The sequence below is a fragment of the Nycticebus coucang genome, chromosome 17 (genome assembly GCF_027406575.1).
Source record: "Nycticebus coucang isolate mNycCou1 chromosome 17, mNycCou1.pri, whole genome shotgun sequence".
Taxonomy (NCBI): domain Eukaryota; kingdom Metazoa; phylum Chordata; class Mammalia; order Primates; family Lorisidae; genus Nycticebus; species Nycticebus coucang.
In genome coordinates this window covers 31,165,410-31,309,588 of record NC_069796.1, presented here as the reverse complement: position 1 = coordinate 31,309,588, position 144,179 = coordinate 31,165,410, and the positions used below count along the sequence as shown (strand labels likewise).

Here is a 144,179-nt window from a genome sequence, read left to right as displayed (position 1 = left end):
GATACAACCAGGGGACGGGCAGGATGGCTCACACATGTAATCCTAGCACTTTGGGAGGCTGAGGCAAGCAGATTGCTAGCTCAGGAGTTCAAGACCAGCCTAAACAAGAGTGAGACCCCTTCTCTCTTTCTAAAATAGAAAAATTGACCAGGCATTGTGGCGGGCACCTGTAGTCCCAGCTACTTGGAAGGCTGAGGCAAGAGAATCACTTAAGCCCAAGAGTTTGAGGTTGCTGTGAGCTGTGACACCACAGCACTCTACCCAAGGTGACATAGTAAGACTTTTTCTCAAAAGAAAAAGACAGCCTGAACCCGAGAGTTTGAGGTTGCTGTAACCTATGACACCATGGCACTCTACCCAGGATGGTGAGTGAGACTCTGCCTAAAAAAAAAAAAAAAAAAAAAAAAGTTGATACAATCACTTTAGAAATAATTTGTCAGTATGTATCAGGAGTCTTAAAATGTTCATACAAAAAAAAAAAGTTAATTACCCCTGTGGCAGGTACTGTTGCTTTCCCAAGAACTATTCTTTCCTACTCAAAGAACTAAATTGTGGGAGCAAGGTCCTCAGACCAGATCTAAGGCATCCAGGGTAGTCCTGCTCCCTTTTGCCAGTGATATGGGGATGGGCACTTGACCTAGACTGTATACAAGAACATCTGCTGGAGATTTAATCCCTAGAATAAGAGAGCTCTTAAAGAAAGAGGGCTGGGTGTGGTAGCTCATGCGTATAATCCCAGCACTTTGAGAATCTGAGATGGGAGGATCACTCAAAGCCAGGAGTTCAAGACCAGCCATAGCAAGATCCTATCTCTACAAAAAATAGAAAAATTAACCAGGTACAATGGCACATGCCTATAGTCCTAGCCACTTGGGAGGCTGAGGCAGGAGGATCACTTGAGCCCAGGAGTTTGAGTTTGAAGTGAGCTATGATGATTCCACTGTACTCCAGCCTGAACAAAAGAGTGAAACCCTGTATCAAATAAGAGAGAGAAGAAGAGGGAGGCCCTTTGGTCCTATCCCCTCCCTTCCTCGTTGGAAGTACCAAGCAAGGATACGATGCTTGGCACTGTGTAGCCATCGGGGGCTGTGAAGGAACATACTGCCAACACACTGAAACAGAAAACACCTGAGCTTTTGCGTATATCACTAAGCCATTGCTCTAGCCTGTATAGTTTTTCCTCTAAACTTACATTTGAACACACAGTAAGCATCTATCACTCGGGGATGTCTGGCATCTTTTAAATAATAATATTTTGATCAGGTGCAGTGGCTGTCGCCTATAATCCCAGCACTCTGGGAGGCTGAGGCAGGTGGATTGCTTGAGCACAGAAGTTCAAGACCAGCCTGAGCAAGAGTGAGACCCCATCTCTACCACACATAGAAAAACTAGCTGGGCGTTGTGAAGGGACCCTATAGTCCCAGCTACTCAGGAGGCTAGAGTAAGAGGATTGCTGGAGCCCAAGAGTTTGAGGTTGTTGGGAGCAATGACACCATGGCACTCTTCCCAGGGCAACAGAGTGAGACTCTGTTTCAAACAATAATAATACTAATAATGACATTTTGGCAATTTCACGTGAGTCCTACCTTCCTGTACTACTAATCCAAAACTCTACCTATCAGACATCCTTATTGCTAGACTGAGGACGTGTGCTCCAGGTTCTGCCAATCAGACCCCCCATTATCGGATGTGGACAAAGGGGAGAAATGACACCCAAGGACAAGGAACTCAACCTTCTGATAGTGTGCTGCTGGAGACAAATGGTCCTTTTAAAGACTCTGTGGCGGAGTTTCTGCAGACCAGTGTCTAGGGTCACCTATGCCAAATAGTAGTGGTGGCGGCAACAGCAGCAGCAATATTTCACTAGAAAGTTCCACAGTGTAGAGCACTGATCCAGTCTCATTGTTCCCTGGCTGTGGTATCTAAACCACGTTCCCTGCAAGCCCTTCCCCCACCACCTGCCAGAGCTGCTGAATATCTTACATAAAAACTCCTTTCTACTTAACCATCTACTGAGATGTTTAGATCTATAACTAGATAAAGTACATTCTCTCATTTGCAAATAAAAATCCTTACCTAATTCCACCTCTAGCAATCTATTCCAAAGAAAATAATTCAAAACCGAGATAGAGCTTTATACGTAAAGATGACTACTGCTGTGTTACTTGTAATGGTGAAAAAATTTTAAAACATGTCCCACAATGAGGTACTTACGAAGTAATTTGTAATAAAGCCACATAAAGTCTCTATTATAAAATGTTTATAATAACATGGAAAACCGCTCAGGCTAAGTACAATTGTGCAAAATCATATGTCGTCTGATCATAGCCATATTAATAGCAATGGGAGTCCCAGAAGCAGTTCCCCCCACTTGAGTAAAGTATGTCTCTTATTTGTCCTGTAAGTACTGCCTCTGGTACATACCCCATGCGGGGTGGTGTCTGTCCAGCCTGTGAGTCCACCCACCTTCCTGAGAATGGCCCTCCCACAACCACAAGTGTGGGTCCTGGCAGCCTGTTTGCATCTTGTGGGTCCACCCCACTGGCCACGGTTGACAGGCCCCAACTACCTGATCCAGGCTGGGTCAGCGAGAGTCTTTTCCAGGTATTTGGACTCAGTATGGATCTATTAATTTCCTCAGGTGCCTAGACCTGAGGGCCAAGTAAGAGCTCAAGGGGTGCAGGGTAGCCATCTCCTTCCCTAGGGCCAGAGAAACAGGGAAAGCTGGTCCGCAGAGAAAAGGTGGGAAAAGAAGGAGAAAATGAAGAAAGGAGAGAGTAGACTGACACCTTTCCTGGCTCTAATCTCAGCTCGGTCCTGAATTCCAGCTTCTTTCCTAGTCTTGGGTTCTAAAAGAAATTCCTGTGTCCTTATAATAATTGTGTCCCATCAACTAGCTTGAGTGGGTTTCTGTTACTCAAAGATGATTTACTCAGACATTTCTAGAAGTAACACCTCAGGATGCCGTGAACAATCTGAGGGTGACCTGCCTTACAGGAGTGTCCCACCTGCAGCTGGCAGGCCACATGCAGATTATTTGAGACCTGTTTTGCTTATCTGTGGCATCAGATATCAGCTTTCACTAGTGTTTGCATATTTAATGTTCGACCCAAGACAACTCTTCTTCCTGTGTGCTGCAGGAAACAAAAAGGTTGGGCACCCCTGCTAGCATCTTCTTTTCTCTCCTTCTCAGCCTTCACCTTCCGAGAAGCTGCCTCCTGTACCTCAGCCTGCACCACCACACTAGAACTACCCCAGGTAAGTTTGGCCTGACCAGCTTGGTGGCAGTGAGTTCCTGGCTCCCTCATTAGCCTGTTCAAGGTGAGAAACCAGAGGAGGAAGACAGGAATAAACCAGAGAACTAACTAAGAATAGACTTGACTTTGCTAGAAGGAAAACAATTCTGGAGCTGAACAAGTTGCATAAAAAGTCTTGGCCACTGAGGACAGGTGCTGGGGCTCACATTTATAATCTTAGCACTTTGGGAGGCCGAGGCAGGAGGATTACTAGAGGCCAGGAATTTAAGACCAACCTGAGCAACATATTGAGACCCCACCCTTAAAAATAAAATTTTTTTAATAACAACTTAAAAAGAAGGGTAAGGAGCTTGGCTAGAGCCAGAGGGATAGTGAGAGAAGAAAGCCAGCCCTCAGAGACTGAGCATTTTGAAGACAAAGCAAAGATCTAAGCATTTGCTAAGAGATCCAGGAATCAGGGAGATAAATGGTAAAAGAGAACATTTAGGAAGTTTGCTGGATAACTCCCCATTGGCAGTCCCCTTAAGGAAATCACCAACAAAGCTGTTCATTACCCTCGCCAAGGCTTTTGGAGCCTTGTATATTTCTTTTCGTGCTTAATTGTGCTGAGATTATCTTAATGAAAGGAGGTCCGGTTTTATTCCAATGGCACAGGAGAGAAAATGATCTGTGAGCAGTAGTTAGTGTATCAGGGATGAGGTTTGGTTGTTGTAATCCTAAAAATAAAAGAAAAAGAAGCCATGGAAAGGTTCGTGCATCTTCTGAGGAAAGCCCTGCCAGCAACTGGGCATGCAGACAATGTCCCAGAGTGCGGGACAAACTGTGGTGCAAAGGGCCCCAACCGTTCTTCTGCACCATTTGCAATGGAACCTCTCCAAGAAGCCTGCTCGAAATGTAATTCAATTCATGGTGATGAGCTGACTGCTGATCACAACAATTAAAGCCTTTGCTGATGCAGAAAATTCCAAGCTGAACCTAGTAAGGCAACCACAGCCTGCCCCCAACATCCTGGGCAGTGATGGAGCCTGAATAGGTGATAGGAATGACTCTGTCCTCCCCCCCACACTCTCAGGGCCCCTGTTACTAGAGAGACTAAGAGCTCCCATCCCAGCACCCCTTCCCGCCACCTATAGTGAAATGACTCAAATCCAGAGGTATCAGATATTTCTTTTTTCTGAGACTCATTTTCCCCATGGAGATTTGAGATTTCCATGTGGCCTCCCAGGACTGCTGAAAAGAAGAATGGGTATTACAGAAAGAACTTTCTGGAAGATCATGTCTCCACACATGAGCACAGTTACTATACTCCCACAAGGGTCCAGAATATGGTCCTAAAAAGAAACATCTTTCTGTCTTGTCTCCCTTATCCTATTAGCTCTGAATCCTTTGGTTTACTTTATCCTCTCTCTTTCTCTCTCAATCACACTCCTAATTCATTGATTATTTGGAAAGTCCCATGTTTGTATAAAAAGATGAGCCTGTCATAAAGAACTCCCCACACACGGTCTAACAAACACATCATCTATACCCCCACACACATCATGTCCCAGCCTGTCCCAAAAATGACAGAAGTGGCCCACTGGGGAGCTGACAGTTCTAATTAGGGAGAGAGACTTGATTAGCAAAACCATAGCAATGAGAACTCTCTAAAGAACCCAGTGAAAGCCTGGAGAAACTCCAGACATGTCTGGGCAAAACCAAGAATTACGGAAGAGAAATGTGCTTTGTGCTGACCAGAAGAGGTACTGTCCTCAACAAGCCTTGGCCAGTACTTGCACTGGGATGAGCCGCCTGCGGTCATCCTTGCACCATCCTCCATGTACCCACCATTCAATTATCTATCCACCTATTCATCCATCTTCCTTTTACCCGCCCCATCTATTTAACTATCTGCTCCAGCATCCATCCATCCTCCTCTCATCTTTCCATCCACAAATTCATCATCCTCCTTCTTTATCCACCCTCCATTCATCCATCTTTTCACCCAACTATTTATTTGTCCATCTCTCTGAGTTCCATCCAGTCATCCATTCATCCAACTGCACTGTCTTTAGTCTCTACACTTATATCCTCAAAAAAACATCTTGCTACCACATATCCATCTATCCATCCAACCAGTCAACCACATGCAGGATCTATGCCAGGTTCTGTGGCTACAGAAATAAGATTGAGCTGCTCCCTATCCAGAAAGACCTCTCAGTCAAAAGAAGAGGGGCCCGTATGAATAAAGCCCAGCCAGTAAGCTTCTCTGTAGGCCTGGATGTGTCCTGTCTGGGATCCTCAAGCAGTTTCTGGCTGCCCCAGTCCTGGCCCCATCACTGTGTTGTTCAGAGACAGTTTCCTAGCAAGCTCAGGAAGCAAAAGAGAAAAATAGCCACTTTGTGGGGCTGCCATAAACTGAGCACCCAGCCGCCCAGAGCAGCACTCAAGTGCCCAGACTAGGCAGCAGCGGATTCTCTTTGCAGGTACAAAGGCCTTCATCAACAGGGATTTCTGGCCGCAGCCTCTACCAGGGGTGTTCAACCTTTTTTTCTCCTCTGCTCCACATTAGAAGAATAAGAGTTGTTTTGGGCCACACATTAAATATACAAACACTAATGAAAACTGATTGGCAAAAAAAAAAAAAAGGTCTGTGTACACTTTTCATATCTGACACTACAGATAAGCAAAAAAAGTCCTCACAAAATCAGCATTTAGCCCACAGGCCACAGGTTGGATTATGCCTACTCTAGACCAATGCTGTGCAAAGAAACACAACACAAGTCGTGTATTTAATTTCAAATTTTCTAGCAGCCATATTTAAAAAGTAAAAAGCAGGCAAAATTATATTTTAATATATTTAATATATATTTGTATTTCACTTAACCAAACATACATAATTTTATCATTTCAACATTTCATTCAGTATTCAGCATTATTAGTTCACATTTTTCATGCAAAGTCTTCAAAATCCACTATGTATTTTATTTTTTATTTTTCTGAGACAGAGTCTCACCTTCTTGCTCCTGACAGAGTGCTGTGGCATCATAGCTGACAGCAATCTCAGACTCTGGGTTTCAAGCGATCCTCTTGCTTCAGCCTCCCAAGTAGCTGGGACTACAGGTGCTGCCACAACACCCAGCTATTTTTTAGAAATGGGGTCTTGCTCTTGCTCAGGCTGGTCTCCAACTCGTGAGCTCAAGCAATCCACCCACCTCAGCCTCCCAGAGAACTGGGATTATAGGTGTGAGCCACTGCGCCCAGCCCAGTATGTATTTTATTCTTACAACACATCTCAATTCAACCTAGGCACATTTCCAGTACTTAATAGCCACATGTGGCTAGTGGCTGCCATATTGGCCAGCATAGCTCGAGACTCAGCCACCATTATTTTAAGGCCAGACCAAAGGATGAAGCTACCTAATCACTTTGGATCTTTTCAAATTGATATTTGCTAAATATTTGCTTGGCAGCTAATCAGAGGAATATAGCTGAACAGCATGACAAGGACAGAAAACAGTGGGCACTGAACATGGCTTTCACATGCCCTCCCCTAACACTGGAGCAATTGCAGTCTAACTCCAAACTTGCGCCCCCCTCTCAGCAAAGCCCAGGCCCTGTGGTTGCCCCGCTGGCCTCCTCCACATTCTCCGCCTCCCTCCACATTCTCGGTAATTTCTGAACTGTACCCCTGAGAAGGCTGGCCCCACTTCTTAGAAGCCCCTCAAGGTAATTCCTCCCAACCATGTGCAGAGAGACCTGTCCAGTTACTGTGGCCTTCACCATCTTCTTGAATGCTCAGGGCTATGCCAGGGGCTCTCAGAGACGAGGCTCCAGGACACTAGCCTGCCAGCCTGCTTCTTAACCCACTTCATCAATGTTCAGATTGAATCTTTTCTCTTCAGGTGGGTCATCTCTTCCCCAGGACCAGCCGATAAGATGGGGGAGAATACAGAGGCACTGATCCACAGGACAGACTGCCCAATTCTATATACTTGGGACCCCCATGACTTCACTGGACCTTCTCAGCTCTCTTGGGGGAATAAGAAAGACATGGGTTATTGTCTCATTCTAGTGATGAGGAAATTAAGATCCCAATGGGGCTGAGTGATTTCCCCAAGGCCACACAGAGTGTCAGTAATAGTAATGTAGTAACAAGATCTCAGGTCACCCACTGCCCACTCTGTGCCCCTTCTCTCCCACCCTTACCCATGGGCACCTTAGACAGGGGCTAGGCTGAGGAGATGGGTCCAAGAGGGGCTCCTCCAAGGTCCCAGAACCATCCACCACCAAGCAGGCCCACGAGGAGCTCAGAGGTAGTTATTATTCAAGACACCTCACCATTGGGTACCGCCCCTCCGCTAGAAAGAGCACCCCTAGCAATCCCGTTGCTTCACACCTCCGCACCTTTGCCCACAGTGTTCCTTCTGCCTGGAATGTTCTTCCTTCCCTTCCCTTCTCTGCTTGAAATAGTCCTGACATCCTGCAAGGCTCAGGCAGACCTTAGATCAGGCAGAAGGGTCTCTGGCCTGCATTCCATCCTGTGAATAATACATTTTGAAGAACAGACATGGAACCTATTACTTCAACAGCGCCCAACAGGCACTGAGTAGAGTCTCGAAAATATTTACTAAATAACCAGCTAGGAAGTTTGTGGTGCACGAATAGCCTATAGCACCAGCGGCCTGACTGGGCTCCCATTCTTAGACTCAGCCTCCTTCCATCCTCTCTGGGTGTCTGCGGCACTCAGCCAACTTCAACTCCCAGTCTTGGTGCAGAAATGTCCCTGGGACACTCCTGCACACATTCACACATGCAGAGACCCTCCTCAAGTCATCTTACGTCCATCTTTAATTCTCTATCCCTTTGCTACAGAATTCCCATGAGCCTCTAGTGCAGTGGTTCTCAACCTTCCTAATGCCGCAACCCTTTAATACAGTTCTTCATGTTGGTGTGACCCCCAACCATAAAATTATTTTCATTGCTACTTCATAGCTACATATTTACATATCTGTAAATATTTGATGTATTTTCATTGGTCGTGACCCACAGGTTGAGAACCGCTGCTCTAGTGCCTTCCAAGCTCACACACTCCAGAATGACACCTATTCGGTTCCAGAAGGGGATCAAAGATCAAATATCACAGGTCATTTAGTTTACTTGAGAGCATATTGGGAGATTATTTACCTGTGTTCTCTAGAAAAATGAAGGCTCTAGCAGATCTTGCTGATTTTATTACCCCACTGAGAAGCAGAAATAATCCTGAAGGTGGCAAGTTAAATCACTTCATAATTTACTAAAACAAAACTAATACCCAAAGACATGTTTTCTCTGCCATTTTATGGCAATTTCACCTGTCTTTGATTACAATTCATAACAATGAATAAAGCAAAGGAAAAGGGATATCTTCAGCCTCGTGAAAAAATTTATTCTAAATGCCAATGATTTTCTCATAAGCAAAAACAAAGGGGATCACTTCCAGAGCAGCTATAGCCCGACCCAGTGACCAGGGTCACCCTGCTCAAGCAAACTGCTTGTTATCCCTCGTCCACAGAGAGAACCACCAAGTCCTGTTGTCTGGGGCTGAGACCTGGGCGTCCATGTTCCCTCTGTTCCTTACCCCCCATGCTCAGGGCTATCCTTCAGGTTCCAGCCTAAACACGCCTTCCCATGGCAGGAAGTCTTCCCTGTCACCTGCATTTTCCTCATAGCACTCACCACAGCTTAAAGCAATGCTTTTATATATGTGGTTATGAAATGTCTGTCCCCACTAGACTCTAAGCTAGATGAGGGCAGGGACCACAGCAACTATTTTGTTCATCAGTCACCTTCAGTGAGAAATTATATAAATAATAAAAAAGAACAAGATCAGGGTTCTAATGCCACAAGCCAAAGGAAGCACATACTTCTCATGTGACTCGGCCCGGGAGTCAGCCCCCCATGGCCCAACACCACCCCTGATACCAAACCCTCATTTATTCCTCCCTTAAGTGAGAAAGTGTCAGGGGCTATGATGGTCAGTCTTAGGTGTCAGCTTGACTGGATAAAGGGACACTCAGCTGGTAAAGCATGATCTCTGGGTATATCTACAGGTGTTTCTGGAAGAGATTGGCATATGAATGAGTGAAGTGATTGAGGAAGCTCTGCCTTCCCTGAATGTAGACAGGCACCATCCAACCTGCTGAGGGCCCAGATAGAACCGAAAGGCAGGGGGAGGGCAAATTCTCTCCCTCTCTCTCTCCTGAAACTGGGAGATCTCAGAACACCAGGTTCTCAAGGCCCTTAGACTCTGGAACTGGCACTAATGGCCCCCTACGAAAGTCAGGCCTTTGACCTCCCACTGAGAGTTATACTACTGGCTCCCTGGATCTTTTTTTTTTTTTTTTTCTTTTTGAGACAGAGTCTCAAGCAGTCTCCCCGGACAGTGTGCCGTGGCGTCATGGCTCGCAGCAAGCTCCAACTCTTGGGATCAAGCGATCCTCTTACCTCAGTTTTTCTGTTTTTAGTAGAGACGGGGTCTTGCTTTTGCTCAGGCTGGTCGTGAATTCATGAGTTGAAGCTCATCCTCCTTGGCCTCCCAGAGATTATAGGCATGAGCCACCTCACCTGGCTGGCTCCCAGGTTCTAAGGCTTTCAGACTGTGAGCCACACCACTGGGCTGCCAGGGCCTGCAGTTTACAGACAACTCGGCCTCCATAATCGTGTGAGCCAATTCCCTAATAAATAAATACCCCCACCCGTGTGTGTGTGTGTGTGTGTGTGTGTTATATATATATAGTGTCCATAAAGTTTGTGTGCAATTTAAAATAGTTGGCTAAATTTTAAGTTACATACAAACTTTATGGCCAACCTGTGTGTGCATGTGTGTATATGTGTGTGTGTGTATGTGTGATCTTCTATCAGTTCTTTCTCTCTGGGGAACCCTAATACAATGGCTCAGGCATGTCACGTATGGAACATACTTGGACACATACACCCAACACTCTCCCAGACACACCCTTCAGGCCCTTCTGAGGCACACTGGTGACCCAAGGATAATTAGCATTTGGCTTCCATCTAGGAAATTTGGGGTCTACCAAACCAGAACCACCTGCCTGCAGGTGCGCCATCTTCCCTTGTCTGTCCCCACTCACACAAGCAGCCCTCACTTTGCAGGCCCCTCACCATTCTTCAGAGAAAAGCTTCATCTCCAAACAACCCCTAGGAAAACATTTGTGTGGAGAGATGTTTCCTGGTAGGATGGCCCCCAGGAATACATCAGCCAAGACACTGAGGCATCTCCCAGGAGAGGACGCACCCTGAGCAAAAAAGGCCCAGACAGGATAAACTTGACCCAGAGACAAAGTCCTATGGTGAGAGAGGAGGTGTGGCCAGCTCTGTCCCTGCTCTTCAACCTGGGTGCAGGGAGAAGAGAGCTAGAAACCAAAATTCAAGAGCCCCTCTCAGACAGACACTGCAGTGCTGCAGAACACCCCGACTGACTCAAGCAGGAGTCAAGAAGAGGCCTCTCCTCTCCACTTCTGCATGACCTCAGCGCCACCTGAGGAGCCAGAGGTACCCTAGAAAATGGTTCCAGGGAGAGCTTGCAATGCCCTTCAGAACAGGAAGGAGAGAGCCAGAGTCAGCCAGGCCCATGGCACCTGCCAGGGCGAGGCAGATGGGACCCAGAGCCGGGGCAGAGAACACATCCACAGGCATCTCCACAGCCTGTTCACATACACAGGAATTGCAAGGTGTATGGGGAGGCCATGCCAGGCCCCGGCTCCAGTGGGGCACCTGTGAATGTGTGCCAGCCAGGGTAGAGTCTAGATGGCCTTGTTACTTTAAAAAATATGTAAAATCAAAATGGTCCCCAGAGACACAGGCCTTCCAAATCTAAGTCCAGAGAGACAGGTTTATGGATCATTATTAAACTGCTGAGAAAAGATATAAACCAGGAGAATATTAAACATAAATCAGGCAAATGAGGCTGCGGTCCCATTAGTAATGAGAGACTTGGACATTGGCCAGCAGCACCTGAGTCTCATGGACACTTAGTTCAGAGCAAGAGGAGGTAGACAGGGTAAGGTAAAGACCTTATCTTCATTCTATTGGGTTCCCAATGAGGGTCACCTCAAACCCTCTGCCATGGGACTTTAGGTTAAAGGAGACAGGAACAGGAGTCTTTTTCAAACAGAAACTGAGCAACTTTCGTGGAGTGAGTGATGTGTCCTCATATTTGCATACTCTGACACCCCAGCCAGGCCCAGGAAGGGTGGGTGGAGAGGGAGACCCCTCTCATACCCCAGGGAATTACTGTAGGACCAGCTGATCTCCTGATGAGGCAGAGTAAATGATGGTAGATGGAATTTCCCTGCTTTGCAGTTGGGGCTGAGCCCCAAAACTCAGTGCACTGGGAAGAAAGTTCCACACCTTCCAAAAAGAGCAGCTAGGCCATCTAAGCAGGACTTAAGATGGCATGGCCAAGCGGGCCCTACCCCTATGCACAAAGAAGGGAGGCTGGGATATTACGTACAAGGAGAGAATTCTCAGAAAGGGACAGAGTACTGTGGAATATCCCTTCCCAGTGGAGGACAAGAGAAGGTGCTCGGCCTCCATAACCATGTGAGGGCTTCAGGAGGGCTGCTTTGCAACCAGCAGGGATGTCCCAAGAAAGGGAGCCTCCAGCTTGCCCTTCTCGACGTTTCCTGAGCTATTGAGGTCCTGGTGGGTGGTGGGTGGAAAGGGAGGAGAGGAGAGAATAAGACAGAATTCCTATTTTCATTTTACACACAGGACTGAGGTTCTCAGAGCTTATATGAACCATCATGGAGGAGGAAGCCAGAATGAACTCAGCCACCTGTCTCCCTCCAGCCCAGGAGGTGGGTGCCAGCACCTCTTAGCATTCTCCCCCGATGGCCAGGCACACCCTGAGAGCACTGCTGGCCAGCTCCTTCTCCCATTTGCCCCTCAGGAAAACTACACATGGAACCCTCTCCAAAGCCCTCTCCCCACTTATCTCCCAGGGTCAGAGCACCAGGCCAGCCTAGATTAGACACCAGGGGAAAGGACAGGCCTCTGTCCAGACCCCCTGGGAATCTGAACCCCAGAGGGCAAGGGCAAGACAGAGTGGCCCAACAGCCCCAGGTGCCCCCCGACCTTACAGTAGGGTCTCTTGTCATGACAAACAATGTTTGAGAACAGCAGCGGAAAGCCAGGATGGTTCTGCCCCCTTCCCCAGCACCAATGCCACCAAGATGCTCTCATGCTGCAATAGAGCTCAGTACCAAGCTTGAGTGGGCAAAAAGGACACTCTTTTAAAATGTACTTTCCTGAGGGAAGTCCTAAAATTGAACCACAGTAGTTAAGTTTAAATAATTTGGAATGCTTTAATCCAGGAACATCAGAGCAGAGTGAACAAGATTCTGGCCATGGGGCAAGCCTCTCTGCGTCTGAGGCTCTGCTCTGCTGATGGCCATGACTGTGGCACCACTGATTTACTCAAGGAGCATTTACTGAGTGCCCATGATACCCTGGGCGTGTCACAGGCACTGGAGCACAGCAATAAGCAGGTTAGACATAGTTCCTGGCCTCCTGGAATTTTCAATCTAGTGGCTACAATGCTTGTTAAACAAGGTAAGTACAGACCACGATGATAATAATAGTAATAGAGCCCTGACTCTCCAGCAAGCACTATTCTCAGCATCTTACCTAGTCCTCTGAGAAAAGTTCTACTATTAACTCTATTTTCCACACGAGGCACAGAAAAGTTAACTTGTCTAAGGTCACACAGCCAGTAAATGGAGAGATCAAGAACTGCCCAAGATGCGTCTGGCTCTAAGCCCTTTCTCTCAACCCCCTCACTCTGCCCATCTTGTCATAAGACATGTGAAGAAAACAAAGTGGCTGATGGGAAAGAGGGATTAGTGGAGTCCATTCCTTTTTTTTTTTTTTTTTTTGAGACAAAGTCACACTATGTCGCCCTTGGTAGAGTGCCATGGCGTCACAGCTCACAGCAACCTCAAACTCTTGGGCTTAAGCAATTCTTTGCCTCAGCCTCCCAAGTAGCTAAGACCCGCCACAAGGCCCAGGTATTTTGTTGTTGTTGTTGTTGTTATAGTTTTCATTGTTGTTTTAGCAGGCCTGGGCTAGGTTCAAACCCATCAGCCTCGGTGTATGTGGCCGGTGCCCTAACCACTGAGCCATGGACGCTGAGCCTAGTGGAGGCCATTCTTACCAAGGGAACCCAAGCGAAGCCTTGGTGAGGACTAATAGAAGGCCCTGGAAGGAGGGAGGGAGGGGAGTAAGGGGGGAGTCTTCCAGGTGGTAGAAACTCCAACACTGAGGCAAAACCCAGCACGGGCATATTCAAAGAATAAAAGGCAGGCCCAGGAAGCTAGACTCTGGGGAAGGAGGCAGGCAGTGGGCAGGGGCAAGGCCAGACCCAGATCTCCTTGAAGAGGGAGGGTTTGATTCAAAGTGCACAGAGAGCCACAAGGGAGATGCTCTGACTCACTCAGGTACAAGGTGAGCTGGGGCAGGACTTCAGACACTGAGTCGCCATTCTCTTCTTCCACTGAGGTCCTGCCACATCCCAGGACCTTTGAGAAAATCACAAGATAAAGCCTATTGTTGACACAAAACAGAGGTCTCATATACTCCCCTGGGGTCCAGAAGGAAGGTGCTAGGAGCCTCCCAGGACTATCACTCCCAGGGGTGAGGGTGGCACCGAGCCCACCCCAAGGTGAGGGGTGGGACATGCAGGTTTATTTTCTGCATGAGGCCTGCACTCCAGCTGCCAGTGGGGGCACCTCAGAATCCAGATTGGCACAGCCCTCTGCCAATCTGGCCTCTCCTGATGATAATTTCCTATTTGGGGCAAAAATGTTTTTTCCCTCCTGGCCCTGAAAGGACCTGAAAGCTAACTACACCACAGCTTTTGACTGTGCCATAAGACTCGAGGCTTCCTGACGCTTTGGAGTCAGGGTGAGAGGATGGTAAGGGACATTTCTCCTGGGGAAATGGGAATGAACCATTTGGCCTTGGCTGGTCCTCACCACACATGCCAAACATCAACAGGTTGCCCCTACCCAAGCTTCCACACGCAGCCGAGCACTGGGCAAGGAACATATGAGGCGGAGAAGCAGGCTCAGAAAAATCTTACTCCTTGGAATGTGAATAACAGCATTAATAATAACAATAAAACTTGTATTTAGTACAGAAAAACTGCCCCCAAATTGAGAAGGGAACAGAGAAACCAAAAAGTCACTCAAACAAGCCCCGCTTGATGAGCATGTTAGAGTTTACTCACTAGGGCAGTGCTCTTAGGCCGTGGAGGGGAATTTCTTTGACAAGAGGTTTTGTTTTTTGGTTTTTGGTTTGGGGATTTTTTTTTTGAGTCAGACTCTCACTGTGTCACCCTAGTAGAGTGCAATGGTGTCATAGCTCACATCAACCTCAAACTCTTGGGTTCACGTGATGCCCTTGCCTCAGCCTCTGAGTAGCTGGACTACAGTTGCCCACCATGATGCCCAGCTAGTTTTTCTTTTTTTTTTTTTTTGTAGAGACAGAGTCTCACCGTACCACCCTCGGGTAGAGTGCCGTGGCGTCACACGGCTCACAGCAACCTCTAACTTGGGCTTATGCGATTCTCTTGCCTCAGTCTCCCGAGCAGCTGGGACTACAGGCGCCCGCCACAACGCCCGGCTATTTTTTGGTTGCAGTTTGGCCGGGGCTGGGTTTGAACCCGCCACCCTCGGCATATGGGGCCGGCGCCCTACTCACTGAGCCACAGGCACAGGGTCTTGCTTTGTCAGGCTGGTCTCAAACTCCCCAGCACAGGAGATCCACCCATCTCGGCCTCCCAGAGTGCCAGGCGTGGGCCACCATGCTGGCCGGCTGATAGGAACTTTCTTGTATGCAAAGTCTACATCTGCCCACCCAAAGGAGTGTTTTAAATCCCTTTCCTGTGAATGACATGGTTTTGACATTGTATCTTTGGGCTCGGTGGCCATAGCACAGTGGTTACGGTGTCAGCCACATACACCGAGGATGGCTGTGAACCCAGCCCAGACCAGCTAAACAATAATGACAACTGCAACAAAAATAATAGCCAGGCATTGTGGTGGGTACCTGAAGTCCTAGCTACTTGAGAGGCTGAGACAAGAGGATCACATATTCTACCAAGGATGACATAATGAGACTCTTTTCAAACAAAAAAACAAAAACAAACAAACAAAAAACCATATATATATATATAAAATACATTGTATCTTTGTTCACCGTGAAACTCATCAGGTAGCTACCCATCATCACACACTGTCACATAACCCACCTTATGTCAATGATATTGCAGTGTTCCACTTGGCAGGGAGTTTGTATTACAATTAGCTAATGAGCACCATAGAGCAACCAAAGCAGTTCTAAGGCAGTCAGGGCCAGATTGAGCCTGTGTCAGCGCAAGGAAGTGCTGAGCACTCGCTCCCACACCACACCCCCAGGAGCTGCCTTGGTACCTGCCCTGTCTACTTTGTAACACTTGCCCAGCACTCCAGGCTAGAGAGTGGTGTTTCTGTTATGCCCTGAGGAACTCGCATTTTCCCCTCACTAGAGGGATCCCAGACCAGCCTAGGCAACAAAGTAAGACTTTGTCTCTACAAAAAAGTAAAAAGAAACTAGGCAGGTTTGGTGGCACATGCCTGTGGTTCCAGCTACTTAGGAGACTTAGGAGGGAGGATCCTTTGCCCCCAAGGAGATCAAGGCTACAATGAGCTATGATTGTGCCACTGCACTCTGGCCAGGTTGACAAAGTGAGACTCTGTCTCTAAAAGAAATAACTTTTAAAAATTAAAGAATTTGGGACAGTGCCCATAGCTCAGTGGGTAGGGCATCTGCCACATACACCAAGGCTGGTGGGTTCAAATCTGGCCCGGGGCCAGCTAAACTCAACAATGACAACTGCCACAAAAAAATAGCTCAGTGTTGTGGCAGGCACCTGTAGTCCCAGCTACTCGGGAGGCTGAGGCAAGAGATTTGCTTAAGCCTAAGAGTCGGAGGTTGCTGTGAGCTGTGACGCCACGACACTCTACCAAGGGCAACAGTATAAAACTCTGTCTCAAAAAAAAAAAGAAAGAAAGAAAGAAAGAAAAGAAAAGAAAGCAGAGGTTTGGAGAGGTTCACTGCAGGCTCCTGGCTGAGTCACAGGGGAGCAGGACCCAGCTTCAGGTTGTTTATGCTGCACACCAATCTGCGTGTTTGTTGCAGGAATCCTGTTACCCTTGAGTGCTCTGGGGCAGACTGGGATCCCTCACCCCCCAACCCAAGGAGGCCAGGTTGGAGCTCTCTATCACAGAGAGGAAAGCTGAACCGCTCTCTGGCCCAGGCTGGGGGCAGCCATTCTGGGACATGCACCTCCCCTCCAAAGGAATTGCTTCAGCTCTTCCAAGCAGGCTAGTCAAGTGACCCAGAAGAGAGGTTCCAAGCCAGGCAATGCCTCCTAGAATGATGAAGCTTAGGACTGCAGACTTATTAGGTTCCCCATTATCACCATGTCCTGGAAGTGCCCCCAACATATGAATGAATAAGTAAGCTTGGCTAGAACCCTAGCCCCAACCACCCCTGTGAGTCCCTCGCAGCCAACAACAGCCCACACTAGGCCTTGCTCAGTGGACCCACAGGTGGACTGGGGTCTGACAAAGGATTAGGGGTGCACCAGGACCATCTGAGGGTTAGAATAAGGCCCAAAGAGCTCACAAGGGTCATGCAGAGCATAGATGCTGCCCACTCTCCCAGCCCCAAAAGGCCCACACCTGCCATGGGGAACTATAGGTGAAGCAGCTCTGTCTACCTACCAGCTCCCCAAGTGCTCCTGCAAACAGCCATCTGCTCCCCCAGCTGTTTGGGTCAGCCCCCGCCCCCTTCACTTCCCTGATACTAACACCCCCTTGCAGGAGCTCTCCATGTGCCCAGTGCCGTGTTCTCACACATGTTGTTAATCTTCATAATCACCCCCAGAAAACAGGGCTATTACCATCATCTGCATGTTTATAGATGCAGAACCTGAAGCACAAAAAATTGAAATGTCTTGCCTCCCATTAACATGCAGCGAAGCCAAGACTGAGGCCAGGCCTCTCCAATTCCAAAGCCTTCCACATTTTGCTCCAGCCTCCAAGCCCTGAGGGAAACCTGTACACCCAGATCTCCCAAGACCAGCCCCCGCAGGATGGCTCAGGCTGTGGGAACCACCCCTCACTGCCTCCTTCCCCGGGAGCTGCACTTTCTACCCTCTCTTCCCAACCTCCTGTCCCAGAGGCTTCTTGCAAACAGATGCTCCCCAGGTAACCAGCTCTCTGACACCCAGGAAAGCCCTGATAAATAGGCCCAAGCTCAGATACTTCCAGCTCCCTGGCTATAGTGTGGCAGCTTCAGGCTCCCCAAATGTTGTTTACTAATAAATCCCTGAGAATTTATACTAAAGTTGATGAAGCCTAACTGATGGGCCCAGGACGAAAGGGAGCCAATTACCCAACACTCTCTGCTATGATCTTAAAACAGATGTTTCAATGTGTAAAATTATGGCTTGTGGTTGGGAACTGCAGATACAATTCCAACCTTCCCTTTTATTGCCACTCATAAATGTTAAATGTGGAGAGATCTACATCTGAAATTCAGTTGTTGCCATTTTGTCCTACATTTCTGGAGCTTAGCTAGGGTTGGTGTCCTGCTGATTTACTCTGACTCCAGTGAAGAGCATGCAGAAAAGAGCTGCACTCACAGCCACCTGGGCACCCGGCAGCAGAAGGCAGCCTGCCTGGGGGCAGAGTTTATACTTCAGTGATGCAAACCTGGACCAGCAGACGGGGCCCCTTTCACCCTTCCACAGCCCAAGTCAGCCTGACTCCTGGCACATTTATACAGGCTAAATAGAAGGTGGGTTCCTGCACATTTGCATGCAATTTGCATTCAGGTTCTCTGGAACTTTCACAGGCTGCCCACACTGTCAACTCCAGGAAGTAAACAGCTCCCAAGCCATCTCACGCAACTGCCACTCATGGAGGTGGGAGACCTGAGAGTGGCAAGGCTGGGAAAGTGGAGCCTCCCCCAGGACCCTCAATAGCAAAGCTGCTGGGCCCGCTCACAGGGCAATCCTGAAACCCACAGCAAATACAATCCTGGCTGAGCATGTGCACCCTGCAAGTCCCTGAGACCTGCAGACATGCAAAGGGACCTGTAATGGGTTGAGTTGTGTCACTCACAAAAATATATAGTAGAACCTCTGTAAGTTGACCACCCAATGAACTATAACAAACCAGTCAACGTATGTAGGTGGTCAACGTAAGGAACTAGACCTACTGTACTGACCTGTACATGTGGTGCATGTCAAGTCTATGAAAATTAGGTCAACTTAAGGAGGTGGTCAAGGGAGGGAGGTGGTCAGCTATGGAGGTTGTACTGTATGTTGAAGTCCTAACCCCAATACCTCGCAATAGGATCTTTGTAGGAAGGGGAACAGATGTTTTGTCTAGGGGTGTCCGTTGAGAAGCAAATAAGAAACAGTGGCCAGAGAGGGCTTCCAGGAAAGAACAGATGACATGTCAAAGGGGTCACCAAGGACTGACCAACCAAAAGAATCAGAGAAACCACAGAGTGGAGGTATGCTCATAGTCGAGGTAACAGTGTCCCTAAATAACCTACCCCCATTAACGCAGTAAAACTCATACCCACCAGCACCATGACAGTTTACAAAAACCATGGGAAACCCTGGAAATTGCCTTACAAGGATAGAAAAAGGGAAGGTCCCCAATTCCTGGAATTCTCCACCCTCCTCCAAGAAAAAACATGGCTATCCCATCTTCCCCCACACTTACCATAAAATTAGGGAATTAGCATAAAAGGAGAAATCTTGTGAAACTCAGGGTCTCTTCCCCTGTCGAGCACTGACCCATTCCTTCTCTGGAATGTACTATGTTTTAATAAACTTTGGCACTTGGCCTGCTCGCACCTGCTTGTCTGCTCATTTACTCCACCGAGTCAGTACCAGTAACCATCCTTCGGTACTGGGAACATGGGGACCTGACATCTGGTCCCCACCCCTGACATGGGTATTTAGAGTTAATCAAGTTAAAATGAAGTTAGTAGAATAGTCAGCCCTAAGGCAATTGACTAGTGTCCTTATGCGAGGGGGAAGTTTGGACAAAGGAACATGCAAAAAGGCAAGACAATGTGAAGAGACACGGGAAGACGGCCACCTACAAACCAGGAATGCCGAGGGTTCCAGAAGCCAGGAGACAGGCCTGAGGCAGACTGTCTCTCACAGCCCTCAGAAGGAGCCAACGCTGCCCACACCTTGATTTTGGATTTCTAGCATCCAGAACTGGATAATAAATTTCTGTTCTTTGGCCTCCTGATTTGTGCTGGACCTTTGTTGTGGCAGCCATAGGAAACCAGCATGCCTCACGATCACTGAGACACCGTGTGGGACAATGCCAACAAGGCCAGAAGCAGGCCCTCGGGCATTTAGAGGTCACAGCTTGCACTTGAACCATCAAAGGTCCAGGGCAGAGGGGGTCCCCCCCAACACGAGGGCCCAGAAAGGCCCTGGCAAGGTGTCCACATGATTCCGTATTTTGATGAAAAGGCAAACTGGCCATTTTAACCCAGATGGACATTTAACCACTACCAAGCCTGCATATGAAATAAGGAAAAGCCCCAAGAAAATAGCATGAGGTGGCATCCCCAGAGCCTCCACAGAAGCCCCTTAACATACTGCCCTTGTGTCCACCAGCAACCCAATATGGAAAGGAGGACGGGACATCAATCCACATGTTCACCAGGAGTAGAAAATTACCATCGATAGCAAATATAGATCCACTAGGAATAAAGGGGGGGGGGGCTAAGCTGAAGACGCACAGATGACCAGCCATTCACGATTTCCTCAATTTCCTCCATGCAGGTGGTCTGGCAGGGCCTGACATCCTGCTGGGCTGTTTTCTCAGCCACCCAACATGGGTATTTCTCTTTCCCACTTTAGAAAAAAGGTGAAGTCATTCATTGTCTGGGAGCCAGTGAATGACCTTGATTGCTGCTATTGCAAGGAGGGCCAATCCTTCCAGAAAAATCTCAGTCCCAAACCTATCTCATAGCCGGATTTTGGTAATTAGAGACGCTGGTTGAACAAGACCAACAAACGCCAAAGGTGTCATAGAGTGAGTGTTCCCAGAGCCTGCCTGGCCCTGCCCTCACCTCAAACCACCCAAGTGTCATGAATGCCTCTCCTCCTGCAAACCCACCCTGCCCACTTTCCTTCACCTTCAAGGACCCCGGCCTTCAGGGTCAGGCATTGGAGGACAGAAGACATTTCCCAGACTACTTTTTCTACCTGTGGCTCCTAAGATCGCCACTCTGAACCCATGCCATTTTCAACATATGAAACTGTTTTTCCTAAAAGCACTTCCCCTCTGATTCTACACATAGCATGTGGGAATCCCCACTTACCCACAGAAACCTGGCTATAAGCCACAGCCACCTTCTTCATTCACCAGTGAACCACCTGGCCCAGGATCACTCTTTCCCAAAGATAAATGCCTTGTGCCTCAGCCCCTCAGCCAACTCCCCACTCAGCTCAGCTCCTCACCAGCCTCCCTGCTTCCAGCCGCACACCTTCTACGCCACCCCAGTGAGCCTGCCAGATCTCTCTGTAGTACAAAGCAGCACCACAGTACTGTGTCTGAGCTTTAAAACTGACCATGGCTTACCAGAACCCTCAGGAAAAAAAAAAAAATTAAGGTCCTTGGTCCAAGAACCAATGAGGCCGCTTTGTCTCAGTAGGAAAGATGCAAATGTTCTGAGCCCCAAGAATTCCCTCCCCAAGAATTTCATGCCTCCTCTGGAATGCTGCTTACACAGATAACTATACCCTGCAAAGGGCCTCAGGTGGTGGCGTAACCACCTGGCCAGGCCCAGTAGCCACAGGCAGCCCCCAACATATGCTACACCTTGTCCTGCCTATTCAAGCCTGTCGCACTCAGGCAGCAGAGACCACCAGCAAAGGTGCCTAGCGCTGAGGCATTGTGACTTGGGGCCCAGCTCCTCCCTGCACACACCCAGGAAGATGCCTGGGCTGGGGTGAAGATGCCTTCCTCCTCCTTTTATAGCACAAGGCCAGATTCCTCCTTTCTGCAAATGACCTTTTCAGGGATCCTTGGCCTTTCCTGCTACCAAGATGGTGTTTATCCTTTATGAATTTCAGAAGGCCCCTTTCCCAAGAGCAGCATCCTCCCAATCCCTGTGTAAGTAATGGCAGCGAGGAGGAGGGAGGAGGGAGGAGGGGATCCTTTTATGTGACTCCACATGGTGACGGCATCTTGTCATCATTCTCTACCCTAATCTTTCCACCCTGACTACTGGTCATTAGTAGTGACCTCCATGTCTGTGCTTCAGCTGTCCCCTCTGCCTCAAGCTCCCTCACCAATGCAGCCAACACCTTGTGCTGCATTACTCATGCTTTACTTCTCGGCTACAGGACAAACAAGCCTACAAATGAAGTCCGGGCTCCCATCTGTTATGACCAGCAGGTCCCCTGATGGCTGCCAAGGCACATGAAGCCAGAAAGACCTCGGCTCCCAGGTGAAGCCCTCCACCAGCAGCCCATGGGGAAGGGGCACCATCTCAGCCATGCCAGATTGTGGGGAGCCATTTATTTTTTAAACTTAAATTAACAGGAAGCAATTTCATTAACAGGTAGTGCTGCTCGATGCATTAGCTCCAATTTAGGGCTTATTTTTAGTGTCCTTAAAAGCTGTATGGAGTAGGCTAAAGAGCCGAATCTAATTTAATGGAAATTGCTTGACACGGATGTCTCTTCTGGGAACATCAGGGGCCTCGAGGCCTTTCCCAGAGACTGTGAGGAACCCTGCAAGACACAGAGCTATCCTACAACGTGAGGAAGGGGCAGACAGGAGTGCATGCCTGAAGCTAGGCTCTGGAGCCTGGGGCCTCAATTAGAGAAGGGACCTCAACTCAGCAAATGCTTCTTGCCCTGGAGAGGAGTTCTACCTGGCCAGGAGAAAGACCCACACATAAGGGATGAAGTCACAGAGTTATCTACCCAGGGAGGCCAGAGAGTAAGAAGCCCCACAGAGATAAGCCCGAGGCCAGGGCCCAGGAAACAGACCCTCCACACACTGGGTAAAGTTCATGGGGCCCCAGTCACCCGGAGCTGATGGACTGGACACTGTACAAAGAGACACAAAGTCCTGAGCCAGAAAGAGTTTCAAAGAAATTCCAAACTTTCCTTAGCATTTCTTCAACTTTGCCTTTTCTTCTCCTCCTTCCCTCTTCCTCACCTCACCCTTTCCATCTGCCCACAACCACTGGTGCCTTCAGCTGTTTATGTGAATCAACTGCCCCCATTATTTCTTTTTTTTTTTTTTCCATTGAAGAACTTTGGTTTATTCATGAAAGTAGAAAAATTTCTTAACTATTAATCTAATGGCTGAAAGTGCCTCTGGAAAGTCACTAAATATAGACTTGAATTTTTTAAATCAATTTTATTGTCAACTTCAAAAAAAAATCAAGGCAAACAATTATTTTTTCTCCCCCTGCTCCCAGATAGGCGCTTCATTTAATGACCCCCAAACCCCTGTGTCTCCTACTCCTGCAAGAACACGGGCCTCACTGCAGTCGTCCAGACCTGCCCCAAACAGACCTGGTTGCCCCCATTATTTCTTCTTTACCCATTCCCTGGATTCTCCATCCCCAGAACGAAGGCATCGTCCTCACCTGGGAACTTATTAGAAATGAAGATTCCAGGGCCCCACTGCAGGCCCGCTGAGTGAGGGAACCTATGGGGAGCCCAGGAACCACGTAACAAGCCACCCCTTCTCAGTTCAGATGAACCCTGGAGCCACTGCTTCACCTCAAAGGAGATCCACAGCCAGCTTCTCCCACCCCTTTCGCTCTGCTTCTCCAGTTTTGCCTCTGCTGCCCATTCCCCTGACCGGACATGACAGACATCTGGAAAACAAGCTAGTCAGTGCCAGGAGGGAAGACTCTTTAAAGAGGTGTGGGGGAGAAGGCTGGGAACTCTCATATACTAGCAAACCTCATCTCCTTCCTGCCACTCAGAACTGGCCTCTCGACCTTGAGGCAAGGAAAGGCAACTAAACTGGGTATCAGGAAGCTCACATGGAACCCAGGCATTCTGAGGCTTTGACTCCTCTGCACAGATGCTCAGAATTCAGATAGGCAAATAGCTGCTTTGGGGGAGTCTCTATCCATAGCTAGAGACCCATAGCGGGGCAGAGATCAGTGTCTTGTCCCTGTCCCTTTTAGGGGCTACTAATGGGAGGACTTGAGACTGAGTCAAAAGGCGTGGCTCCAGTTAAAGGGACAGTGGGACCTCCAGCACCAGACAGGATGGATTCATGTGTCAGTCCAGAGGCAGGAAACAACACTTGATGCCACACTGGGAGGGCAGAACATCTCTGCTCCTTAGTTTGCCCTTCAACACCATTCCTCCAGAGCCTGGGCTCCTGGCTAGCTAAGGGCAAGAAAAAAAGTTCCTCTGTAGCCCAAGAATCTGTGGTAACTCGGACACCTGATGTCTGGGTCAGCTACTCTAAGCACTTCAAACGGCAAGGTACAGGCCAGGTGTTAACAATACCTTTGTTAGGGAAGCTGAGATGGGCAGCGCTCAGGAGTTGGACATCAGCCTGAGCAAGATCAAGATCCTGTCTCTAAAAATAGACAGGCATTGTGGCAGGTGCCTATAGTCTCAGCTACTTGGGAGGCTAAGGCAAGAGGATCACGTGAGCCCAAGAGTTTGAGGTTACTGTGAGCTATAACACCACAGCACACTTCGAAGGGCAACAAAGTGAGACTCCGTCTCAAAAAAAAAAAAAAACTTTGTTACATGAGATGATGGACAACTTCTGCATACGTTGTCTCACATGATAGAGGGACTGGTGTTATCTCAATGTCACAGGAAGAAACTGAGGTTCCTCCACATGAGTCTTTTCTAGTCAAAGTTCAGTCCATGACCAGTACCACCTGGGAACTTGTTGAAATTATATCTCCTTCAGCTGCACTCTAACCTCCTGAATCAGAACCTGCATTTTAACAAGATCTGCAGGTGAGTTTGAGAGGCACTGGGCTGGATATCTTGCCAAGTCTGGAGTCAGTCCAAGATTGTTCTTTTAGAACTAGTAATGCCACACTTTGGGTGGTGCGCACCAAAGGGATTAATAGCAAAAGCCCTACTTTCTAACAGGCTTCTGGTAAACTGTATCTATTTTGCTTTTAAGGAACCCTAAAAGAGAAAAGGTTGCTGTGCTCTCCAAACTTTGGGGACTTTCCGTCAAATCTGAACTATGTCTGAACCAGCAGGCCAGACAAGGCAAAGGAAGAGTGACGCCGCCCCCATGTGGCAATATCAACACTGCAGCGCACACAAGACCAAGTAAGAACTAGCTGGAGAGTCAGCAGTGTTACTCCAAACAATGCTCTATTCAGGGCGAATTTCTGGTAGGCAAGGGCCCAGGTTGTAGCCACACAACTTTCCAGAAGATTAATACTCTTTGGAAAAGCTCGTGCAAGAATTCCTGACTCTAGGGCAGCGCCCGTAGCTCAGTGGGTAGGGCACCGGCCACATGCACCCAGGCTGGTGGGTTCGAACCCCACCCAAGCCAGCTAAAACCAACGATGACAACTGCAAAAAAAAAATTAGCCAGGCATTTTGGCGGGCACCTGTAGTCACAGCTACTTGGGAGGCTGAGGCAAGAGAATTACCCAAGAGTTAGAGGTTGCTGTCAGCTGTGACACCATGGCACTCTACCGAGGGAGACATAATGAGACTCTGTCATCCATCTCCTTTCTGAAATTTGCTTTTGACCCTTTCCTCATCGAGAAAATAAGAGAGTTAGATAAGAAGAGTTCCAGTCAGCTAACAGGCACAATGTAGCTGTACATGGCACACCTCCTAGGTGAAAGACTCAACTAAAACTCAGATGCTACCCAACAAAGGCAAATAATGTAACCCAATTGTATATACCCTATATTAATCCAAAATAAAAGAGCTCTACTCTTCTGGTTTTTGCTTAATTGAAAATATTGCATCTCTTGGGCAGCGCCTGTGACTCAGTGGGCAGGGCCCCAGCCCCATATACCAAGGGTGGCGGATTTAAACCCAATCCCAGCCAAACTTCAACAAAAATATAACCGGGCATTGTGTTGGGTGCCCCTAGTCCCAGCTACTTGGGAGGCTGAGGCAAGAGAATCACCTAAGCCCAGGAGTTGAAGGTTTCTGTGAGCTGTGATGCCACGACACTCTACCGAGGGCAACAAAGTGAGACTCTGTCTCGACAAAAAAAAAAAAAGAAAGAAAGAAAATATTGCATCTCTCACTTTTCTGGCTGGAACCATGGAAGAGAAGAAGGTTCCTGCTGTGCCAGAAACCCTTAAGAAAAAGCGAAGGAATTTGGGGCAGCGCCTGTGACTCAAAGGAGTAGGGCACCAGCCCCGGCCAAAAAAAAAACTGCAAAAAAAAAAAAAAAAAGGGAAGGAATTTCACAGAGCTGAAGATCAAACGTCTGAGAAAGAAGTGTACCCAAAAGATGCTTCGAAAGGGAAGAACGAAACTTATCTATGAAAAAGCTACACATTGGCTGGGCACGGTGGATCATGCCTGTAATTCTAGCCCTATGGGAGACTGAGGCAGGTGGATTACTTGAGCTTACAAGTTCCAGATCACCCTGAGCAAAAGCGAGACCCCATCTCTACTAAAATAGAAAAACTGAGGCAAGAGAATCACTTGAGCCCAAGTTGGAGGTTGCTATGAGCTATGATGCCATGGCACTCTACCCAGGGTAACAGCTTGAGATTCTGAGAAAGGAAGGAAAGAAAGAAAAGAAGAAAGAGAGAGAAGGAAGGAGAAGGAAGGAAAGAGAAGAAAAAGGAAGGAGGGAGGGAAAAGGAAAGAAGGAAGGCAGGGAGGGAAGAAAGGAGGGAGGGAGGGAGAAAGGACAAAAGAAGAGGAAAAGGGAAGAGGAAAAGGGAAGGGAAAGGAAGAAGGGAAGGGAAGGAGGAGGGGAAGGGAAGAGAAAAAGAAAAGAAAAGGAAAGAAAAAAAAAGAAAGAAACGAAAGCACGAGCTAAGCATTATCATAAGGAATATAGGCAGATGTACAAAACTGAGATTCGGATGGCTGGCAACTTCTGTGTACCTACAGAACCCAAATTGGCATTTGCCGTCAGGATCAGAGGGATCAATGGTGGGAGTCCAAAGGTCCGCCAGGTGTTGCAGTTTCTTTGCCTTTGCCAGATCTTCAATGGAACTTCTGTTAAGCTCAACAGGCTTTGATTAACATGCTGAAGATTGTAGAACTGTATATTGCATGGGGGTACCCAAATCTGAAGTCAGTAAATGAGCTAATCTACAAACATGGTTATGGCAAAATCAATAAGGAACAAATTGCATTAACTAACAGTTTGATTGCTCCATCTCTTGGTAAATATGGCATCATCTGCATACAAGATCTGATTCATGAAATCTATACTGTTGGAAAATGCTTCAAAGAAGCAAATAACTTCTGTGGCCCTTCAAGTTATCGTCTCCACGAGGTGGAAGGAAAAAAAGACAACCCACTTAAGAAGGTGGAAATGCTGTTAACAGGAAAGACCAAACCAATAGGCTTATTAGAAGAATGAACTAAGGTATCTGCCCTGATTATTTTTGTAATCTGGTCAGTTAATAAACAGTGACTGCTTTCAAATTAAGAAAGAAAGAAAATACTGCATCTCTGTATTCAAGCATTCATTTAGCACCTCCTCCCATTCCATGCCTCATGCCAGGCTGCAGGAAAGCAGTTGTAAAGTTTTAGGAGGCGGAGTCCATCCTTCAGTTTTGAAATGTAGAAGACAAAAGACAGGGCTAGTCACTGAGGAAAGGCACTTCACTCAGCCTGGGGCCTCCCTTACCACTACATGGGCCTCTCAATTTTCTTATCCTATGCAGCCCACTGGCTCCTCATGGCAATCCACATGGGTCTTAGAAACCTTCCCCCATCACACTGCCAAAAGATACCCTATCGTGGGGGCCCTTATTTCCTAAAACACCTACTAACTCAGTTTATCCTTAGAAAGGCTTTGCGAGGATTCATATCCTAGAAACTGAGCCACTAAGATGGTCTTCCAAGTGTTGCTAGCTTTTTCTTTCCCAAGTATTCACTGAGTCTAAGTAATAGACCAGTATATATATATTTAATATCATCGTATTTATTTGCCTACAGGTAATTTTTTTATAGCTTCAACATTTTCCCCTCAAAAAGACAAAAAGTCTCAGTTTAGAACTGGATCACTTGGCCCTTTCTTTCCTTATCTCCTCCCAGTTTAAAATGCTTGCATCTCTTAGTGGCCAGCATCCTCTTGGATCTGCAGTTAGGCTCCACACATTCCAGCCTTAGCACAATCTTTGTGGTTTTAGCCTTCTTCCAGAAAACTGGCTTTGTCTGCCCACCATAGCCATTCCGCTTTCAATCATAGTGCCTCTTTCCTTGGGCATATAAGGAATCCTTGCCCTTCTTACACTGGGTCACTCTGTGAGGCTGATGCTTGCCACACTTCTTACACTGGCTTTATAGACCATTTGACATATTTTCATCACACTGGTTAACATAGCCTTCCTGGCATTGTCTTAGTTATTGTGTTAAGACATTTATATTCTACATTTAGTAAGTTTCACACGTACCCTTGTAAAATGCACCTCAGGTGCAATCCCACCAATCACCGTCCCTCCACCCATCCTCCCCCCTCCCCTCCCTTCCCTTTGCCCCTCCCCATATTCTTAGGTTATAACTGGGTTATAGCTTTCATATGAAAGCCATAAGTTAGTTTCATAGTAGGGCTGAGTACATTGGATACTTTTTCTTCCATTCTTGAGATAGTTTACTAAGAAGAATATGTTCCAGCTCCATCCATGTAAACATGAAAGAGGTAAAGTCTCTATCTTTCTTTCTATATTTTTTCTTTACATATACAAGATTTTATTATTTTTGGTGCATCATCTTATGCATTTCTTCAAGAGCTGATTCTTTTTCTTTCAGCAACTGGTTAAGTCTTATTTTTTCATCTCGAATGGTTTCCTGTAACTCTGGTGGTGTTGTAAGAAAAATATCTTCAGTATAATTTTTATTAAAGGAATGGCTTTGTTCATAAGCTGCATTTTAATTCAATGTGCCTTTCTCCTGCTTTTCATGGATATGGTGTTCTATCCCAGTTTTCTTTTCTTCCCTGCTTTTGCTACAGTTTGTGTGAATATTATGTTGTGATACATCTTTCTTTAAGGCTGCATAATATTCCATGGTGTAATATACCACAATTCATTAATCCATTCGTGGATTGATGGGCAGGTGGGCTTTTTCCAAGACTTAGCAATTATGAATTGGGCTGCAATAAACATTCTGATACAAACATCTTTGTTATAATGTGATTTTTGGTCTTCTGGGTATATACCTAGTAGAGGAATTGTAGGATGGAATGGCAGGTCTATTTTTAGATCTCTAAGTGTTCTCCAAAACATCTTTCCAAAAGGAATGTATTAATTTGCATTCCCAACAGCAGTGTGGAAGTGTTCCATTTTCTCCACATCCATGCCAACATCTCTGGTCTTGGGATTTTGTGATATGGGCTAATCTTACTGGACCTTTGAGTTTCTCAAAGTAGTTTGATTTACATTTCTCTGATGATTAAGGATGATGAGCATGTTTTTCATATGTCTGTAGGCCGTGCACCTGTCTTCTTCAGAGAAGTTTCTCTTCAAGTCCCTTGCCCAGCCTGAGATGGGATCACTTCTTCTTTTCTTGCTAATACATTTGAGTTCTCTGTGGATACTAGTTATTAAACCTTTGTCAGAGGGCTGTCTGCTTGCTTTACTTACTTTGTTCTTGGCTGTGCAGAAGCTTTTAGTTTGATCAGGTCCAAGTAGTGTATTTTTGAAGCTGCTTCAATTGCTGGGGGGAGTCCACCTCATAAAATATTTGCCCAGACCAATTTCTTCAAGAGTTTTCCCTGCACTTTCTTCTAGTATTTTTAGTTTCATGTCTTAAGTTTAAATCTTTAATCCAGTGAGAGTCTATTTTAGTTAATGGTGAAAGGTGTGGGTCCAGTTTCAATCTTCTACAGGTCACCAGCCAGTTCATCCAGCACCATTTGTTAAAAAAGGAATCTTTTCCCCACTTAATTAAGTAGCTGGATTCATCTCTTGGTTCTCTATTCTGTTCCATACATCTACTTCTCTGTTTTTGTGCCAGTACCATGCTGTTTTGATCACTCGATTTATAGTATAGTCTGAGGTCTGGTAGCCTAATTCCTCCTGCTTTGTTATTATTCCTGAGTAATGTCTTGGCTATTCGAGGTTTTTTCTAATTCCATATAAAATGAAGTATTATTTTTTCAAGATCTTTAAAGTATGATAGTGGAGCTTTAATAGGGATTTCATTAAAATTGTATATTGCTTTGGGTAGTATGGACATTTTAACAATTTAACTTTCTTCCCCCCCATCAGCATGGTATGTTTTTCCATTTGTTAACATTTTCAGCTATTTCTTTTCTTAGAGTTTCATAGTTCTTTTTATAGAGATCTTTCACATCCTTTGTTAGATAAACTCCCAAATAGTTCATCTTCTTTGGCACTACTGTGAATGGAATAGAGTCCTTAACTGTTTTTTCAGCTTGACTATTGTTGGTATATATAAAGGCTACCAATTTATGAATGTTGATTTTGTAACCTGAGACGCTGCTGTATTCCTTGATCACTTCTAGGAGTTTTGTGGTAGAATCCCTGGTGTTTTCCAGATATACAATCATATCATCTGCGAAGAGTGAAAGTTTCATCTCTTCTGACCCTATATGGATACCCTTGATCACCTTTTCTTCCCTATTTGCAATGGCTAAAACTTCCATTACAATGTGAAAGAGCAGCGGAGACAATGGGCAGCCTTGTCTGGTTCCTGATCTGAGCAGAAATGATTCCAATTTAATTCCATTCAATATGATATTGGCTGTGGGTTTGCTGTAGATGGCCTCTATCAGTTTAAGAAATATCCCTTCTATACCAATTTTCTTAAGTGTTCTTATCATGAAGGGATGCTGGATATTGTCAAAAGCTTTTTCTGCATCAATTGAGAGAATCATATGGTCTTTGGTTTTTAATTTGTTTATGTGCTGAATTATACTTATAGATTTACATATATTGAACCAGCCTTGAGACCCTGGGGTAAAACCGACTTGGTCATAATGTATAATTTGTTTGATGTGTTACTGGATTCTGTTCATTAGGATCTTGTTGAATTTTTTTGCATCAATATTCATTAGTGATATTGGTCTATAATTTTCTTTTCTTGTTGGGTCTTTTCCTGGTTTGGGGATCAGGGTGATGTTTGCTTCATAAAACGTGTTGGGTAGTCTTCCTTCTTTTTCTATACTTTGGAACAAGTTGAGTAATATAGGTACTAGTTCCTCTTTAAACGTTTGGTAGAATACTGACGTGAAGCCATCTAGTCCCAGGCTTTTCTTTTTAGGGAGATTTCATATGGTTCTTTCAGAACCTGTTCAACATTTCCACTTGATTCTGGCTAAGTCTTGGAAGGTGACATGCTTCTAAGTATTGGTCAATTTCCTTCAGATTTTCATATTTCTGAGAATAAAGTTTATTGTAATATTCATTAAGGATTTTTTCAATTTCTTTTATTTATTTTTGTTGTTGTTGTTAGATCATAGCTGTGTATATTGGTGCAATCAAGGGGTACAATGTGCTGAAATACAATCTGAAATACAATATACATATACAATCTGAAATATTCTCATCAAACTGTTCAACACAGCCTTCATGGCATTTTCTTAGTAATTGTATGTAGACATTTCTATTCTGCACTTAGTAGGTTTCACCTGTACCCATTCTAAGATGCACCGTAGGTGTGACCCCACCTATCACCGTCCCTCCACCCTAACCTCCCCCCTCCCTTTCCCTCCCTTGCCCTTTCCCCATATTCTTGTGCTATAGTTGGGTCATAGCCTTCATATGAAAGCCATAAATGAGCTTCATAGTAGGGCTGAGTACATTGGATACCTTTTCTTCCATTCTTGAGATACTTTGCTAAGCAGAATATGTTCCAGCTCCATCCATGTAAACATGAAAGAGGTAAAGTCTCCATCTTTCTTTAAGGCTGCATAATATTCCATGGTATACATGTACCACAATTTGCTAGTCAATTTGTGGGTCAATGGGCACCTGGGCTTCTTCCATGACTTAGCAATTATGAATTGGGCTACAGTAAACATTCTGGTACAGATGTCTTTGTTATATTGTGAGTCTTGGTCTTCTGGGTATATACCTAGTAAAGGAATTATAGGATCGAATGGCAGGTCTACTTTTAGATCTCTAAGTATTCTCCAAATATCCTTCCAAAAGGAACATATTAGTATGCATTCCCACCAGCAGTGTAGAAGTGTGCCCTTTTCTCCACATCCATGCCAACATCTCTGGTTTTGGGATTTTGTTATGTGGTCTACTCTTACTGGGGTTAGGTGATATGTCAAAGTAGTTTTGATTTGCATTTCTCTGATGATTAAGGATGATGAGCTTTTTTTCATGTGTTTGTAGACCGTGTGTCTGTCTTCTTTAGAGAAGTTTCTCTTGAAGTCCTTTGCCCACCCTGAGATGGGATCACTTGTTCTTTTCTTGCTAATATATTTGAATTCTCTGTGGATTCTGGTTATTAAACCTTTATCAGAGGTATAGTCTGCAAATATTTTTTCCCATTCTGAGGGCTGTCTGCTTGCTTTACTTACTATGTTCTTGGCTGTGCAGAAGCATTTTAGTTTGATCAGGTCCCAGTAATGTATTTTTGATACTACTTCAATTGCCTGGGGAGTCCTCCTCATAAAATACTCACCCAAGCCGATTATTTCAAGAGTTTTCCCTGTACTTTCTTCAAGTATTTTTATAGTTTCATGTCTTAATTTAAAATCTTTTATACAGTGAAAGTCTATCTTAGTTAATGGTGAAAGGTGTGGGTACAGTTTCAGTCTTTTACAGATCACCAGCCAGTTCACCCAGCACCATTTGTTAAATAGGGAATCTTTTCCCCACTGAATGTTTTTAATTTGCTTGTTAAAGATCAAATAATGGTAAGTAGCTAGATTCATCTCTTGGTTCTCTATTCTGTTTCAGACATCTACTTCTCTGTTTTTGTGCCAGTATCATGCTGTTTTGATCACTATCAATTTATAGTACAGTCTCAGGTCTGGTAGTGTGATTCCTCCTGCTTTGTTTTTATTTCCGAGTAATGTTTTGGCTATTCGAGATTTTTTCTGATTCCATATAAAACGAAGTATTATTCAAGATCTTTAAAATATGACAATGGAGCTTTAATAGGAATTGCATTAAAATTTTATATTGCTTTGAGTAGTATAGACATTTTAACAATGTTGATTCTTCCCAACCATGAGCATGGTATGTTTTTCCATTTGTTAACATTTTCAGCTATTTCTTTTCTTAAAGTTTCATACTTCTTTAGATCTTTAACATCCCTTGTTTGATAAACTCCCAAATATTTCATCTTCTTTGGCACTACTGTGAAAGGAATAGAGTCCTTGACTGTTTTTTCAGCTTGGCTATTGTTGGTATATATAAACGCTACAGATTAATGGGTGTTGATTTTGTAGCCTGAGACATTGCTGTATTCCTTGATCACTTCTAAAAGTTTTGTAGTAGAATCCCTAGTGTTTCCCAGATATACAATCATGTCATCTGCGAAGAGTGAAAGTTTGATCTCTTCTGACCCTATGTGGATACCCTTGATTGCCTTTTCTTCCCTAATTGCAGTGGCTAAAACTTCCATTACAATGTTAAAGAGCAATGGAAACAATGCTCAACCTTGCCTGGTTCTTGATCTAAGTGGAAATGATTTCAATTTAAATCCATTCAATAGCATTGTGGCAGGCGCCTGTAGTCCCAGCTACTTGGGAGGCTGAGGCAAGAGAATCACTTAAGCCCAGGAGTTGGAGGTTGCTGTGAGCTGTGTGAGGCCACAGCACTCTACCAAGGGCCATAAAGTGAGACTCTGTCTCTACAAAAAAAAGAGAAATGGTCTAAATCCATTCAATACAATATTGGCTGTGGATTTGCTGTAGATGGTCCCTATCAGTTTAAGAAATGTCCCTTCTATACCAATTTTCTTAAGTGTTCTGATCATGAAGGGATGCTGGATATTGTCAAAAGCTTTTTCTGCAACAATTGAGAGAATCATATGGTCTTTATTTTTTAGTTTGTTTACGTGCTGAATTACATTTATAGAATTACATATATTGAACCAGCCTTGAGACCCTGGGATAAATCCCACTTGGTCATGGTGTATTTTTTTGATGTGTTGTTGGATTCTGTTTGTTAGGATCTTATTGAGTATTTTTGCATCAATATTCATTAGTGATATTGGTCTATAATTTTCATTTCTTGTTGGGTCTTTCCCTGGTTTAGGGATCAAGGTGATGTTTGCTTCGTAGAATGTGCTGTGTAGTATTCCTTCTTTCTCTATATTTGGAAGAGGGTTAGTAATATAGGTACTAGTTCTTCTTTAAAGGTTTGGTAGAATTCTGATGTAAAGCCATCTGGTCCTGAGCTTTTCTTTTTAGGGATATTTTGTATAGTTGATGCTATTTCAGAACTTGATATAGGCCTCTTCAACATTTCCATTTAATTCTGGCTAAGTGGTCGGTGGCGTACTTCCAGGTATTGGTCAATTTCTTTCAGATTTTCATATTTCTGAGAGTAAAGTTTCTTGTAATATTCATTAAGGATTTTTTTAATTTCTGAGGGTCTGTTGTTATTTCATCTTTACCATTTCTGATTGATGACATTAGAGATTTTACTCTTTTTTCCCTGGTTGGGTTGGCCAAAGGTTTATCTATTTTATTGATCTTTTGAAAAAACAACTTTTGGATTTATTGATCTGTTGTATAATTCTTTTGTTTCCAATTTCATTTAATTCTGCTCTAATTTTGGTTATTTCTTTTCTTCTGCTGGGTTTGGGGTTGGAGTGTTCTTCCTTCTCCAGTTGCTTGAGATGTCCCATTAAGTTATTAACTTCCTCTCTTTCCATTTTCTTGAGGAAGGCTTGCAGTGCTATAAATTTCTCTCTTAGGACTGCTTTTGCAGTATCCCAGAGGTTCTGATAATTTGTGTGTTCATTGTTGTTTTGTTCCAAAAACTTGGTGACTTCCTTCTTAATCTCATCTATAACCCATCTATCCTTCAACATAAGGTTGTTTAGATTCCATGTTTTTTTAATGGGTATGCAGATTCCTGTTGTTATTGAGTTCAACTTTTATTCCATGATGGTCTGAGAAGATGCAAGGAATAATTTCAATTCTTTTAAATTTGCTGAGGTTAGATTTGTTGCCTAGGATGTAGTCAATTTTGGACTATGTTCCTTAGGCTGATAAGAAGAATGTCTATTCAGTTTTGTTGAGATGAAATGTTTTGTAGATGTCTGTTAAGGATATTGAATGGTTAAGCTTAAATCTAAAATTTCTTTGCTTAGCTTCTTTTTGGAGGATCTATCCAGCACTGCTAAAGGGGTGTTAAAATCTCCAACTACTATGGAACTGGAGGAAATCAAGTTGCTCATGTCTGTTAGAGTTTCTCTTATAAATTGAGTTACATTCTGGTTGGATGCATAAATATTAATAATTGAAATCTCATCATACTGTGTATTATCTTTAATAAATATGAAGATTCCCTCCTTATCCTTCCTTATTTCAGTTGGTATAAAGCCTATTGCATCTGTGAAAATGATTGTGATGCCTGCTTTTTTCTGCTTTCCATTTGCCTGGAGTATAGATGACCATCCCTTTGCCTTGACTCTATATTTGTCTTTTAATGTAAGATGAGATTCTTGTATGCAGCAGATATCTGGCTTGAGTTTTTGTATCCAGTCAGCCAACTTGTGCCTCTTTAGAGGACAATTTAAACCATTCACTTTAATTTAGAATATTGATAAGCCTTTCAAGAGTCCGGTGGACATTTTTAATCCTTTTGCAACTGTGGAAGTTGGAATTTGATCAAAATTTTGTGGGTGGGTTTACTTTAGTGGTGGAGGATAATGCTGGTCTTCATGGAGGATAGGTCTGAGAATATCCTGGAGAGCTGGTTTAGTTATGGCAAATTTCTTCAACATGTGAATGTCATTAAAGTATTTAATTTCTCCATCATAAATAAAACTCAGTTTAGCTGGGTACAGGATCCTGGGTTGAAAGTTATTTTGTTTTAGGAGATTAAAAGTCAATGACCATCCTCTTCTAGCTTGAAAAGTTTCAGCAGAGAGATCTGCAGTTGTGCTAATATTCTTGCCCTTGGAGGTGATGGTTTTCTTTCATCTGGCTGCTTTCAGAATTTTCTCCTTCATATTAACTTTAGTGAAATTGATTATGATGTGTCTGGGGATGTCTTATTCACGTTGAGACATGCTAAAGTTCTGAAACTATCTGCTATCTGAATTTCAGAATCTCTTGGCATGTCTGGCAAGTTCTCCTTCATAATCTCATGGAGAAGAGACTCTGTGCCTTGTAAAGCCACTTCATCGCTTTTGGGGATCCCTGTAAGACAAACATTAGTTTTCTTTGAATTATCCCAGAGCTCTCTGAGAGAGTGATCTGTTTTTGCCCTCCATTTCTCTTCTTTTCTGAGAGTTTGGGAGTGTTCAAAAGCTTTGTCTTCAATGTCAGAAATCCTTTCTTCTGCTTGCTCCATTCTGTTTTGGGGGATTCTACTGTGTTTCTCAGATCTTTGAGGGCTGCAACTTCTTGTCTCAATGCGTCAAAATCTTTGGTCATTTGGTCTTTCAATTCATTGAATTCTTGAGACATCTTTTGAGTTACTGCTTGGAATTCTAATTCAATCTTATTTGCTATCCAGATTCTGAATTTGATTTCTGACATCTCAGCTATTTGTTTGTGCATGGCATCTTGTGCTGTGTCTGCTCCATTGTTCCTTGGGGGAGTTAATCTACTCTGATTATTCATATTCCCAGAGAATTTCGATTGATTTTGCCTCATGTTTGTTTTTCACTATTGCCTCTGACCATCCTCAGAGTTGGGGAGGTGTATCTCCAAGATTAGACCAAAGCGGGATCACTCTATTGTTGCTGGATCTTTCTGGGAAGTGACCCTGTGTAGTTCCTCTGGGGCAGCCCCAGGCAGGGAGTTGTGGTTGTGGGAGCAGCTCTGGAATTTGACATACCCAGATCCAGCAACAGGGCAGGGTGTGGTGCACACAGTTCTGGGAGTGCCTGGCGCTTGGTGAATTTGTCACAGAGGGCCCAAGGCTCAGCAGTCTCTGACCAGGAGAAGGGCTCCGGAGGGCACACGGCAACCAGATACCCTGGCCAGATGAGCTGGCCAGTGTGGATGTAGAAAGGGTACAGGAGGGAGGACTCGGGGTTGTGCAGCTCCCAGAGTTCCTGTTCAGGGTGTGCAGACGCCCAGAAGGCTCAGGGCCCGGGTCATGAAGCAGCTCTTACCGAAGTCCGGGTGGCTGCCAATCGCAGGTCGCGGGTCACAGTGCAGCTCTCTTACAGAGTTCCAAGCAGATGCTGATCGTGGGTAGCGGCACAGCTCTCCCGGAGGTCTGGCAGTGTCCAATCGTGTGTTGCAACTCTCCAGGTGCTCCTCCAACCTGCAGCGCTGAGCCACCGGCCGCTAGCAGATTTTTTGAATTTCTGAGGAGTCTGCTGTAATATCGTGTTTTTCATTTCTGATTGATGAAATTAGAGATTTTACTTTTTTTCCTGGTTAGGTTAGCCAAAGGTTTATCTATTTTATTGACCTTTTCAAAAAACCAACTTTTTGATTTATTGATCTGTTTTATAATTCTTTTGTTTTCAATTTCATTTAATTCAGCTCTAATTTTGGTTATTTCTTTTCTTCTACTGAGTTTGGGGTTGGAATATTCTTCCTTTTCCAGTTGCTTGAGATGTCCCATTAAGTTGTTAACTTCCTCCATTTCCATTCTCTTGAGGAAGGCTTGCAGTGCTATAAATTTCCCTCTTAGGACTGTCTTTGCGGTATCCCAGAGGTTTTGATAATTTGTGTCTTTATTGTCGTTTTGTTCCCAAAATTTGGTAATTTCCTTCTTAATCTCATCTATGACCCAGCTATCATTCAGCATAAGGTTATTTAACTTCAATGTTTTTGTATGAGTATGCAGATTTCTATTGTTACTGAGTTCAACTTTTATTCCATGGTGGTCTGAGAAGATGCAAGGAATAATTTCTAGTCCTTTAAATTTCCTGAGGTTAGACTTGTGACCTAGGATGTGATCGATATTGAAGTTTGTTCCGTGGGCTGATGAAAAGTATGTGTATTCAGTTTTGTTGGGATGAAATGTTCTGTAGATGTCTGTTAAATCCAAATATTGGATGGTTAGGTTTAAATCTAAAATTTCTGTGCTTAACTTCTTGTTGGAGATCTATCCAACACTGCCAAAGGAGTGTTAAAATCTCTGACTTTTATGGAGCTGGAGGAAATCAAGTTGCTCATGTCTGTTAGAGTTTCTCTTATAAATTGAGGTACATTTTGGTTGGGTGCATAAATATTAATCATTGAAACCTCATCATATTGAGTATTACCCTTAACAAATATGAAGTGACCATTCTTATCCTTCCTTACTTTTGTTGGTTTAAATCCTATTGTATCTGCAAATAGAATTGCAACACCTGATTTTTTCTCATTTCCATTTGCCTGAAATATGGACGACCATCCTTTCACCCTAGGTCTATATTTATCTTTTAAGGTAAATGAGATTCTTCTATGCAGCAGATATCTGGCCTGAGTTTTTGTATCCAGTCAGCCAACCTGTGCTTCTTTAGAGGACCATTTAAGCCGTTCACATTAATGGAGAATATTGATAATCCTGGTAAAATTTTGGGTATCACGTTTTGCAAAAGTCCAGTGGACATTTTTAATCCTTTCACGACTGTGGAAGTTGGAGTTTGATCGAAAGTTTCTGAGTGAGTTTACTTTTGTGGTAGAGGATTGGGCTGGTCATTATGGAGGATAGATATGAGAATATCCTGTAGAGCTTATTTAGTTATGGCAAATTTCTTCAACATGTGAATGTCATTAAAATATTTAATTTCTCCATGATAAATGAAACTCAGTTTAGCTGGATACAAGATCCTGGGTTGAAAGTTATTTTGTTTTAGGAGATTAAAAGTCGATGACCACCCTCTTATGGTTTGAAAGGTCTCAGCAAGAGATCTGCAGTCATTCTAATATTCTTCCCTTTGTAGGTTATGGTTTTCTTATGTCTGGCTGCTCTCAGAATTTTCTCCTTCATATTAACTTTAGTGAAGTTAATTATGATGTGCCTGGGGGATGTCCTATTCGGGTTGAGTCTTCCTGGGGTTCTGAAACTGTCTGCTATCTGAATTTCAGAATCTCTTGGCATGTCTGTAAAATTCTGTCATAATTTCATGGAGAAGGGTCTCTGTGCCTTGCAAAGCCATTTCATTGCTTTCAGGGATTCCCATGAGGCAGATATTAGCCTTCTTTGACTTATCCCAGAGCTCTCTGAGAGAATGATCCATTTTTGTTCTCCATTTTTCTTCATCTGTGAGAGTTTGGAAGCATTCAAAAGCTTTGTCTTCAATGTCAGAAATCCTTTCTTCTGCTTGCTCTACTCTGTTACTGAGGGATTCTATTTTTCGGATCTTTCAAGACTACAAATTCTTGCTTCAATGTGTCAAAATCTTTGGTGATTTTGTCTTTAAAATTGAATTGAATTCGTTGAATTCTTGAGACAACCTTTAAATTGCTCCTCAAATTTCTAATTCCAACTTTTCCTCCATTCTATTAATCTTGTTTTCAATCCAAAATCTGAATTCAATTTCTGACATCTCGGCCATCTGTTTATGAATGGGATCTTCAGTTACATCTGCCATATCTTTCCTTGGGGTGGTTGATCTATTCTGGTTATTCATGTTACCAGAATTTCTGCTGATTCCGCCCCATGATTATTTTACACCATTTGACTAGATCAGTGGATAAAGAAAAGTTGGGTTCAGGGCTCCAAGAGAAGTGATTAACCAGCCCTTTGCCCAAACACTGGGACTGGTGTCTGTACCTTTTCCCCTGGACCTTTGCCAAGGACCCATACAGTGCTATGGCCTGAGAAACTGGGGACCTGCTTGGTGTGGTGGGGTTAAGTGGCTCTGTCTTGTTTGCAGCTGGTCTGACCCTAGTGAATCAGTCCCTCTGGGTTGAAGTCTCAGCTGTGGAGAAATACCAGCTATTAAGTCACCCTGCCCCCACAGGCAACAATTGGAAAAGGAAAATCAAATCTTCCTACAACCACACACCCAGGGTACCACTTGGATAGTCTTCGGGCCATTGACCCAAGAGGTCCAAATCAATTGTCTCAGTCAGCACCTGTCTCAGGTGGGAGAGTTTAAAACATCTCTGGCAACTAGATCGCAGGGGTCTGCTGAAAATTCAAATGTGACTTGCTCCAGTGCTCCATGAGCAAAGGAGGAAAATGGCAGACAATCTAAATTCCTAGGTGGCGTCTGTGGCTCAGTGGTTGTTGTTTTGTTGTTGTTGTTTTGAGACAGATTTTCCCTGTCATCCTCAGTACAGTGCTATGGCATCACAGCTCACAGCAACCTCAAACTCTTGGGCTCAAGCAATTCTCTTGCCTCAACCTCTCTTAAAGCTGGCACTACAGGCACCCACCATAACACCCGGCTATTTTGTTGTTTAGTAGGCCCAGGCCGGGTTCAAACCCCCTAGCCCCAGTGCACGTGGCCAATGCTGCTGCAGCTATGGGCACGGAGCCTTGTTTAGAGTTTTGGGCTGAGCTTTATTGTTTTCTCTGTACCTATTATCATGTGGTGTTTTGTTCTTTTTTTTCTTTTTGCAGTTTTTGGCCAGGGCTGGGTTTGAACCTGCCACCTCCAATATATGGGGACTGGCACCCTACTCCTTGAGCCACAGGTAGTGGCGCCCCCATCATGAGGGGTCACATTTGAAGATTTGCCAGTGTTGAACCTGGAGTGGAGCCCACTTGATGGTGGTTTGCTGGTGTGCTGCTGAATTCAATTTGCTAGAATTTTGTTGAGTTTTTGCATCTATATTCATAGGGAATATTGGTCTGCACTTTTTTGTTGCATCCTTTCCTAGTTTTAGTATCAGAGTAATGAGGCCTTCATGGAATGAACCAGGAGGATTCCTTCCTTGATGTCATGGAAGTAATTTCTACAGTATAGGTGCCATTTCCTCTTTTTGTTCTGGTAGTTTGGCTATGAAACCATCTAGTCCAAAACTTTCTTCACTGTAAGGTTTTTTACTGTAGCTTCAGTTTCATTGCTTGGTGTTGGTTCTGTCTGGGAGTTCTACTTCTTTCTGAGGGAGCCTGGACAGGTTGTTTCCAACAGAATTCATCTGTTTTCAATGTTTTCCTATTTGTGTGCATAGGAGTTGTAGTATTCAGGGATGTCGTGTGTTTCTTTGTTATCAGTTGTAATATCTCCTTTATCATTTTTGACTGAGCTTACAAGGGTCCTTTCTTTTCTTTTTCTGGTTGATCTAGCAGGTCTGTGGGTTTTATCTTTTCGGGGAGCCACCTTTTTGTTCCATTGATTTCTGTTAGTTCTGGTCTTAGTCATTTATTTTGCTGGGTTTGAGATTGGTTTGCTCTTTTCAAATTCTTTCAGGCAATTCATTAGATTGTTGTCATTTTTACTAAAGTGTCCTTTCCATTACCTCTTCTTCCCAAAATTAATCTCAGTTGGCCTTTCTACATGTGAGGGGTGTGATGCCTTAGTGGATTTGGGGGAATCCTCATTTAGGAGGACACGTTTTGCACGGGACTGTGTGTTTGCCTTAATGGGTTTGGTGGGACCTCTATGGGAGGGGATTGTTTGCAACAAACTATTGTGCTTGAAACATCTAAAGACACAGAGTTGACCTGCTGCACAGGAAGCCCCAACATGAGGGGCTCAATCCTTTCAATAATTGGCAGTTTCACTTGGTATCAGTATCTTTTCAGGCTGGATAGACTTGTCCTACCCAGATGGAGGGAGCATCAGAAGTTCCAAGATGGGCTCTTACCAGGAGTTGCTAGCCTGGGACAGGGCCTTTGCTGAGTTCCTGCACATGTATGCCAACAAGCCTTGAAGGGTAACAAGATGACAACAGACTGAGGAGATGGTGAAGGGCATGCAGGTAATGGACGCCATGGGCAGGCAGCTGCAGGGCAGCTTGGAAGCTCCTCCTCAAAGAATCACGTCTGGCTACTCCCAGGCAACGTCCTCCAGGGGAAACATTGCTTACTAGCCACCTGCACTTGGATATGCTACAGTGTCCTATTCATCCATGAGCTTTTTGAGCAAACCCCTAGTAGGAACCTGAATGATAATAAGCCCTCCTTTGCAGCAATGGTACACCCAACAAGTAAGCAAACCCCTATTAACTAGAATGAAAATTTCATGGCATCCCACCTAAACTGGAATCAGGTATTACTGTTTATGCTCCTCAGGATAAGGGCAGCCCTTTAGAAGCAGGCTTGTAAGAAATAGTTTCAGACCCTTTCTAGCACCAAGTACTACATTACCCTTCCTCCGATAGGCAAGGAAGGATAAAACTGAGTGGGGGATATGTTCCAAAGGCAACAGGCCGAAGAAAAAAAGGGAGGGCAAAAAAAATATTTTGTCTCCCCAACTTTTGGGTAACTGAAGCCTGAATCCCTGCCTCAGACCAGTGGTCTGGAGAGACAGGGAATGTCTCTGGTTCTTTGTGCCACTGGGTGGTCGTAAGATCTTCTTAACTGAAAATGGGATGGGCAGAGGCCATGAGCTAGTATTGGCCCCAGTTGAGATTATGTGATCAGAACCTTTAAAAACTGTTTTTAGGGCCAGGTGCAATGGCTCATGCCTGTAATTCTAGGACTCTGGGAGGCAGAGGTGGGTTCAAGACCAGCCTGAGGAAAAGCAAGCCCCCATCACTACGAAAAACAGAAAAACTGAGGCAAACTCCTGCTTGAGCCTAGGAGTTTGAAGTTGCTATGAGCTTTGATGCCACAGCATTCTACCAAGGGTGACAAAATGTGATGGTATCAAAGGAAAAAAAAAAAAAAACTCTGTGCTTTTAAAGGCAAAGTAAACTTTTCTGCCCCTACCCCATTCTCACCAAAAATATTTAAAGAGTAAGTAGAGAAAAAATATATATATTGTGAGACTTCCAGTATCTGCTGGATATGGGGCAGCTAACTGTGATAAGAAAAAGTAGTTTAAGTGCTATCTCTCCCATCCTTGGTCCAAGATTCCAAACTAACAGACCACGTGGCCCTTGAAGGATGTACACCAGACAAAACTAATAAAAACGGCCCAAGACAAACAGCTTCTTATATTTTCTGCTTGAACCTGGCAAATCCCACAAAGACCTAGGAGGCCCCCCAATTCTTATCCTGAAACACACCCCCAAACTAGAGGAACAAAGTCAGGATCAGCCTGGCACTTGCCCCTGGATACTAAGCAAATGTAGAAATCATTTTTCCCCCCCATGACTTGAGGATTTTCCTTTCCCAACCCTCTAGAAACTTATTCCCTTTGTCCTCCCAGATGTTTCTCCTACCTCGGCCTGACCATTTTGTCTCCTAGACTGATGCCTAGACTGATGCTTAAAAGGTAACCTTCTTCATGTCTACACTTCTTGCAGCATCTGCTCCCAAGAACAGCATCCAGTTCACAACAGCAGCAACATTCCAAGTTCAAGAGTCATGTCCCAGGGCTGCCCCAGTGAAAGCCAAGGGGGAACCATCCAAGAAATGCACTGACAACTCCAAGGCTCCAATGGTCGCCAGACAACTGGTGGAACTATCCCCATTTACACATAGAACTGTGAGCATGGGACACACTGCCCAACTTCCTTCCTCCTACACCGATGTTCCATTTTACAGAGGCCAAGCTTCTCAACCAAAAGCTCAGCACCTGCGGCCATGCTGTTCTTTAGGAAGGCATTAGGCCTGGCATTTACCTTTATGGCAAAACCCTGCAACAACCCACCCAGCTCCTACCCTTCTGAATCTAACCCTGCTGGCCACTGCCACTGCCACTTCTCACACTCCCCTCCTTCAACATGCCTTACACATCATCATTCTTCCCTGGCAGCTCCTGTTTCTTTTGAAGCTTCCACTTCCTCCTCCTATCTCAACACAATCCTTCATCTCCTAAACCAGAGTTGCACCTCCAACCCTGAAGCTTCCTTCCACACACACCTGCAGTTTCAGTCTTTCTCAACTCTACCTGATAGAACTTCTCAATCATCCCAACTCCCAACATCATTTCCAAGGACTCCATAAAACTTAAAGCTCTAGGGCGGTGCCTGTGGCTCAAAGGACTAGGGCACCAGCCCCATATGCCAGAGGTGGTGGATTCAAACTCAGCCCCAGCCAAAAACTGGGGGGTAAGGGGGGGGGGAGAACCTTGAAGCTCTACATCTCCAAACACACCTTTTATTCCAGGTTTGAAACTTTAGAGCCATTCTTTTTAAAATACACTTCTAAACTTTTAACATTGTAAAATTCTACAAGACTTATTATATAAATCTTAGAAACACAAACAAACAGAAATTTGCAAGTATCACCCACAATCTCACCCTGAAGAAACCACTACATTTGGGGGAAAAAAAAAAAATCTGATTTTTTTTAATGCAAACACATTTCATGTTCTATCCAATCATGAGAGGTTGTATGGTTTTATAAACTACATTCCTCATGTAAAAATTTAAACAGACTCTGGGAGGCTGAGGCAGGTGGATTATTTGAGCCTAGGTAGTCTGAGGTTGCTGTGAGCTATGACACCAGGCACTCTAGCCTAGGGCAACAGAGTTAGACTCGTCTCAAAAAAAAAATCAAATTCAAAAAATTCAGTAACTCTTCCATTAAAGCCACTTAAAAATTATTAAATGGATCAAGTGTACCAATGAGTGTACTACCAAAGGCTAGATTCATCAGGTCCCTGAAGACAGCTTTTTGCCTTATTACTACCCCACAAATGATCACCATCACAACTTCTAACAGCATGGTCTTAAATTCCCTCTGTCCGGGTCCCAGGAAAAGCACTTCCCCTTCATTTGGCTAGCCACACGAAGGTGGATTTAAAAAAAAAAAAAAAAAAAAAAAGACATGAGGCTCTGCGCCTATAGCTCAGCGGCTAGAGTGCCAGCCACATCTACCAAGGGCGACATAGTGAGACTCGATCTCTAAATAAATAAATATCGGGGCTCAGTGGGCAGGGCACCAGCCCCATATACCTAGAGTGGCAGGTTCAAACCCACCCCCGGCCAAACTGCAACAAAAAAATAGCTAGGCATTGTGGTGGGCACCTGTAGTCCCAGCTACTCGGGAGGCTTGAGGCAAGAGAATCGCCTAAGCCCAGGAGCTGGAGGTTGCTGTGAGCAGTGTGATGCCACAGCACTATACCAAGGGCAATAAAGTCAGACTCTGTCTCTACAAATAAATAAATAGTCTTGCTCTGTTGCCCAGGCAAGCCTCTTACCTCAGCTCCCTGAGTAACTAGAATTACAGGCGCAAGCCACTGCACCTGGCTGAAGTGGACTAAATTAAATCCCTCTACCTCCAGCGTCCCCCAGGTTCATTCTACACACATCTTATGAGCACTCCTCAAAAATCCTGCCATTCTCCACTAAAGACCTAAACAGTCCCCTGCAGCAGAAGCCCAATTCCCCAGTCCTTTGTACCACCTCTTACAGCTCCCCTATAAACACCACTTTCATGATTGAAAAGCATCCCAACCACCACCAGCCTAATGCTCTGCTTGAATCCTCGCCAACCCAGTGGAATTTCTGAAAGAAGTTCACGCACTTTGAGCTAATCCTACCCCACTATAAAATCCTCCCATCAGCCCCGGTTTTGACCCAAACACCATCTTCCACAGTAACATGCAGGGACACTGGTACCACTCCAGGATAACAGGAGTGTTACACTTTCCACATGATCCCAATACTCCTATAACACAGCTATGCTCTGGCTGAGCACTAGCTGGCTGGTCCCTGGCTTCTTATTCACCTTACTACAAGCCCACTGTTCTCTGAAGGACAGATAAGAGGAAACCAAATTTTTCGGAGATATATTTTTTGGACACATTATTTGAACAGGCCCTATTGTTAAGACTCTAGCAGATTAAGCTGCTCCTAGCACAGTCAGAAGACCATTGTGTAAGCTGCATAGCCCCAGGGAACAAGGCCCCTGCCCACCGAGGCCCCAGTACCTTGTGCAGTGAAGATCTACTTTTGCTGGCTTCCTCTTCTTGGAACAACATTACCAACTCCCCACGCACAGCCAGCATTAGGAACTATTAAGTGCACACTTTGGGCCATACTGTTCTTAGAGAAGGTATCAAGCCTGGCACTTACCTTACAACCCCACCTTCTGCTACTGCCAAAACCCTCAAAGCCCTCAAAGCGCAGTCACAGGAGCAAGATAATGATTCCTACATTAGAGGAACTGGGCTAACACTGAACAGGGCAGAATAAGTACTGAAAGAGCAACCTGTCAGCCAGCAGGCAGTGCCTTGATTGTTCTTCACGTTACAGGTCTCCAATAGAAGTTAACTGAAATCAAGCTGAGATGGTACCTTCTCCTGGAAAAAAGCTTTTTATTGAAAACACACACATGCAGGCACACGCACACATCCCAGCAGCCTTATGAAATTAAGGAAACCATTCCTTTAAGTGTAAGACAGTTTTCTTTTATTAGTTTCTCCTCAACTTGTCTGATGTTTACTAACTTTCTTAGCGTAAGAAGGTGACCTGGAGCTTGAACAAACCAATCTGGATAACACGACCGGGATAAATGCTTGTCTACACACAAGCCATCAATTGTCACTCTATGGCCTGGCTTCCATATAAATCCAAATGATCATAAAGCCTGTCTAAACAGGGAGAAAGCAGACCACATGATCTTATTTCTCGTTTTAAATTCAAGTTCCCCCCATCCCAACACCCACACCCATTCCCACACACAAAATTCTCGAAGAAATAGCCATTAAGGACTGAGCCAGTTGCATAAGGGTTGGTTTAATCCTGCAGCCAGCACAACAAAATAGCTACTGGCTCACAGAAGGCCAGGTGGATCTCCTGAAGCATGGCAGGAAGAGAATGTATAGATGCCTGAAGAACAGGGTCCAAGACCTGGTGCTGTGCAGCTTCCATGCGTGCTTACACACCAACATAAATATACTTCCACCTTCCTCTTCTCTAAGAAATTGTTCTTGGTAGTATTTTGGAGCTTCTAACACTCTTTTAACTCTTCCATGTAGAGATGGACAGAAAAACTATGCAAGATATAATCTTACTTCTAACATAGGCCAAAACAGAGAGACACTCTGTTACAAAGTATCAATTATTACAAAGATGCAAAACGTAACCAACAAAGCTCCTAACAGTTTCTAAGATAGATATCAGCTCTGACCTCTAATACAAGCTTCCCTTGGAGTTTCCAAAATGCCTTATTCTTATCCTATCAACACTGCTCCAAAAAGCAGTCAAAGGAATGCTTTGGTACACCTGACATTGGCTGCACAGTTAAGAATGAGGTGTTGCTATAACATCAGGCACCAGACTTCTTTAACACTAATTTCAGACTCATCCAGTACAATCCAGTGTATCTTAGTCTTTTGTATGATCTGCCAGCTGTTTAACATGTACAAATTGGCATATTTATGACAGACAGTAACACTTAACACATAAGTGATTGTGAATGAGCTAAAAAGAAATTTAACTCTTGTCCTAGGAGTTCAAGCTATACCTCAAATTTACACAGAACATCTTCCACCTGAATAAACAGGCCAAGATACAAATCTTTACACCACAGTTAACAAGCATCAACTCCTTAGTTATTGTTTACCATGTCTATACCCAACAGTATACCTACCCAATTCTAATTTTTTGAAGAGAAAATTATTTAGAGATTTTGATGCTTGGAGTATTAATAAACATACTTTCAGAAAGAACCTCTATGTCTAAAACCCTCAGTTAACAACTTGCTCTAGGTGAGGAGGTCTATTTTCCCGAGAGCAGAACATGGCATTTATAATGGGATCTCTTTATTCAGAGAAGGAAGAAGAGATACAGGTAGAAGTGGAGGTGAAGTGTGAAGAAGCCCAAAGCATACCTCTGTTGCTCTGCTATGTTAATCTATGCCATGCTATGCTCTAACCCTCAAAACAGAGGGAGACCCCATCCCCACACCAGGCAGGGAGCCTTAGTGGCAATCTCCACAACAGATTTTTGAGGCATAATTAGAGCTTCTGTCATGTAAGTCACAATGAAAAGTCTGCTTGATAGCTAGGGATAGCTTTTGCTATAGCTCAACTTTCCAAAATAAAATTATTCTTGTAGACGCATGATTAAACATAAAAGGAGTGAAGAAGCATAAGCCCAGTAAGCTAACTAGGCTTCTAAATAGTACCATTATGAAAAGATACAATGCACTTAATTTCTGTATCTAACTATTTAGAAGTCAAAATGTTCCATACATATCCCCTCCCCAAAAATTCCCTAAAAACTAAGAAATCTTCAGTATTCACTTGCTCTAGTTGATATTTAGAACAAAGTTGACAACTTAAAGCTTTATAATAGTCTGTTTTAATATAAACAACTGCTGGAATCAATCAATGTCCATTTCAGGAAGCTTCTTGTCTGAATCTGAAGGCACAGCTGTGTCTGTACCCTGCTCAGCCACTTGTGGGCCTGGGCTGTCTCCTTGTCCATCCACTGGTCCATTCTGCTCAGCATTTTTTTGCTCCTCTTTTGGAGGTTCCACTTTGGGTTTGGGCTTTGAAATTATGGGGCTACAGATACTTATCAGCTCCTAGAAGGGGTAAAAGAGAAAACTGTGGTTTCTTACATATAAACCTAAATCCAACCTCTCCCAGCTAACTGCTGACCCAGAAGCTAAAATGCAATAATGAAACTTGGACCTCCTGGGCGGCACCTGTGGCTCAAAGGAGTAGGGCCAGTACTGGCCCCATATACCAGAGGTGGCAGGTTCAAACCCAGCCCTGGCCAAAAACTGCAAAAAGGAAAAAAAAAAAATAAAAGAAAGAAAGAAAAGAAACTTGGACCTCCTAAATGTCACCTAAAGATTATTAATAACAAAGATGACAAGAAAGAGCTATTTTATAAGGGAAGAAATTACCTTAATTTTAGCTTCAATCTCTTTTGATTTGACAACGGGATCCATGGTCAGACTCTGCTTGTTCTGCAGATTCAGCTTGTTATTCATCCACTCCATTGCTTCATTCGTGCTTTTTTCTACCTTCATCATGTCAGCAGCATCCAAATGGTCATACTGGTCCTCCTACAACCAGAAGCAGTCAAACAACTGCTAAAGGATGATACCCTCCCTCCTCAAATATTGTCAAGATCATCATTGCCATCTTTCAAAAAGTTACAATCTTTAATAAAAAAGGAAGCACATTTAGCCTCACAACCTGAACAGACATTAAATATTCAAGAAAAGAAACATAACCACAATTTTTACAACACTCTCAGGAAACAGATTTGAGGCCAAGAAAATACATTAAGTTGGTAATTAACAGGCTTTAATAGTGCAAATGGCTGCAACATATTTTACACAATATCTTATAAAATTAATCTCACAATTCAAAAAAAATCAGGCATGCTAGTTCAGAACCAAAGTAATGACCACAATGTTTTAAAGAAAGCCTGTCAAAAGTTAAGATTTTAAGGCCAGGCACGGTGACTCACACACATAATCCTAGCACTCTGGGAGGCTGAGGTTGGTGGATTGCTTGAGCTCAGGAGTTCAAGACCAACCTGAGGAAGAGCAAGACCCTGTCTCCACTAAAATAGAAAAATTAGCCAGACATTGTGCCAGGCACCTGTAGTTTCAAGCTACTTGGGAAGGTGAGGCATGAGGATCACTTGAGCCCAAGAATTTGAGGTTGTTATGAGCTATGATGCTACAGCACTCAACTCTAGATCTCAAAAAAAAAGTAAAAAAAATTTTTTTTTTAATTGTTGGGGATTCATTGAGGGTACAATAAAAAAAGCCCCAATTTATCATGCTTAGTATTTCTTACAGTGACATTAATGGAGTAGTTAGAACACAAACTTTGGGGTCGGACTTCCAGGTAAATGCCACCTCTCTCAACTAGCTAACCTTGAGTGTTGCCTGAGGAAAGTGAGGTTTAAGGAAGTTAGAAGTTATCTATAACAGTTGATACTATCGCCTACCTCACAAGGCTACTATGTAAATTCAATGAGAGAATAAGTTTCTGGAGTGTATATCATACAGTGCTCAAAACTGTTAGGTAGCTTACCATTATGATAGTCCTACATCTGTATACAAACCAAGTAACACACCTAATGTGTTCTCAGAAAAACGAGAGTAGAGCACGTTTTGTCAAACATTGGTAAAACATTTCACAACAGCAGAAAGAAACTAAACAATACTGCTCAATTTCAGAATCCACTTATTAAAAAGATACAACAAATCCTATGGTTGTTATTAATAGTCTATAAACCATTACACATTACATTAATATCCAAAATAAAACCAATATTAAACAGTTAAGTAGAAAAAGAAAAAAATACTGCACAAATCCCTTAAAACATATCTTCACCAAAATAAATGTAGGGAAAAGGGAGGAAAAGTTACCTTGCTTTTGAAAGAACTGATTGCTTTCATATATTGTTGGATCTGTTTCCCTAGCTCATCAAATAATCTTGGTCTTTCTTCAGATTCCTGGAACCGTAACTTAATAGGCTGACCTAGATTCTTAACAAAAGAAAGAATATACAAGTCTTCATAGTGCAGCTTAAAATGTAAGAGTTGTACTGTTTCTACTATTACTAAGATTGAATATAAAGTACATTTAAACTCCATGTGCCATATACAAGTAATTTATTTCTCCAGCCCACTGGATATATAAGGCTGCTGCAGGATGGTCATGAAGGTATGCCTCAAAATTGTTCTATGTGGAGTTGATTCAATTTGTTACCTGAGCTCTAATTCTCAAAACACAGTGGGGAAGACAGCTAAAAATTACGGTTTACAGCGGTGCCTGGGGCTCTGTGGGAAAGGCACGAGCCACATGCACCGAGGGTGGCGGGTTCGAACAAGGCTCAAGGCTCCAGTCAGCTAAAACAACAATGACAACTGCAACAACAACAACAAAAAAAAAAAATGGCTGGGTGTTGTGGCAGGGCCTATAATCCCAGCTACTCAAGAGGCTGAGGCAAGAGAATCACTGAAGCCCAAGAGCTGGAGGTTGCTGTGAGCTGTGATGCTACAGCACTCTACCAAGGGCGACAAAGTGAGACTGTGTCTCAAAAAAAAAAAAAAAGTTTAAAAAAAAATTATTGTCTCCTAAGAGACAATACTAAGTAGAAGCATACTTGCCAAAAATAATTTTCTTTAAGAAGTCATCTAAATCTGATGAAGCCTCTAATCACCAACTTAACAAAAGTAAACCACCACCTTGGATATGAAAATTGGCAAAATCCAGGCTAAGGGAAATCTAAAATAATGAATACAATTTTTAAAAGAAAGCCTACCAAAAGTAAAATTTTAAGGCCAGGCATGGTGGCTCACGCCTATAATCCTAGCACTCTGGGAGGCTGAGGCAGGAGGATCACTTGAGCTCCAGTATGAGCAAAAACAAGACCCCATCTGTTAAAAGAAAAAAAAAGGGGGGGGGGGTTGGCACCCGTAGCACAGCGGTTACAGCGCCAGCCACATACACCAAGGGTGGCGGGTTCAAACCTGGCCAGGGCCAGCTAAACAAGTACAACAACAACAAAAAAAAAAACAGCCAGGTGTTGTGGCGGGTGCCTGTAGTCCCAGCTACTTGGGAGGCTGAGGCAAGAAAATTGCTTGAACCCAAGAGTCTAAGGTTGCTGTGAGCTGTGATGTCACAGCACTCTACCAAGGACAATAGCTTGATACCATAAAAAAAAAAAAAAAAAAGGAGACAGGTAGACAGAAAGAAGGAAAGAAATAAAAGAAAGGAGGAAGAAGAGGAGAGAGAGAGGGAGAGGGAAAGGGAGCAGAGCCAGGCGCTGTGGCAAACCACTGTAGTCCCAGCTACTTGGGAGGCTGAAGCAGGACGACTGCTTGAACCCAGGAGCTTGAGGGTGCTATGAGCTAGGCTGATGCCACAGCACTCTAGACTAAGCAATGAAGACTGTCTCTACAACAAAAAGGAGTGGGGGGCTTATTTCAAATAATTTGAGAGTAGGAAGAAATAAAAATAAATTACCCATAAAATGAAAACAGCTGAAGCTATTAGTCTCTCTATTTTCATTTGTTTCACATCTCCCGGAATAAAAGGCAAAACAAGCACACAAATAATAGAAAAGACCTCATGGACACTCCTACTATTCTTCCAGAAGGATAACTACAGGATCTATCCTTGAGAACTTGCATTCAAGAGGGTAGTCACAATGGCCCACTTCCACAAAAAAAAAAAAAAAAAAAAAAAAAACAAATAACCCAGAGCTAAAACTAAAAGGAAATGTAAAAAGTTCATTCTTGTGCATTTGTATTCTTTCCCAAACAAAAGGCCTCAATTTTTAATTCTTTCAACCCAAAGGTTTAACAATCAGGTTGTTCAAACTCTAAACAAGATACTTTGCTTTTATCAAAAATCAAACCTACAAAAACAGTACTGCCCCAAACACACTACAGGTGTCTTCAGGGCAGTGACTACTATCTATGAACAGTAAGAAAGCACTAAATATCCAATTCAGTAAAGAACTGTGAAGTCAAAACTCAATTTTCAGAATAATTATTTTGTTATTATCCAAGATTCTGAAAGTGAGGATAATAATTAGACTGTCTTCAGGATACAGTTCATCAAACATCACTTTTACCCTGTCTTTTTTGCTTGACATGAGAATTCCTCCCAATTTTGAGTTCTCTTTGGAAGCTTCAACAAAGATTTGGGATACTCTCACAACTTGAGAGTCACTTACTTTTAATTCAGCCAATTTATCAACATAAACTTGCTTTGGCTGGTCTTCTCCATCTTCATACAACCAATTTTCAGTATCTTCTAGTTTTAAAGTAAAACTGTTACGATCCTAAAGATAAAGAAAGCATTGTAACTAGGTCAATCAAACACCAGCTGAATCATAGGTGCAGTCAAGGACACAAAATGCAATGATATATCTGGGACTATCTTTAAAATAGAAGGTGGGAGGAGACAGGAATATAGAAAACAATGTTAGCGAATGTTTTACTTTACAGGTATATGGGAGTTTTATTGTATTACTTACTCTCTTGGCCCAGGGGACTTACAGGTATGTAATATGTGAAAATTTCACAACCAAAACTGTACTTAAAGGCAAGTGAGTTAAAATGATAAAATGAGCTCATTTTAAGAAAAATACAAGATAAATAATAGCATTCAATGTGTCAAAAAACAGATTTGTGAAAGAGATGCACATTAACTGGGTACAGACGCTCCTGCCATAGTCCCAGATACTCAGGGAGCTGAGGTGGGAGAATCCCTTAAGCCCAAGAGTTCAAGGCTGCAGTGAGCTATAATCAAACCACTACACTCCAACAGAGTAAGATCCTATGTCTCTTTTCAAAAAATAAATTTCTGTTGTACAAAGACTATCTTTAGTAAACAACTGCACTAATAAATACTTATACGTAATTAACTATATAAAACTTCCCCAACATAAAGTACATGTTTAGTAATTTTACCATGCAGGCTTCCCCTCTAATCCATTTAAGATGCTCCTAAAAGACACAAAGCAGCTAGGCACACTGCGGCATACACTTACATCTTCGCTTACAAACTTCTCATATTCACCACTAAGCTTGTCTCTCATTTCATACACATATTCTTCCACTGCATTCTTAGCATCATTTCGCTCCTTCTCCAATTTATCCTGCATGATCATCTTACCCTGCGAACATTAAATTAATATTATATATAAATCAGATATTAACACAAGACAATTTTCACTTAAATACTAATATAACAGAGAGTTCTTCTTCCCCAAATCCTATTAGTTCTCTAAGTCACCCAACAAATGAAAGATGGAAGACTAGTCCTAACAAATATTTAAGATAAAGAAATGAGATTTTCTAGCGGGGTATTGTGGCAGGCACCTGTAGTCTCAGCTACTTGGGAGGCTGAGGCAAGAGAATCGCTTAAGCCCAGGAGTTTGAGGTTGCTGTGACTTGTGATACCACAACACTCTACCGAGGGTGAAGTAGGGAGACTCTGTCTCCAAAACAAAACAGAGAGATAGATTTGTGTCATTAGGGAAAAGCACTAAAAATATCAAGGTATACACACACTCAAAAGCAAAAATAAAGAATTTAAAGGCCAGGCACAGTGGCTCATGCCTATAATCCTAGCATTCTCAGGGGCTAAGGCAGGAAAACTGCTTGAAGCCAGGAGTTCAAGACCAGCCTGAGGAAGACTGAGACAGGAAAGAAAAGGGAAGTGGAAGGGAAGGGGTGGGGAAAGGGGAAGAAGAAAGGAAAAGAAAAAGGGAAAGGAAAGGAAGGAAAGGGGAAAGGAAAGAAAAAAGAAAAGGAAAAGAAACAGAAACAGGAAAAAAAAGAAAAGAAAAGAAAAAGAAAAAGAATTTAGCATGGCAAAGTGGCATGCACCGGTAGTCCCAGGTACTTGGGAGGCTGAGGGAGGACAGTGGTTTGAGCCTAGAAATCTGGGGCCATATCTTGAGGTGAGGTTTCATGCCCATGCAACAGAGGGAGATTCTGTCACCAACCCTCCCTTTAAAAGGTGGGGGGAGGGGGGGTACCTAATTTAAGATAAGAGAACTTTAAGAAACTATTAGTTCTGGCTTGGCACCCGTAGCACAGAGGTTACAGCGCCAGTCACATGCACCAAGGGGGTGGCAGGTTCGAACCCAGCCCAGGCCAGCTAAACAACAATGGCAACTGCAACCAAAAAATAGCCAGGTGTTGTGGCAGATGCCTGTGGTCCCAGCTACTTTACTTGGGAGGCTGAGGCAAGAGAATCACTTAAGCCCAAAAGTTTGAGGTTGTTGTGAGCTGTGATGCCACAGCACTCTACCAAGGGCAACATAATGAGACTCTGTCTCAAAAAAAAAAAGAAAGAAAGAGGGTGGCGCCTGTGGCTCAGCGGGTAGGGCGCCGGTCCCATATGCCGGAGGTGGCGGGTTCAAACCCAGCCCCGGCCAAATTAAAAAAAAAAAAAAAAAAAAAAAAAGAAAGAAAGAAAGAAACTATTGGTTCAATTATGTTAAATAATAAAACAAGCCAAGCAGAGAAAGACAAATCTCTAATGTTCTCACTAATATGTGGGAGCTAAATATTAAAAACAATTGATTTCATGGAGACATAAGAGTATAATGACAATTACCAGAAGCTGGGAAGAGGGGCAGGAAGGGGAGTGGGAAGTGGGAGATAAGAGTGGGGATGGTTAATGGGCACACAAATACAAATAGTTAGGGCCAGGTACAGAGGCTCCTGCCTATAATCCTAGCACTCTAGAAGGCCCAGGAGGGAGGATTGGTTGAAGTCAAAATTTTAGAGCAGACTGAGCTAACCCTGTCTCTACTTAAAAAAAAAAAAAATTCAAGCCTATAGTCCGAGCTACCACAAGGCTGAGGACAGAAAATCACTTGAGCCCAGGAGTATGAGGTTACAGTGAGCTATGATGATGCCACCACACTATAACCAGGGCAAGATTCTGAGTCAAAAAGTATGTTTGTGTGTGGATAGTAGAAAAAACAGCATTAGCTAGCACAGTAAGGCAAATGTTTAAACAAGTCAAAGTATACTTTTTTTTTTTTTGTAGAGACACAGTCTCACTTTTATGGCCCTCGGTAGAGTGCCGTGGCCTCACACAGCTCACAGCAACCTCCAACTCCTGGGCTTAAGCGATTCTCTTGCCTCAGCCTCCCGAGTAGCTGGGACTACAGGCGCCCGCCACAACACCCAGCTATTTTTTGGTTACAGTTTGGCCGGGGCTGGGTTTGAACCCATCACCCTCCGTATATGGGGCCGGCGCCTTACCGACTGAGCCCCGGCGCCGCCCCAAAGTATACTTTTAAAATACCTAAAAGAGGCTGGGCGCCTGTAGCTCAGCGGCTAGGGTGCCAGCCACATACACCGGAGCTGGCAGGTTCGAATCCAGCCTGGGCCTGCCAAACAAGGACAACAAGAACCAAAAAATAGCCAGGTATTGTGGCGGGCGCCTATAGTCCTAGCTACTTGGGAGGCTAAGACAAGAGAATCGCTTAAGCCCAAGAGTTTGAGGTTGCTGTGAGTTATGACCCTATAGCACTCTACCCAGGGCAACATATTAAAACTCTGTCTCAAAAAATAAATAAATAAATAAATAAATAAAATACCTAAAAGAGTAGAAGTGGAATGTTTCTAAACAAGGAAATGTTAAATACCTAGGGTGAGGGATATCCCAATTACCCTGATTGTATGCCTATATCAAACACTGTATGTGGGCAGCGCCCATAGCTCAGTGGGTAGGGTGCCAGCCACATATACCGAGGCTGGAGGATTCAAACCCAACCTGGGCCTGCTAAACAATGACAACTGCAACAAGAAAAAAAATAGCTGGGCATCCCAGCTACTTGGGAGGCTGAGAACTGTGACACCATGGCACTCTGCCGAGGGCGACAGCTTAAAACTGTCTCAAAAAAAAAAAAAAAAAAAAAAAAAAGCTACATGTGCCCTATAAAGATAACTATTTGTACCCCAATGATTATTTTTTTAATTATTGATTAAAGGTCACAAGGTAAAATACTCTATTGTACTCTTATAGAATATGAAGAAAAATAAAAAGGTATTCATGTAGTATCAATGCTGAAAGTGCTATGAAACAAAACTATTCTAAGATCCAGGGGATACCTAATAAGAATCCTTACAGACAACAATTAATATAATAAATGTGCTGCTCCAGGATCTCAAACCTTGTATCACTCACCATAACAAGAGCTACTGATTTTATACACTGACTGGCAAAGGAAAGGAACTAATAAGCAAAATAGTGCTGCCATTTAATGCTATGTGATTTCTCTACTCATCAACTCCATAACCCACCACTTCAAATATCCCAATCTCTGGTGAAAAAATAAACATACACACCCCAATATCAAACACATTATGTCAAAGATCTCCTAAGAAAGATTCTAGCAATATAGACATTGTATTAGTATCATAAATGAATTCTGATATACCCATAAGCACTATAATTAAACTTGTCCTTACAAAAGTCCAAATTATTTTTTCAAAGTCCAAACAACAAGAAATACATTAAAGATCACTAGAAACAGAGTCTGAATGCTATGGTCACATTAACTTGTTAGCTCATTATTCTAAAAGACTTTAAATAATGACCTCATTTTCAATGTACAAGTTGAGCATCTCTCTGTCTATCTGCCATAATAGCTGATTCTCAATTGGCAGGTCCACAGTACTGGTCTTCACTTTTGCCTTCTTGGCTTGAGGTGGTTGGTCCATCTTTTTGTCTTTTGATCCAGCTTGGGAGGTCTAAAATAATAGAAATCATTAAAACAAACACAGACTACTTTAAATTTCAAAACAGGTCTTGTTTTTTTTTGAGACAGAATCTCACTCAGCTGCCCTGGGGTTGAATGCTGTGGTGTTATAGCTCACAGCAACCTCAAACTCTTGGGCTCCAGTGATCCTCTTGCCTTATCCTCCCAAGTAGCTGGGACTACAGGTGTACACCACAGTGCCTGGCTATTTTAAGAGATGGGATCTCATTTTGGCTCAGGCTGGTCTCAAACTCCTCAGCTTAAGCAATCCTCCTGCCTCGGCCTCCCAGAATATTAGGACTACAGAAGTGAGCCATCACACCTGACAAAATAGGTCTTGTTTTAAAAGCTATTTTTATATTAACTTTATTTCCTTATGACCTAACTTACTTAGGACTATCAAAACATCTGCAAAAAAAAAAAGTAATTACGATATGAGGTATCAAGAGTAGTCAAACTCATAGGGATGAAAGCAGAATGGTAGTTGTCGGGGAGCGGGGAGAAGGGGAGAATGGAGAATTGCTGGTATAGAGTTTCAGTTTTGCAAGATGAAAGTTTTCTGACTGGTTACAATACAATGTTTATATTTAACACTGTACTGAACTGTACATTTTTTAAAAAGCTAAGATGATAAATTTTATGTGTATTTTATCACAATTGAAAATAAATTTTAAACCCAGGTGTAGTGGCTCACATTTGAACCCCAACACTCTGGGAGGCTGAGGTGAGTGGATTGCTTAAACAAAAGCAAGACCTCATCTCTAAAGCTAGTTGAACGTTGTGGCAGCCACCTTCCCTAGCCACCAGTAACTAGGGAAGCGGAAGCAAGAGAAATCAATCACTTGAGCCGAAGAGTTTGAGGTTGCTGTGAGCTATGATGCCATGGCACTCTGAGGGCAACAGAGACTCTTTCTCAATAAATAAATAAATTCTTAAAAAACAAATACATGTAGCAATGTCCCACAATCAATATATAATCACTATAAGCAATTTTCTCCTATTCCTAGCTACACACATATACATACAAAGTTAATGAGTATGAAATTTAAGGATCAGTAACATATTTGCAGTATGATTTCCAGAATGTTTAAAACTACTTACATTTTCAAAATAAATGAGAAACCCACTGCACCCATCCATAAATGGGAATTTATTTAACTTCATCTGTTATTTTAGTGAGTTTGAGTCAATAACCTTTTCTCAGATAATTACTACTACTTTAAACTGCCTAATATTCAATCCATTATCCCTTTCAGAATTTGTTTTTTTCCCACCAATGACTAACTCTTCCAGTTTTTTCTAATTTCACATAGTCTATACAAGTTTTTGTCAAACGTATCCATCTTTTTCCTTTGTGATTACCTTTGCTGCTTTTATATACTGAAAACCCTTCTCCATCCAAAATTAGAAAAATATATAACTTCAAGCTTGTGTTTTGCTGGGATCTTTTCGGAGGGGGGGGGGTTATTATTGTTGTTTTCTTTTTCCTTCTTGTCTAGCTAAGAGAAATTTCTGGGGGGCAGCGCCTGTGGCTCAGTGAGTAGGGCACCGGTCCCATATGCCGGAGGTGGCAGATTCAAACCTAGCCCCGGCCAAAAAAAAAAAAAAAGAGAGAGAGAAATTTCTGGGTTTTCTAATTTTTTAATTCACCTGGAATTCAATTTGTTCTATTATGAGAGGAAACATCTCATATACAAGTTAACTTAAGTCAACTGCAGAAATTGTTATTTTTATTTCATTTCCCTTAGAAGCAATACTTTGAAAGACATTTCAATTCTTGAGCCACCCAAGGAAGCAATATGTAATAAGCCCCCTAAATTTCCCACAGCTCCAAAGCACTGGGGTAGGGGGACCTGTAACTTCTCCCTTCTCTTCACCTGCCTTCCACAAACAGAAGAACAAACACTTCTTTCTGCTAGTGCTGCCCCTACCCTACCCAACAATATGAAAGGTTGTCCATTTGAAAAAGGCCTTGGCTCGGTGCCTGTAGCACAGTGGTTATAGCGCCAGCCACATACACCAAGGTTGGTGGTTCAAACCCAGCCAGGCCAACTTAAGCAACAATGACAACCACAACCACAAAAAAAAAAAAAAAAAAAATAGCCAGGCATTGTGGTGGGTGCTATAGTCCCAGCTACTTGGGAGGCTGAGGCAAGAGAATTGCTTAAGCCCAAGAGTCTGAGGTTGCTATGAGCTGTGACATCACAGCACTCAGTACTAAGGGCAACATAATGAAACTGTCTCAAAAAAAAAAAAAAAAAAAAGGCCTGACCCAACTAAATCTGTGAACGCAATTTCCTCTGTCCATATTTTTCTTTTTAAATATTACTTCCACAGCTAAAGGAAAGCAATTAAAATTTAGTAACTGACATGAAAATGAGTAGGAACAGACTTAAACCACCTTATTAAGCCTCTGCCAAATGCCACAATCAGAAAATTCCTAAAAGAGTGAGATTATACACTACAATTTTATAAAGTAACTTGAAAGAAAAGGTATTTCCAATTTTAAGAACAAATTTAAACATGAAAACTTGAAATCAAAGAATAGGTTGTGAAGAAGTCAAAAATGTTACAGATTCAAACTAGGCACAGTAGCTCACATCTGTAATCCTAGCACGCTGGGAGGCCAAGGTGGATGGACCGCTTAAACTCAGGAGTTCAAGACCAGCCTAAGCAAGAACAAGATCCCGTATCTCTACTAAAAATAGATAAAACTAGCTGAGTGTCAGGGTGGGCACCTGTAGTCCAAGCTACTCAGGAGGCTGAGGCAAGAGGATCACTTTAACCCAAGAAATTGAGGTTGCTGTGAGCTATGATGATGCCACAGCACTCTACCCAGGGCAACAGAGTGAGGCTCTGCCTCAAAAAAAAAATTCATTTTGGGCTAAATTATTTACATTATTAACAAAATGATCTAAAATACAGTAACTAAAATAATATCTTTCAATAAAAAGATAGATTAGGGAGTTGATAAAATATGAAAAAAATTGTTTATCAGTAATATATAAATTATGGGTAGAACGACTGAATAAGGACAATTCACAAACTAATATGAACTAACTGCTAGCCTAGTAAAACTAAGGATTCATAGTGCTTGCTTCCAATGTATCAACTAGAATAGAGTTCAAAGGCCATTTTGCAAAAGGCAAACTACAAAACACTATAAAAGCTCGCTTTAAAGGGCGGTGCCTGTGGCCAGTGGGTAGGGTGCCGGCCCCATATACCAAGGGCGGTGGGTTCAAACCCAGCCCCGGCCAAACTGCAACAATAACAACAAAATAGCTGGGCATTGTGGCATGCCTATAGTCCCAGCTACTCGGGAGGATGAGGCAAGAGAATCGCCTAATCCAGCAGTTGGAGGTTGCTGTGAGCTATGTGACGCCACGGCACTCTACCGAGGGCAATAAAGTAAAACTCTGTCTCTACCAAAAAAAAAAAAATCTTGCTTTAAAATTGTTCAAAGGCTGAATGCAGTGGCTCATGCCTATCATTCTAGCACTGTGGCAGCCAAGACAGGAAGATTACTTAAGGCCCAGACTTTGAGACCAGCCAGGCAACATATCAAGAGCCCACCACTACAAAAAATTTAAAAATTAGCCAAGCATGGTGGTAGGTACCCTGCTACTTGGGTGGCTGAGGCAGGGGGATCACTTGAGCCCAGGAGTTCAGGCCTAAGCAAGAAAGTGACACCCTGTCTCTTATTTGAAATATATATATATATATATTTTTTTAAATAAATGAAGACTCTCTACTACTATAAACCTTTTAAGACACAGCCCATTATTTTAAGAGACCATAATTCATACTCTAAAACCCAACTCATACCTCCATTTCTTCAGACTCTGCCTTGTTTTCTGCTGGCGTCTGCTGCTGTTGCTCTTCCACATGAGCTTCCTCCTGGTCCACTTGCATCTTCTGAAAAACGTGTCAAATTAAATCTTGAAATTAGGAAATACTAACTAAAGACCAAACAAAGTTCATGTATGAAACTCCTGCTGAATTACCAACAAGCAGAAGACCTAGACTCAAATACCACGTATGCTACATATTACCTAGAACAGTTTTCCTCTCTGGATCTCAGTAATGCATGTGTATAATGGGGCTAACACCTGCCCTCCCCTACCTTTACACACTCTACTTCACCATGCGCTGTCATGTAACACTAGCTATAACCTGAAGAGAGCAAAAGTTGCTCTAAGCTTCCTCATGGGTAATTTCTCTCAAAATTTTAACTTTTTTCTAACAGTTCCTAAATAAACCTTTTCATTTTCAAAAGTACAACCACTGCATATGTTAGGGGAAGTGAACACAATGAGAAATCTGTTAAAACTACAAAGGCTAATAATGAAGGAATAAGTTTGTGGAGAGCATTCTTCAAGAACCAGGAAGAATTAAAAAGAACAACTCAAGTTGAGCAGTGCATGATCTGAAGGGAGGAGTCAACTGTGTTAAGATCTTCTGCTGGTTTACCTATGTTGGGGAAAAGGGACACATACAAACCCACTCTCACTCAGCAACTCTGTCACAGTGTTCCTCTTCCCTTGTCACCAAGTGTTACGGGACAGAATTCTAGACAAGTCACCACTGAGCTATCAAAAACGGCATAAAATGTCCGTATTACCTCTTCCTCCTTCGCATTCTGGTCTGTTTCCATAGGTTCCTCATTTTCCTCAGACTTGTGTACTTCCACCAGGGATGCACTAGACACACTGAAAATGCCATGGACATTTACTCGAACCTTGACTTTCACTTTTGAACTGGAGCCATCAGACTGAGGAGTGACTTTCTGAACTGAAAACTGGGCTAGGGACATAAGAGAAACAAAAGGAAACACAAAACCTATGAGGATGAATCCGAACATGGATATAATAATAAGCCCACCGTGCTGTCAAGTTATGTCCAGTTCTCAATGACAGTTCAGTAACATGATGCTTCAAAACCAAGCAAGTGGATATTTAAGAATCTTACTAAATCATCAGATTTCTCCTTCCCTTTTCACATTTAGTGTTTTATTTTCCTGTCCCAATTAAGACCTCAAATATCTAATTCTTTCCTCTCTTCCAGTCCCTTGTTTGAATTCATTTTTCTATACTAACAGATAAATTCCTAAAACAGATGTCACATTCTCCTCTACCGACAATAAAAAAATCCCACTGATTCCACATTATGCCATTTTATCAAGAAATTGCCATCTCTATTATAGACTGTTACTGTACAGTATTTTAGTTATGTTTTCTTGATTCCAGCAACTCTGCAAAGTATGAATTACTGTCCTTATTCCTGGTTTTACAAGTGAATAAACTAGGTTACAACAAACAAACTAGGTTGACTTCCCACAGCTTGTAAGTGCCATTCAGGATACTGCTATGTACCCCTTTTACCTATGTATCCTAGATCTTTGCAGTATAATTTCAGTTTCTCTTCTCTAAAAGTATTTTCCAGAGTTTCTCACAGTCTATAAAGACTCTAGCCAGGGCAGCGCCTGTGGCTCAAGGAGTAGGGCGCCGGTCCCATATGCCAGAGGTGGCAGGTTCAAAACTAGCCCAGGCCAAAAACCACAAAAAAAAAAAAAAAAAAAAAAAAAAAAAAGAAGACTCTAGCCAACCCGGTTCCAAAGTCTAGGATGTACTAATACTGTACCAGATCTCCTAATGATTTCCTATGTGCATCTTATAACTGTACCTTAGAGTCAGAACAGAATTTCTTTAACTCCTTAAAGTATCTTACACAAGGTATAACCACAATACACTTTAACTTAGGAATACTGCCCACACAATAGGAGATCCAAGTAAATAATAACCATCTACCTGGCTCTGAACTTGTTAACAAGACTGGAAGAGGTTTTCTTTTGTGATCTGAACTACATAAAATTCAGAATATTGCACTTGTTCTTTCTGTTATCCTGGTTCTTCAAGTAGACATAAGCTTTTTTCTCGTTTCCAACTCTTTACTTACCTATAGCAGCATCTGGGTAAGGCAACTCTCGAGGAGAGCTGTAATAGGCCTCAAGAGTGAAAGGTTCCTTTCTATAAAATGTGAGAACTTTAGAGAAAGGAGCAGCATGATTTTTTGCAAAGACTTCACAGTCACTAAATGGAGGAAAAAGAAAAACATACACATTCAGGATATGACTAACACTTTTACCCATGTATTCTAGGTTTATTATGACTGCACAGTCCTATTTTCTGGCTCTTCTCAACTGACATTATTTCTAGATTATGAACTCATGCCTGAAATCCTAGCAGTTTCAGAGGCCAAGGCAGGAAATAGTTTGAGGCTTGGAGTTTAAGACCCACCCAAGCAAAAGACATCATCTCTGCAAAAACACAGAAAACTTGACTGGGCATGGTGGCACATGCCTGTAGTCCCAGCTACTTGGGAGGCTAAGGCACAAGAACCACCTGAGCCCAGAAGTTTGAGACTGCAGTGAGGTCTTATGCCACTGCACCTCCAGCCTAGTTGACAGAGAGACCTTTATCTCATTTTAAAAAAAAGTTTCCAAGAATCTTTATGTATAATTCACTAAAGAAAGACAAATAATGCAATTAACATATTAAAAGGCACCAATGATCTCAGCAGGACTAAGTGTAGAAAACTCAACAAGAACACAAACTTATTTATTCTAACTAAAATAAGTGATTACTTTCCTCCATGCACTGTGAGAAACTGTTACAAATTTGTATAAGTTGAAATGGAGATGATATAGTACTCATGCTTAAAAATGAATTAACTTTAAGTGTAAGAATTAATAAACTTTACCTTGACCCTTCTTCAGCTGGAGAATTCCATCTCAGAGAGATTGGATATGGTAGTACATCAGTGATAGAAAATTCTCTGACTTTGAAAGCAGGTGATAAGATTGCACACTAGAATAAATAATTTTTAAAAATTCCATTTGACAAGTATAGACATAAACAATTATCACAACACCCACAAATAAAGACTTCAGAAGACCATCATTACCAATCTTTTAAAAATATTTACATTAATAATTTAATGGGGTATAAACGAGCAATTTCACAAACTTCTATCATTTGTGAAATTATCTATATACTCTAACTACTATTTATTATTTTTCCATTAACCCCCCAACCTTCATTTAATTGACATATATTACACTTTGTGTTAACAAAGATAATATACCAAATCTAGTCATATTTCAGGTTCACAGTTACCGATATTTCTAGTCAATAAATTCATCTTACTATATGCTGTAGAATACAATTCCTTTTATGAATTATTACCTCTGCCATCCATTTTAAAACAAAAATTTCAAAATCTAACACCTTGAGATCTCCCTGAGGTTACCAGTTAGCTATGTAACCACTGCCATCTTATTATAAATTACTTATAAATGTCTGCCTATAAAAGAAAGAAGATTCACCTGCAATGCACAGCCTCGAGTGACAGCTTCATCAGCATTTAATGTTGTACTAAGTTCTTTACCAAAAAATTTGCTGATCTTCTCTTTTACTGCAGGAATTCGTGTAGCACCACCAACTATCTCCACTGCATAAATATCTTCTTTCCTTAACTCTATTTTTAAACAATTAGACATTTATATTAAAAGAATCTTTAAATTAGTATTTTACAACAAAATAACATCTTGTAATGAGGAAGTAATTCACAAGAAACAGAACTCCCCTCCCTTGTCCCCCTCCACAATACACATACATGCATGTGCACTCACATAGGTCTGTGGCATCTGAAGTCTAGTAGGTATTTTGATTCTCAAAATAATGAGGGAAAGGTGGCACAAAACTAACAGGGTTTAAGAGGTGAGGGCCAGAAATATTCAATATCCTGCAATGTCCAGGTCCTGTGATCTCTGACACAGTCCCACACAACAAAACTATATAGTTTCCTCGTATTAGAAAGAAAGCAGGTACATATCAAGGTTCTGCTCTTGCTCATCGAATATCTCTTCACACCACCTGACTTCCTGGTCACATTTTAGCTAACAACCACTGAAAATTTTTTGACAATGACTATTTAAAGAAATGGGCTGACATCTGGAATTGGTAAGTTCAGCAAAATACCGGGTTACAAAATCAATATACACAAATCAGTAGCATTCCTATACGCCAACAGTCAAGGCTGAGAATCAAATCAAAGCCTCAATACCTTTCACAATAGCAACAAAGGAAATAAAATACTTGGAATATATTTAAACGAGGTGAAAAACCTCTACAAGAAGAACCACAAAACAGAGAGGAAGGAAATCTCAGAGAATATGACATATCATGCTTATGGATCAGCAGAATCAATATTGTTCAAATATCTACACTACCCAAAGTGTAGAATTAGAATTCATTAGAATACCAATATCATATTTTGCAGACCGAGAAAAAATAATTTTACCCGTAGTTTAGAACCAGAAAAGATCCAAAATAGACAAAGCAACCTTAAGCAGAAAGAATAAATCAGGAGGCATCACTTTACTAGATTTTAAGTTATACTGCAAGTCTACAGTAACCAAAACAGCATGACACTGGCACAAGAACAGATTCTGACTAATGGATCAGAACAGAGAACCCAGATATAAAACCATCCTCATATTACCATTTGATCTTTGACAAAGCAGATAAAAAGATACAAAGGGGAAAAGAATTCCACTTTAATAAAAGGTGCTGGGAAAACTGAACAGCCACATGTAGAATACTGAAACGGGATCCCCACCTCTGACCCCTCAAAAAAATTAAATCACAATGGATAAAGGACTTAAACCTAATGCACGAAACTATAAGAATTCTAGAAGAGGTTGGAAAAACTCATACATATCAGCCTAGACAAACAATTTATGAAGGAAAGAAAAGGATTCATGAAGAAGATTCCAAAGGCAATCACAGCAACAATAAAAATGAGTGGGATCTGATTCAATTAAAAAGCTTTTGCGGGCGGCGCCTGTGGCTCAGTCGGTAAGGCGCCGGCCCCATATACCGAGGGTGGCGGGTTCAAAGCCAGCCCCGGCCAAACTGCAACCAAAAAATAGCCGGGCGTTGTGGCGGGCGCCTGTAGTCCCAGCTACTTGGGAAGAGAATCGCCTAAGCCCAGGAGTTGGAGGTTGCTATGAGCTGTGTGAGGCCACGGCACTCTACCGAGGGCCATACGATGAGACTCTGTCTCTACAAAAAAAAAAAAAAAAAAAAAAAAAGCTTTTGCACAGCCAAGAAATCAATAGAATGAACAGACAATCTACAGAATGACAGAAAACATTTCCATGCTATATATCCAATAAAGACCTAAGAACCAGTATCCACAAAGAACTCATACAAACAAAGAAGACATAAAACAACCCCATTAAAAAAGTAGGTAAAAGACATGAACAGAAGGTTTTCAAGTGGCTAAGGCACCAGCCACATACACCAGAACTGGCGGGTTCAAATCCAGCCCAGGCCTGCTAAACAACAATAACTACAAGCAAAAAATCGGGCATTGTGGTGGCTGCCTGTAGTCCCAGCTACTTGGAAGGCCAAGGCAAGAGAATCTCTTAAGCCCAGGAGTTGGAGGTTGCGTGAGCTGTGCCAGCACAGCACTCTACCCAAGGTGACAGCTTGAGGCTCTGTCTCAAAAAAAAAAAAGGTTTTCAAAAGAAGATAGACTAATGTTCAGTAAACGTATGGAAAAAAATGCTCAACATCTCTAATCATCAGGGAAATGTAAATCAAAACCATAATAAGATACGTAACTTCAGTGAAAATGGCTTTTATCCAGAAGTTCAAAACAACAGATGCCAGTATAAATGAAAAAAGAAAGAAACATTTATATGCTGCTGGTGAGACTGCAAACTGTTATAACCTCTTTGGAAAGTAATATAGAGATGCCTCAAAAAATTAAACATAGATCTAGCATTTGATCCACCAATCCCACTACTAAGTATTTATGTAAAGGAAAAAAAAGTCATTCTACTAAAGATAATTGCATTTGTTTATGGCAGCACAAGGCACAATGGCAAAGATGTAGAAAAGACCCAAGTACTCATCAATACATGAGTGGATTAATAAAATCAGTATATGTAAACCATGGGAGTATTACTCAGCCATAAAAAAAGATGATCAATTAATAGTATCTTTTGTTAATGACCTAGATAAAACTAGAAATCACTCTCCTAAATGAAATATCACAAGAATGGAAAAACAAATACCACACGTACTCACTTTTAAAGTGGAAATGAATTAACAAGCATGTGTACATATTGGTAGTAAAATTTAATGGGAATCAAGCAGACAGAAGGGAGGAAGGGGAAGGGTGAATTCACACCTAATGGGCACAATGCACACTATCTGGGGAATGGGCACAATTTTATAACCTTGATTCAAACTGCACAGAAGTAAACCATGTAAACAAAACATCTGTAACCCTGTAATATTCTTTTTTAAAAAAACAGGTCAAAGTGGCATACTCTGGGTATCAGTTTCTGAGCTCCAACAGACCCCTAAGGTTATGGCTTCATATTTTTAAGGGAAAAGAGTAGAAACCATAGCTGACCCTCAAAAGAGCAAATATATGATTACATATTTAGCAAAGAGAACTTCTTAGAAAAGGTAAAGGATGCTGATAATACTTAGATTGGAAACTATTGCAACGAGGAATGGCAGCTGTACCTTGCTTCTAAGTGCAACTTCAAAAAGCAATGTTGACCCAGATGTTTTCCCTTTCCATATGGGACCAAGTAAAGAGGACGGGCTTAAACTTGCACAACTGTAGACATGCATGAGAAAACATCTTCCTATTGTAGGGGTTATTAGTTTTTATTTTAAGAGACAGAGTCTCACTTAGTCGTCCTTGGCAGAGTGTCATGGCGTCACAGCTTACAGCAACCTCCAACTCTTGGGCTTAGGCGATCCTCTTGCTTTAGCCTCCCGAGAAGCTGGGACTACAGGCACCTGCCACAATGCTCGGCTTTTTGTTGCAGTTTGGCCAGCGCTGAGTTTGAACCTGCTACCCTCAGTATATGGGGCCGGCACCTTAATCACTGAGCCACAGGTGCCGCCCGGGGTTATTAGTTCTTAAGGATGATGTTGAACTCCAGCTCAGAGGATTAGAAAATTTTAGAAACTGGGCAGCACCCGTAGCTCAGTGGGTAGGGCACAGGCCACATACACCCAGGTTGGCAGGTTCAAATTGGCCTGGGCCAGCTAAACAACGACAACTGCAACAAAAGAATAGCCTGGCATTGTGGCAGGTGCCTGTAGTTCCAGCTACTTGGGAGGCTGAGACAAGGGAATCACTTAAGCCCAAGAGTTTGAGGCACTCTACCAAAGGCAACAGTAAGACTCTCTTTCAAAAAAAAAAAAAAAAAAAAAAAAAAAGAAAAGAAACGTTTAGGAACCAGAGATCTTAGATGGATTGAGTTTAGTTCTGATTTTTTGACTGTTACAAGTTGCAAGTTACACTTTTTAGTAATTATTTTAAATGAGCTTCCCTGCAGTGCCCATATGCTTTCTCTGTGCTTCACCAAGAATCAGGTTATGTTGGTCTATTTCCATAAGCCCCTTCTTTGCCAGAAGAATTTTTGTACAAAATTATTCTTCAAATTCTTAGAAACTAAGAAGACTGTAATTATATAAATAATAGAGAATACTGGAGCGGTGCCTGTGGCTCAGTGAGTAAGGTGCCGGCCCCATATACCGAGGGTGGCGGGTTCAAACCCAGCCCCAGCCAAACTGCAACCAAAAAACAGCCACGCGTTGTGGCGGGCGCCTGTAGTCCCAGCTACTCGGGAGGCTGAGGCAAGAGAATCACTTAAGCCCAGGAGGTGGAGGTTGCTGTGAGCTGTGTGAGGCCATGGCACTCTACCGAGGGCCATAAAGTGAGACTCTGTCTCTACAAAAAAAAAAAAAAAAAAAAAAGAGAATACTTTAATACATTTTGCTTACAAATCTTCAGAGATCATTCATGTACTTTTTTTTAAGTTAAATTTTCTTCTTCTCTCACATTACCCTAGCATTGCAGCTGGAAGCCTTCAAGACTATATATTTTAAGTCATCTCTATTTACAGTATTTCACATGAAAAGAACAAAGCCAGATTGCTAGTGACTATGGTCTTCTGATGTCTCTTTCTCTGGTATCAGTTTTAAAAATTAAGGTTATTTGGAGAGATAAGAAAAGCATGAGCAAAGTGAGACCCAATCTTTACTAAAAACAGAAAACTGAGCCAGGCGTGCTAATGCACACCATAGTCTCCCAGCTACTCGGAAGTCTGAGGCAGGAGGAATGCTTGAGCCCAGGAGTTCCAGGTTGCTATGAGCTGGCTGAGGCCACAGCACTCCAGCCTCCAGCCTGGGTGACAGAGCAAGACTTTTGTCTCCCCTCCCCCCCAGCCCCAAAAATTTACTTTGGGGATAAGGTTCTCATCCATGGCAAATTCATAATACATGTTCATGGCATTCTGACTTCAGAAAAATGACAAGATAAAAAATTCCTTTAATAAAAAAGAAAGAAATGGTGGGGAAGAATATCCTGTCTATCATAATCACTCTGATTTAATAACAAAGCCTGCTAGGCATGGCTACTATAATCCTAGCACTCTAGGAGGCTGAGGTGGGTGGACTATCTGAGCTCATGGGTTCGAAACCAGCCTGAGCCAGAGCAAGACCTCATCTCTTAAAAAAAAAAATAGCCGGGCATTGTGAAGGGCACCTACAGTCCCAGATACTAGGGAGGCTGAGGCAGGCAAGAGGATCACTTGAGCCCAGGAGTTTGAGGTTGCTGTGAGCCATGACACCACAGCACTCTACCAAGGGTAACAAAGTGAGACTGTCAAAAAATAAATAATAAAGCCTATACCAAGCTGACAGTATACCTCAACACTCTGAAATACTTAGCAACCAATACAATAAACTCTACTACACTGTCAGTGGTTTTATAAAATTAATAATATCTTCCTAAATCAAACAGCCACCTTATAAATTGAGACAAAATTATAGCATCTTCTTAAGTATGTGCTTATCATACCTTCCCTTTGTTGTGTTTCATTCAGCTAAGGATTCACTGGCAGCAGTGCTTACAAAACTGCCACATCGGCCTTTTCAGGCAATTTTTGCCACCATAAAATAAATAAGAGGCTTATATGCATTTTCAGTTTGAATTAGGTTTCTCGGAGAAATTTTTACTAGATTTCCATGGATACTTATCAAATAATTACTGGAGGGGTAAGAGGTGCTCTGGATCAAAAGATAAAGATAAAAAGGCACTTATGCAGGACTGAAGTTCGTATAATAAAAATTGGTATTAACTACTTGACAAAAGTAATAAACAACATTTTCCACAGAGTCTAAGATATACAAACAAGCAATCACAAAAAATACTTACTGGCTTGTTCCAAAACACTACGAAGTGGTGGCTCCACTCTAGCTAAGAGATCATCACACATTTCCAGAAATTTGCCTCTATTAAAAAACAAAAAAATAGATTAAATCACATTCCACTTTTCTTTCTTTTTCTTTAAAGAGACAGAGTCTCACTTTGTTGCCCTCGGTAGAGTGCCATGGCTTCAAGCCCACAGCAACCTCCAACTCTTGGGCTTAGACGATTCTCTTGCCTCAGTCACCAAAGTAGCTGCACCCAGCACAATGCCCGGCTATTTCTTTTTGTTGTTGCTGGGGCCTGGTTTCAACACGCCACCCTTGGTATATGGGGCCCAGCGCCCTACTCAGTGAGCAACAGGTGCCGCCCCACATTCCACTTTTAAATGCAACAGCTGGCTAAAATCGAAAAACAAGGAAGTGTTGGCAAGATCCGTCACACAATCCCAGGAAGTAAAATGAAAATGGTGCAGCCACTTTAAGTATTTGGCAATTCCTCAAAATGTTAAACAGAGTTACTGTTTAAGATTCATCATTTCCACTCTAGATATATATTTCTGAAAGACCTGAGAACACGTCCATGCAAATTATTATACATGAATGTTCATAAGCAACAGCTCTGCTCACAATAACCAAAAAGTGCAAACAACCCAAAATAACTATGAACATATATATATATATCAACTATATTCAGCATAAAAACAAATGAATACAAGCTGGGAGCCTGTAGCTCATCAGCTAGGGTGCCAGCCACATACACCAGAGCTGGCGGGTTCGAACCCAGCCCAGGCTCACCAAAAAACAATGACAACTACAACAATAAAATAGCTGGGCACCTGTAGTTTCAGCTACTAGGGAGGCTGAGGCATGAGAATCACTTAAGTCCAAGAGTTTGAGGTTGCTGTGAGCTGTGACGTTACAGTACTCTACTGAGGGTGACATAGTAAGACTGTCTCAAAAATAAATAAATAAACAAATGCAATAAAATGAACTGATACATGTTACAATATGGATGAACTCAGAAAACATTAAGATTACAAGCATGAGTCACCCAGCCTGATAGCCTTATTTCTAATAGCAAAAAAAAAAAAACAAACTGGAAAGAACCAGTGTCCGTCAACAGAAGAAAAATAAACATACAATGGCATATTAGCAATACAGAAGGAACAAACAACTAAATAAATCTCAAAAATCTATGGCTCGGCGCCTGTAGCTCAGCAGCTAAGGCGCCAGCCACATATACTAGAGCTGGAGGGCTCGAATCCAGCCCAGGCCTGCCAAACAACGACAACCAAAAAAAAAAAAACAGCCTGGCATTGTGGCACACGCCCATAGTCTAGGGATGCTGAAGCAAGAGAATGGCTTAAGCCCAAGAGTTTGAGGTTGCTGTGAGCTGTGACGCCATGGCACTCTACCCAGGGGGACATAGTCTCCAAAAAGAAAAAAAAAATATGCTCAGTAAAGGAGGCCTTATATTTAAAGACACACATACTGTGTTACTCCACTTACAAGAAGTTCTAGGTGACACCTGTGGCTCAAAGGAGCAGGGTGCCAGCCCCACATATTGGCAGGTTCAAACCCAGCCCTGGCCAAAAAACAGCAAAAAAATAAAAAAAAAGTTCTAGAATAGGCGAATTGAATATATGACTCAAAAGATAGAAAAAGTCCATCAGTGATTACCCTTAGGGATAGAGGGCTAAGGAAACTTTCTAACATAACTATTTCATGATAAGGTACTGGTTACAAAGGCGTATGTGTTTGCTAAAACTCAGCAAATACACACTTACAATGTGAATATTATATAAAAGTACATCCCAAAAAACCCACTGACTATGGTTCATACACATATGCAAACTTCAGTATTTTGGGAGAAGCGCACAGATGTCTGCCATTTACTTTAAACTATGTCAAGAAATAAAAATGATGAGTGGGCGGTGCCTGAGGCTCAGTGAACAGGGTGCCAGCCCTTTATACTGAGGGTGGTGGGTTCAAACCAGGCCCCAGCCAAATTGCAACAAAAAAATAGGCCGGGTGTTGTAGCAGGTGCCTGTAGTCCCAGCTACCGGGAAGGCTGAGGCAAGAGAATTGCCTAAGCCCAGGAGTTGGAGGTTGCTGCGAGCTGTGTGATACTACGGCACTCTACCAAGGGTGATAAAGACTGTCTCTTAAAAAAAAAAAATGGGGGCGGCGCCTGTGGCTCAGTCGGTAAGGCACCGGCCCCATATACCGAGGGTGGTGGGTTCAAATCCAGCCCCGGCCAAACTGCAACCAAAAAATAGCTGGGCGTTGTGGCCGGCGCCTGTAGTCCCAGCTACTCGGGAGACTGAGGCAAGAGAATCGCTTAAGCCCAGGAATTGGGAGGTTGCTGTGAGCTGTGTGAGGCCACGGCACTCTACCAAGGGCCTTATAAAGTGAGACTCTGTCTCTACAAAAAAAAAAAAAAAAAAAAAAAAAAAACAATTAAAAAAAATGATTAGTATACAGAAGGATAAATAAATGAACAAATATGAGCTATGTGATAAAACAAATATAGTAAAATGTTATCAGCAGAACCTTAAGTGGTGGACTAAGGATGTTCACTGTAAAATTGTTTTAATTTTGTTGCATGCTTGAAAGTGTCCCTAACTACAAACATGAAAAACAAAGGAGTAGAGTAGATTCTAGGAAGACAGCAACAGTGGTAGAGGTTTTTCACAGTTTTTAAAGTTTCCCCAAAATATACTTCACATCCCATAGATAAACCTATTTAAGGCATTAAGTCAATCACTTAATATACTGAAAATTATGCAAGCACAATCAATTTTAAAACATTTTCACCACTCTGGCAAAGAACATTTTCTTCACTCTAAATTGTTTTCCTCAATGCCCACACACCTCCCTCAGCCTGAGGCGATCACTAATCTACTTTTATCTCTATAGATATGCCTATTTCAAGACATTTCATATAAATAGAAGTATACAAAACTAGGTGGTTCTTTGCACTGACTTCTCTCATTAATGAAAGTTTTCCAGGTTCATCCATGTTTTATCATGTACCTACACACCCAATTTTTTAAATTTCCAAATAATATTGCATAGCACAGACATGCCACATTTTGCTTATCCACTATAATTGGACATTTGGGTTGTTTTTACTGTTTGGCTACTAAGAATAGTGGTGCTATGAACATTCACATATTAGTTTTTGTGTGGACATGTTTACATTTCTCTTGGGTATGGATCAAAGAGTGCAATCACATAGTAATTCTACAATAAACCTTTTGGGAAACTGCCAGTGTTTTTGCAAAATGGCTGCACCACCAGCAGCATATGAGGATTTCTCCACATTCTTTCCAATGATATTTTTCACAATATACAGTAATCCTAGTTAAGTGTGAGGTGGTATCTCATTGTGGTTTTGATTTGCATTTACTTCCTTGATTGCAAATGATGAATAACATCTTCTTGTGCTTATTGGCCTTTTGTATAACCCATCCCCAAAAAAAGTCTATTCAGATTCTTTACCCATTTTTTATTTTTTTTTTTTTTTACACTGTATAAGTCTATGTAACGGCTTGTCTCACGAAAGGGAGAACACCAGAATAGGTTAGACTTTCTTGCTATAGCAAGCTCAAATTGTGTTCTTCTTTACCCATTTTTTATTTGGGTTGTCATTTTACTGAGTTGTAACAATTCTTTATATATTCTAGATAAAAGTTGGTATAGTTGTTGAATCTCTTCATTTCCTATCACATAAATACACAGAGCAACTAGGTTAGCAAAACCGAAACCCGGTAATAAAATCTACAACAAAATATCCCCACAAATTTCAAAACACAAATAGGTAGAGACAAACCATGACAGCTACAATTCCTGCTTAGTATCAACTCTGTGAAAAAAGAAGCAGAAGGAAAACAGGGAATATAATGGACCTGAAAACTCTGGCATAACCAAAACTCAGCAGGCCAATCTGAAAACACCAGCTGAAAGAGTTTGCACACTCCAAAACCAGTCAGGCCCTCCAATAAGGTATACAGGGACCACAGCAAACTGGACCCAACCAAAAAATCCCCTTCAAGGAAAAAAAAGACTATACTGAAGATAAATTCCTGATTTAAAAAAAAAAAAATCCACACTGGCCTGACACTACAGCTTGTGCCTGTAATTCCAGCACTCTGGAAGGCCAAGAAAGGAAAACCACACTTAAGACCAAGAGTTGGAGACCAGCCTGAGCAACACAATGAGACCTTGTCTCTACAAAAAAACTAAAAATTAGTCAGGCATGGTGGCATACACCACCAAGTCCCAGATACTCAGGAGACTAAGACAGGATTATCACGTGAGCCCAGGAATTTGAGGCTTCAGTGAACTATAATCAAACCATTACATTCCAGGCTGGGTGACAAAAGAAGGAGACCCTGTCTCGAATAACTTAATTAATAAAATTAGTGTGTCTTATAATGAAATATTATTTGCCCCCCCCAAAAAAGAAATGAAGTACTGATAAATACTGTAATGTGAATAAACCTCAACATTATGCTAAGTGAAAGAAGTCAGCCATAAAAGAAGTCAGACACATTAACACATGACTCCATTTATATGAAGTACCCAGAATAGGTAAATCAGGAGACAGAAAACAGACCAATGATTGCCAGAAACCAGAGGCAAGAGGAATTGGGAAATAACTTCTTAATGAGTACGGGGCTTTATTCTGGGATGATGAAAATATTTTTTCAAGAGATGGACATGGCCAGCACATAACACTGGAATGTACTAATACCCCTGAATTCTTCACTTTAAAATGGTTAATTTTATAGTACATGTACCTCACACCTCAAGGTTTTCTAAAATAAAGAAAAAGTTAACTGAAAGAAATACTAATACCATAAATGTCAGAAAATTAATGAAAGAGTTCTGACATTAGTGTTTAATTAAAAAGTGATAAGCATTAAATGAGTATGTGCTGACCATGCAGATACAGTACAACTGTTTAATAAAAACAGTAAAAAGGGCAAATTCAGTTTTGAAAAAAAATTTACTTAACTAAGTAAATTTAAGTAACTATTAAGTAATTTAAGTAATTTAACTTAAGTAAATTTAAGTAACTATTTAACTCTCATATAACAAACATATACAACAATTTCTGAAACATACTGGTCTACCCCCAGATTCTGTAACACATACACATACCAAAAAAACTACTGCTTCATAAAAATGAAAGCTATCACTTTGAAATAGGGGGAAAGGCAACTACAAATCTAAATTCTAGACAATAAATGCCATTTTTTTTAAAGACTAGCTCAGGTACATTTTTCTAAATAATCCATCAGTCTTGCCTGAATTCTACAGTAGAGTTCACAGCCAAAAAAAATCTCACCCCCCTGATCCAAGCAACCAGACCAGGCAACAATAACACTCTGGGTATTTCTGAGTATAGCCCTAAAATGGCAATTACCAAGAATTCTTATAGTGCTATACCAAAGGCCCTACTGTCCTCAAGCGATCCTGAGCCACTCAAAATGAGGTTTCTTAATCATTAGGCAAATTAAATTCAACTTATTTCTATGTTAAAGCACTCTGATTTTGTGAAAACTGGTAACCAATGTATAACAAATACATATGCAAAGAACTACCAACTTAATATAACATTCAATTAATCAGAACAAAAACATCAGTCTACTGTATTAAAATAACCAATGCCAAAATTTATATAAAAAGCAAGGTACTGACTGACCTCTAAATTTTACCCAGAGAACTATGGACAAGCATAATGATTTCAAATATTGGCTAATTATGGCTAATATAAATAGAAAAACACACAATTCACTTTAACATCAAAATATTAATATAATTACCTATTCATAGTTCCAGATACATCAATGTCATTCATAAAACACTCAATGCTCAGAGGGAGATCTGAAGCATTTGCACTCATCAATTTCTTGAGTTTCTCACACTCCTGTGAGAGTCGTAATAATGCACGAATTTTGGACTTTATGTCTAGCTTGTATTTCTTCCCAAATTCTTCACAGAAGTGATTTACTAAAACTTCATCAAATTTTCTGCCTCCCAGTGTTGTATCAAACGCAGTGGCCAGAACCTTAGGAAAAAAGATAATTAAACAATCAACTTTAAATTTATCATAATGGATATTTATTTAACTTGTAAGTATTTATAAACAAAAAAGTGAAGGAGTTGCATTAAGGTTGAAACAAAGCAATATGCACATGTCATTTAATCCTTGTTACTACACTGTGAAAAAGACAATTAATGTACAGCACTACAGACCTAGACAGATGAGATAATTTGCAGGTCACAAAGCTAATGGTAAAAGTAGGCGTTATGATGGGTGCCTGTAGTCCCCGCTACTTGGGAGGCTAAGACAAGAGAATCGCTTCAGCCCAAGAGTTTGAGGTTGCTGCGAGCATTCTACCAAGGGCAACAAAGACATAAGAAAATTTTTTCTTTCTTTGAGACAGAGTCTCCCTTTGTCACCCAGGATGGAGTGCTAGGATCATAGCTCACACCAACCTCGAACTCCTGGGCTCAAGTGATCCTCTTGCCTTGGCCTCCCAGAGTGCTGGAATTACAGGTGTGAGCCACCATACCCAGCCAGGTAATTTTCTGATTATGTTTACTGAGGGAAAAAATAGAATACAACTAAATACAGTATGATTCCTATTTTACTTTTTCTTAAAAAACTGGAATGAAATATATCAATTGCTGACAGTGATAAGATTATAATAATTAGTAATGACTTTTTTTACACAACTATTTTCCAATTTGAGGGAATTTTTTGCTATTGTTTTGGTGTTTGGTTTGTGGTTTGTTGTTTGTTTTATTAAAATACAGAATCTCACTCTGTTGGCCAGGTTGGAGTGCAAAGCTCACTGCAACTTCAAATTCCTGGGTTCCAGAGACTTTCCTGACTCAACGTCACAAGTAGTTAGGATTATAGGCTGGCGCCATCACAATTGGCTAATTTTTCTGTTTCTTGTAGAGACAGGGTCTTGCTCAGCCTGATGTTAAACTCCTGGCCTCAAGAATCTCTCCTCCCTTGGTTTCCCAGAGTGCTAGAATTATAGGCCTGAGCCACCAGCCTGGGGGATGTTTTTATAAGGAATATTTTTTTATGATTAAATTTAAGAGAAATCAGAAGGGGCCTGGCTCAGTTGCTCATGCCTATAATCCAAGCACTCTGGGAAGCCCAGCACCAGGATTACTTTAGGAGTTCAAAACCACATCTCTACCAAAAATACAAAAAAAGTAGCTGGGCGTGGTAGCAAGTGGCTGTAATCCCAGCTACTTGGGAGACTAAGGCAGGAGGATCCCTTGAATGGTCAGAAATTTGAGATTGTAATAAGCCATGATGACACCACCACACTCCAGCTGGGGTGGCAGAGGGAGACTTGTCTCCATTTGTTCGTTCATTCATTCACATATACATATATAAATAAAAGATAAAAACAGCTGGGACCAGCAGCTTGTGCTTTAATCTTAGCACTTCAGGAGGCTGAGGCAGCAGGATTACTTGAGCCCAGGAGTTCAAAACCACCCTGGGCAACATCACAAGACCTCATCTCTACCAAAAAAAAAAAAAAAAGGAAAGAAAGAAATGAAAAGTATAGAATGGATCTTAGAAATACGGTAATTCTATTAGTGATTAAAGTTTAAACATTGAGAATTACACTTGGTCTGCCACCATTTATACCTATTAAAAACAAACAAACAAACAAAAAACAGCAAATAAACTAAAGCCAAATCAACTTCTCAAAGAACTACAAAAAGTTTCAAAATGCCTTCCAAAACCAGTTGCTCCCCACCAGTTCCCAAGGTGGAGAGTGACCATGGCATGAGGAACTTTGAAACACAATTCCAATAATTATAATTAAAGAAAATGCTCAAAAAAATCTTCAATTCTTAACCAAATTCTAGATAAAATCATGTAGCTACACAGAGAACTGATTTTATACTCTTGTGAAACTAGCATAAACCAGCAAACTCAACTGTGACTATGATCATCTTCTGACCCCTCCTTTCCTTCTACACTTCTGTTATGTACAAAACTGCTTACTTCGAGGCTTTAAGCTTTCTGAAATCTTAAAATATCCCTCCCAGTCTAGTTTCTTTCGGTATCCAAGTTCTAGTTCTCCAACACCTTTCCAGAACACTCAAAACTTCAAAAGCAAGAGGAAAAAGCACCTTTGCCATCCACCATCCCTTAACCCCAGTGTAAAAGATTACATGTTACATCCTGATAACCTACAAGGTAAGCATTGTTTTTCCACAACAATAGTTAAGAAAATTAAGACTCTGGGCGGTGCCTATGGCTTAGTCAGTAGGGCGCCGGCCCCATACACCGAGGGTGGCAGGTTCAAACCCGGCCCCGGCCAAAGTGCAACCAAAAAATAGCCGGGCATTGTGGTGGGCGCCTGTAGTCCCAACTACTCGGGAGGCTGAATCAAGAGAATCGCTTAAGCCCAGGAGTTGGGAGGTTGCTGTGAGCTGTGTGAGGCCACGGCACTCTATCAAGGGCCATAAAGCAAGACTCTGTCTCTAAAAAAAAGAAAGAAAAAAAAAAAATTAAGAGTCAGGGGTCTTAAGAGCATTGTGCTCAAAGTCTACGTACTTTGCTTCACACCATGCCAACTCTTGATATTTACTATTGGCCTACAATCTTGGGCTCCACCCCGCAACACCCAATTCTAGTTCATGTCTCATAGCAAGTTTCCATTAGTGAAACAAATTCTTTAACCTATTATTTAAATTGCCTCTCAAAAAAATCATAATTATCCTACTAGTAATAGTCTTCCAGAAAAGAATATACTTACCTTCAGTTTTCCTCTATTAAATGCACATACAGAAACTTGATAAGCAGAATGGCCCATATCTACAAAAACTACATTTCTTGGTTTCTCTTCTAAGGCAGGAAGATCTTGCTTATAGATTCCATATGCAAGAGCAACTACACAGGAATGAAAGTAAATTCAACATAACAGCATCATCCAAGTAATAAAGTTCATTTAAGTAGTAAAAAACAGGCTTAATATATAGTGAATGGGAACACAACTGCATCACAAGTTATGTTTTAGATAGAATCAAATTCTAAGAGTCAAATGCTAACATTCATTTAGATTTCCTTAGTTTCCTATGGCCTTTGGCAATTTCTCCCAAACCAATTTCCCCATTTTCCAAACACATTTTCTTCTACCCTTGTTCCCCCATGTCCTGTCCCTGAGATGCTCGCTTTATGCCCCATTCCTTTGTTTCCATCAGTCCATAGTAGGAAAGAAGGTCCACTTTACAACAAAGCACAGCTCCACACACATACCATGTTACTTTCCAAACCAGCATGTGATTAAATACCAAAGTGCACATTACAAGCACACCATACTAGTGGTCAGATTACTTCTTCCTATGTACCATTATATACAAAATCACTATGACACAATAAGCAGTAAGATGGCAGCACACCAAGCAAAACAAAGAGTAAGAAACTCGAGGGTTTTAAGATTTAAGATTTCAAAATTAAATATGCCAAAAGTAATAAATAGTCCTTCCTACCTGCAGTAGTTTCATTCATTAATCGCAGGCAATTGAGACCTGCAATCTGTGTAGCATCCATCACTGATCGTCTTTCTGCATCGGTATAGAAACAAGGAACCTACAAAAAAATTTTGAACGTAAACTGTATTATAGATTCCTCACTTTAGTTAGTAAACCCAGGAATATCCTCAAATACCTACAGCAATTTATTCTGTATACAATTAAGAATTTCAATATTCAGTAAGTAGCACTGGGGCACATGGACAGTCACATATTTTATCACATATATATAAAATGTAGGCAACTAATAAAGTTTTGAGACCGACTATGTTATGGTCCACTACTTCGCTTCCAAGAAACAGTTGTCCTTTCTGATTCACCCATGCAAGTTACAACTTGATCAGCTTATTGGTATTGCTGGGAGAGCTTCATTTGTTTTCTGTCTGCACAAATTCTACGTGTCATGATTTTTGTGTTATCTCCAAACTTTTGTAATAAATAACCCACATGCATTACATAATGGAACACAATACCAAGAACTCAAGGAGTGACTGTGCAAAATAAAGTTACAAAGGCCAGAAAATGGTATCCTTAAGAAAAGGCCTGCTTGGCGAGAGATGGTGGCTCACATCTGTAAAAAAAAGAAAACCTATGCTAGGCATCATGGCAGGTGCCTGTAATCCCACCTACTCAGGAAGCTAAGGTGATGCCACGGCACTCTATCCAGGGCAACAAAGTAAGACTTCCACAAAAAGAAAAAAAGTCTGCTTGCATATTGCCTGCCACCCAAGAACCTGATAAATAGTACCTGAAATTGACAGAAATTTTTCCTTAGTTAGTTAAAGAGTGTCATTGTGTCTAAACTGGTTACATAATCAATTTACTTTGTGCTGACTACCTGCTTTCCTTCTGGGAATCTGGAATTCTGGTACATACTAGGTACAGGGTACTATGTGACTGACTCCCTAGTATAAATCCTGGACTTCTAAGCTCAAGCAAAACTCCGCAGGTGAACAGCACTTCACTATGTTGTTAGAACTTGTCCCTAGAGAATTAAAGTACATCCTGTCTGACTCTTGGAAGCTCAGGTCTTGTTTCCTGCAAACACTGACTCGTGTCTATTTTCCTTTCATTGATTTAGCTTTCTGTCCTTTCGCTATAATAAATCTCAGTTCAGCTATTTGGTAAGTACAGCTATATGCTAAGTCCTGTGAATCCTCTTAGCAAATCACCAAAATTCAGTGTAGTTTTAAGGACCCCAAACATAACACAAAATCACTTTTTAACTGATACCCAAAACTGGAAAAGCCACTCAAGCATAAATTACATAAATTTACTTCTACATTGAATTCAGGAGCAAAGTTAAGGTCACTATAGATGAAGGGCCAATGGAGAGCTGAAAAAAGGTAGGAAGCATCTAAGAAATAGCATCTATTGCATCAGTCATTGGGTAGTCAAGGTCACCAAATATGAGTTTTGTTTGTTTGAGACAGAGTCTCACTTTGTTGCCCCCAGTAGAGTGCCATGGTATAATAGCTCACAGCAACCTCAGACTGTTGGGCTCAAGCTATCCTGTTGCCTCAGTCTCCCAAGTAGCTGGGACTATAGGCACCTGCCACGACACCCAGCTATTTTTAAGAGATGTGTTCTCACTCTAGCTCACACTGGTCTCGAACTGATGAGCTCAGGCAATCCACTGGCCTTGGCCTCCCAGAGTACTGGGATTACAGGCATGAGCCACAGTGGCCAGCCTGAATTTTGAGCTTTTCTTTTTTGCGGTTTTTGGCCAGGGTTGGGTTTGAACCCGCCACTTCCGGCATATGAGGCCAGCACCCTACCCCTTTGAGTCACAGGCGCTGCCAATTTTGAGCTTTTCATAACATTTTTTTAAGCTTTTCTTTTTGAGGCACAGTCTCACTCTGTTACCCCAGGTTAGATTGCCCTGATGTCATAGCTCACAACAACCTCAAACCCCTAGGCTCCAGTGACCCTCTTACTTTAACCTCCCAAGTAGCTGGGACTACAGGTGCCCACCACAATGCCCAATAATTTTCTACTTTTTTTTTTTTTAAGAGAGACGAGGTCTTGCTCAGGCTGGTCTCAAACTCCTGAGTTCAAGCAAGTCACCCACCTCGGCCTCCCAGAGTGCTACGATTACAGGCATGATTACAGTGCTCAGCCTGGAACATAGCATTTTTATTCTTCTTTAAATCCCTAGAATGTGGCCAGGGTCCAGTGTTTCACGCCAGTAATCTCAGCACTTTAGAAGACCAAGGGAGGAAAATGGCTTGAGGCCAGGAGTCCAAGAACAGCCTGGGCAATAAATATAGCAAAATTCCCATCTCTACAGAAAACTAAAAAAATTACCCAGGCATGGTGGTACACCTGAAGTTCTAGCTACTTGGGAGGCTAAGACAGGAGGACCACTCAATCCCAGGATTTTGAAGCTGCAATGAGCTATGACTGTATCACTGCACCCCAGCCTAGGGCAACAAAGCAGAGCCCTATCTCATAAAACTAAAATAAAGCTCACACTGCTGCCTGTAATCCCAGCACTCTGGGAGGCCAAGCTGGATAGATCACTTGAGCTCAGGAGTTCAAGACCAGACTAAGCAAGAGCAAGACCCCATCTCTAAAAAAATAGCTGGGTAAAAATAGCTGGGCAGGGCAGCACCTGTGCCTCAGTGAGTAGGACGCCAGCCCCATACACCGAGGGTAGCGGGTTCGAACCCAGCCCCACCCAAACTGCAACAAAAAAATAGCAGGGCGTTGTGGCAGGTGCCTGTAGTCCCAGCTACTCAGGAGGCTGAGGCAAGAGAATCATCTAAGCCCAGGAGTTGGAAGCTGTTGTGACCTGTGACACCACGGCACTCTACTGAGAGCGACATAATGAGACTCTGTCTCAAAACAAACAAACAAACAAAATAGCTGGACAAAAAGAGCTGTACCTGTACTCCCAGCTACCCAGGAGTCTGAGGCAAGAGGACTGTTTTAGCCCAAGAGTTTGTGGTTGCTATTAGCTATGATGCCATGGCACTCTACAAGGGTGACAAAGTGAGGCTCTGTCTAAAATAATAAATAAAATTAATAAATTAATAAATAAAATTTCAGCCATTTTATCTATAGGCATTGAAAAAGAAAAAATAATAATAAAAAAACAAATCCCCAGCATGTAGTACACAGCTATAACCCAATTCTTCCTGACAAATGTTAATTCTACTCTCCTGATCCAAAGACCAAGGAATCTACCAGAAAACAGATTCTAGGATGAAAAACCATCTAACAGTCCTTACTTGACCAATCAATACACCTACATCAAGACGTAGAAGGACACAGAACTAAAGTATCAGATAACAATTACAGAATGAAGAGATTTAGTACCAAAGCCAATATAGCCACCCATATTTCAACAGTCCCTAAGGATAAACAAGAAGCACAAAACTGTAAGTGGCCAGGCTTCCATCTAAACAGGGATATGGAAAAGACAAGACACTACCTTGCCTTTAAAGCTAGACAGACAGCAAATAGAGATGAAGAAAAAACAGCCATTTATAATTGGGGGTATTCCACAAGTGGCTGCCCTATGCCAGGCACTAGACTAAACACTGAAAAAAATCTAGGAAAAGGTAGGCTTCGAGACAAGCCAAAAACAGATAAGATTTAAATAGGTAAAATAATGGAGCGCCCCAGGCAAAAGCTAGGAGGCAGAGAAGAATATTTTTTAAAAAATGAAGACTAGCCTGACGAATTTTTTAAATAACAATTACAATCTAGGACAAAAATAAAAATTGTACACGCAACTTTCTTCTCTGCTTCTTCATGCAAGTTCCCAATAATGTGTAGGATCAAACTCACCGAAACAACACAGTCAACAACAGGCTTCTTGAGAACACTTTCTGCTGTCTCCTTCAGTTTGGACAAAAGCATAGCAGTCACTTGCTCCGTGGTAAAATTTCTCTCTTCCTCCATATACATCACCTGCAAGAAAACAACAGAAGGATCTAGACTTATTAATATTTCCTAATCTTAAAAGCTTACAATGAGGCAGCGCCTGTAGCTCAATGGGTAGGACATCAGCCATGTATACCAAGGCTGACGAGTTTGAACCTGGCCCGGGCCAGCTAAAAAACAATGACAACTGCAACAACAACAAAAAAAATAGCAGGGCATTGAGGCGGGCACCTGTAGTCCCAGCTACTTGGGAAGCTGAGGCAAGAGAATCGCTTAAGCCCAAGAGTCTGAGGTTTCTGTTTTCTACCGAGGGTGACATGAGATTCTGTATCAAAATAAATAAATAAAAATAAAGCCTAAAATGAACAATGCCTTCCATCAACAATGGAACATTATCTTGAGCAAGAGTTATAGAAAAGCTCGTATGGGAAGCCAACATCTTAAACTTCACTTTTAGCTTTAATATGCTTTCCAAATGTGATACTTGGAGATTGAAGACCATGATATAAAACAATAAAACCTCAGAATTGGTATAGCTCACCATGACCCACATTGTTCCTTCATAAAGGGGCTGTTAGTAGAAACTATTTTACTATATGACACATTATGTTTTACTTTATTATCATCTCCCCAGTTAGGATTCAGTCTAATCTGAAAATGTGGTTTTTGTTTGTCTTTTCACTTCCCTACCCCAGAACCTAGAACAAGACCAGGCATAATAACTGTCACTTGAATTAAAGAATAAATGGTGAACAACACTTCAAAATAAAGTCATTATCTAGATAAGAGTTGAAAATTTTAAATCTCAATAACCCCATCCCGCAAGACCATATTCTCAAATTATAATCCAAACCAGAAAATGTTACTCTCTTCTTTTAGCTGCTGCCCCAACTTGAGTACCATCTTCTCCTCACTCCCTAGCCTAATCATCATTTACTATGGTTTAGAATCAATTTCTCACTTTATTGCATGGCAAAGGTGGGGAAATACTCCTCATGCTGAGCCTCCTTTCTAAAAGATCCTCTTCTTCATTGCTATTTGTTTAATTCTTAGTCAACTCCTCCACCTCTAGACTTGGATCTACTTATTCTCCAGAGCTTCTTCCTAGTCTTTTTCTACTTTCACTCTTGTAATGCTTATGACTAAATCTGCTGAAACCCATCCTATTTATTTCTTGATTAATATTGCCCCCCTTCCTTGCCTCCTTTTTCCTTTTTCCCTCTCCTGCACTCCACCTTCATTCTTTGTCCTTCAAAATTCTGAGATTCCTACCACAGAAATCCTAAGTAAACCTAGTGATCATTCTATAGTTTTCAGAATTTTTCATTTCTACATTTGACTGAATTCTTAGCTAAACTAGCACAATGAACTACTTTTTTCTCAGTCCTGTCTCTTGGCTTTTAAGGCTGCGCTCATGATTCTTATTTCTCTGGCTGGAGTGTTTCCAAATCTCCTCTCCCTAAACTCACCTGTCTGGAAAGTTCATCCTTCCTTTATGGATTTCTCTTCCTAACTTTGCATACCCGACAGGCAGAGATGTCCACCCTACCCATCTCCCAGCCTCTCACTTCTTTTGTAAGATCAGATCACCTTACACTTCACAAAAAGTCTCCTTTAGATGTCCCAAAGATATGGAAGACCAAATTCACTTTTCTCCCCAAAAGAACATCTCTTTCCAACCTAAGTCCTATTGCTAAATGTATGACCATATATGTACTAGTGACTTAAGTGTTGATTACTTTCTCTCCTCTTCCAGAAGTCATTCCCTAAAATCACATAAGAAAGGCCACTGCAAAAAAAAGAACCAAGAAAGAAAGAAAGGCCACTGCATCAGTGAACTAAACAAGCAGCACTGGCAGAGTTAACATCAAACCATCACTCCCTAAGCCTCCATCCCACAATAATAGCACCACCAACAGCTCCCAACCAAATTCCAAACCATTCAAAAAGTATCAAATAGTCTTTACCAGCAAAAACTTTTCCTAAGCATTTTTAAGCATTTTCATTACAACTTAAACATCAAAAATGTATGAATATATTAAATTGATAAAACACTAATTTTAGTCATAAGGCATTATCTTGAGAACCTTACCTTTATACCTGTTAATCCAGTGGGTAATTGCACAGTATCATATGCAAGGCTGGATTTTTCTGCCTCCACAAATGGATCAGAGAATGCTCTGCCATGGAATCTTTTAAATCCTTGGACTGTATTCTTTGCATTGGAAATGACCTGAAAGAAAGAACAAGGCAGAATCAAAAGACTACTATTAAATTTGTTTAATTTCAACAGTGTTAGATTAAATTAGCATCGTTTTAACATCAGTTTCTTCAGATGCTAATGCCACCCCCCAGCATACAAAGTGAGGGATGAGAAACTTGCAAGGGTCTCACTGCAGCATGGCTAAGATCAGAGTCCAGCTTTTCCTACTTCTCCATGAAGTTAGGCCATTACACTTATACAAGTATTTTCTATTCTTAAACTTCTAATAAACATTTACACAAAATGACTTCTAACTTTTAAAAATTGCCTATAGTTCATGATTCAAACTTTCCAGGAAATAATTTGGCAAAATGTATCAATTCAGAAATTTGCCATAGGGCGGCGCCTGTGGCTCAGTCGGTAAGGCGCCGGCCCCATATACCGAGGGTGGCGGGTTCAAACCCGGCCCCGGCCAAACTGCAACCCAAAAATGGCCGGGCGTTGTGGCGGGCGCCTGTAGTCCCAGCTACTCGGGAGGCTGAGGCAAGAGAATCGCTTAAGCCCAGGAGTTGGAGGTTGCTGTGAGCTGTGTGAGGCCACGGCACTCTACCGAGGGCCATAGAGTGAGACCCTGTCTCTACAAAAAAAAAAAAAAAAAAGAAATTTGCCATAAAGGAAAAAAGATGAAACTAAGTACACAAAAATGAATGCAAAAGGATATTGAGAGTGTTACTTGTAATAAATATTAGAAGCAGACGCCTAGAAAAGGCCTAAACGGTTTGTAACAGAGAAATGGTTAAAAGAACTATGGTATACCCATACAATGAAATCCCATATAATAGATAAGAATTTAAAGAAGGTGGGAAGGCAGGTGTCTATACAGTATGATCTTTAGAAAGAGTACAAAGGTAAGCTGATTGGCTGGGTGTGGTGGCTCACATCCATAATCCCAGCACTCTGGAAGGCCAAGGCAGGAAGATCATTATAGGCCAGAAGTTAAAACCAGCCTGGACAACATGTGAGATCCCCATCTCACCAGAAATTTAAAATTTAGCCAGGTCAGGTGCCACATGCCTGCAGTCCTAGCTACTCAGGAAACTGAGGTGGGAAGATCACTTGAGCCCAGAGTTCAAGGTTACAGTGAGCTATGAGCATACCACTGCATACCAGCCTCAGTGACAGAGAAAAACCCTGTCTCTAAAAAGAAAATAAAAATAAAGATAATAACAGTGATTTTCAGATAATGATTGAACGGTTGACTTCCAAACTCCTTATACTTTTATTGCTATATTTTCTTTTTTTTTCTTTCAGACAGTCCGATTTCATCACACTCGGTAGAGTGTTGTGACAACACAGCTCACAGCAACCTCAAACTCTTGGGCTTAAGTGATTCTCTTGCCTCAGCCTCCCCAGTCACTGGACTACAGGCACCTGCCACAACACCTGGCTACTTTCAGAGACAAGGTCCCACTCTGGTTCAAGCTGGACACATTTTCTTACTTCACTAGAATAAACTATTATAACTTACGGAGGACAGATGCTGACAAGGACATTCAAAAAGTTTCACAATGGAGGAGGGTGCAAGATGGCGGCCAAGTAATAACTTCTTTGCAACCGGGCATGGTGAGGTTGGGGAGAGAAGACTCCAGGCATCTCTGGTTTGTGGGATCTGCCCAGAAACATCCCGTTGGGGACACAGGGAAACAGCAAGAGACTTCTGGACCCCAGGAGAACAAAAATAGTGAACAACTGTGGTTGCGTTCGTTCGCTGAGGCCATGGCTGCCACAGCTGTAATTACAACATCATGGAGACTGCAAACAGGGAAGGCCTTCCCTGTGGGCTGTTTTTTTTTTTTTTTTTTTTTTTGACACAGAGTCTCACTTTTATGGCCCTCAGTAGAGTGCCATGGCATCAGACAGCTCACAGCAACCTCCAACTCCTGGGCTTAAGCGATTCTCTTGCCTCAGCCTCCCGAGTAGCTGGGACTACAGGCGCCCCCCACAACGCCCGGCTATTTTTTTTTTTTTTTTTCGGTTACAGGCCGGTGCCGGGTTTGAACCCGCCACCCTCGGTATATGGGGCCGGCGCCTAACCAACTGAGCCACAGGCGCCGCCCCTGTGGGCTGTTTTTAACTTGGGCACTTGGTTGAACTACCTTGGGAGAACTTGGGTGAGAGTACAGATGCCTTTGAGCATTGTCTACAGCCCCAGACTGACTCGCTGAGCGGGAATGGAGATAATATTGTTTGGCTGTGGGCCACGGGCACAGCCACTGTGGGAGAACTGCCCCTGTGGGCCCCACCCTCGGGGTCACAGGAGAGGCTCAGGGTGAGAGACCTTGGGCAAGTGATTTAGTGACTGAGCGGCGCCAAAGGCCGGAACTAAGACGCTGGGGAAGAGTGGAGATTTCAGTGTTTGGCAGTAGCAGGGCTGCCTTGCAGCCTCCGCCCTCAGGGGCATAGAATGAGACCGGTTTTGACTCACCGGATAAGCAGGCTGCCACTTCAGGAGAGATCCCAGCAACAAGTGCTTTCCTGGGAAAACTTCTGCTTAACCAAGGTTAACAGTTTAAAGTGTCTTTTATTAAGCAGGCTGAGGAGAGATTTAGGCTCTCAAACCTTCAGAGTTTGAGAAATCAGCAGAGGCCTCCAGTCTCCATCTCATACAGCTGGCATTGTGATTAACATCTCCTACCCTGGTAGATCACCTGTCGCCCAGACAATATTCAGTAAGATATATATATTGCTTTGTTTTTGGTTTTTATTTTTTTATTTCAACATTTTTCACCCTAGATTTTTCTTTCTCTTTTCTTTCTTTGTTTTTCTAGTTCAACTATAATTTTCCACTGTTCCCTGCTTTAATAAGAACTTCATTTGGGGCGGTGCCTGTGGCTCAGGAAGTAAGGTGCTGACCCATATACCAAAGGTGGCGGATTCAAACCCAGCCCTGGCCAAAAACTGCAAAAAAAAAAATAATAATAATAACTTCTTTCTGGCTAGTGTTTCTGCCCCTATTATTTGGTTTTTCCCCAAATTTTATTCAATAAGGTTTTCTGTGTTTTGGTTGGATTTATAGTACTTTTGTCTTTCCTCTCTATTTGGTGGGAGTAGGGTACTGTGTCTGAACAGGCTGGCAAAGAGCTGCTGACCTCAAGGGAACCACACAACACAGCACTCCCAGAGGTTGGGTCAAAGCACCCTATTGTACACCTTTATTACACCTGTCTCCCTCTTTCTGTGCCTCTCTTCTTTTTATCAACATTCTGTTTTACTCACCCCCCCCCTTTCTCTTTTATTTTTAAATCTTTTTTCCCTTCTTGCTCTTCAATCTTTTCATCCTTTTGGTCCTGTACCCAAAGGACTCATCGAAACCTTAAGCCAGAGGCACAGTAACTTAAAGTGCAAGAGGAAGTGAAAAGAAAATTAGGGCAAGGAAACAGATAAAAGAAAACACTCATGAGAAGAATCAAAGAAAAATCATGGCAACATGAAAAACCAGTCCAGAGCAACCCCTCCAAGGGACCATGAGGTAACTACTGCAGAGGATTCCACCTATAAAGAAATGTTAGAAATGACAGAAGGGGGCAGCGCCTGTGGCTCAGTGAGTAGGGCACCGGACCCATACACTGAGGGTGGCAGGTTCAAACCCACTCCCAGCCAAACTGCAACAAAAAAAATAGCCAGGCACTGTAGCGGGCACCTATAATCCCAGCTACTAGGGAGGCTGAGGCAAGAGAATCACCTAAGCCCAAGAGCTGGAGGTTGTTGTGAGCTGTGATACCACAGCACTCTACCAAGGGTGACAAAGTGAGACTCTGTTTCTTAAAAAAAAAATAAAGAGGGCAGCGCCTGTGGCTCAGTCGGTAAGGCGCCGGCCCCATATACCGAGGGTGGCAAGTTCAAACCCGGCCCCGGCTGAACCGCAAACCAAAAAATAGCCGGGCGTTGTGGCGGGCGCCTGTAGTCCCAGCTACTCAGGAGGCTGAGGCAAGAGAATCGCTTAAGCCCAGGAGTTGGAGGTTGCTGTGAGCTGTGTGAGGCCACGGCACTCTACCGAGGGCCATAAAGTGAGACTCTGTCTCTACAAAAAAAAAAAAAATGAAAAGAAACTCAGAAAGAAATGACAGAAGGGGAATTTAAAATACAAATGATGAAAATAAGGAAATTGCTGAGAAAGTGGAAAACAACCAAAAAACAATGAAGGAAATTGCTGAGAAAGTGGGAAATAACCAAAAGGAAATCCAAAAACAGAATCAAGTAAGAGATGAATAACATAAAGAATATAGAAAGAGCCAGGTGCAGTGGCTAACGCCTGTAATCCCAGCACTATGGGAGGCTGAGGAAGGAGGATTGCTTGAGCTCAGGAGTTCGAACTTGTCTGAGCGAGAGTGAGACCCCGACTCATGGAAAAAAATGGAAAAACCCAGCTGGGCGCCGCAGCGAGCGCTGTAATCCCAGCAGCTACAGAGGCTGAGGCAGCAGGATGCCCACAGCCCGAGTCTGAGGTTGCAGTAGCTACTATGCCATCACCCTCTGCTCAGGGCATAGGGTAGAACTCTGTCTCGACAAAAAAAAAATATAGAAAGGATATGGCAGAGCTAAAGGAATTGAAGCAGTCAATTAGGGAACTTAAAGATGCAATAGAAAGTATCAACAACAGATTAGACCATGCAGAACAAAGAATCTCAGAGGTAGAGGACAAAGCTTTTGAGATAACTCAATTAAAGAGGCAGAAGAGAAGAGAGAGAAAGCAGAACGTTCACTGACAGAATTATGGGACTTTATGAAGCATCCAAACATATGAGTTCAGAAGGGGAAGAAAAATGCCCCAGAGGAATGGAAGCTATACTAGAAAATATTATAAATGAAAATTTCTCAAATATCACCAAAGATTCTGACACACTCCTTTCAGAGAGATATCGGACTCCAGGTCACCTCAAGTCAAGTAGAGCTTCTCAAAGACACACTGTGATGAACCAGTACAAAGTCAAGACAAAAGAAAAGATTTTGCAAGCTGCCAGGAGTAAGCACCAATTGACCTGCAGGGGCAAATCCATCAGGGTGACTGCAGACTTCTGTAATGAAACTTTTCAAGCCAGAAGACGATGGTCATCTACCTTTAATCTACTTAAACAGAAAAATTTCCAGCCCAGAATTCTATATCCTGCTAAGACAAGCTTTGAAATTGACAGAGATATCCAATCTTTTACTGATATGCAAACACTGAGGAAATTTGCCATACACCAAGACCAGCTCAACAGCAAATACCTGTTGTAGACACTGACCATTACAATGGACCACCAGCAAAGTAAGCACCCAGAAATTAAAGGACAGAACCTAGCTTCCGCAATGATGCAAAAGACAAAACTAAGCAATGGACTTTCACAAAATAAGATGAATCAAATGCTACCACACTTATCAATTATTTCAATAAACGTTAATGACTTGTATTCCCCACTGAAGAGGCACAGATTGGCTGACTGGATTAAAAAACCACAAGCCATCCATTTGCTGTCTGCAGGAAACACACGTAGCCTCAAAAGACAAATTAAAACTCCAAGTCAAGGGTTTGAAGACAATTTTTCAAGCAAACATAATTCGGAAGAAAAGAGGGGTTGCAATCTTATTTTCAGACACATGTGGATTTAGGCAACTAAAGTCAAAAAAGACAAAGATAGTCACTTCATACTGGTCAAGGTAAAAATACAACGAGATGACATTTCAATTCTAAATATTTATGCAACCAACTTAAATGCTCCCAGATTCTTGAAACAGACCTTAGTTAGTCTGAGCAATGTGATAGATAACTCCATAGTAATCAGGGACTTTGACACTGCTCTTACAGAGCTGGAGATCCTCTAAACAGAAATTAAACAAAGATATAAGGGGCTTAAATGAGACCCTAGAACAACTGTGCTTGATATATATAGAACACTCCATTCCAAAGTTAAAGAATATACATTCCTAGCTACTTAGCCACATTCTCTGAGGCAAGAGAATCACTTAAGCCCGAGTTTGAGGTTTCTGTGAGCTGTGATGCTACAGCACTCTACTGAGGGCAACATAATAAGACTCTGTCTCCAAAAAAAAGAACATATATTCTTCTCATCGGCCCATGGAACATTCTCCAAAATTCATCATATCCTAGGACACAAACCTCAACAAAATCAAAAGAATTGAAATTTTACCTGTGATCTTCTCAGAGCACAAGGCACTAAAGGTGGAACTCCAACAAAAAACCACACACAAAGGCATAGAAATTAACAACCTAATGCCGAATGGCAGTTGGGTGCAGGAAGAAATAAAAGAGGAAATCATTAACTTCCTTGAGCATAACAACAATGACAACACAAGCTACCCAAACCTGTGGGATACAGCAAAAGCAGTCCTGAGAGGAAAATTCATCGCTTTAGATGCCTACATTCAAAAAACAGAAAAAGAGCACATCAACAAACTCACAAGCCATCTTATGGAATTGGAAAAAGAACAATCTAAGCCTAAACCCAGAACAAAAGAAATATCCAAAATTAAATCAGAGATTAATGAAATTGAAAACGAAAGAATCATTCAGAAAATTAATGAAACAGGAGTTGGTTTTTTGAAAAAGTAAATAAAATAGATAAATCTTTGGCCAAACTAACTAGAAATAGAAAAGTAAAATCCCTAGTAAACCTCAATCAGAAACGATAAAGGAGAAATTACAACTGATGCCACAGAGGTACAAGAAATCATCACTGAATACTACCAGAAACTCTATGCCCAGAAATTTGACAATGTGAAGGAAGTGGATCAATATATGGAATCACACCCTCTCCCTAGGCTTAGCCAGGAAGAAACATATCTCCTGAACAGACCAATTTCAAGCACTGAGATCAAAGAAACAATAAAAAAATCTCCCAACAAAAAAATGCCCTGGTCTGGATGGCTTTACACTAGAATTCTATCAAACCTTCAAAGAAGAGCTTATTCCCATACTGCAGAAATTATTCCAAAAAATTGAGGAGGATGGAATCTTCCCTAACATGTTCTATGAAGCAAACATCCCCGATACCAAATGAGGAAAAGATCCAACTAAAAAGGAGAACTTCAGACCAATTTCACTAATGAATATAGATGCAAAAATTCTCAACAAAATCCTAGCCAACACAGCGTGTCATCAAAAAACTCATACATCATGATCAAGTAGGTTTCATCCCAGGGGATGCAGCAAGGCTGATTTAATATACGCAAGTCCATAAACGTTATTCACTGTATCAACAGAAGCAAAACAAAGGCCATATGATCCTCTCAATAGATGCAGAAAAAGCATTCGATAAAATCCAGCATCCTTTTCTAATTAGAACACTGAAAAGAGTATAGGCATAGGTGGCACATTTCTTAAACTGATCGAAGCTATCTGTGAGAAACTCACAGCTAATATTTTACTGAATGGAGTAAAACGGAAAGCTTTTCCACTTAGAAATGGAACCAGACAAGGTTGTCCTGTCACCTTTACTATTCAACATAGTGCTGGAAGTTCTAGCCAATACAATCAGGCAAGAGAAGGAAATAAAGGGCATCCAAATGGGAGCAGAGGAGGTCAAAATCTCCCTCTTTGCTGACAATATGATCTTATACTTAGAGAACCCCAAAGACTCAACCACAAGACTCCTGGAAATCATCAAAAAATACAGTAATGTCTCAGGATATAAAAATCAATGTCCAAAAATCAGTAGCCTTTGAATAGGCCAATAACAGCCAACATGAGAGGCTAATTAAGGACACAAGTCCCTTCGCCATAGTCCCTTCATCATAGCTTCAAAGGAAACAAAATACCTAGGAATATATCTAACAAAAGAGGTGAAGGAAGTCTATAAAGAAAATTATGAAACCCTAAGAAAAGAAATAGCACAGGATATTAACAAATGGAAGAACATACCATGCTCACGCTGAGAAGAATTAACATTGTTGATGTATATAGAACATTTTGAGCTTAAGCGATTCTCTTGCCTCAGCCTCCCAAGTAGCTAAGAATGTATATTCCTTAACTTTGGGATGGAGTGTTCTATATACATCTATCAATAGACATTGTTAAAATGTGTATTGCTTCCCAAAGCAATGTACCGATTCAATGCCAGTCCTATTAAAACACCAACATCGGGGTGGCGCCTGTGGCTCAAGGAGTAGTGCGCCAGCCCCATATACCGGAGGTGGCGGGTTCAAACCTGGCCCCGGCCAAAAAACTGCAAAAAAAAAAAAAAAAAAAACACCAACATCGTACTTTCAAGATTTGAAAATATGATTCTTCGTTTTGTATGGAACCAGAAAAAAACCCCGTACAGCTAAGGCAGTTCTTACTAATAAAAACAAAGCTGGAAGCACCAGAATACCAGATTTTAGGATGTACTACAAGGCCATAGTGGTCAAGACAGCATGGTATTGGTACAAACATAGAGACATAGACATTTGGAATTGAATAGAAAACCAGGAAATGAAACTAACATCTTACAACTACCTAACCTTCGGTAAACCAAACAAGAATACATACTGGGGGAAAGACTCCCTATTCAATAAATGGTGCTGGAAGAACTGGATATCCACATGTAAAAGACTGAAACTGGACCCATACCTTTCTCCACTCACAAAAATTGATTCAAGATGGATAAAGAACTTAAATCTAAGGCATGAAATGATAAAAATCCTCAAAGAAAGCATAGGAAAAACACTGGAGGGTATCGGCCTGGGGAAAGATTATCATGACGACTTCCATGGCAAGTGCAACAACAACAAAAATAAACAAATGGGACTTAATTAAACTGAAAGGCTTCTGTACAGCTAAGTAGACAACAACCAAAGCAAACAGACAACCTACACAATGGGAAAGGATATTTGCATATTTTCAATCAGACAAAAGCTTGATAACTAGGACCTACTGAGAACTCAAATTAATCCACATGAAAAAAGCCAACAATCCCATATATCAATGGGCAAGAGACATGAACAGAACCTTCTCTAAAGATGACAGATGAATGGCTAACAAACATATATAAAAACGCTCATCATCCCTAATTATTAGAGAAATGCAAATCAAAACCACCCTGAGATATCATCTGACCCCAGTGAGAATGGCCCACATCACAAAATCTCAAAACTGAAGATGCTGGCGTGGATGTAGACAGAAGGGAACACTTTTACACTGCTGGTGGGACTGCGAACTAATACTACCTTTTTGGAAGGAAGTATGGAGAACCTCAAACAACTCAAGCCAGACCTCCCATTTGATCCTGCAATCCCATTACTGGACATCTACCCAAAAGGAAAAAAATCCTTTTATCAGAAGGACACTTGCACCAGACTGTTTATCACACCTCAATTTACAATCGCCAAAATGTGGGACCAGCCCACCAACCCAGGAATGGATTAATAAGCTGTGGTATATGTATACCATGGAATACTATTCAGCCATTAAAAAAAGATGGAGACTTTACATCCTTTGTATTAACCTGGATGGATGTGGAACACATTATTCTTAGTAAAGCATTACAAGAATGGAGAAGCATGAATCCTATGTATTCAATTTTGATATGAGGAAAATTAATGACCTAGTACACAAGGGGGGGTGGGGTAAAGCAGAGAGAGAAAAGGAGGGAGGAGGTGGGGTCTCGGTGTGTGATACACCTTTTGGAAGCAAGGCACAATTGTAAGAGGGACTTTACCTAACAAATGCAATTAGGGTAACCTGGTTTCTTGTACCCTCAATGAAACCCCAACAACTAAAAAAAAAAGTTTCAGAATGAACTTGTGCTTAAGATTTACAGGCCCCTCTTCCCAAAGCAGAAGATATAACAAGCCCTCACGGACCATATCACAGAGCTCCCCTGCATCAGCTAGGTCAAAAGGCAAGCACAGAAGTCCTTTTGTAAAAGAAATGAGGCCTCCAAAATCAAGCCTTGGTTGAGTAAGCCACCAAATAGGAACTCTGTAACATAATAACTATGTCACCCTAGAACTGAGCAGCCAATAACGAAAGGTTTAAAAACAGTAAAAATTCGATAGAAGATGTTTTTAAAAATAGCCCTGTATTTGCAATCTAGTGCCTTCTAAAATATCTTGAACTTTCTAAAAATAAGACCATAAACACCCACTTTAATTGAAAACGAATTAGCTGAGGTCATGGATTGCTTGAACTCAGGAGTTCAAAACCAACTTGATCAACAGCAAGACCCCATTCTCTACTAAAATAGAAAAATCAGCCAGGCAGTGTAGTGAGCATCTATAGTCCCAGGTTCTTGGGAGGCTAAGACAAGAGGCTCACTTGAGGGTGGCGCCTGTGGCTCAGTCGGTAAGGCGCCAGCCCCATATACCGAGGGTGGCGGATTCAAACCCAGGCCCGGCCAAACTGCAACCAAAAAATAGCCGGGCGTTGTGGTGGGCGCCTGTAGTCCCAGCTATTCAGGAGGCTGAGGCAAGAGAATCGCTTAAGCCCCGGAGTTGGAGGTTGTTGTGAGCTGTGTGAGGCCAGAGCACTCTACCGAGGGCCATAAAGTAAGACTCTGTCTCTACAAAAAAAAAAAAAAAAAAAAAAAGAGGGTCACTTGAGCCTAAGAGTTTGAGGTTGCTATGAGCTGTGATGAAGCCACCACACTCTACCCCAGGGCAACAGAGTGAAACTCTGTCTCAAAACACACACACACAAATTAACCAAGCACTATTTTCTTAGGTTCATAAAACTCAGGCACTGCCCAGTCCAAAAAAAAGAGAGTTATGCACTTACATATGTTGCTCCACATTGGGTGGAGGGTCAAAAAGGTAATTCCTTAATTTTACAAAGACCTCAGATACTCAGGGTAAGAGAACTCTCGGAGTTCTTGGCTTTGGTTACTAAGACCCCAGCAAATACGAGGTTGGACAAATAAGTTCACACGCTCATCCTAGAAAAAGTGCTATATACCTCATTGCTGAGTATCAGTATAGTCATCTTCAAAGTATTCCCCCTGGGAAGAGATCACCAACACCAGCACCTAGTCTACTCTTCAAAGCAGTTTTTCTAGGATGAATTTGTGAACTTAATTGTCCGACCTTGTGTGTCAGCTTCCTAGTTAAGAGTAAACTAAAAGCAAAATACTTGAACGTGTTTCTAGAAGTATGCATTCCATCCTTGAAAAACTTATCAACAAGATCAACTCTGACCTTAAATGTGCATAAGATGACAGGCACAAAAGACAAACACTTTGAGGAGCATTTAAAATATCAAGGAACATGGCTCCACGCCTGCAACTCAGAGGCTAGGCAGCCAACCAGAAATGGCGGGTTCAAATCCAGCCCAGGCCTGCCAAACAACAATGACAACTACAACAATAAAATAGCCGGGCGGTACAGCGGGTGCCTGTAGTCCCAGCTACTTGGGAGGCTGAGGCAAGAGAATTGTTTAAGCCCAAGAGTTTGAGGTTGCTGTGAGCTGTGACGACACAGCACTCTACCCAGGGCAACAGCTTAAGACTCTGTCTCAAAAAAATAAAATAAATAAAATAAAACAAGCAACCCTTGCTTAAACAAGATCTGGGCAAAATACATCCTAGCAGTTTGCACTAAGCAGATTACACTGCTAATGCTATTTTAAAGTTATGTTTCTCGCTTAAGTAGTCATATCCCAGTACCCACAGTGGTTTGGTGGAACCAAAATACACCAAAATCCAAGTTCCTTATATAAAACAGTGTAGTTATTTACATATAACCTACATACATCCTCTTGTATACTTTAAATCTCTCTGTATTGCTTATAATACAATACAGTGATCATACTGTATTGTTTTTACTTGCATTATTTTTTATTGCTGCATTTTTATTTTTTGGTTTTGTTCTCTCAACTATTTTCAATTCATATTTGGTTGAATCCAAGAGGCAGAACTCACGGGATTTAAGGGGCCAACTATAAATGAGAACAGGGAAAACGTCTTGTCTCTGTCAGCTGTAAACACAGAGCCCTCTAGTGCTGGACACGTAAGAGGCACTCAACTAGATGCTGAACCAGATGAACAAATCAAAGAAATAAATCATTTTAAGAAAAAACAAAACTCTACCTGGCTTTTAGCTGCTGCTCCAATTGAACGATTCTTAGGACCAAAAGAAATGCAAGCCCTAGAAAATAAAACAAACATTTAAGAATCAAAATCTTACTGCAGTTTTACATCCAAAACCACAGCAGGCAAGATTTCAGAGCCTTAAGTCATGTATTTTAACAGTACACAAGTCTATGATTCTGACCTTCCTATTGAGTTAATCTGTCCATCGAATGGGCTCCCTCTTCAGAGTTCTGTCATTTATTTAGTTGCTGGAGCACAGAACTTGTCTGGAACACTAGAGAGAAATGGACTAGTTGCTCTCCAACATCCTCTAATTATCTTTCAAGTCTCATGTTCAAAATCCCAATATAAAATAATGGACCCTCACATCAATACATCAATCAAATCTTCTTGTTTTTAAGACAACTCATAACTTCACCAAGAATATAGTCTACAAACTCTGAAAACAACTCTTGCCCTACTGCATATACATAAAAAGTAATTTTTCTAGAACTAGCTTCCAAGGACTCATTCCCACTTCTGGACATTTCCTCTAAATCACCAATTCATACACTGCTGATCTCGTCTATTAGCTGCTTCTTTCAGAAGGCAAAACTGAAACCTGATGTAGGGGTATATGGCACACCTCTTGGGTGAAGGACTCAACTATAACTTAGACTTTAACAAATGCAAACAATGTAACCTAATTGTTTGTACCCTTATATTGATCTGAAATTTTTTTTAAGAAAGCAAAAAACACTGCATTTAAACTTTAAACGTTACCTTGGAGTGAATGCTTTTGTTATCTTGGCCCCTGGTTTTCATTCTAACCCCTCTAGAACCCCTGTCCTGTCATATCAAATTCACTCAACATTACCCAAAAAATACCCTGAGACAAACTCTTCCCAGAGTCCATTTCCCCCTCAAGCTAGTAAGCCTTCTCTTCCTCCTACTACTTAGGATTGCATCAATTGCTTATGACATTTAATCACGAGAAGCACCATTTTAAAGGAGAGGATACTGAGTCCAAAAAGGTGTTAGTGGCTGGGCACAGTGGATCAGGCCTGTAATCCTAGCACTCTAAGAGGCTGAGGCATGTGGATTGCCAGAGCTCAGGAGTTTCCTGTAAGCTACAACACCACAGCAACTCTAACCAGGGCACAGAGTAAGATTTTGTCCCCCCAAAAAAACAGGTATTAGTAAATTTATCCAGTGTCATGCAAAGCGAAAGCAACAGAGTCAGAACTCTAGACCGTATCTCCATACTTTACATACCAGCTTTAATGCTCTCTATCCTCCCTGAACTTCTAGTTCTTCCGAATCAGCACAATGATTAAAAATAAGGCCTCTTAGTGGTTCATGCCTGTAATCCGGCACTTTAGGGAAGCCAAGGTGGGAGAATCACTTGAGGCCAAAAATTTGAGACCATCCTGGGCAAGAGAGTGAGACCCTATCTTGGGGGGGGGGAAGGGGGGATTTTTTTTTAATTAGCCTTATGTGGTAGCATATGCCTGTAGCCCCAACTACCCAGCAGGCTTAAGGAGGATGGCCTGATGCCAGGGAGTGTAAGGTTACTATGAGCTACTGGTAATACCACTGCACTTGAGCCTGGGTGACAGAGCAAGACCCCATTTCTTAAAAAAAAAAATATATATATATATATATAAAACCTCTGACTACACTAGATAACCTATGACCTAATAATTCAGTAGAACTGTCTGATTTGCATAAACTTACTGGCCGGTGAAAACTAGCAGAATGCTGGGTCTCTCTGGGCCCTTTCTGACCAATGGGCTAAGAATCTCTGTGAGTCATCTCCCAGGGCAGTTAAAGACAGCTGTGCCCAGTTATTTATTAATTGGCGGGAAGAACATGGCAAAGCCTGGGATCCCATCAGAATTACTCCAAATCCTAAACTCTCTGAACCTAGAAAGTTAAGTGTTGAAGGTTGCCCCTCAAAAGCACAGGAGTCAAGCTTGGCCTTTCTGTAAATATGCCAACAATTTAGTATTTAATTTTTTTTTTTTTTTTTGAGACAGAGTCTCACTTTGTAGCCCTCAATAGAGTGTCATGGCACAGCTCACAACAACCTCAAACTCGTTGGCTTAAGCAATTCTCTTGCCTCAGCTTCCCAAGTAGCTGAGACTAACAGGCACCCATCACAACACCCAGCTATTTTTCAAGACCAGGTCTCGCTCATGAGCTCAGGCAATCCACCTGCCGCAGCCTCCCAGAGTGCTAGAATTACAAGCGCGAGCCACCACGCCCAGCTTAGTTTTTTTTTTTTTTTTTAAATCTCTGTAGTACTTCAATCTCTCTCCTCTTAGAGCCCACACTGCCCATTAGGAAACTGTCCAAAGTAATCTTTTTTTTTTTTTTTTTTTGTAGAGACAGAGTCTCACTGTACCGCCCTCCGGTAGAGAGCCGTGGCGTCACACGGCTCACAGCAACCTCTAACTCTTGGGCCTACGCGATTCTCTTGCCTCAGCCTCCCAAGCAGCTGGGACTACAGGCGCCCGCCACAATGCCCGGCTATTTTTTTTTTTTGTTGCAGTCTGGCCGGGGCTGGGTTTGAACCCGCCACCCTCGGCATATGGGGCCGGCGCCCTACTCACTGAGCCACAGGCGCCGCCCATGTCCAAAGTAATCTTAACCCACCCTGTTTACTCTCTCCACCTCAGAAACACTGCCTAGCCTAAGCCTAATAATTGACAAACATACATCTTTCTAAAAACCACCAGATCTGAATTTTTAAGGCACATCCTTTTCTTTTCTTTTTTGACAGAGAGAGACACTTTTTCACCCTCAGAGTGCCACATCCACCTCAAACTCTTGGGCTTAAGCACTATTCACTTGCCTCAGTCTTCCAAGTAGCTGGGACTACAGGCACCGGCCACAGCACCCAGCTATTTTTAGAAACGGGGTCTCGTTCTAGCTCAGACCGGTCTCGAACCCATGAGATCAGACCACCCACCCACCATGGCCTCTAAGAGTGCTGGTGTTACTTACAGGCGTGAGCCACCCTGCCCAGCTTTTAAGGTACATCTTTTAAGGTACATCCTACTGGCCGGGTGCAGTGGCTCATGCCTGTAATCCTAACACTTGGGAGGCCAAGGCGGGTAAATTGAGCTCACAGGTTTGAGACCCACCCGTCTCTAAAACTAAACAGGCATTGTAGCAGAGAATCACTTAAACCCAAGAGTTTGAGGCTACTGTGAGCTATGATGCCACAGCACTCTACCAAGGGTGACCAAGTGAGACTGTCTCAAAAAAAAAAAATTAAAAAGGCAAAAGTTATTTATCTTCTGTTGTTTCCTGCAGCCTTAAAAAAAAAAAAATCATCTCCTCAAAACAATTACTAGCTTTAAGGATAAAAGACATTAATGTTCCCAATTGTCCTGTAAGTCCTATTTAAGTGTTAATTCTCCATTCCACCTCAGTAACACCAAAGCTGTCTAGCTTCTAATTACCTTCCAGACAAAACCAACTAACAAATAAAGCTCCAATTCGTTATTATAGAACCTAAGGCCTCTCTAAACCAACGGCAAAATATTTTCCAACTGTATCTCACCCACATAGGGAGCCAACCAAAGTTGGATAAAGTCTCAATGTTTCTGCTTTGTTCATGCCACTTTTCACAGCTGACACGCCCTGGTCCTTCATTTCTTCTCCAGAATAGAGCCCATTTTGTCTATAGCCTTTCCAATCCAACTTCCCCAAATACAAATTAAATATTTCTATCTCTTAAAGCTTAGTGGACTTGACTTAATTTCTACTTTGCAATGACCACAAATTAAATTGCATCATGAATGCATATTTGTTTTCCCCTCTAAAACAGTGTTTTATAAACCATAAAGCACAACCTATGCATGAGTCTTAAAATCAACTGGGGCACTGGAAAAGTCATGCACAACTTAAATACAAAACACCAGCATGCACTGCATGTGAAAGTGTAAGCTGTTTCAGTACTGTCAGTTGTAGATGTGCATACCAGAACTCAATATATAATTTAACAAAATTTGAAGTATAAGGTTATAAACACGCCCTGTCCAATAAGTAACCACGAATTGTGGCGGGCGCCTGTAGTCCCAGCTACTTGGGAGGCTGAGGCAAGAGAATCACTTAAGCCCAAGAGTTCACGGTTGCTGTGAGCTGTGACACTACAGCTCACAGGAGGGCGACATAGTGAGACTCTGTCTCAAAAAATAAATAAAGTAGCCACTAGCGACTATTTAAATTTAAATTATTTAAAATTAAAATTTAAAAGTCAATTCTTCAATCCACTGACTGAAGTGTTCAACAGCTAAGCTTGGCTTGTGACTACTATTTTGGACAATACTGTCAAGAGAACATTTCCATCATCACAGAAAGTTCTATTGGACAGAACAGTATCTCCTAGAGTAACGTTCCCTAAACAATACTGCTCTAGTCAATATTCTCCTCTTACTTTAAAACTCTATATCTGCATTCTTAACAAAATAGAAAGTGTTTCATACATCTGAAAGAGCCAAATAAATGTTTGTCTCAGTTCAAATTACTCATCCTCCTTTTTCTTGGACTACACATACACACTGCAAATAGTTCCCAACTTCTCACAAAGGAATGGAATGTCATTGATGGAACTTCAATCTTTACCATATAATAATATACCAACTAGGGACGGCGCCTATGGCTCAGTCGGTAAGGTGCGGGCCCCATATACCGAGGGTGGTGGGTTCAAACCCGGCCCCGGCCAAACTGCAACCAAAAAATAGCCGGGCATTGTGGCGGGTGCCTGTAGTCCCAGCTACTCAGGAGGCCTAGGCAAGAGAATCACCTTAAGCCCAGGAGTTGGAGGTTGCTGTGAGCTGTGTGAGGCCACGGCACTCTACCGAGGGCCATAAAGTGAGACTGTCTCTACAAAAAATAAAAATAAAAATAAAAAAATAATATAGCTACTAAACCCTCAAAAAAGACCTAACTTTTGCAGTACAGGAAGAAATTTTACCCTTCTCCTACCACATAAAACAAAAATCACCAATATCACTACATAATTCTTACACCTAAAAAACGTTCTAGGGCTGGGCGTGGTGGCCCAGCCCTGTGGCCCTGTAATCTTAGCACTCTGGAAGGCCAAGGCAGGTGGATTGCCTGAGCTTACAGGTCCGAGACCAGCATGAGCCAGAGGGAGACCCCCACCTCTAAAACTACCCAGGCATTGTGGCAGGCACTTATAGTCTGCTACAGCACTCTACAGTTTTAGAGTGCTGAGTGCTTTATTGGACACTCAGCTACTTGGGAGGCTGAGACAAGAGAATTACTTGAGCCGGAGTCTGAGGTTGCTATGAGCTATGACACATTGGCACTTTATCAGGGGCGACAAAGTGAGACTCCGTCTATAAATAAATAAATAAATAAAATTTAAAAGTTACATAAAAATCCAACTAAAAGACCTCAGGCTCCAGAATCACACAATCTGAGACTGTCCAAATCCTTCTGTCTTTTTAGCTGTGTCATCTTTGTTTAATCTGAGATTTAATCTGCTCACCTCTAAAATTACAGCACATCTCAGAGGACTGCTACAGATAAAATTTGATGATTTTTTTTTTTTTTTTTTTTGAGATCGAATCTCATTATGTTGCCCTCGGTAGAGTGCTATAGTGTCACAACTCACAGCAACCTCCAACTCTTGGGCTCAAGGGATTCTCTTGCCTCAGTCTCCCAAGAAGCTGGGACTACAGGCACCCGCCACAACGCCCAACTATTTTGTTGCAGTTGTCATTGTTTTTAGCTGGCCAGGTCTGGGCTTGAACTCACCAGGCTCAGTGCAGGTGGCTTGCACCATAACCACTGTACTATGGGCACCAAGCCTGATAATTCATTTTTAAAGGGTTTATATCAGAGAATGGCACATGAGAAATAATAAAATATTAGCATTATACAAAAATATACCATTAGGCAGGGCGCAGTGGCTCATGCCTATCATCCTAGCACTCTGGGAGGCTGAAACAGGTGGATTACTTGAACTCAGGAGTTCAAAATCATCCTGTGCAAGAGGAAGACCACATTTCTTAAAAAAGCCCGGCAATGTGGCAGGTGTCTATAGTCCCAGCTACTCCAGTGGCTGAGGCATCACCTGAGCCCAAGAGTTTGAGGTTGCTGTGAGCAGTGACGCCACAGCACTCTACCAATGTGTGACAAAGTAACACTCTCTGTCTCAAAAAAAAAAAAAAAAAAAAAAAAAATATATATATATATATATATATATATATATCAATCTTAGGGCTCAGCACCTATGCTCAGTAGTTAAGGTGCCAGACGTATACACTCAGGCTGGCAGGTTCAAACCCGCCTGGACCAGCTAAACAGTAACAACTACAAAAAAAAAAAAAAAAAATAGCCAGGTGTTGTGGTGGGCAGGTGTAGTCTCAGCTACTTGGGAGACTGAGGCAAGAGAATCACTTAAGCCCAAGAGTTGGTGGTTCCTGTGAGCTATGATGTCACAGCAGTCTACCAAGGGCAACATACTGAGACTCTGTCTCAAAAAAAAAAAAAAAAAAATTACTGGCTCCGCGCCTGTGGCTCAAGTGGCGAAGGCACCAGCCACATACACCTGAGCTGGCAGATTCGAATCCAGCCCAGGCCCACCAAACAACAATGACAGCTGCAACCAAAAAAACACCCGGGCATTGTGGTGGGCGCCTGTAGTCCCAGCTATTTGGGAGGTAGAGGCAGGAGAATCACTTGAGCCCAGGAGTTAGAGGTTGCTGTGAGCTATGATGTCACGGCACTCTACCCAGGGCAACAGCTTGAGGTTGTCTCAAAAAAAAAAAAAAAATTATCAGGACTAACAGACTTCAAATCTCATACATACTCTTATACTGCTGAACTATTAAATTCATTCCTACTTTTATACCTGACTGTCTCAATCTGCCCCTCCATGTATTCTAATCCTCTCTGCTCAAATCCCACTCCAGCCTTTCCTCATCTAGCCCCCACCCCAATACCTTCTTCCCCTTTAAACATGGTATTTTAAGTGTATACTATGTAAACGTGTCCATAATTAAACTCTTATTCTATTTACTGTTGCTTTATGTCATTCATATTTTCACCTGGGGTAGTTATATCTCTGGACAACAGGAATCTTTATTTATACTTTACACTACACAAAACACCAAGTCAATGCTGCTAACCATAAGAAGTACTCACACTTGCTGTTTGATAACACTTTTCCTCCATTCTAAATCACAGGTTGACATTACAGGAAGTTAAGTCAAATCAAGCTCAAGATTCCTCTGTTCTAATCTTTATGTCCTAGAAATTGTATCCTTTTTCAGCCAAAGAATACCATTGTTCTCCCTTTCCTGCGTAAAGGATACTAGTGACCAAATATTTATGCACATTCTGATACGGTATTATGAACTGCTGCAACTGGAAAAGATCCTTAAATGGTACAGTGTGATGTTTATAAGTGTTTGTAGAACTACTTTAAGGATATTACAACAACTGTTGTTTCAATTCAGTTTCTTAAATAATAGAAGAAAATGAGCTTTTCAGAGAACATTTGATAGTCCACAATTAGGCTATCAAATAAAACCTATAGGCAAAACTGGCATGAAAATGGATACTGCATTAATCAGTATTCTCTGGTTACTGCCTTACTCATGAACTAGAAACTACCAAAAAGAGTTGATACCAAACAGACCAATAACTCGTATTTTTGACATCTACAGTTCCCAAAACTCAGCAAATTCCTCAATCACTAAAATAAAAGGTACGCACAGTTGTAGAATCCAAAAACTAAACTTTCATAGATTTTATTTTACTGTCCTTATAATCCAATAATAAAAAGCATTAATACAAGACCAACTGAGCAAGTGTGAGACCCGTCTCCACTAAAAATAGAAAAATGAGCCAAGCATAATGGTTCTAGCCTGTAGTCTCAGCTACCTGGGAGGCTAAGGCAGGAGAACCACTTGAGGCCAGGCGTTTGAGGTTGCAGTAAGTACAATGCACTTTAGCCTGAGCAACAGAACCATACTGCCGCCAAAAAAAAAAAAAAAAAAAATAGATGGGGTGCATGGTGGCTTACATCTAATATCCTAGCCCTCTGGGAGGCCAACACCACACGAGGATTGCTTGCTTGAGCTCAGGAGTTCGAAACCAGCCTGAGCAAGAGTAAGAGCCTAGCTCTACTAAATATGGAATAAATTAGCTGGGTCTTAGACCAGGAACCCAGCTACTCAGAAGACTGAGGAAGGAGGATCACATGAGCTCAAAAATTTAAGATTGCTGTGAGCTAGGCTGATGCCAGTGCACTCTGGCCTGAAGCAACAGAGTGAGACTCTTATCTCAGATATAATAAAACACAAAAAGTAACACCAACACTAGCAAATACTACATTTACTATATGACAAGCACTATTCTAAGCACTAAGTCAAGAAAAAACGTATGCATTATACAGTTTTAACTCTTTATAATCCTCATAACTTTCAAGGAGGTAGAGAAATCAATTATGTTCCTGACACAAATTAATCTCTCAAACTTTAATCCCTTCAATTAAATATCCTGGAAGATTACTGAATCTTTAAACATATACAGTGTATCTTTTCCCCCTAACAATTTCACTTCTGGAAATCTATCCAACAAAAATAAAAGCATTAACATGTTAACATATATATACAAGGCTATTTGATAAAGTGCTATTTTTAACAGCAAAAAATTAAAACCTGTTTGAAGAAAAAATGTTACAGCCATAATATGGAATATTATGTATTTAAGAAGATAAATTCATAGTGACTTTGGAAAATGTCTAAAATATAATATAAACTTTACTTAAATACACACAACCTACCCATATACTTGCAGAAGTGAAGAAAAAGGTGTGGAAGAATACAGCACAAACAGCAAATAATCAAAAGGAGAAAATTTTATTTTAGTGTTTTTACTGCTTCAGCAAACAAATACTTTATTAAGTAAGAACAAAAATTCTTGCCAGGCACAATGGTTCAAGCCTGTATTCAGCACTTGGGAGGTCACTTGAAGTCAAGAGCTCAAGACCAGCCTGAACAACATATTAAGACCACATCTCTACAAAAATAATAAAAAGGTTATTAGCTGGGCGTGATGGCATGCAGCTGTAGTTCCAGCAAGTCGGGAGGTTGAGGCAGGAAGGAGGACTGCTTGAGCTCCTGAGTTCAGAGGTAGACTCTGCCTCTTAAAAAATGATATATTTTAATTTAGGAAACCCAATTTGGAACCTAATGACAAAGTTCCTGTGAATTACTTCTGCCACCTTTTTTTTTTTTTTTGGTAGAGACAGAGTCTCACTGTACCGCCCTTGGTAGAGTGCCATGGCATCACACAGCTTACAGCAACCTCTAACTCTTGGGCTTACGCGATTCTCTTGTCTCAGCCTCCTGAGCAGCTGGGACTACAGGCGCCCACCACAACGCCCGGCTATTTTTTTTTTTTTTTTTTTTTTGGTTGCAGTTTGGCCGGGGCTAGGTTTGAACCCACCACCCTCGGCATATGGGGCCGGCGCCCTACTCACTGAGCCACAGGCGCCACCCACTTCTGCCACTTTTGTATACAAGTTATTTTAGTTCTGAAATAATTCTAAGAAACAACTTTCATTACCTCTGCAATTGATATAAGCACTGAAGCTTTAGTTAACAAATCAACTTTTCTTTCAATCCAAAAGACCTGCTACTTTATTTAGAGCTACATAACATGAACTACATTCACTTCAAAGAGGAATACTTTTCTTGCACAAATAAAGAACCAGATGTCAATCTGCCAATTACCCACAGAAACTATACATATTTTTCAGCTTTTGCTCTCTCAAGGGCAGTTTATGAATAGACTGTTTCACCTCTTCAAATTCCTATTATTTTATTTCATGTCCATGAAAATGATAATTTGCACACAAAATTATCATAAGTAATTCATTTCAAGATCATTTTTGGGCCTAGCCCAGTGGCTCATGGCCTGTAATACTCAACCTGGAGGCTGAGGCAGGTAGATTGGTAGAGTTCAAGACCAGCCTGAGCAAGAGCAAGATCCTGCCTCTACTAAAAACAGAAAAACTAGCCAGACCTCTTGGCAGATGCCTATAATCCCAGCTACTCCAGAGGCTGAGGCAAAAGGATCATGTGAGCCCAAGAGTTTGAGGGTGCTGTGAGCTCTGACACCACAGCACTCTACTCAGGTTGACAGTGAGACTCTATCTCAAAAAAAATTTTTTTTTAAAAATCAAGTTCATGGGCGGCACCTGTGGCTCAGTCGGTAAGGCACCAGCCCCATATACCGAGGGTGGCGGGTTCAAACCCGGCCCCGGCTGAACTGCAACTAAAAAATAGCTGGGCATTGTGGCAGGCGCCTGTAGTCCCAGCTACTCGGGAGGCTGAGGCAAGAGAATCGCTTAAGCCCAGGAGTTGGAGGTTGCTGTGAGCTGTGTGATGCCATGGCACTCTACCAAGGGCCATAAAGTGAGACTCTGTCTCTACAAAAAAAAAAAAAAAAAAAATCAAGTTCATTTTGGAAACTACAGCCCAGTTAGCTCCTGTAATGTCTGGCAGTCTAGTAACATCTTTATTCCAGCTTTAAGGTTATACCCTTTCTACTATAATCAACTAAATACAAAAACAGGTTTTCTGTCTTACTCCAATGTCTATGGTCAAAAAAATGTCAACCTACAATTAAGGTTGAAAAGCAGAAAGAGGGACGGAGGGAGGGGAGTGGGGCCCTGGTGTGTGTCACACTTTCTGGGGGCAAGACATGATTGCAAGAGGGACTTTACCTAACAATTGCAATTAGTGTAACCTGGCTTATTGTACCCTCAATGAATCCCCAACAATAAAAAAAAAAAAAAAAGTCAACCTAATGATTCATAATTAAAAATCCCAAACATTGGCCAGACACAATGGCTCGTGCCTGTAATCGTAGTGCTGTAGGAGGCCGAGGCTGGTGGAATGCTTAAATTCAGGAGTTCAAGACCAGCCTGAGCAAACGCGAGCCCCGGGTCTTTCTAATAGAAAAATTGAGGCAAGAGGATCGCTTGAGCCCAAGAGTTGAAGGTTGCTGTAAGCTATATGGTGACGCCATGGCACTCTACCCAGGGCAACAACTTGAGACTCTTTCTCAGAAAAAAGAAGAAAAAAAAATCCAAAGTTTATCTCAAGCCACACACTTCTCTCCCACTAGTAGAAACCAACAATTCCCATTTGTAATCAATATCCCAACAGCCTCCACACCTACTTCTCTCTTGCCCTTCTCAAATAAACCCATTCTCCACACGAAAACCAATCACATTTTTAAAACATGAACAGCATCACGTCCCACTTCACCTACCAAAAAATCCTCAATATGATACAAGGCCCTGCCATAACCTAGTGGGTCCTGCCTAAGGCCCCAGATTCATCTTAACGCCACTTCAATCTGTCAAATATTCCAAGCTCTTCTTACCTCAGGTCTTCCTACTAGCTGCTCCTTCTGCCTACATAACTTCAAACTCACCATAATCTCCACCATTCTCCTACTAGTCCCTCCAGGCCTCAAATAACACTTCTGTTAGCAGCGGTTCTCAACCTGTGGGTTGAGACCCCTTTTTTAAATTTTTTTTTGGCCGGGGCCAGGTTTGAACCCACCACCTTCGGTACATAGGGCCAGCGCCACTCCTTCAGCCACAGGCACCACCCCAAGAGACCCCCTTTTAACAATTAAAAAACACTGCGGCATTAGAAAGGTTGAGAACCCTTGTGTTAGAGCAACTTCCATCTCCACTGGATATCCTACTTAAATTAAATATCCCTATTATGCTTTCATCATATTCTGTACTTTTCCATCTTATCCTTTACCACAGTAAGTACCACATACTTTTGTCTACCATCTGGCTTTTTCCACTAACCACGTCCACAATGGCATAACCTTGTTTATGTGTTCACCACACTACCCCCACTGCTTAGCACGATGGCTGCCATATTGGAGGCACTCAATATCTAATAAAATAAAGCAAGACTGAAGGAAAGGAGTTTCTTCTACTATGACTGCACTGGCTCCTCAAAAACTGAATCCAGATTGCTACACCAAACTATTTGAAACAAGTACTTCCACATCTTATTTTCATTCTCCCGGTAAAACAGACCTACATCATACATTCTTGGTAGCTATGAAATCCAAATCCATTTGTCCATAACCTCTACAAAAATCAAACTTTCCGCCTCCATTTTCTTTTCTTTTTTTTTGAGACAGAGTCTCACTTTGTCACCCTTGGTAGAGTGCTGCAGTGTCATAGCTCACGGTAACCTCCAACTCTTGGGTTCAAGTGATCCTCTTGGCTCAGTTTTCCACTTTTAATAGACAGCGTCTCGCTCTTGCTTAGGCTGGTCTTGAACTCCTGAGCTCAAACAATCCACCCACCTCAGTCTCCCAAAGTACTAGGATTATAGGTGTGACCCACCGTGCCCAGTCTCTGCCCCATTTACTATTTAGTTCAAGACTCCCAACACAGAAATCAAAGTTAATCAAATCATAGTTCAGAAATTCTTTCAATGTAAAGCACTCTAGTAAACTAATAGAAAATAAGAAGGAAAATACATGAATTTTCTTATGTTTTCTCTGTAAAGAATTTAAATGGTATTTTCTTATGACACTTACAAGGTGCATAGGGGCCACATATCACTTAATCTTTGAAACTTAAATGCCATCAGGGAGGATAAAATTTTGCATCTTAAACAATTTTCAAAGAATAGAATTCATGGTATAACTACTTCTGTAGCTGCTGTGTACAAGAATATAGGAGCACGTAGTAATAATCTAAAAGAAATAAAGGACAAGAACACTTCTCTTCTGGGCTCGACACCCACAGCACAGTGCTTACAGCGCCAGCCATATACACCAAGGCTGATGGGTTTGAAACCGGCCCAGGGGGCGGCGGCTGTGGCTCAGTGAGTAGGGCGCCGGCCCCATATGCCGAGGGTGGTGAGTTCAAACCTAGCCCTGGCCAAACTGCAACAAAAAAATTAGCCGGGCATTGTGGCAGGGGCCTGTAGTCCCAGCTGCTTGGGAGGCTGAGGCAAGAGAATCGCGTAAGCCCAAGAGTTGGAGGTTGCTGTAAGCCGTGTGACGCTATGGCACTCTACCCCAGGGCGGTACAGTGAGACTCTGCCTCTACAAAAAAAAAAAAAAAAGAAACCGGCCCAGGCCAGCTAAACATCAATGACAACTGCAACAAAAAATGTTCGGGCGTTGTGGCAGGTGCCTGCAGTGCCAGCTACTTGGGAGGCTGAAGCAAGAGATCACTTAAGCCCAAGAGTTGGAGGTTGCTGTCAGCTGTGACACCACAGCACTCTACCAAGGGTCACAAAAAAAAAAACACTGTTCTTCCCAATTATTTGAGATTCTGTTCCTGTGTCCCCTTTGGAGCTAAAGTATGTTCAATTTTAGGCAGGAATGGAGCAAGCTGCTAAAATTAATTCAGTGCTTTTTAATTACTTGGGGAGACTATCTTTACAGATGAAGGAAACTACAATCCAGTGAAGAGGTCAGTATCAAAAAGTAAATTAATGCTAAAATGCTTAAACTTTAGGGCCAGGCGAGGTGGCTCACACCTGTAATCCTAGCACTTTGGGAGGCTGAGGCAGGTGGATTGCCTGAGCTTACAGGTTCTAAGCAAGAGCTAGACCCTGCCTCTAAAAATAGCCAGGTGTTGTGGCAAATACCTATAGTCCCAGCTACTCGGGAGGCTGAGGCAAAAGAACTGCTTGAGCACAAGAGTTTGAGGTTGCTGTGAGCTACCACACCATAGCACTCTACCCAGGGCAACAAAGTGAAACTGTCTCGAAAATAAGTAAATAAAATAAAATGCTTAACTTTAATGCTATTAAAAACCTTTAGTGCACCATAGATTTCCCTGGAAATGCAAATTAAAATACCCATTGTTTTAAAACTATAAACAAAGAAGAAAATAGTTTGGCTGCCAATGGGTACAGAGGTTTGGGGGGAAATAATGAAAATGCTCTAAAATTGAATGTGGTGGGCAGAACCTGTGGCTCAGTGAGTAGGGCGTCGGTCCCATATACTGAGGGTGGTGGGTTCCAACCCGGCCCCAGCCAAATGGCAACAAAAAATAGCTGGGCCTTGTGGCGGGCGCCTGTAGTCCCAGCTACTCAGGAGGCTGAGGCAAAAGAATAGCCTAAGCCCAAGAGCTGGAGGTTGCTGTGAGGTGTGACACCACAGCACTCTACCGAGGGCAATAGTCAGACTCTGTCTCAAAAAATAAATAAATAAAATTGAATGTGGGGAATGGTTGCACTATTTTGTGACTACACTTAAAAACCACTGACTTGTACAATTCAAATGAGTGAACTGTACAGTATGTGTTATACTTCAATAAAGCTATTAAGACTGTAAACATACTCAGCAGAGCTGGGCACAGTGGCTCATGCCTGTAATCCTAGCACTCTGGGAGGCCCAGGGGTGAGTGGATTGCTTGAGCTCAGGAGTTGGAGACCAGCCTGAGCAAGAGCCAGAGACCTTGTCTGTACTAAAACCAGAAAAACGAGCCGGGCATCACGGTGGGTACCCGTAGTCCCAATTACTCAGAATGCTGAGGAAAAAGGATCGCTTGAGCCCCAGCGTTTTAGTCTTCTGTGTTGCTACGACACCACGGCACTCTACCAAGGGCAACAGAGTGAGATTCTGGCTTTAAAAAAAAAAGAGAAAGAGAGACTCTTACCCTAACCAATTAAAAGATGTGAGTGACTCACTTTATTTTTTAAGTTGTGTCGATATTGCTCCCTAAACTTACTACAGGTTCCAGAGGTCAAAGTGAGCCCCAGGTCATTAAGAATTGAGGCCAACATTCCGGGTGGAATGTATTAAGATGAAAGTGCAACGGTATTAAGGAATAAAGATAGCAGAGAATGACCCAACATAGTCCAATATCCTGAAACCTTATGGAAAACAAAAGCCAATGCAAAGATTGAGAGGACAGATTTTATCAACTCCCTTTCTGATCTCTACTAGAACCATCCAATCACGACATCCCAGGTCCATCCGGAACCTGAGCCTCGGGTGAGCCAGCTCCCTCTCTTGGGCGGTACCCCACCCCCACTCACGTGGGACTCAGACCACTCCACTGTCTTGCAGCCAGCAATCCCCAGAACCTGTTCAATTCAACTTTTAAGTGCCTGCTACATGCAAAGTTCTGAGCTCTGTGTTCGGCTCAAGAAAGGTCAGTACGCCCTGGGCCTGGTCTCTTGTCTCTAGAAAAAGATTCTCGACCCACAGTACGTCCTAAGCCTGACTTCCTTCCAGTTCCTATTCGTGCTTTCCGCGGGCCTGAGTACCGGCCGAATGCCTTAGTTCGGCCCACGGGCCACCATAAAAAGACCTCGCGCCATGCTCGAGGCAGGTGGCTGCCATTAGCGACCTGGCATCCAGTGGGGGTCCCCTAACCCACTGAGGCCTCCGCTCGGAAGATGACTCCTCGGGCTCCCATCTCCAAACCGCGAGGGTCACAGAATGGGACAAACGCTACCTCCTCACCCCCGCGCGCGCGGCCGGCGCGGCCCACACTTACGGCGTGCAGCGGTCGCTATACTCATTGGCGATAGTCTCGATGCCGCCGGCGCGTGCCACAGCGACGTAGCAGCTCTGGAAGCCCAGGTCTATGCCCACCACCGACATGGCGCCGGCTACGGCTCGGGCCCGGGTCCGGCTGCCGAGACAGGACACGGACCCCGGCGGGGCTAGCGCGTGGAGAGCGGGCCGCGTGGGCCGAGGGACTGGAGCTAATGGGAAGCGTCTACGCGAGCGCCTAGGTTCTTGGCTGGGAGACCACAACCAAGGGCGCTTCTCAGGCCGGCTCCAGCTCAACGGCCACAGAAGAGTCGCCGGTAGCGGGGGCGGAGAAGATCTCGAAGGATCTCGTTGGGACGCGGGCAGAGCCGCAGCGCGAGAACTACGAAAGAACAGAATGTTCTCGCGATACCCGGGTTCAGACTCTTTCTCCCTGAGGTCCCGCCCCCAGATACGTAAAGGTACGTCACGTTCTGGCACGAGAAAATGAAAAGGGTCGGCTAAAAGATTGGCTTGGAAGCACAGCTGGCCAAATGAGCCTGCGCACGGAACCCGCCGCAGAGGCGCTGCACAGCAGAGCACTTCCCCTTCCGGAAGAAAGTAGTGGAGCGAGTTCGGGGCAGTAGTTTAAGGAAGTACTGCGCACTATTTCCGCCGATTTTTTCTTAAAGAAACTTCCGGTGGCAGGGTCTCCTGCCACCTTCTGTTTGTTTGGCTCCCAAAATGTGAACGCGAGCTGATCAAATTCCGCAGAATGCTCTTCTCTCCTCACGGTAGATTGGCCGGTAGGAGAAAAGGCCTTATTGGAAGCGGCCTTCAGCCGGGCCTTACGTCGGGCTCTGCCGATAAAAGAGCACAGGCATCATCTTTGTCGCACTGTCCTCTGAACCGCTTGTGTCCTTTTATCAAACTGAGGTGAGGGCCCTGCAGGAGTTTTAAGTGCCCAACACGTTTCAAGCCCTTGCCCCTAAGGTGGGTGCAAAGTACACAAAGACAGATAATACCCTAGTTAGCCTGGAACGTCCACGCAGACCGGATAGTTCCAGGTTTACGTGAAGTTGATGAATCTTAAGCTTCAGGGCACCTCACTTGCATGGGCTTCTGGAAGAGCAGGGGGTTGCTGAGAGTCATGGAGTGCTCCAGGTGAATAGGGGAAGTCAGCTTGAAACCATGAGGCAACTCTGCGGAAGCATTGCTGATAAATTGCCAAGAGAGCTCAGAAAGTGAATCTCAATCTCCAAGTCTCCAGTAATATGTTTTGGTTTCTCGTTTTCAAATATTTGTGATTTTTCTTATTTTTCTTTAATTTTGTTTTTCAATTTCAGATTAATATGACGGTACAACCAGGTTACATTGTTTGCGTTTGTTAGGTAAGGTCCCTGTTACAGTTGTGCCGGCACTCAGGTGTGCCATCTACCCTTGCGCCTATTAGGCGAGACACACCAGTCTCCCTCTTCCTTCCTACCCGCTGCCCCCAACTTGAATTAAATTGAGTTTTTCTCTTGTGTGGGCGTGCATTAGTTCATCTACTGGCTTCGTATTAGTATTGAATACATTGGATACTTTTCCATTCTTGTGATATTTTACTGAAATCTACTGGGTAGAGTTGGAGAACTCTACCCGGGTTAATCCAAATTGTGGTTTTTTTAAGGGCTCCCAACAGTATATAAACTTGAGCTCTACAAAACCTGGCAGGCAGGTTTTGCCTTAACTAAAAAGGCAAAGAGGATTCTGTTGGAGGTGGCAAATGCTGTATGTAAAGAATGTGAAGACCAGGGGCATTTTCCAGAAAGGAAAAAGGTGTGTTCAAATTGGAAACACCAGCAGTAGAGAGTTAGTTTGAGGACTATGAGAAGTTCTGTATTCCTAAAGGGTAAACTGAAGTTGAAGATCTCAGGCCTAAGGCCAGGCACGGTGGCTCACGTCTGTAATCCCAGCACTCTGGGAGACCGAGTTGGGCGGATTGTCTGAGCTCAAGGATGGGTTCAAGACCACCCTCAGCAAGAGCAAGACCCTTCCCCCATCTCTAAAAACAGCCGGATGTTGTGGCAGGCGCCTGTAGTCCCAGCTACTTGGGAGGCTGAAGCAAGAGAATCGCTTGAGCCCAAGAGTTTGAGGTTGCTGTGAGCTATGAAGTCGTAGCACTCTACTGAGGGCAACAAAGTGAGACTCTGTCTCAAAAAAAAAAAAAAAAATCTCAGTGTAGAGTACTTCTCAGACCATTTAAATGTGTATGAGCAGCTAGCAGGGGCTTGGGGGCTGATGCTTTATAATCCTAACACTTTAGAAGGGGGTGGAGGGCACCGGATTGCATGAGGCCGGCAGTTGGAGAGCAGCTGGAGCTAGAGCACTAGAGCTAGACCCCATCTCTACAAAGAACAGAAAAATAATACTGGCGTCAAGGCGCTCCTATAATCCCAGCTACTTGAGGCTGACGCAGGAAAATCACCTAAACGCCACAGTTTGAGGTTGCAGTAAGCTATGATGACACCACTGCACTCTGTCTTTTTATTTAAAAAAATGTTCTTACAGACTGGGTGCAGTGGCTCACCCCTGTAATCCCAGCACTTGGGAGGCCGAGGTGGGTAGATTGCCTAAACTCAGAGGTTCCAGACCAGCCTGAGCATGAGGGAGAGCCCGTCTCTAAAAATAGCCTGGGGCAGTGCCTGTGGCTCAAGGAGTAGGGTGCCAGACCCATATACGAAGGTGGCAGGTTCAAACCCAGCCCTGGCCAAAAACTGCAAAAATAAAATAAAAATAAAATGGATCAATAGCAAAACAAAAAAAATAAATAAAAATAGCCGGGCATTGTGTCAGACACCTGTAGTCCCAGCTACTTGGGAGGCTGAGGCAAGAGAATCTCTTAAACCCAAGAGTTTGAGGTTGCTGTGAGCTGTGACTCCACGGCAGTTTACAGAGGATGACATAGTGAGACTGTCTCAAAAAAATAAATAAATAAAAAGATAAATGACTAAAGGTGAAATTACATTTCTCTAGGGCTCTGTCCTTTTAAATTTCTACATTTCCTGCTACCGGGAGAGGTACTTAAGCCTCTGAGAGCAAAGCGAAAGCCCTGGTTGTTCTCCTTTAAACTTGCAAATTACCACATAGTTCTCACATTTTGGCTAATACAAATTGAGTTTTTTTCCCCAAAGACAAGTACCACCTGGAAAAGACAGTGGAGGCAGCAATGAAAATCCTGGGGAAAAACAGCAGGGAGAAACATTATTTGTACACACCCATGTCCAAAATACTTTAATCACAATAGCCAAAAGGTGAAAAAAACCAAATGTCCATTGGGTTGTCCATGAATGGATTTTGTTTTTAATATGGTATATAGGTCGGGTGCTGTGGCTCCTGCCTATAATCCTAGCACTCTTGGAGGCTGAGGTGGGTAGATTGATTACTTGAGCTCAGTTCAGTTTGAGACCACACTGAGCAAGAGTGAGACTCCCACCACCATCTCACCACCCCTCCCTGTCTCTACTAAAAATATAAAACTAGGCTTGGCGCCCATTGCTCAGTGGTAAGGGCGCCGGCCACATACATCAGGGCTGGCAGGTTCAAACCCTGCCCAGGCCTACTAAACCACAATGACAACTACAACAAAAAAATAGCCCAGCATTGTGGCAGGCACCTGTAGTCCCAGCTACTTGGGAGGCTGAGGCAAAAGAATCACTCAAGCCCAAGAGTTTGAAGTTGCTATGAGCTGTGACACCATGGCATTCTACCGAGGGCAACATAGAGACTCTGTCTCAAAAAATAAATAATAACAGTCCAGTCTCCATCTTTTATCTGAGTTATTAAGCACTGGGGAAACAGCCCAGGATTCCTAAGCTGAAGTGTCCAGACAACCTAAAAGATCTGGGTTACTGACTGCCTATTGGAAGGCCTCCCCAGCTGTCAGCAAAACTGGTAAAAAGTACATTCATATCACCGGGCACAGTGGCTCAGGCCTGTAATCCTAGCACTCTGGGAGACTGAGGCAGGTGGATTGCCTGAGCTCAAGGTTTCGAGACCAGCCTGATCCAGCGTGAGACCATCCACCCTGTCTCTAAAAATAGTCAGGCTTTGTGAGCGCCTGTAGTCCCAGCTACTCAGGAGGTTGAGGCAAGAGAATCACTTGAGCCCAAGAGTTTGAGGTTGCTGCGAGCTATGACACCATAGCACTCTACCTAAAGAGACAAAGTGATACTCTCTCTCAATTTTTAAAAAAGTACATTCGGGCGCAGTACCTGTGGCTCAAAGGAGTAGGGTGCCGGCCCCTATGCTGGAGGTGGTGGGTTCAAACCCAGCCCTGGCCAAAAACTGCAAAAAAAAAGTACATTCATATCTTTTTTTCCTTCCTCCCACTCCTACATCCATATCTTTGGGGGGGGGGGGGGGGCAGGGGGATAGTAATCCAGTGTTGTGATCATATTTTATTATCTTCCAACCTAATGTCTCAGCTGCTTTGGTCGCCTTGGTACTGCTTTTAGTTTAAAATACCAGCAGCCCTATCAACCTTTTTAATGATTTGTCCTTCTCAAAATAAAACATAACTAACATCAGTCACAGAGAGTACTCATCCCACTATAAATAGTCTCCTGGATTGTCAAAATTTATAGCTCAAGAGGCTATTCTGGGATATTTAAATAAATGAAGTCAGAAAAAGTTATTTGAGAATTCTGAAGAATTTAAAGTGGCAAATTTCCAAGAATCACAATTGTAAACCAAGAAAGTTTCCAGAATATTTAATGTTGGAGGCATTTTGATTGGATCACAATTTTTTTTCATTCAAGCAGAGTATCTTGAGTATTTTAAATCAGGAGGTTGTTAAATGCCTTTCTGTGGTAAAATGATAAAATTTAGTCTAAACAATCATGAAGGATTTGTTTTATTTTTCTTTTGTATGCTATCAAATCCAATTATTATAATTGTAGCTCAAAAATTGAAGGCTGGACAAGATCAAATTGTGGGCAGTGGGCTGAGACACTACTGGCTTTGGATAAGTTGATTATGTATCATAAAATCTTTTCTGCAGGTTAGGGGCTCAGCTACTCGGTGACAGCAAAAATCATTCTGTGGATTGGGATTTATACCCTCTGAAGAATGGAGCATTGTGTTTTGTGGAGGGCATCTCAAGCACTCTACTGTTGAGAAAAATCAAAGGGCTGACTGCAGGGGGCAGTCATATAAGGATGAGGGCTGAAGTCAGAGATGAGAAGGAATGATGCTGTGGGCGGTGGGGAAGGATCAGAGATAGGCATCTGAATGTTGGGCAGAGAGGAGAAAATGTAGGAGTCGGGGTCAGACATAAAAAATGTAGTCTAAGGCACCAACCACATACACCTGAGCTGGCGGGTTCAAATCCAGCCCGGACCCGCCAAACAACAATGACGACTGCAACTAAAAAAAATAGCCAGGTGTTGTGGCAGGTGCCTGTAATCCCAGCTACTTGGGAGGCAGAGGCAGGAGAATGGAGGTTGCTGTGAGCTGTAATGCCACAGCACTCTACCCAGGGTGACAGCTTGAGGCTGTCTCAAAAAAAAATATATATATATATAGTCTGATGTCAAGGACTATGTGAAGGGTGATAACATCAAGAATAGAGGAAGATATGGGCGGCACCTGTGGCTCAGTCAGTAGGGCACCGGCCCCGTATACCGAGGGTGACGGGTTCAAACCCGGCCCCGGCCAAACTGCAACCAAAAGATGGCCGGGCGTTGTGGCGGGCGCCTGTAGTCCCAGCTACTCGGGAGGCTGAGGCAAGAGAATCACTGAAGCCCAGGAGTTGGAGGTTGCTGTGAGCTGTGTGACACCACGGCACTCTACCGAGGGCCATAAAGTGAGACTCTGTCTCTACAAAAAAAAAAAAGAATAGAGGAAGATAAAACTTCGGGCTGGGCTTGGCTCGGCTCGGTTCGGCTTGGCACCCATAGCTCAATGGTTAGGGCACCAACCACATATACCAGGGCTAATGGTTTTGAACCTGAACCTGTCCAGAGCCTGCTAAACAAAAATAACAACAAAAACAAAGGAACAGCAGGGCGTATGGCAGGCGCCTGTAGTCCCAGCTAGTTGGGCAGCTGAGGCAAGAGAATGGCTTAAACCCAAGAATTTGAGGTTGCTGTGGGCTGTGACTCCACAGCACTCTACCAAGGGTGACATAGTGAGGCTGTCTCAATAAATAAATAAATACTTTGGGCTCTTAGGCATAGTGAGACTCTGTATAAATAAATAAATAAATATTTCAGGCTCTTAATGGATGTGAGTTTGAGGGCTAGAAGGTGAAGGAGATTGATGTCAGAGGATAGTAATTGCCATTGCCAGGGACCTAAAGGGAGACAACTGCAATGGTGGGGAAGACTTCAGATCCAGAGTTTGCTCAAGTTCGTCTTGGGAATGACTCTTATTTCAAGCCTGCACTGTGTGCACCCGGAGTCAGGGATTCACTTGGGGGAGCAGTCTGGTTCAGCATGTGGAAGAATGGCATTCAGTGAAGTGTACCATCACCTCGGATAAAGAAACATAACTGGGCAGCACCTGTGGCTCCAAGGAGTAGGGCGCTGGTCCCATATGCTGGAGGTGGCGGGTTCAAACTCAGCCCCTGCCAAAAACAGAAAAAAAAAAAAAGAGAGAGAGAGAGAAAAGAAACCTAACCGTAGCTGCAGAGATCAATTGGGTCACGCTAAGCAATTACTAAGAGATACAACTGAATTTCTTGATGAAGTATCTTTCAACAGTACCCTGTGTGCAGGGCTGAGTGCACAGAACCACAAAACTAAGATCACTATCATCTTCCTAAAAGATGTAGAGTACCATTCTTTGCCTGTCATCATTGGAAGCAGTGTCGGTGCCCTTCTGGTTTTGATTGCAATTATAGTCATCCTTTTCAAATGTGGCTTTTTTAGAAGAAAATAAAAAGAACATGAAGAGCATAAGGCCCAGATGAAATTACAGAATCTGCTCACAGAAGATTAGGAGCTGCTTCCTTGTCCCTGGGGAGAGACTATCAACCAGTCCTTGAAATTCTGGAAACTTGGTGTCCTTGTGCTGCTGATTTCTTTTTCTTCTAAGATGATCTAGAGGACTATCACACAAATTGTTTGTAGAATATTTTTTTTTTTTTTTTTTTTTTTGTGGTTTTTGGCCGGGGCTGGGTTTGAACCCGCCACCTCCGGCATATGGGACCGGCGCCCTACTCCTTGAGCCACAGGTGCCACCCTGTAGGATATTTTTTTTAACTGTACATTGTCCCAAGGGTCCATTGTGCAAAAAGTAAACTTGGGAAACATTTTGAAATTGTTTTCTTTGTTGTAGTGCCTTTAATATGCAGATATGTTCTTCATAATTTGCACTAAATTTTGATATCTGATAGGACAAGTTTTCATTCTTTAGAGAAATTATTGATTGTATTCTTTCAGATAATTCTTGGTAGCAGTTTTACAGATTTCCAAAAGAAACCTTTGGGGATTTTAATTTAAATGTACAGATTGAGTTGGGGAGCATTCATATCTTTATAGTATTGTCTTCCTACTCAGAAATAAGACATTTTTCCACGTCCTGAGATTTTGCAAAAGATTCTACAACATAGGTTTTATAATCTTCAAAGAGGTCTTAATTTATACAGACTTATTTCAGGCTGTATTATATTTTTGTGTTGTTACTGTGAAAAAAATGTATTACCCCCCTCCAACTGATTAGAGTTTGTATTTAGAACAATTGCTTGTTTGGTATTTTATCTGGCCATCTTCCTGAACTGTTTTTTTTTTTTTTTTTGAGACAGAGTCTCACTTTGTCACCCTCAGTAGTGTGCTGTGGTGTCATAGCTCACAGCAACCTCAAACTTCTGGGCTCAAGCAATTCTCTTGCCTCAGACTCCGGAGTAGCTGGGACTACAGGCACCCGCCACAAAGCCTGGCTATTGTTTTAGAGATGGGGTCTCGCTCTGGCTCTGGCCAGTTCCAAAACTGTGAGCTCAGGCAGTCTACCCACCTAGGCCTCCCAGAGTGCTAGGATTACAGGTGTGAGCCACTGCACTGGGCCCTGAACTCTGTTTTTTTTTTTTCTTTAGAGACAGTCTCACTTTGTCACCCTCAGTAGAGTGCCTTGACGTCACAGTCACAGCTCACAGCAACCTCCAGCTCTTGTACTTAGGCGAGTCTCTTGCCTCATCCTCCTAAGTAGCTGGGACTATAGGCACCTGCCACAACGCCTGGCTATTTTTTGCTGTTGTTGCAGTTTGGCCAGGGCTGGGTTTGAACCCACCACTCTCGGTATATGGGGCCAGCGCCCTGCTCACTGAGCCACAGGTGCCACCCTATACTCTGTTTTTTAATACCTTTTCACTTGATTCTCTTGTACTTTCTAAGGAGACAGTCTCCTCTGTAAAGAGTGGTAATGTGGAGTCTTTCTGATACTTGTATTTCACCATTACTTCTTTGACTAGGACTTGTAGAGCTCTGAGAAGACACCTCTGTGTATGACTTTAATGGGAAGCCTTTGACACCCTCCACTGCCTGCCTCACCTCTGCCTCTACAAAAAATAGAAAAATTAGCCAAGTGTGGTGATATGTGCTATTCTGGAAGCTGAGGCAAGGAGTTTAAGGTTGCAGTGAGCTATGGCAATGTCACTGAATCATACTTGTAATGAGACAGTGAGACTATCTCCCCCTCTCAAAAAAATTTTCCCCAAAAACAGATATAGAAAATACAAGAGGGCGGCGCCCGTGGCTCAGTCGGTAAGGCGCCGACCCCATATACCGAGGGTGGCGGGTTCAAACCCAGCCCCGACCGAACTGCAACAAAAAAATAGCCGGGCATTGTGGCGGGCACCTGTAGTCCCAGCTACTCGGGAGGCTGAGGCAAGAGAATTGCTTAAGCCCAGGAGTTGGAGGTTGCTGTGAGCTGTGTGAGGCCACGGCACTCCACCGAGGGCCATAAAAAGTGAGACTCTGTCTCTACAAAAAAAAAAAAGAAAGAAAGAAAATACAAGAAAGACAAAAAAAAAAAAAACACTAGTCATTCACTGCAGACATTTTAGGTTTTGGTTTTTTGTTTTTGTTTTCAGTATTTTGGTTATAAATGTGTTGAATTTGGGCTGGGCAAGGTGGCTCATGCCTGTAATCCTAGCACTCGGGAAGCTGAGGCAGGAGGATCCCTTGAGCTCAGGAGTTTGAGACCAGCTCGACCAAGAGCAAGATCCATCTCTACTAAAAATAGAAGAATTAGCCAGACATTATGGCGGGTGCCTCTAGTTCCAGCTAATCATCTGGGAGGCTGAGGCAGGATGCTTTCTTGAACCTAGGTGTCTGAGGTTGTTTTGAGTAGGCTGATGTCATGGCACTCTAGCTTGGGCAACAGAGTAAGATTCTGTCTCAAAAATAAATAAATAAAGTAATTAATAAATAAAATGCATTGAATTTGGTTGAGTGTTTTAAAATAGTAAGTTAAGGGTCGCACTTGTGGCTCAGTGGGTAAGGCGCTGGCCTCATATACTGAGGGTGGTGGGTTCAAACCCGACCTCAGCCAAACTGCAACAAAAAAATTGCCGGGCATTGTGGTAGTCCTAGCTACTTGGGAGGCTCAGTGCCTTGGGAGAGCTGTCTTCTGGACAAAACAAAGGCCAAGCCTGGTAAAGGTGACCTGGCATCATCCAGAAAAAGCTTCTACCATGGAGATACTGTGAACCAGAAGAAGCATTCACTGTAAAACAAAAAGCATGATAAGAACTTTCTGTATTCTTGAAATGCTTTGCAAGATGGAGCTACTCAGCAGAGAGTAGGAATGTGGTAAAGTCATTTTTCTTCCAAACTGGATGACTAGCCCTTTAGGAATTCTATTTAGTTTGTTAAATACAGATATAATTTATGCCATTTCCACCAAAGATAAGGTTTATTTTTGAAGAAAGAGTAATCACCCTAAAAATCCCAGCTAGTTACTTTCATTGGGTTCAGCAGCCCAAGACAGTGCCCAGAGCTAAGGATAACTTTTTTATTCCAACAGCATTTTCATATTTTGTGAGTAGTCAGAATAGAATAGCATATTTATCTTCAGCATATCTATAACACTGAATGAGTTGAGATCCAGATTTCATAATGTTTCCACCTATACTAAAAGATCTCATCCAGTGGTCTAGAATGATACCTGAAATCCCTCCATTAGGGCATTGTCTCTCTCTATGTCAGATGTGCAATTTTATTTTATTTTATTTTTTATTTCTTTTATTTATTTTTATTAAACCATAGCTGTGTACATTAGTATGATCGTGGGGCACCATACACTTGGTTCATAGATCGTTTGACACATTTTCATCACATTAGTTAACATAGCTTTTGTAGCATTTTCTTAGTTATCAGATGTGCAATTTTAATTTTATAAAGTTGCAGCTTCATATTCAAAGTCCCTTTGAAGCTACTCCATGGACCCGCCTGAATACCAAGCTAAGACGTAACCAAACCAGACCCAAAGAAATGAAGAGTAATGATGCATTTTATTTTTTTTTGCCGTTGCCTTTTATTTTCTACACCTATTATGCAATGGATTCATAGGGAATAGGTTCCAGCAGCTCAGAATCCTTTCCATTGGCTATCACAAAGCATGCTGTGCCTATTATGCCAAGAATTCATAGGGAATAGGTTCCAGCAGCTCAGGCTGTGCTTCTCTGGGTGCAGCAGAGTAGCACATCAGTTGAAACCAGGTACCTTTCTCTTTGGCTTCCTTCTTTTTCTGATCATTTTCCTTCAGATGTTTCAGGAAGTTATCTTGGCTCTCAGGTGCTTAATATGCTCAATACAAACATTAATTCTCTTGGCAAGAAATTTCCCCTTAACTTGTTTATAACAATGCCAACAGCATGCTGAGTAACACTGTAGGCTCTTCCAGTTCTGCCATAGTAACATTTGTGAGGTAAGCCTTTTTGAACAGTACCCATTCCCCTAATGTCTACCTTATCACTTTTTTTTTTGAGACAGAGTTTCACTTTGTCATCCTCGGTAGAGTGCTGTGGCATCACAGCTCACAGCAACCTCAAACTCTTGGGCTTTAATGATTCTCTTGTTTCAGCCTCCCAAGTAGCTGGGGCCACAGGTGCCCACCACAATGCCCAGCTATTTTGTTGTTGTTTTTGTTGTTGTTGTTGTTGTTGTTGTTGCAGTTGTTTTTGTTGTTTAGCTGGCCTGGGCGGGATTTGAACCTGCCAGCCTTGGTGTATGTGGCTGGCAATGTAACCACTGTTCTACGGGCGCCAAGCTGTTATCACTTTTCTTATAGATTCACATGTTTGTGACCAGAGGAACAACTCCATGTTTTCTAACAGACCTAGAAAACATGCATTGGGTGCCTTTCTTTTTTTTTGTAGAGACAGAGTCTCACTCCATGGCCCTCGGTAGAGTGCCGTGGCCTCACACAGCTCACAGCAACCTCCAACTCCTGGGCTTAAGCGATTCTCTTGCCTCAGCCTCCCGAGCAGCTGGGACTACAGGCGCCCGCCACAACGCCCGGCTATTTTTTGGTTGCAGTTTGGCCGGGGCCGGGTTTGAACCCGCCACCCTGGGTATATGGGGCCGGCGCCTTACCGACTGAGCCACAGGCGCCACCTGGGTGCCTTTCTTCTTTCCCTTTGTGTTCCTCATTTCAGTCAATTACTAGAAGATGGCTTCTCCAACCAAAAGGAAAAGGTAATGATGGATTTGGAAGAAAGGATGATTGGACCAGGTATCCTGTTTTCTATAGTCAGGCCATGGAACTCAGAGTCCTGTCCATTTTTTGGTTTCATTTGATCTTTTCCTAGTGGTTTTAAATTAAAACACCAAACCTTGATTTAGCCCATAGTAGAATCTCCAGAGGGACTCAATATGCTGTCATATAACTTTTCATTTCCTTAAAAAGTTTCTGTTACTGATATTAAATTGTTATCAGCACTCACTGAAAACAACCCTAGCCTAACTGGATCTATAGAGTACAACCAGCCCCTTCAGCAAAATTATAATGGTAATAAGGATTGTTTGTGCCCTTTTCTCTGGAGCCTTCCTTCCTATGTTTGTGACTGGATCTCATGCTCATTCATGAACTGCCTCTCAGTCATGCAGTTATACTTTTTCTTCATTCACATGGAAATGTCAGATTGTCACTTTGCCTCTCAGCTTTAGAAAGGATTTTACTTTGAGAGAAGATGCCTTTGTAATGAAGACCAATGATACTTGGTTGGTTATAGAAGTCTGCTCTGTATGTTTCTACCAAGCAATTAAAACCCTGCAAACTAGGGCGGCGCCTGTGGCTCAGTGAGTAGGGCGCTGGCCCCATATGCTGAGGGTGGCGGGTTCAAACCCAGCCCCAGCCAAACTGCAACAAAAAAATAGCTGGGCGTTGTGGCGGGCGCCTGTAGTCCCAGCTGCTTGGGAGGCTGAGGCAAGAGAATTGCGTAAGCCCAAGAGTTAGAGGTTGCTGTGAGCCATGTGACGCCATGGCACTCTACCCGAGGGCGGTACAGTGAGACTCTGTCTCTACAAAAACAAAAAACCCTGCAAACTCAAGTCTTAAACTTCTAGGGATCATTCTCAGAAACAGGCAACTATTTTCCATACCTATTCCTGGGACTTCACTGTAGGAGCAAGAGGAAAAGGAGGCAGTATAGCTTCATCTTAAGGGGAATGACCTAAGAAAGAGAAGAGCAAAATTTGGCAAGATGAAAGGGAAAAGTGCAGGAAAGAGCTAGGGGTCCATTCTGGGAGGCCAAGATGGATGGATTGCTTGAGCTCACAAGTTCAAGACCAGCCAAGAGCAAGAGTGAGACATCATCTCTGAAAATTAGTCACACATTGTGGCAGGTGTCTGTAATCCCAGCTACTAGGGAAGGATGAGGCAAGAGGATTACTTAAGCCTAAAAGTTTGAAGTTGATGTGAGCTATGATGATGCCACAACACTCTACCCAGGGGGACAGTAAAACTCTGTCCCAAAAAAAAAAGAATCAGGGATCCCCTTTTGAGAACTCCTGAAGTCAAGGATTTCATTGATTTGCCCATTCGAATATATTTTTGCTAATACAAGCCATCCCTGGGTTACAAACAAGATAGGTTCTGTAGGGCTGAGCACAGTGGCTTGCCCCAATAATCCCACCAGTGTGGGAGGCCAAGGCCAGGGGATCACTTGAGCTCAATAGTTCCAGAGCAAGAGCCAGACCCTGTCTCTATTAAAAATAAAAAAACCAGCCAGGTGCCTATAGTCCAGGCTACTCAAGAGGGTAAGGCAAGAGGCTTTCTTGAGCCCAAGAGATTGATATTACTGTGAGTGATGATGCCACAGCAATCTACCTAGGGCAACAGAATGAAACTCTGCCTCAAACAAAGGAAAAAAACCTAAGATGGTTATGAAATCCTCCCCCATCATACATGTTCCAGCTTACTGCAAAAAACCACTCATCCATATATGGCTTAGATAAAACCACCAATGACCTTTCTGTTTACCTATGACAAGACCAAACATAGACTATCCAAATTTACATTCTTTGTCTGATAAGTGATTAGATGAACTGTCTGTTCCCTTAAAACTAACTAGGAATAGAGATAAGTATTTTATGTTCCACTTACTAAGACTCCTCTTTATTATAAAAGCAATTCCAAATGTAAAATCACCCCTCCTATAAGTTGTCTACTCCGCCCTTAAAAAGTGTCAGAGAAAAGCACCTGGTCAAAACACTCTGACTTCAGAGCTAAGGTTCTCTCCCTATTGCAACAGCCTGAATAAAATTAATTTCCTTATCTGTTCAGTTGTGGTCTTTGACAGGCCTAAGACTATGTTCCCAAGTTAGCAGTGGACATACTCCCAGCCAGAGAGACATCGAAGGGAATAAGGCCATTTCGAGGCAGTAGCAATGAAAATAATTTTATGGTTGGGGATCACCCCAACATGAGGAATTGTATTAAAGGGTCGCGAAATTAGGAAGGTTGAGAACCACTGACTTAGAGAAAGCAGAGGCTAGCTTGTCTTGCCAAAAGACATCACATCCTTGGTTCACCAATATCCACCCCTTAAATACCCTTTTTTGTGAGGTTATTTTGACTTTGATTTCTGTTGTTGCCACCTGAGGAGCCCTGACAAATAAATCAGTCCACTATATTTAAAATTCTCCATATATATATACAGTAGGAATCTTTATGTAAAAATGTTGAGAATTTAAGTTCACTTTGAGGATTTATCAATGATGGAAAGCCCTTTATCACTGGGCTTTTTTAAATGGCCTCTAATCAAATTCGTGGTAGAAAATGAAAAGAAACAGAATACAATACCAACTAGTAATTTTAAAATATTGAGATAGAGCATGAATGTTTTGAAACAAAAATAATCCTGGTCCAACATATAAGGAATAAAAAGTATACTATATTGCCTAAAGTGGACAAGGTTACAGATGCTGGAAATTTGAAGCAAACATTAAGAATATACAGACTTGGGCGGCGCCTGTGGCTCAGTGAGTAGGGCGCCAGTCCCATATGCCGAGGGTGGCGGGTTCAAACCCAGCCCCGGCCAAACTGCAACCAAAAAATAGCCGGGCGTTGTGGCGGGCGCCTGTAGTCCCAGCTGCTCGGGAGGCTGAGGCAAGAGAATCGCGTAAGCCCAAGAGTTAAGAGGTTGCTGTGAGCCGTGTGACGCCACGGCACTCTACCCGAGGGCGGTACAGTGAGACTCTGTCTCTACAAAAAAAAAAAAAAAAAAGAATATACAGACTTGGCTCGGCGCCTATGGCTCAAGCGGCTAAGGCACCAGCCACATACACCTGAGCTGGCGGGTTCGAATCCAGCCCCTGCCCGCCAAACAACAATGATGGCTGCAACCAAAAAAAAAAAAAAAAAAATAGCCAGGTGTTGTGGCAGGTGCCTGTCATCCCAGCTACTTGGGAGGTGGAGGCAGGAGAATCACTTGAGCCGAGGAGTTGGAGGTTGCTGTGAGCTGTGATGCCACAGCACTCTACCCAGGGTGACAGCTTGAGGCTCTGTCTCAAAAAAAAAAAAAGAATCCAGACTTAATCCAAATTTTACCAAATTCCAAAAAACCTAATTTTAGCTGGGCACGGCCGCTCACGTCTGTAATCCTAGCACTTGAGAGGCCGAAGTGGGTAGATTTCCTGAGCTCACAGATTCAAGACCAGCCTGAGCCAGAACAATACCTTGTTTCTAAAAATAGCTATGTTGTGGCAGGTGCCTATAGTCCCAACTACTAGTGAGGCTGAGGCAACACAGTTACTTAAGCCCAGGAATCTGAGGTTGCTGTGAGCTACGACACCAGAGCACTCTACCAAGGGTGACAAAGTGAGACTGTCTCAAAAAAAAAGAACTAATTTTAAAACCAGGCCAGGTGTTGTGGCCCACACCTGTAATCCTAACACTCTGGGGGGCTGAGACAGGAGGATCACTGGATGTCAGGAATTCAAGACCAGCCTGAGCAAGAGTGAGACACTGTCTCTAAAAAAAAATAGAAAAATTACTCAGGTATGGTGGTGCACACCTGTAGTCCCAGCTACTCAGGAGGCTAAGGAAGAAGGATCACTTGAGCCCACAAGTTTGAGGTTGCAGTGAGATATAATGACACCACTGTACTCTATCTAACTCACACAACAGATCCAGACCCTGTCTCCAAAAGAAAAAAAAAATCACTGAAAAGCAAAACTCTAATCTACTAATGCTATCAGGCTACTTTAAAATTTCCTAGGCAAATAGTATCTGTGATGTTTTAAAATGTGTTTTAAGGGCAGCACCCGTGGCTCAAAGGAGTAGGGCACCGGCCCCATATAATGGAGGTGGCGGGTTCAAATCCGGCCCCAGCCAAAAAAAAAAAAGAAAAAGTATACATTTAAAATGTGTTTTAATTAATTACATTTCATTTATGAATATAGGAAATATCTACATTCCTCAAAGGAAAACCTCAAATATCTCTTCCATGAATAGTAAAAGGTAATATGTACTTTTTTTGGTAATCAATATTTTCAAATTTTCCATAATGAAAATGGATTGTGTATGCTATTATTGTTTTTTAAGATTATTAAGACTGTCAACAAGCTCAAATTGGAAAAAAGTTGTCTTAGCCTCAGGCCTCACATTACCTGTGGGATACTGTAGAGGAGGTGGGCAGCTAGAAAAATTTGATGAATGGGATGTCTGAAATATTAAAGCATCATTCAGAATTTTTTCACATGAATTTTAATGAAACAATCATCATAGGCTTGGTGCCTGTGGCTCAAGTGGCTAAGGCGCCAGCCACATACAACTGAGCTGGTGCGTTTGAATCCAGCCCAGGCCCGCCAAACAACAATGATGGCTGCAACCAAAAAATAGCCAGGCGTTGTGGCAGGCTACTTGGGAGGTGGAGGCAGAAGACTCGCTTGAGCCCAGGAGTTGGAGGTTGCTGTGAGATGTGATGCCACGGCACTCTAACCCAGGGGGAAAGCTTGAGGCTCTGTCTCAAAAAAACAAACAAATAAAAACAATCATCATACATCTGACTTGGCAATTACAAAGTTTGGCTATAAAGCACACACACAAAAAATTTTTTTTGTCACCCTCCGTAGAATGCTGTCACAGCTCACAGCAACCTCCAACTCCTGGGCTTAGGCCATTCTCTTTCCTCAGCCTCCCGAGTATCTGGGAATACAGGCGCCCACCACAATGCCCATCTATTTATTTGTCGCAGTTTGGCCAGAACTGGGTTCTAACCCACCACCCTCAGTATATAGGGCCTGCGCCCTACCCACTGAGCCACAGGCATCACCCTAGAACACAAAATTCAATCATCCTCACTGTAAAGCGAGTTGAGGTGTGGATTTTCATTTCAGCTACTTTCCGTTGCATTTGCTAGATGACATTTCTTTCTTTTTTTTTTTATTAAATCATAGCTGTATACATTAATGCAATCATGGGGTACAATGTGCTGGTTTTATATACAATTTGAAATATTTTCATCAAACTGGTTAACATAGCCTTCACAACATTTTCTTAGTTATTGTGTTAAGACATTTATATTCTACAACTAGTAAATTGCACATGTACCCTTGTAAGATACACCGTAGGTGTGGTCCCACCACTTATCCTCTACCCATCCTCCCCTCTCCCCTCCCTTTCCCTTTTCCCCTTCTTCTTGGGCTATAATTAGGTTATAGCTTTCGTAAGAAAGCTATAAATTGGTTTCATAGTAGGGCTGAGTACATTGGCTACTTTTTCTTTCATTCTTGAGATACTTTGCTAAGAATATGTTCCAGCTCCACCAATGTAAACATGTAAGAGGTAAAGTCTCCATCTTTCTTTAAGGCTGCATAATATTACAGGGTGTACATATACCACAATTTATTGATCCATTCATGGGTCATTGGGCTTTGGGGCTTCTTCCATGACTTAGCAATTATGAATTAGGCTGCAATAAACATTCTGGTACAAATATCTTTGTTATGTGATTTTTGGTCTTCTGGATATATACCTAGTAGAGGAATTGTAGGATCTAACGGCAGGTCTATTTTTAGATCTCTAAGTGTTCTCCAAATATCTTTCCAAAAGGAACGTATTAGTTGGCATTCCCACCAGCGGTGTAAAAGTGTTCTGTTTTCTCCACATCTATGCCAACATCTCTGGTTTTGGGATTTTGTGATGTGGGCTAATCTTACTGGAGTTAGATATCTCAAAGTCATTTTGATTTGCATTTCTCTGATGATTAAGGATGATGAGCATTTTTTTCATAAATCTGTAGGCCATGCACCTGTCTTCTTCAAAGAAGTTTCTCTTCAAGTGCCTTGTCCACCCTGAGATGGGATCACTTGTTCTTTTCTTGCTAATATGTTTGAGTTCTCTGTGGATTCTGGTTATTAAACCTTTGTCAAAGACATAACCTGCAAATGTCTTCTCCCATTCTGAGGGCTGTCTGCTTGCTTTACTTACTGTGTTCTTGGCTGAGCAGAAGCTTTTTAGTATGATCAGGTCTCAGTAGTGTATTTTTGATGCTGTTTCAATTGCCTGGGGAGGGAGGTCCTCCTCATAAAATATTCATTCAGGCCGATTTCTTCAAGAGTTTTCCCTGAACTTTCTTCTAGTATTTTTATAGTTTCATGTCTTAAGTTTAAATCTTTAATTCAGTGAGAGTCTATCTTAGTTAATGGTGAAAGGTGTGGGTCCAGTTTCAGTCTTCCACTAGCCAGTTCACCCAGCACCATTTGTTAAATAGGGAATCTTCTCCCCCACTGAATGTTTTTTTTTTTTTTTTTTTTTTTTGTAGAGACAGAGTCTCACTTTATGGCCCTTGGTAGAGTGCCGTGGCCTCACACAGCTCACAGCAACCTCCAACTCCTGGGCTTAAGCGATTCTCTTGCCTCAGCCTCCCGAGTAGCTGGGACTACAGGCGCCCGCCACAACGCCCGGCTATTTTTTGGTTGCAGTTTGGCCGGGGCCGGGTTTGAACCCAACACCCTCGGTATATGGGGCTGGTGCCTTACCAACTGAGCCATAGGCGCCGCCCCCACTGAATGTTTTTAATTGGCCTGTCAAAGATCAAATAATGGCGGTAAGTAGCTGGGTTCATCTCTTGGTTCTCTATTCTGTTCCATACATCTACCTCTCTGTTTTTGTGCCAGTACCATGCTGTTTTGATCACTATCGATTTATAGTATAGTCTGAGGTCTGGTAGCACAATTCCTCCTGCTTTTTTTTTATTTCTGAGTAATGTCTTGGCTATTCGAGGTTTTTTTTCCTGATTCCATATAAAATGAAGTATTATTTTTTCAAAACCTTAAAGTTTGACAGTGGAGCCTTAATAGGGATTGCATTAAAATTGTATATTGCTTTGGGTAGTATGGACATTTTAACAATGTTGATTCTTCCCAGCCATGAGCATGGTATGTTTTTCCATTTGGTAACATCTTCAGCTATTTCTTTTTTTAGCATTTCGTAGTTCTCTTTATAGAGATCTTTCATATCCTTTGTTAGCTAAACTCCTAAATATTTCATCTTCTTTGGCATTACTGTGAATGGAATAGAGTCCTTGACTATTTTTTCACTTTGACTATTGTTGATATATATATATATATATATATATGTGCTACAGATTTATGAATGTTGATTTTGTAACCTGAGATGCTGCTATATTCCTTTATCTATTTCTAAGAGTTTTGTAGTAGAATCTCTGGTGTTTTTCAGATATACAATCATATCATCTGTGAAGAGTGAAGGTTTGATCTCTTCTGACCCCATATGAATACCCTTGATTATCTTTTCTTCCCTAATTGCAATGGCTAAGACTTCCATTACAATGTTAAAGAGCAGTGGAGACAATGGGCAGCCTTGCCTGGTTCCTGATCTGAGTGGAAATGATTTCAGTTTAAGTCCATTCAATATGATATTGGCTGTGAGTTTGCTGTAGATGGCCTCTATCAGTTTAAGAAATGTCCCTTCTATACCAATTTTCTTAAGTGTTCTGATCATGAAGGGATGCTGGATATTATCAAAAGCTTTTTCTGCGTCAAGTGAGAGAATCATATGGTCTTTGTTTTTTGATTTGGTGATGAATTATATTTATAGATTTAGGTATATTGAACCAGCCTTAAGAACCTGGGGTGAAACCCACTTGGTCATGGTGTATAATTTGTTTGATGTGTTGCTGGATTCTGTTTGTTAGGATCTTTTTGAATATTTTTGCATCAATATTCATTAGTGATATTGGTCTATAATTTTCTTTTCTTATTAGGTCTTTGCCTGGTTTGGGGACCATGGTAATGTTGGCTTCATAGAATGTTGGGTAGTATTCCTTCTTTTTCTATATTTTGGAAAAGGTTGACTAATATAGGTGGTAGTTCCTCTTTAAAGGTTTGGTAGATCTGATGTGAAGCCATCTGGTCCTGGGCTTTTCTTTTTAGGGAGATTTTGTTTAGTTGATGCTATTTCAGAACTTGATATAGGCCTGTTCAACATTTCCATTTTATTCTGGCTAAGTCTTGGAAGGTGGCGTGCTTCCAGGTATTGGTCAATTTCCTTCAGATTTTCATATTTCTGTAATTTCTGAGTTTCTTGTAATATTCATTAAGGATTTTTTTTAATTTTTTTTAATTTACAGGCGCCCGCCACAACTCCCAGCTATTTTTTGGTTGCAGTTTGGCTGGGGCCAGGTTTGAACCCACCACCCTCGGTATATGGGGCTGGCGCCTTACCGACTGAGCCACAGGCACCGCTCTGGAGTCTCTCTTATAAATTGAGGTGCATTCTAGTTGGGTGCATAAATGTTAATAATTGAAATCTCACCATGTTGTGTTACCCTTAACAAATATGAAGTGATCATCCTTATATTTCCTTACTTATGTTGGTTTAAAGCCTATTGTATCTGCAAATTAAATTGCAACACCTGCTTTTTTCTGATTTCCATTTGCCTGAAATATAGATGACCATCCCTTCACCCTGAGTCTATATTTATCTTTTAAGGCAAGATGAGATTCTTGTATGCAGCAGATATCTGACCTGAGCTTTTGTATCCAGTCAGCCAACCTGTGCCTCTTTATAGGACAATTTAAGCCATTCATGTTATTGAGAATATTGATAAGCCTGGTAAAATTTATCGAGTTTTTTGAAAGTCCAGTGGACATTTTTAATGCTTTCATCACTGTGAAAGCTGGAATTTTATCAAAAGTTTCTGAGTGAGTTTACTTTTATGGTGGAGGATTGCGCTGGTCTGAGAATATGCTGGAGAGCTGGTTTATTTATGGCAAATTTCTTCAACATGTGAATGTCATTAAAGCATTTAATTTCTCCATCATAAATGAAACTCAGTTTAGCTAGATACAGGATCCTGGGTTGAAAGTTATTTTGTTTTAGGAGATTAAAAGTCGATGACCACCCTCTTCTAGCTTGAAAGGTTTCAACAGAGAGATCTACAGTCATTCTAATATTCTTCTCCTTGTAGATTATGGTTTTCTTATGTCTGACTGCTTTCAGAATTTTCTCCTTCATATTAACTTTAGTGAAATTAATTATGATGTGCCTAGGAGATGTCTTATTCGGGCTGAGTCATGCTGGGGTTCTGAAACTTTCTGCTATTTGAATTTCAGAATGTCTTGGCATGTCTGGAAAGTTCTCCTTCATAATCTCATGAAGAAGAGAGAAGCCACCTCATCACCTTCAGGAATTCCTATAAGGCAAATATTAGTTTTCTTTGATTTATCCCAGAGCTCTCTGAGAGAATAATCCATTTTTGTTCTCCATTTCTCTTCCTCTTTGAGCATTTGGGAGTGTTCAAAAGCTTTGTCTTCAATGTCAGAATCCTTTCTTCTGCTTGCTCCATTCTGTATTGAGGGATTCTACTATATTTCTCAGATCTTTGAGGGCTGCAAATTCTTCTCTCAATGTGTCAAAATCTTTGGTGATTTTGTCTTTGAATTCATTGAATTATTGAGACAACTTTTGAAATGCTCCTTGAATTTCTAATTATAACTTTACCTGCACTCTATTAATCTTATTTGCAATCCAAAGTCTGAATTCAAGTTCTGACATCTCAGCATTTTGTTTATGAATGGGATCTTCAGTTGTGTCCGCCATATTGTTCCTTGTGGGAGTTGATCTACTCTGGTTATTTGTGTTACCGGAGTTTTTCCACTGATTCTGCCCCATGATTATTTTACACTGGGTAGATGAGCAGATAAGGTGAAGTTGGGTTGGGGGGCTCTTGGAGTAGTGATTAACCAGCCCTTTGCCCAAGAGCTGGGACTGGTGTCTGTACCTTTTCCCCTAGAGCTTGCAAAGGACCTGTGCAGTGCTATGGCCTGAGACACTGGGGACTTACTTGGTGTGGTGGGGCTAAATGGCTCTGTCTTGTTTTCAGCTGGTCTCTGTCCTACCCTAGTGAATCAGTTACTCCGGGTTGACATCTCAGCTGTGGAGAAATACCAGCAATTAAGTCACCCCACCCCACCATGGGCAACAACTGGAAAGGAAAATCAAACCTTCCCACAACCACACACCCCGGGTACCACTTTGGATAGTCCTCGGGTGATTGGTTAAGTACAAGAGATCGAAATCAATCGTCCCAGTCAGCACCCTATCTCAAGTGGGATAGTTCAAAAGGTCTCCAGCAACTAGATAGCAGGAGTCTGCTGGCAGCTTGAGTATGACTCTTTTTGGTGCTCCATAGTGTCAGAAGAAATGAATTAGTCTCCTTCTCCACCTTGCACCGTCACACCCAGTCACTGGTAACCCCAGTTACCTCCAATGAGCAGATGCTCCAGGGGTTTGCCTGAGTCACAGGGAGATCTATGTCTCCTTGGCCAGGCCTCCGCACTCTGCCACCATCTGGCAGAAGGGGCTGAGGCCTGACAACCTCGGATGGTTAATGGAAGCTTGGGCGGTTCACTCAGTTCCAGCCCCAACCTGATTGATGTTGCTGACACTTACATTTTTGCAGAATTTGTGGTTCTGTCCTGGCTATATTCCCCTGTGGACCAGTTAGTGTTTGAGTTCACAGAAACTACGACTCAGCCCCAGTTTGTGCTGCTGCCCGGACTGGTGTGTCTCTCTCTGCTGCAGTCTGTGTTGGGGTGGGTATGGTTAGAGCTCACACTTGACTCTGTGTTCCAGCCTCTGCCCACCTGCCTTTGTCTCAGCTATGATCCCCTGAGGGCTGGGTGCTTCTTAGGCTCACTAAAGCAGTCCTTGTGGTTCAGCACCCACCCTGGGAGTATGCTGTCTCTGCACACATCTTCTGTTCTCTGTCCCCGCCATGCCCCACCCAGGCAAGTATCACCTCAGGCATACCCTTTGCTCATGGCCTGCATTACCATCCCAGATCTATTCCGCCAGTGTCTGCCACCAAAGAAGATGCCCGGCTTTCTCTGGTTTCCCAGAGAGACAGGGATTGTCTCTCTAAAATATCCCCAGGGGTGTGACCTATTGTTCCCACTGCTGCCGCTGCTGCTCTGTCCCACAGGGCACCACCTCTCCCTCTCCTGTATGGTTCCTTCAGACCACCGTCTTCTTCTTATCCCCATGCTGCAGAATCAGCACAGACCTGCAACATCCCATCCCTGTCCACACCTCTCGAGAAAATCCCCAAGAATCTGGACTCCCTGGGGGCACAGGCTTCCAGACCTCAGGGTGAGAGTGGAGGAGAGTGCTGGGAGTTCAGTATTGCAGGTAGAGAATATATTCAGTTTTATGCCTAGCAGGAGAGTGCCATGGCACCCTAGTAGGGGAAGGAGGTCCAGTTTTTAGAGGGTCTCTCTCATGGGATAAAATATGAGGATGTTTGAATTTGGCTTGCTTGTTTCTAGAAAGTATACTGTGAGCTGTTCTCATGGGGGAGGGGACTCACATCCGCTTGACAATGGATTTTGTACCTATTGTTTGTATCCTTGGGGTCACAGCTCGCCTCAGCAGGATTGATGTGGCTAGATGATGTTTCTAAAAGTTTGACTGCTCGGTGGCCTTTGCAATACACTATTGTTAATTTTCCCACTGTGTCTGGATGTGGACATTTTACATGGAAAAATCATATAGAAAAGTCCTATTACCCTAACCCAACTTTTGTTTGTTTGTTTGTTTGTTTTGCTATCATTCATTCTGCTCCTCCTATGGTAGGATGTTAATTATGGAATCCCACCACTGACTAGACAGGTGAGGATGTCATCTGTAATAGGCCAATGAAACTCTGACCAGGAAATATTAATATTGACATGAGGCACAGAGGAGAATGAACATGACCATCTACTGGCAGTAGCCTAAATAGGAAGCACACAAATTCCTTGTCCTGAAATCTAGACTTTTCTGGTTGGTGCAAGATATTCTCAAGGCCCAAATGTTCATTTCCTCCTTATATACTAGTCAATAAACTTCCAATAAATGCATTGTTCATTTATCCAAAGTTTTATCTTGCAATGCTTTCCTGAATGACATAAGAAAAGTGGTTCTTAGCCAGGCATTGTGGCTAGCACCCATAATCCCAGCTACTCAGAAGGCTGAGGCAAGAGAATCAATCACTTGAGCCCAGGAGTCTGAGGTTGCTGTGAGCTATGACACTATGGCACTCCACTGGGGGAACAAAGTGAGACTTGGTCTCAAAAAAAAAGTGGTTCTATATTATCTCAAAATGAACAAAACTTGCTAAAGGGGAGGGAGAACTGTACAAAGGGAAAATATCAAGGCTGTGAGCCTTGAACAATTTACTTAATTTTCCTGAGTCTCAGTCCCTTTATCTATAAAACAAAGATAAACCCTACATCTAATGATAAAGTCAAGGATCCTTTGGGGGCAAGAAACAGAAACCCAACTTGGAACTATCTTTTTTTTTTTATTTTTTTTTATTTTTGGGGATTCATTGAGGGTACAATAAGCCAGGTTTTTTTTTTTTTTTTTTTTTTTGAGACAGAGTCTTACTCTGTGGCCCTAGGTAGAATGCGCTGGCATCATCATAACTCACAGCAACCTCAAATTCTTGGACTTAAGCAATTCTCTTGCCTCAGCCTCCCAATTAGCTGGGACTACAGGCATCTGCCAGAAAGCCTGCCTAGTTCTTCTATTTTTAGTAGAGAAGGATTTTCGCTTTTCCTCAGGCAGTTCTCAAACTCCTAAGCTCAAGCAATCTATATGCCTTGGCCTCCCAAAGTGCTAGGATTACAGGTATGAGCCACCATACCTCGTCAGTTTGAACCATCTTAATCAAAACAAATTTTTTTTTTTTTTGGTAGAGACAGAGTTTCACTTTATTGCCCTTGGTAGAGTGCCGTGGCCTCACACAGCTCACAGCAACCTCCAACTCCTGGGCTTAGGCGATTCTCCTGCCTCAGCCTCCCGAGTAGCTGGGACTACAGGCGCCTGCCACAACACCCGGCTATTTTTTTTTGTTGTTGCAGTTTGGCTGGGGCTGGGTTTGAACCCGCCACCCTCGGCATATGGGGCCGGCGCCCTGCTCACTGAGCCACAGGCGCTGCCCAACAAATTTTCTTTTCTTTTCTTTTTTTGAGACAGTTTCATTATATCACCCTCAGTAGAGTTCTATGGCATCACAGTTCACAGCAACCTCAAACTCTTAGGCTTACGCAATTCTCTTGCCTTAGCCTCCCAAGTAGCTGGTACTATAGGTGCCCACCACAATACCTGGCTACTTTTTTGTTGCAGTTGGTTAGTTGGCCTGGGCTGGGTTTGAACCTGCCAGCCTTGGTGTATGTGGCTGGCACTGTAAACATTGTGCTACGGGCACTAAGCCAAAACAGGAATTTTCTAAGAGGAAGTTGAGAATAGCCTAAGGAATCAAAGGAAAGACAATCAAATCTAGTAGGTCTTTTTCTCTTTGTCTCTCATCTTTGTTTCTCTTAGTATGTCAGCTTTCCTTCTGTCCTACTACAGACAAGTTTAAATTACCAGCAAAGGAACCAATAAATATGAACTCATAACCACACAGCTCTATGATCACTTCATAAAGCTATGTCGCAAGGAAGAGCTACATCAAAGGCCTGGACACTGAAGAGCCCAAGCAGGTGCATCTGAAGATAAGAGAACATAAGACCGGATTAAGTTAAAAAGCTTCTGCACAGTTCAGGATACAATCAACAAAGCAAAGAGACAACCTATAGAATGGGAGAAGATATTTTCATGCTATGAATCCAACAAAGGACTAATAACCAGAATCTACAAAGAACTAAGCAAATTAACAAGAAAAGATCAATCAACCCCATTAAAAAACGGGCAAGAGACAGGAACAGAAACTTTTGTTATGAGGATAATGGCCAACAAACACATGAAAAAAGGCTCATCATCCCTAATCATCAGAGAAGTGCAATCAAAACCACTTGATTCTTACTAATCCTGGTCAGAATGGCCCATATCACAAAATACCAAACCAAACAGGTGCTGGTATGGCTGTGGACAGAAAGGAACATTCATACACTGTTGGTGGACTGCAAACTAGTACAGCCTTTATGGAAAGAAGTTTGGAGATTCCTCAAAGAACTTAAAGTAGACCTACCATTTGATCTTGTAATCCTATTACTAGGTATCTACCCAAAAGAAGAAAAGTCATTTTACCAAAAGGACATGTACACTCAAATTTTTATAGCAGCACTATTCATGACTGCAGACATATGGAAACAACCAAAGTGTTGGTCAAACCCATGAATGGATTAATAAACTGTGGTATATGTATACCATAGAATACTATTCATCTATAAGAAAGATGGAGATTTTGGCTCAGCACCAGTAGCCTAGTGGTTAAGGTGCTGGCCACATACACCAGAGCTGGCAGGTTCAAACCTGGCTTGGCCTGCTAAACAACAATGACAACGGCAAAAAAACAGCCAGGCATATGTGCCTATAGTTCCAGCTACTTGGGAGGCCCAAGAGTTTGAGGTTGCTGTGAGCTGTGATGCTACGGCACTCTACCAAGGGCGACATATGAGACTCTGTCTCAAAAAAAAAAAAAAAAAAAGAAGAAGAAGAAGGTTGAGACATATAAACCCAATGTAACATATGGACTTAGTCTGGATCTGATTCAAATAAATTGTACAAAATAAAACAAAAACTACAATCAAGGAAATGTGAACACTGAGTAGATACTGATGATACCAAGAAATTAATACTACCTTTTTGTGCATTTTATGTATGTTTATTTTTAGAGGCAGGGTGTCACTGTGTCGCCCAAGCTGGAGTACAATAGCACAATCATAGCTCACTACAGCCACAAACCCCTCAGCTTAAGTAATCCTCCCACATCAGCCTCTTGAGTATCTGCGTACAGGTCTGAACCAGTGTGCCCAGCAATTTTTTTTTTTTTTTTTAGAGACTTAGTCTCACTCTGTCGCCCTTGGTAGAGTACCATGGCATCACATAGCTCACAGCAACCTCTAGCTCTTGGGCTTAGGTGATTCTCTTGCCTCAGCCTCCCAAGTAGCTGGGACTACAGGCGCCTGCCACGATACCCGTCTATTTTTTTGTTGCAATTTGGCCGGGGCCAGGTTTGAACCTGCCACCCTTGGTATATGGGGCCGGTGCCCTACTCATTGAGCCACAAGTGCCCCCCAGTGCCCAGCAATTTTTGATTATTATTTTAATCCTTATCTTTTAGAGATACATAATGAAGTATTACAAAACTGCATAATGAAGTATTACAAATTTCTTTTACTAATGTGTCTTTCCCGATACATTAGTCTCCATATCACCCAGCCAGCTATCATAGAGGATGCACAAGAAATAACGAAAAGAGGGCGGCGCCTGTGGCTCAGTCAGTAAGGCGCCGGCCCCATATACCGAGGGTGACGGGTTCAAACCCGGCCCTGGCCAAACTGCAACCAAAAAATAGCCGGGCGTTGTGGCGGGCGCCTGTAGTCCCAGCTACTCGGGAGGCTGAGGCAAGAGAATCGCTTAAGCCCAGGAGTTGGAGGTTGCTGTGAGCTGTGTGATGCCATGGCACTCTACCGAGGGCCATAAAGTGAGACCCTGTCTCTACCAAAAAAAAAAAAGAAATAACGAAAAGAGGCTTGGTGCCTGTAGCTCAGCTGCTAGGGTACCAGCAACATCCACCAGAGATGGCGGGTTCAAATCTAGCCCAGGCTTGCCAAACAACAATGAGAACTAGAACCAAAAAATAGCCAGGTGTTGTGGTGGGTGCCTGTAGTCCCAGCTACTTAGGAGACTGAGGCAAGAGAATTATTTAAGCCCAAGAGTTTGAGGTGGTTGTAAGCTGTGACGCCACCATGGCACTCTGCCCAGGGCAACAGAGTAAGACTCTGTCTCAAAACAAACAAACTAACTAAAAGAGGTACAAAGTGATGCAGCAATTCAAAGGAAGTAGATTGCAATTTGAGCAGGGCAATATTCAAGCAAAACTTTATGATGGCAATGATACCTGCGCTGGTCCTTTAAAAATGGTGAAATTTGGGGGCAGCACCTGTGGCTCAGTGAGTAGGGCACCAGCCCCATATGCCAAGGGTGATGGGTTCAAACCTGGTCCCGGCCCAACTGCAACAAAAGATGGCTGAGCATTGTGGCGGGCGCCTGTGGTCCCAGCTGCTTGGCTGAGGCAGGAGAATTGCCTATACCCAGGAGCTGGAGGTTGCTGTGAGCTGTGATGCCACGGCACTCTACTGAGGACAGCGTAGTGAAACTCTGTCTCTGAAAAAAAATGGTGAAATTTTGAGGCTGGATGCCGTAACTCAGTGGTTAAGGCGCCAGCCACATACACTGAGGCTGGGAGTTCAAACCCGGCATGGGCCAGCTAAACAATGACAACTGCAACAAAAAATAGCTGGGCGTTGTGGCAGGTGCCTCCCAGTTACTCGGAGGCTGAGGCAAGAGAATCACCTAAGCCCAAGAGTTGGAGGTTGATGTGATGCCATGGCCCTCTACCAAGGGTGACATAGTGGGACTCTGTCTTGAGAGAAAAAAAAAAAAGGGATGGAGATTTTGTATCTTTTGTAACAACCTGGATGAATTGGAAAACATTCTCCTAAGCAAAGTATCATAAGCATGGAGAAAAAAGCACCTCGTGTACTTAGTATTTAATTAGAAGCAATAAATTAACATGTACATGCTCAGTGAGAGAAAAAAATCAATTAAATTCAGGTAAGGAAATGGGGGAGGAGTTGGGTAAATACCTAAATTTCATGGGTATTTTGCATACTTCCTGGGTGAAGGGCACAACTACAACCCAGACTTTAGCCTTACAAAAGAAAACTACATAACCTGATCAAATGTACCCATGTTAACCTGAAAAAAAAAAAAAAATTTTTTTTTTTTTTGTAGTTTTTGGCCAGGGCTGGGCTCGAACCTGCCCTCAGGAATATGGGGCCGGCGCCCTACTCCTTTGAGCCACAGGCGCCACCCCTTAATCTGAAATTTTTTAAAAAGTAAGAGAATATGACACAACTTTTGAGTATTTTCAGGCTCTTTTGGAGGGTCAAAATAGTCACAGAAGGCAGCTCGCACCCCATTCCAGAGAGTTTCTAGCACCACTCTCATCCCCAAGCCCAGAGGTAGATGGAAGAGCTATTACTTTTTTTCTTATGGTGAACCAGAGCCTTATACCCTCAGATGCCCAGGATGTCCACTGTCAGGCTCTCTTGAATGGCCACTCTTGTTTACAAAACAAATGGTCACTTGGGTGGCACCTGTGGCTTAAGGAATAGGGTGCCGACCCCATATACCAGGGGTAGCGGGTTCAAGCCCGGCCCCAGTCAAAACTGAAAAAAAAAAAAAAAAAGGTCACCTTGCTCTGAACCACTGACTTATTTAGCCAAGTTGTTCAAGTTCTCCATATGCTACTAGAAAAAAATGAGCTTTTGTTGTTTTATGCCAACACATGTGAACGGTAAACCCACATTTGATTTTGTACAAGTGTACATTTTACTAGTTACAACACTGAAGTTTTCTGAATGGTTACAATAACTAGTTGTAAAACATAATGAAAGGGTAAAAAAAAATGTTTTTTTTACAGTAGGCACCAATCTTCAAGAAAAACTGAACCTGAATTCCAGAAAAGGTACTATGATCATCTCCCATCTTCTTTTTTTTTTTTTTTTTTTTTTTGTAGAGACAGAGTCTCACCTTATCGCCCTCGGTAGAGTGCTGTGGCGTCACACAGCTCACAGCAACCTCCAACTCCTGGGCTTAGGCAATTCTCCTGCCTCAGCCTCCCGAGCAGCTGGGACTACAGGCGCCCGCCACAATGCCCAGCTATTTTTTGGTTGACAGTTCAGCTGGGGCAGGGTTTGAACCCGCCACCCTCGGTATATGGGGCCGGCGCCCTACCGACTGAGCCACAGGTACCGCCCTATCTCCCATCTTCTAATGTTGATGGAGCTGGTTTACGTTTACTTTGTAAGCTCAGTTTCTTACAGACTGTCTTTTATTTTTTGAGACAGAGTCTCATTTTGTAGTCCTTGGTAGAGTGCTGTGGCGTCGTAGCTTACAGCAACCTCAAGCCCCTCCGCTCAAGCGATCCTCCTGCCTCAGCTTCCTGAATAGCTGGGACAGCAAGCACTCACAACCACACCCAGCTAGTTTTTCTATTTTTAGTAGAGATAGGGGTCTCAATTGTGTTTAGGCTGGTCTCGAACTCCTGATCTCAAGGGATCCTCCCATCTTAGCTTCCCAGAGTGCAAGATTATAGGCCACCAGGCCTGGCCATCTTGTCTTTTTTATTTAAGAGACTGAGTCTATTTTGTCTAGGCTGGCCTTGACTCATCCTGGGCTCAGGATGACTCATCCTTTGTCTCATCCTGGGCTCAAGTCTCCCTAGTGGCTGGAACTACATGTGCCTGCCACTATTCCCAGTTGTCCCTTGTTTTTTCACATTTTCTTTTTTTGGAATTTTTGGCCAGGGCCGGGTTTGAACCCGCCACCTCTAGTATATGGGGCCTGCGTCCTACTCCTCGAGCCACAGGTGCCGCCCTTTCACATTTTCTTTAATGACAAATAGGCTGACAAATCTTAGTAATGTTTTACAGGGAACTCAAAAATTTTGTAATAAAGCTCGTTTAGGAAAACAAATGCCAAAGACCAATAAAACAAATAAGGAAAAAGGATTAATTAGGAGGCACTTACCTTACCAAACGTAAGTATATCACAATCAGCTATCATAACACCACTATACTCTAGCCTGGGCAATGGAGTGAGACCTTGTCTCAAAAAAAAAAAAAAATCTTATAAAATCATGGTAATTAAAACAGTGACACAAATACTGACACAAATAGACCTTTGAAAGAAAATAGAATGTTCAAACAGACTACAATTTTGCATATTTAGTATATGAAACTGACATTTCAAATCAATACAAA

The 144,179-nt window shown here is 42.5% G+C and overlaps 1 protein-coding gene and 2 pseudogenes across 1 annotated transcript; 1 reads left to right on the top strand and 2 right to left on the bottom strand.

The window, feature by feature from the left end:
* The first annotated feature begins 25,825 nt into the window (after positions 1 to 25,825).
* LOC128568434 (60S ribosomal protein L7-like) lies at positions 25,826 to 26,922 on the top strand (annotated as a pseudogene).
* Positions 26,923 to 47,907: 20,985 nt separating this feature from the next.
* On the bottom strand, positions 47,908 to 113,809 carry HSPA4 (heat shock protein family A (Hsp70) member 4). The gene is made up of 19 exons (XM_053567194.1): positions 113,426 to 113,809; positions 97,882 to 97,939; positions 85,712 to 85,852; positions 83,524 to 83,646; positions 79,687 to 79,786; positions 78,954 to 79,087; positions 75,978 to 76,222; positions 70,151 to 70,227; positions 64,221 to 64,372; positions 63,596 to 63,702; positions 62,792 to 62,925; positions 61,458 to 61,639; positions 60,662 to 60,751; positions 56,676 to 56,828; positions 53,102 to 53,227; positions 52,283 to 52,390; positions 49,965 to 50,084; positions 48,480 to 48,641; positions 47,908 to 48,152 (listed from the first exon to the last, which is right to left on the bottom strand). The coding sequence occupies exons 1-19, from the start codon at positions 113,530 to 113,532 to the stop codon at positions 47,949 to 47,951; spliced, it is 2,523 nt and encodes an 840-aa protein (XP_053423169.1). The 5' UTR covers positions 113,533 to 113,809; the 3' UTR covers positions 47,908 to 47,948.
* LOC128569421 (uncharacterized) lies at positions 73,675 to 73,771 on the bottom strand (annotated as a pseudogene).
* Positions 113,810 to 144,179: the final 30,370 nt, after the last annotated feature.

Excerpts from the sequence above, each read along its gene's own strand:
- HSPA4 (XM_053567194.1), bottom strand. The coding sequence starts at position 113,532 with ATGTCGGTGGTGGGCATAGACCTGGGCTTCCAGAGCTGCTACGTCGCT. Across the intron at positions 61,640-62,791 it reads TTACCCAGATGCTGCTATAG|CCCAGTTTTCAGTTCAGAAA; the intron begins GTAAGTAAAGAG and ends TTATGTCCCTAG. Across the intron at positions 53,228-56,675 it reads ACTTGTACATTGAAAATGAG|GGTAAGATGATCATGCAGGA; the intron begins GTCATTATTTAA and ends TAATGTTCGCAG.